Source organism: Pan troglodytes, chromosome 1, assembly GCF_028858775.2.
Source record: "Pan troglodytes isolate AG18354 chromosome 1, NHGRI_mPanTro3-v2.0_pri, whole genome shotgun sequence".
NCBI classification, from domain to species: Eukaryota; Metazoa; Chordata; class Mammalia; order Primates; family Hominidae; genus Pan; species Pan troglodytes.
The window spans coordinates 227,980,209-228,107,441 of record NC_072398.2 but is presented as its reverse complement, the minus strand read 5'-3'; the positions used below and the strand labels follow the sequence as shown (position 1 = coordinate 228,107,441).

The 127,233-nt window shown below is 50.4% G+C and overlaps 1 protein-coding gene and 1 long non-coding RNA gene across 4 annotated transcripts; one reads left to right on the top strand and one right to left on the bottom strand.

Annotated features, from left to right (window-relative positions):
- The first annotated feature begins 6,054 nt into the window (after nt 1-6,054).
- LOC134809435 (uncharacterized) lies at nt 6,055-88,857 on the top strand. 3 transcript variants are annotated; one of them, XR_010155158.1, is made up of 5 exons: nt 6,055-6,160; nt 6,847-7,067; nt 26,034-26,111; nt 27,056-27,181; nt 28,754-29,552. XR_010155158.1 is itself a non-coding variant. In XM_063805583.1 (4 exons), the coding sequence occupies exons 1-3, from the start codon at nt 6,082-6,084 to the stop codon at nt 43,899-43,901; spliced, it is 357 nt and encodes a 118-aa protein (XP_063661653.1). In that variant the 5' UTR covers nt 6,055-6,081; the 3' UTR covers nt 43,902-43,941; nt 49,547-49,709. The 3 variants fall into 3 exon arrangements, 2 of the variants coding, with proteins under 2 accessions (XP_063661653.1, XP_063661650.1); XM_063805583.1 differs by lacking the exons at nt 26,034-26,111; nt 27,056-27,181; nt 28,754-29,552 and adding exons at nt 43,845-43,941; nt 49,547-49,709; XM_063805580.1 differs by lacking the exons at nt 26,034-26,111; nt 27,056-27,181; nt 28,754-29,552 and adding an exon at nt 86,423-88,857.
- Nucleotides 44,535-50,333, bottom strand: LOC129143295 (uncharacterized). The gene is made up of 2 exons (XR_008546561.2): nt 50,247-50,333; nt 44,535-48,284 (listed from the first exon to the last, which is right to left on the bottom strand). It is a non-coding gene; the product is annotated as an uncharacterized LOC129143295 (long non-coding RNA).
- Nucleotides 88,858-127,233: the final 38,376 nt, after the last annotated feature.

Below are 127,233 nucleotides of genomic sequence, written 5' to 3'. Positions count from 1 at the left end.
TCCAGTTCCACGATTCCATTCTGAGGATTGCTTTCTTCGTTAAGTTTGGATTCCCTAGAAACAGAGTCTGAGACAAGGTCTTGGATGCAGCTACTTTCATGGACCGGTGATCCCAGGAGGTAGAAGCAGGGATAGTGGGGGTGGAATAGGGCAGGAGGAAAGTTCAATGAAAGCATTTTCTATTGAGATGATTACAGCTGTGTTCAACTGAGGTCTAGTTCTACTGGGGACTCTGGGCACCGTGTAGAATGCCTCTCATTATTGTGCTTCTAAAGGAAGCGAGGCTGGGCCATTTGTCCATCAACTCCCGTCCCCTATTCTTTCCAGTTACCTCTGGGAGTGTCCCCTCCCCATGCCTCTGGGCTGTGCCAGTGAAAGGCAGAGCAGCCTCTATTGCATCAGAGAAAGCTCTGACTCCAAACAGCAGAGAGATACAGGGTTCCTGAGGTGGGGGACTTGTCCATGCCAATAGTGCTGAGGTCAAGTGGGCTGAGGCACTAAGGTGTGAAATATCACCAGCATCTGCTACTCCCAGCAGGCTGATTTGGATCCAGAAGGCTTCTACAATGTTCGAACATGTCAACTGCTGAAACCTTGCCTGCCATGGACCATGCCTTTGTTCCACAAACCTCATTTCTGTTCCCTGTGGTCCTGGCACTTCAACCCAACCTCCAAAGTCCCTATGGGTTTCCATGAATGGGGACACACAGCATCTGTATCAGGAGAGCAGACGGCAGTACACCAGCTGGGCACCTGCTTATAACTTGTTTGTCAACTCCTGTTTATGCAGGAAAAAGCAGACAGCCAGCTGTCACACTGTGCATGGATAAAACATCACATCAACTCCTGTTTTTGTATTTCGGTTGAGTAGTCTGCTGGGGCCCCAGGAGGTGTCAGGCCAAAACACTGTAATCCCTGGCTGGGATAAGTACTGCCTACTCCATTTTTCTCAGTTTGGACTCCTGGAGGCAAATGTCAGCTGTTTCATCAAAAACAAAATGCTCCCCTGTGGGACGATTTCAGCAGCTCACCTATGAAGGGTATTACTTTTTCCTCCACTTCTGAAAAGTCTGTCCTAGTTTTCTCTTCTGCCTGCACCAACCTTCATGTTCCCCCTTCATGAATGAGGGACCTGGGAGTGCTTGCTGAGGGCGGCATGTGGCTCTCTGAAAAATATACTATGGCCTTGACCTTGCTAACTGCAGAAGCCCATCAGAGTGGGACTGGACAGCCCAGGTGTGGAAAGATCTGAAGACCAGGTGGGCAAAGGGGATGTTAGAGAGCAGGTGGCTCCTGGATGGAACTTCCTGAGCACTTCAGCAAATGCAGGGGCAACCCGTGGTGGCTTCTCTACTTTGGGGCCCCCCCAGGACACCAATAAGAAAAAACAGAGGACAGAAGATTTGAGGATGTAAACAATTCCCAAATTGTCTTTGAATTTTCTGAGAGCCCAGGACCAAAGGCTATTTCCCAGGGGGCAGTGGGAAGAGCCTGTGTGGGGAGTGGACCTTGAGGTGACTCTCACTTCCCATTTGTCTTGTATAACCTTGAACAAGTGACAGAGTCTCTCTGAGGCCTGGCTCCTTCGCTTCCAACAAGGGCATAACATTTTTCACCCCATAGGGTTGTCATGGGATTAATGAGGTGACACGGGCAACTTGCTGGCCCTGCATGAGGCTTAACAAAAGCTACCTTCTTTTCCTTTTCCTGGTGTGTAGGGAAAAAAGATCAAGCTCTGTGGTTCATTGCCTGGAAAGCACACAGGCTTGGGGATGGTGAGCCACACCGTCGTCCCGCCAACCTCCAGGCAGTCTGAAGCGTGATTAAAAGAATGGCTTCAGATGTTGGGAGCACCAGGAGCTACCTCCCTCTTTGATCTGCTCGCTTAAAAAAATTCTGTCCTTACCATAGCCTCACTTCAGGCTTTTCAGTTCTGCAGGATTTCCTAATCCTCCTTTAAATAAAGATCAAAAAGGAACCAGCACTTAGCAGCTCCTTCTTTTTCCTGCTGGTCATTACTCTGTAGAGGTTTGGGTTGAAAGTCCTAGTGAATGACTCATGAGGATGGAGAATACTAGACCTGAGGCTCCAGACTAGTTGGAAAATGTGATCACCTGGTACCTGATCCAACACCTGATCTGTTTCTTTCTAGGTTTCTAAAAGAATAGGTGCAAGTCTGTCATTGTGCTAAGCACAGAGAAGCTTTATAGGTGTTAACTCATTGGCTCCTAACAATACCCTAGAAGGTAGATGTGTTAGTCTGTTTGTGTTGCTATAAAGGAATCCCTGAGGCACGGTAACTTATAAAGAAAAGAGGTTTATTTTGGCTGATGGTTCTGCAGGCTGCACAGGGAGAGGCCTCAGGGAGATTACTCTGTTGCTCCTGGAGAGGCCTCAGGGAGGTTACAGTCATGGCAGAAGGTGAAGAGGGGGCTGGCATATCACATGGTGGGAGAAGGATCAAGAGACAGGAGGGAGGTGCCAGGCTGTTTTTAAACAACCGGGTCTCACATGAACTCACAGAGAGAGGACTCACTTGTTATTGTGAGGACAGCAGCAAGCCATTCATGAGGGATCTGTCCCCACGACCCATACACCTCCCACCAGGCCCATCTCCAACACTGGAGGTCACATTTCAACATGGGATTTGTAGGGGACACACATCCAAACTATATCAGTTGGTGCTCATTATTGTCACCCATTTTACAGATTGCGAAGGTGAGGAACAGAGGGGTGGAGAAACTTACCTAAGGTCACACAGAGTAAGTGGGAGAGCTGGGATTTTGGCCACAGTATTTTGGATCCAGAGTTTGTGTAGATGACCACTCTGCTATACTACCAAGAATTCAACCAAAGGTAAATTCTCTATTCTTTTAAAAATTATTGATTGATTGATTGATTGATTGAGACAGGGTCTCACTTTGTTGCCCTAGCTGGCCTCAAACTCCTGGGCTCAAGCGATCCTCCCTCATTGGCCTCCCAAAGTCCTGAGATCACAGGCATGCACCACTGTGCCCTGTCAAGTTCTCTACTCTTACTAGATGTCCAGAACAATTCCTTGTGCAAAGAATGTGTCTTCCACTGCAGCTCAGGGGCTCCTGTGCACAGGGCTGACTGGACATTTGAGACTCCAGCACGGTCGGGGACCCTATTCCCCACAGTGTCTATGGGGACTCCAGCACAGTCGGGGACCATATTCCCCACAGTGTCTATTGGGACTACAGCATGGTCGGGGACCCTATTCCCCACAGTGTCTATGGGGACTCCAGCATGGTCGGGGACCCTATTCCCCACAGTGTCTATGGGGACTCCAGCACGGTTGGGGACCATATTCCCCACAGTGTCTAGGGCAGTTCCAGCACGGTCGGGGACCCTATTCCCCACAGTGTCTATGGGGACTCCAGCATGGTTGGGGACCATATTCCCCATGGTGTCTAGGGGGACTCCAGCACGGTCAGGGACCCTATTCCCCACAGTGTCTAGGGGGACTCCAGCATGGTCGGGGACCATATTCCCCACAGTGTCTATGGGGACTCCAGCACAGTCGGGGACCATATTCCCCACAGTGTCTATTGGGACTACAGCAGGGTCAGGGACCCTATTCCCCACAGTGTCTATGGGGACTCCAGCACGGTTGGGGACCATATTCCCCACAGTGTCTAGGGCAGTTCCAGCACGGTCGGGGACCATATTCCCCACAGTTTCTGGGGGGACTCCAGCATGCTCGGGGACCATATTCCCCACGGTGTCTATGGGGACTCCAGCATGGTCAGGGACCATATTCCCCATGGTGTCTAGAGGGACTTGGAGAGTGAATATGGAGCAGCCCATAACGTTTGACATCCTGGGAGATCGGTGGCTGTGGGGCCTGATCATCCAGCTTGACTGTACCCAAATAAAGCAGAAAATACCTACTAATTTAGTTCCAGGGTTAGTTACAGGTGAAACATAGAACTGAGGAGCGATTTTTCTCCTTTTGACCTTAAAACAAGGGTGAAAAGGCAGAGTGAGCTGAGCTTTGCTCCCCAGAAGCTGCCAGTCCCAGTTGTTTCTGTCTGAGGGGAGTTTGGGAATTGGGGCTCTGGTCCCCGTGTGCAGCGAGCAGATGGGGCAAGTGGGTGGTGTGGGTGGGGGAGGGGCATCATCGGTTGTGAGGTCAGCAGACATTTATCTTCAGAAAGAGAAAGTCTCAAAGCCGGGCGCAGTGGCTCACGCCTGTAATCCCAGCACTTTGGGAGGCTGAGACAGGTGGACCATCACTTGAGGTCAGGAGTTTGACACCAGCCTGGCCAACATGGTAAAACCCCATCTCTACTAAAAATACAAAAATTAGCTGGGCATGGTGGCACATACCTGTGATCCCAGAGAATAGCTTGAACCCAGGAGACGAGGCTGCAGTGAGCCGAGATCGTGCCACTGCACTCCAGCCTGGGTGATGGAGCAAGGCCCTGCCTCAAAAAAAAAAAAAAAAAAAAAAAGAGAGAGAGAGAGAATGCCTCAAGCAAAGGGAATTGTCCCCTGGAGGAGAACTGTGTGCTGAGCAGACAGTGGGTCCTGACTCAGGGGTGTGGCCAGAGCAGGGTGGGTACTGCCCTTCACTCTCATCGCCTCAGTGGAAGGTGACTTCCAGATCTGTTTCAGGACAGGGACACCCAGGTCCCCCTTCTCCCCTCAGGGGTGTGAGATGGCCTGAGGACAGTATGAGTTTGGGAGTAAGCTGCCTCCCAGCAGCCTCCCACACTCTCACATGTGCACACACGTGCACACATCACACACACCCAGGGCACACATGCACAATCACACACACATAAGCATGCACACACCCAGGGCATACATGTACACACATGCGCCACCACACATATGCTCATACATGCATGTGCACACATGCATAAGCAGGCACACACTGATGCAGGGCACACATGTACACACATGCACAACCACATACACATACATACATGCACGCACATAAGCACACATGCACTTATACAGTGCATGTGTGCACATATATGCATGTGCACACACAATAAGCATACACACACGGCACACATGTACACACATGCACAACCATACATGCAAATACATGCGTGCTCACACACACAAAGCATGCACATGCTTATATAGAGCACACATGCATGCACATATGCACGGATGTACATGCACACACTCACACAGGGCACACATGTACACACACATGCATACATGCACAACCACATACATGCACCTACATGAATGGGCACACACACAGAGGCATGCCCCCACATACACACTCCCCCAGGCCCAGACTCCCAGAGCAGGAATAGTTCTAGGGCTCTCCTTTAAGGCTTGGCATCCTTGCTGGGGCACTGACAGACACTCCAGGGTTTACCCTGGGGACTCAGCGCCAGATGCCTTTGGTAGCCGGGGCTGCTCCCAGGAATTTGAGGGGAAGCCCGCCAGAAGAGAAGAGCCAGTTAAGGCAGACGACCTGCAACACCTGGAGAGATGGCTGCCCTGGGGAAGGGAGGGACGCTGCCACTGTGCCTTTAGCATGAGTCTTCATTTAGATGTTAATTATTCACTCAAAAAGATTTACTGAGCGCTTACTGGGTGCCAGGCATGGCTGTCTAGGGTGCCATGGTCAGCAAAGCAGACAAAGCCCTGCCCTCGTGGAGCTGGCATGCCAGTGGAGGCAGCAACAGTATTTTAAAAAGTAAAATGTGTTTCTGTTTGAGTCTGAGTACCGTGGAGAAGGCATAAGGGATGAGGCAAACGGAGAGGAGAGCCGCGATTGGAAGCAGGTGACCAGGGAAGGCCTCCTGAGAGGGCCAGGAATAGGTGCAGACCTGGAGGAGGGGAGGGAGGAGCCCTGCAGACAGCGGGGAAAGAGCACTCCAGCCAGACGCACAGCAAGTGCAAGTGCCCTGAGGCACTGAGAGGGTGTGGCTGTGTCCCCACCCGAATCTCATCTCCAGTTGTAATCCTCATCATCCCCGCGTGTGGAGGGAGGGACCTGGTGGAAGGTGATTGGACCACAGGGGCGGTTTCCCCAATGCTGTTCTCGTGATAGTGAGTGAGTTCTCACGAGATCTCATGGTTTTATAAATGGCGGTTTCGGCTTTTCGGTCTTTCCTGCTGCTTTGTGAAGAAGGTGCTTGTTTCTTCTTTGCCTTCTGCCACGATTGTAAGTCTCCTGAGGCCTCCTCAGCCATGCAGAACTGTCAATTAAACATCTTTCTTTTATAAATTACCAGTCTCGGGTGGTATCTTTATCGCAGTGTGAGAATAAATGAATATGGGCAGAAACACATGGCCAGTCTCCAGGAGCAGACAGGAGGCCAGAAGGCCGGAGCGGAGACAGGGAGAGGAAAGCGAGGGACGCTGTAGCCGCGTCCCGAGGGCCTGGAGGGCGGCTCTGGTGACCTTGGCTCTTGCTCTGTGTGAGCCAGGAGCCATGTGAGGGTTTCGAGCAGAGGAGTAACATGGTCTGATTTCATTGTTTTGGGCTGGAGGGACTGGAAGATGGAGTTGCCGCTGAGCTGAGAGATGGCTGGGGACAGCTCTGGGGAATGTGGATTTGGACGCGGTAATATGCAATGCTTATTGGACATCCCAGTGGCGCTACTGGGGAATCTTTAGGAAAAGTGGCCCTGACATTTGGAGGAAAGATCACAGATGGAAAACGTGCTTTCGGGAGATTTGAGTGTAGGGCTGAGGCTGGACGTGCTCACCAGGGGTGAGTGGGCAGAGAGAGGGAGAGATCCCAGAATGAAAACCTGGGTCCCACTGTTAGGAGGCAGGGGAGGAGTGGGATCCACAAGGGCAAAGCAGCCACGTCCCTTGACTACGGGGTCACCATTCACCTCGCAGGCCATGTGAATCGCACCCCTGGAACTGTGCAGGGCCCACCTGTGTGGCCACACGCAGTGACCCTGAGCAAAGGAGTGACCACAGAAGTGCATGGCAAAGCAGAAAGGTGTGACGTCTTGGAGGACGCGGGAGGAAAGCACGCCCAGCGGACAGGAGCCATCACGCGGCTGCGGGCTGCTGCTGAGAACCTGGCGTGGGCCACCATCGTCAGCAGCGTGGAGGTAACTGACGACCTTGGCCAAGAAGTTGGGTGGCAGCGTGGAGGTCATGCTCAGAGTGAGTGGGCCCAACAGATGGTGGCGGGAGAGGGAGTGGAGATCACAGGCGTGGATGGCTCTTATGAGCCTTTTCTCTGTAGAGGGGAGTGGGGGAACGGGGGAAGCTAGGAGGGAGCTGTGCTTTGTGCGTTGTGTGCTGTGTGCTTATCAGTTAAGGGGAAAAACAGCGGCAGGTGAGTTTCGTGTGTTGCTGGGGATGGTGTGGCAGAGGGACTATCCCACGAGGGAGTAGACTGAAGCAGGCTTGCTGGGGTGATGGCCTGGGCAGGGTCGAGGGGGTGAACTTAGTGCACAGGGGGAGGGCTGGCGCTGGAGAGGGGCCTGGACTGGCCCCTGGGGTGACAAGGGAGAAGGTGGAAGGCCTGGGCACTGAGGTGGGTTGTGGAACCTCCTGGAAACTCCCTTTTGAGACAGTGACATGATGCCACCACTCAGGAGACTAGCGTGTGGAGGGGCTGGGGGCCGGGCCAGCAGGGAGGATGAGGGGCCCCCTTGAGATGCATGGGCTGAATGTAAAGTGAGGCCGATGGCATGAGCTGTTCCTCATCCTCGTTGAGCCGAAGGATGCGGGTGCTGCGAGTTGGGGGATGGGCGACTGTCCCTGGGACTGAAGTTTTGCAGGCTGCCAAAGCGACAGGGCATGAGGGTCTTGCAAGGAGACCTCTAAAGATGAAGCAAATGCGAGGGGGGCTGAGGAGCTGTTGGAGGGGTGGGAGTCGGCGGCAGGAGTGCAGGGAGGGCCACAGGGGTTGGGGGGAAGGGCTGTGGCAGTCGGCGTGGCCCAGGGAGGGGCCAGGAGGATGGCAGCGGTGGTTGTGAGGGTGTCTGACATTGCGTGGCCATGAGGGAGGAGTTCAGCCAATGCTCGGTGAGGGCCAAAATGGAGGAGGGGCTGAGAGGAGTCAGACTCCCCATGACTGGGTGGGAATGGGACGGGGGCAGGGCGTGAGTGACAGAAGCTGAGCCTTCCAGGAACCAGGGCTGGAGGGGGACTTGGCAAAGGGGATGGGGGCCACCACCCCCACTGACATGGGACTCAAAAAGGAGGCTTTGACTGTGGAGGGAGGGAACGGGGTCTGTGCATAGACTGTTGGCAAAAATGACCCCACTCCCGCCCTGCGTCTCTGCTCTTGGTGGGGCGGGGTCCCTCCCAGACTCTGGGCTTGGCTGCGTACCTTGCTTTGACCAGTGGGACATTAGAGTTGAAGGCTGGAAAGCCCATGTCCACTGGGGCTTGTCCTTTTGCTGGGCCTGGAGTCCCAAGGCTCCCATGGGCACAGGCTCAAGCCAGCCTGCTAGAAGGTGAGATGCTGCCCGGGGGAGAACTGGGGAGCCCTGGCCGATGGTCTGCTGCATGCAGAACGGGTGAGGAAGCCCAGCGAGATTATCCAGCCACTAACCCACCAGCCTGGGGAGCATGACACGTGAGAGAGCCCAGCAGGGACTAGCAGGGCCCAGAAAATTCACCCAGACAACCCGAGATTCGTGGGAAGGAACCACTGTGACTGTGGTGTGTAGCTTTAGTGCTGCTGTTTTTTGGTTATTTGTTAGACAGTGAGCAGAAGCTCACTAGTGTAGCCTGAAAGCCACCGTAAAAAGCAGAAGGCCACCCACCCAGCTTCAGTTCCGTGGGCCGAGGCCGTGGGAGGGAAAGCGGCCCCCCGCTAAGACAGAGCAGGGGAGGCATGCACCATGGGGGAGAGAGCCAGGGCCCTGCTGGAGGCAGTGGGTGAAGGGACCCTCTAGAGGAGTGCTTGGAGGTACAGGGGATTTTGCTGATGACTGGCTGTGGGATCTGAAGGTCAAAAGTGGAGGGGCTTTTGAGAGCCGGAGTGGGTGGGTAATGGGGTCAGAAGGGTGAGCGCTGTAAACAGGCTCTCAGGGCTTGCTAAGACAGCTGCTCCAATCCAGTTCAATAAACATGTCGTGAGGTCCCGCCAGGGCACGGCCCAGGGCCAGCTGCTGCAGGACACGTGTCTGCTGTCCACTGAGTGTGTAGAGCTGCCCCCAGCCCTGGCAGCACACGTGGCGCGACTCACTCACCATGCTGAAGAAGGAGCCAGTCCTTAGCCCTTCCCACTAACAGTCAGTGGGGTTTTTTCTTTTCTATGGGAACATGTCCTTGTTTTTAATTATGAATGTCATAGGAAGCTCAGATTTACCTAGCAGAAATGTCATTTGTTATCCATGTATCTGTTTTGTGGGGTGAAGGCTACCTAGCGGGGTAAGTGACAAAGCAAGAGACAAGAGCTCCCCTGCCATGAGCCCCAGGCCCTCTCGGTGCTCTGCTTGGTCATGGAGAGACCTTGAACTTGTTGCTTTGAGGGCTCGTTAGCATGTAAACCAGCTATTATTAGATTTCCAAGCTCATATTTATGTTTTATTAATCTGTGTAATGAAGTTCTCTTTCTCCCGACACCATCAGGGAGGCATTTGCCCAGGAAGGCTGTGCCTGTGGCAGAGACTCATGGCTCTGGCCTATAATAAGGGCCATGTACATCTTGCAGCCTGGTGGAGGCCGTGGAACACCATCCTGCAGTTCTGGGTCCCCTGACAACTGAATGTAGCCCCCACCGGCTCTCCTGGAAGGGCCCTCTCACTCAGAACCAACCTTCAGCTCAATTGCTTCCCACTCTGGAGGGATGCTGGGGAGCCCCATCCAGAACCCCAGCCTACTCCAAGTTCAGCAGCTATTTCTTTCTTGTGTTTCAAGGATTTGCAGCCAGAAGCTCCCATTCCTTGGAGTCTCAGAGTGATCAGCTTTTCTGAGCTGTAGGTTTTGGAAAATATGGCTTTCTTGAACTTGGCCACAAAACCATTTGATTTTATAGGCCAAGGAGCCACCTTGGAACATCCTGTGAAGCCCCCTTGAGAAACAGGCACAGACAGGACCGGCGATTTGCCAAAGTCTGGTCTGACCTGCGTGAGTGTTTGCGGTGCCTTCCTCTCTGTGACAGTCTTCATGGTTTAGATAGATTTTTCTGCCTTGTTGCTCCAAATTAAATAATCACTACATTTTATTTAAACAAGTTTGTGTTTGAAGGGCACTGTGGTACATGAAGAAGATCCCTGGGCATTTATTAATTCATCTGTGTGAGTCTGTTCTCATGCTGCTAATAAAGACATACCCGAGACTGGGTACTTTATAAAGGAAAGAGGTTTAATTGACTCACAGTTCAGCATGGCTGTGGAGCTGTCAGGAAACTTACAATCTTGGTGGAAGGGGAAGCAAACATGTCCTTCTTCACATGGCGGCAGCAAGAAGAAGTGCTGAGTCAAAGGGGGAAAGCCTCTTATAAAACCATCAGATCTCATGAGAACTCAATATCATGAGAACAGCATGAAGGTAACTTCCCCCATGATTCAATTACCTCCCACTGGGTCCCTCCCACGACATGTGGAGATTGTGGGAACTACAATTCAAGATGAGATTTGGGTGGAGACACAGCCAAACCATCCGTATCATCCATCCATCCATCATCTGCCCATCCTTCTCTCATCCACCCTACATCCATCCATCCATCATCCATCTGGAGTGGTGAGACAGATGAAGAGTTGCCCACCTCACAGAGTGTGCAGGGTCGTGGGGAGGGTGACAATGGGTATTTTAGTTGGGGTTATCAGGGTGGGTTTCTCCAATCAAGTGTTTTGATCTGAGACCTGAAGAATGATAAGGCATCAGCCACTTAGAAAACAGGACAAACTCTGTGGCTTCTTCTTGCCCATACCCCGGGAGACCATTTTGAAGTGTCGGACTCTTTTCCCTCCTTGCCGTTGGTGTCACTTTTATGTCCTGGCTGTCCTCTCTCCCCTCCTCTTTGCTGTCCCTAAATCTTTGTGACAAGATGTTCATAGGAAAGTGGTGCAGGGCTGAGACACAACCTGGGCCCCTTCCCTTGTCCTGCCCTCCATAGCAGGTGCATTTAATCTTCAAGGCTGCAGAATGGCTGCACTGCTTCCAGGTACTGCATACACATCCCAGGCAGGAAGAAGGCAGAGGGGATGGAGAAGCCATCTCACTTAGATTCCCTTCCCAAGGCCTGCAGGGTTAATCTGCAGGGAAGTCTCTGAGCTGAAGGGAGTTCTCAGCAGGGCTGTAGGTGGCAGGAGTTTGGGAATCACAGAGCCTGGACATCCAGTCCCTTCAAATCAGGCTTATGATTCACCAATGTCCCAGCTGCCTCTAACAAGACTCACTGCTCAGCAGACAAGCTGAAGAGCCCCCCTGGAAGTGGCACATTCCCAGCAAAAGCAGCTCAAAAGGATTAGGAAGGAGAGGCAGCGTGCATTCCAACCCTGTTGGGCTTCTGGCCCAAGGCCTGCGTATGTTTACAAGCCCGGCTCACACCTTTGTGATCTGATGCTCATTGGGGCCGATGTGTCTTGGGAGCCCCTGAATCTGTTAGGGACCATGTTTCTCCAGCATGGTCCTTGAATTGCTGGCTTTGAGCTGTTGGCTTTGGAAGGGTTGGCTGGGCCCAAGCGTTCACAGCCTGGGAACTGCACGTGAAGAGAAATGGAGCTTTGATCACAAGATGTGAAATTTGTCATCTCTTTCCCCACCTGGACATTCACTCAAGCCTCTCCCTCCCTGTTCCTTTAATAACATTTATTTTAACCAGTCACTTGTATCATTTTTCTTGATTCACTTCACCTTGGGCACTTTCATTATTTTCCTCACAAAATCAAGGCTCAGATTTAATTTCCCTCTCCCGTTTGATGGCCTGGCAGAGTGGCCAGGAGGGGGAGGAGGATGTGTGGAGGCATGAGGTGAGGGGCCCTGGGGGCCTCCGGCAGGAAGGGCTGTACCTTCCCAGGGGTGTGCGGGCAGGAGGGAAACGCTGCATCTGGGAGAGCGGGGACCCTCACAGGCAGTGGGTTGGGCTGCTCATTCCTTGTGGGTGGGTGGGGGGAATTTTCAAGCCCTTCTCCTGGGGTCCCTCCTGGGAAATCTTTCCCCAGAGTCTAGGCAGGCCCCTTCTGGCTCTCTGTCTGGCCAGGGTGCCTGCTGGGGATTTTGCTGAGACCCCAGAGGGGAGGTGTCCATGCCAGGGTCTGCCTGGGTGCCCAGAGCCTGTGGCCATTTGGAGAGCACTGGGCCGAGCGCCAGGAGACCAGGCTGCAGTCCTGTCAGGTGGAACTCTGTGTGACCTTGGGCAAGTGGTTCCCTGTCTCTGCACTTTCAGAAAGTGAGGGAGCTGGGCTTGGTGGCCACGGCTCTGTGCAGCTTTGCAAGTCAGCATCGCTGATGCTTCCAGGTGCTCCATCTCTGTGATGGGATCACAGATTCAGCAGGCGTGCGGGGACCTGGGGACCTGGCAGTGTTCCTTTGCACTGTTGAAGCCACATGCCTAGATTTCCCCACAGGGTGGTGAATGAGGCCAGCCCGGCGTGAGCCAGCGGCCAAGTTCCTCCTCTGTCTGGAGTCTTGTGGGGCTTGGGGAGGCCACAGCATCCCCTGTGGGTCTTCCTTTCCTTTCAAGTCTAGGCGATGGCTCAGGGAGGGGGTGGTGTTGTAAGCCCTCCTCCCAGGAGACATTTGGCAATGTTTGGAGCTATTTTCAGTTGTGGCAATAAGAGGTGTGTGTGTGCATGTGTGTCCAAAATGTCAATAGAGTCCCCTACCCAATTTGTATGTTGAAGTCCTAATAATCAGGATGTCAGAGTATGACTGTATTTATAGTTTTTTCAGAATTAAGTTAAAATGGGATCATTAGGGTGGGCCCTAACCCATTATGATTGTGTCCTTATAAGAAGAGGGGATGGAGACACAGACACACACAGAGGGACGACCCTGTGGGTACAGGGAGAAGATGGCATCCACAAGCCAAGGAGAGAGGCCTCGGGAGAAACCAACCTGCCCGTGCCTTGATCTCACTTCCAGCCTGCAGGACTGTGGGGCAGTAAGTGTCCGTGTTTAAGCCGCGGGGCTGTGGTGCTTTGCCATGGCGGCCCTTGTAAAAGCAAGCCAGTGATGGCATTCCAGGAGTAAAGCCAGGATGGCTGGCAGAGTAGGCTTCGGACAGAGAGTGACTCCTGTTGAGGGGTGTGGATCTTTCCCACCGCTTGGCTTCTCTTCCCCTTCTTGCTTTCCTTATTTTTAAAATTCCTGTTTTAAGATTGTTTGTCAGCTCCATGGGTTGAAGCACTGGTATGGGGAAGAGATGGGCTTATGGGGTTTTGATTCCAACTTCCTCTCTGCCTCCGCTGTGGGTGGCTCTCGGACCCCGAGGCTTGGGGTCTCTGAGCTGGGGGAGCTGTCTGGGTGAGGCGGTTCCTGCCAATGTGGTTGAGGCTCCAGGAACTTGAACTCCTAGCATCCCTTCCCATGGCAACCACAGGCAGTGGCTCACTGAATGGCAGCAGCTTCTGAGGTCCCAGCAGGAGGGGACATGGTGAAGAAAACAATCTGCAGTTTCCCCACAACGAGAGGGCGGCAAGCAAGAGGGAGGAGGAAGAAGAAGAGACCCTGGGGGGTAAAACCACCTGGATCACGGCAAAAAGAAGACCAGGAACAAAAAGCATGTATACAGTGTTCAGTCCCATTCTTATAAAAAACTATGGAAAATATTGAAAGAATCGACTCTCAGACATCATCATGATTATTACAGGGGTATTACAGCTGGACGGTGGCAAGGTGTATGAGCTGAAGGCGTTTTTACATCTCTTTTATTTATTTATTTTGAGACGGAGTCTTGCTTTCTTGCCCAGGCTGGAGTGCGATAGCGAGATCTCGGCTTACTGCAACCTCCGCCTCTGGGTTCAAATGATCCTCCTGCCTCAGCCTCCTGAGTAGCTGGGATTACTGGTGCGTACCACCACTCCTGGCTAATTTTTGTATTTTTAGGAGAGATGGGGTTTCACCACATTGCCAAGGCTGGTCTCGAACTCCTGACCTGAAGTGATCCACCCCCGCCTTGGCCTCCCAAAGTGCTACTATTACAGGCATGAGCCACTGTGCCTGGCTACACCTCTTTTAAAAATGATCTAAAACCTATTATTTTTGTAATAAGGATAATATAATAATAAAAAGCCTTGCTTCTCTCCAGGGAAGAAAGGGATAAGGGCTGCCCCTTTGGCATCAGCCGCCTGTGCTCCTGTCCCCTTGTAAAGCCGTGGGGACTTGAAGAGGTCACACCAGCTACTCAAGCCTGTTTCTTTGGCTGTGAAATGAAGAAAGAAAGAGCGCTTTATCCTGAGGTTTAAAGTAAGGATTCCAATGAAGTCATATCCGTGAAGTACTGGGCACACCATCTGCCCTCAGTAAATGTTAGCTATTTTTGTTGTTATGACATTTTCCGGCCAGAACCATCCCTCAAGAAGAGGCAGTCTTGCTGAACAACCGCTCGATGAAACCAGAGCGGTCACTTCTGCTCTTCTTTTATTAGAAAGTGATTCTTCCCTTCTTGTTTGGAAATGGGTTTCAGGGAAGCTGCCTGCGAGACAGAGACACCCCAGCCCCTCTTCTGGCTTGTCTGAATGAAGCTGTTTGACTACAGCTCCGAGAGCTGGCCCTGCCGTGGACTCCTGGCCAGGTGTCACAGAGAAAGAACACCTTGGTCTCTCCCATCTAAACTGCCGGAGGGACTGCATTTGGGTTTTTTTGGGGGGGCTACCCACCAGGACAAAGTCATGAGCTTGAGGCTGGGGAAGTACCCGTGAGCCGGCGCGTTACCGCAGTCAGGGGATCTGAGGCCCTTGTATGATCAGGGAACACCAGTTCCAGAGACGTCCAGAAGGATGGGGGAGAGAGGAAGGTTCCACATTGCTGACCTTTAACTTTTGTTCCCACTTCTGCCATGGAGGCTAATTGTTACGTTTTCCTTGCTGAGCAGCGTTCAGCTTCCTACACCCCGGTGGCTTCGCCTGTGCCTACTCCCAGTGCTCGCACGTTTGGCCTAAAGCAGTTAAACCTCTGAGCTGCCCAAAGACCTTGTAAGAATGAGAAACTGCTCCATGGTTTATTAAAAAGCAAACAAAAAAACCTTCCACAAAATAACAGCAATAAAAAAAAACCATTTAAAGTGACGTCCCTCCCTTCATAGGATGTAAGCTCATATTTAAACCATATATTGCTCCAGCAGGGTCACAGGTGGAGGTCAGGTCCCTGCCCCAGCCTCTTCCCATCCCTGGCCGGCGCCTAGCGGCCCCACTTTCACCTTTACTGTATCTTCTGGGGCTTTGCAGAATGGTCCTGTAAAACAGGACAGACAAAGCTCCCAATGGGACCACAACTGTAAGAACAGTGAACACTCTAGCTGGGTGTGGTGGTGCCTGTAGTCCCAGCACTTTGGGAGGCTGAGGTAGGAGGATCACTTGAGCCCAGGAGTTTGAGGCTGCAGTGAGCTGTGATGGCACCATGGCACTCCAGCCTGGGTGACAGAGTGAAACTCTATCTTTAAAAAAAAAATCTATATCTATATCTATATGTATATCTATATCTATATAAAGATATATATCGAGATATATATAGGCCAGGCGAGGTGGCTCATGCCTGTAATCCCAACCTGGGCAACATGGTGAGTCCCCGTCTCTATCAAAAATACAAAAAAAAAAAAAAAAGCCAGATGTGGTGGTGCACGCCTGTGGTCCCAGCTACTCGGGAGGCTGAGGTGGGAGGATCATCTGAGTCTGAGAGGTAGAGGTTGCAGTGAGCCCAGATGGTGCCAATGCACTCCAGCTTGGGCAACAGAGTGAGACCCTGTATCTCTCTCTCTCTTTCATATATGTATAGACAGAGAGAGAGAGGAGAGAGAGAGTTTATAGATAGGGTTTCGCTCTGTCACCTAGGCTGGAGTGCCGTGGTGCCATCACAGCTCACTGCAGCCTCAAATCCCTGGGCTCAAGCGATCCTCCTACCTCAGCCTCCCAAAGTGCTGGGACTACAGGCACCACCACACCCAGCTAGAGTGTTCACTGTTCTTACATTTGTGGTCCCACTGGGAGCTTTGTCTGTCATATATGTATATATGTATTTAAAAACATAGCGAACCTTCCAGCTCTTTCACAGGGGCTTCTCAGATGCATTCATCACTGTACGATTTGAACTTCAGGGCCTGAAATCACTGCAGCTCTGAGTTTTAAAGCAGTTTGTGGTGGAAGAACTCCTGTCAATTACCCACGCTGTGTCGGAGGGGCCAGTGCAGTCTTCTGATGTGTCTTTGGATTGAATGTTGGTTCAGATCACTTTCCAGAAACTTCTGGTGCCACTCCAGGCAGAGAAATGCAATGGCAGAAAGCGTCCCCGACCTGGGTCCCTGGAGTCTCCGTGACTTTCCCCGCCATGATGGGTAGAAGCAAAATGTCCCTGTGAGGCAAGGCGCACTCACCCACCCCAAGATTGTTTTTCATTCAGACCCTAAAGCTGACTTCTTGTTTGAGGTTTGGAAGTGATGAACACATTTTACGAAGCAAAAGTTGACATCCTGGGTGAAAACACAGGCCACCTTTTTAAAGGATGCCTTTGCAGTATCGTGCTGTATCTTGATAAAAATTCACTCTCCTTGGCTCCTGGGATGGGGTGCAGGCTGAGGCACCCCTGAGCCTGTCTATGCCTGGGGCAAATCGCCACCCATTTGTGGCCTACGTCACTGTCACCCCTGTGGATGCTCCTGGGGCATGGTGTGTTAGGAGTCTGGGTGGGGGGTTCCTCAGGCGGCCATCTGGGTGCTGGCTGGGCCTGTGCTCCTCTCTGGAGTTCGGAGTTTTCTTCCAGCCTTGTTCAGGTTGTTGGCAGAATTCAGTTCCTCAGGGCTGTAGTGCTAAGGTCCCTCTTCTTGCTGGCTGTTGGAGGGGGCTGCCGTCCACCCTGGAGACTGCCTGCACATCCTTGCCACGAGGCCACCATGGACAGCTCACAGTGGGGTTTTTGCTTTCTTCTAGGCCAGCCGGGCACGTCTCTCTGACTTCTGTCTCAAGCCTCTAGACTCCCTTTTAAGACTTCCCCTGATTAGTGCAGGCTCAAGCAGGACACCCTCCCTTTGAAGCCCTCCGTTGATTAGGGACCTGATGACATCCTCACGCATCCCTGTGGCCGTGTGACGTGACATAATCCTGGGGGTGATGCCCCCTCGCCTCCTGGGTCTCCCTGCACTTGAGGGGGCCACCATATGAGGGTGTGGGGCTTGGGGGCTGGCCTTAGAATTCTGCCCACCACAATCCCTGGGGTGCCTCATGTGGGGGTAAGGGAGGGGTTCCCCTGTACATGGAGGTGAGGGAAGGCGGGGCTGTGCCTTGTGTGGGGAGCATGTTCAAGTCCCCATGTCGGCCTCTCTCATGCAACCTGAATTGTGGGTTGCCCTGGCCTCCAGACCCGTGTGTCCTGGTGCTTCTTCATGAGGGATCAGTGCACACATCTGGACTCTGCTGTGCGTCTGCCTCCCAGTAGAGGAGGTGGCTGGGGTTTGGGTTTGGACTCTAAGTGGGCTGGAAGTTACTGGGGAGGCTCAGAGGAAGGTTTCCTGCAATGCGTGGCTTGATCCGGTCTGCAGGGATGGGTGGTGTCTGTCAGTGAGAGAGGAGGGGACAGGTGCCCCAGGCTCAGAAACAGGTGGCCCAGGCTTGGGGACAGGTGATCCAGGCTGGGGACAGGAGCACCAGGCATGGGGACAGGTGACCCAGGCTCAGGAACAGGTGTCCCAGCCTTGGGGACAAGTGGTCCAGGCTCAGAAACAGGTGGCCCAGGCTTGGAGACAGATGCCCCAGGCAGGGGGAACAGGTGCCCCAGGCTCAGAAACAGGTGGCTTAGCTTGGGGACAGGTGGCCCAGGCTCAGAAATAGGTGGCCTAGGCTTGGGGACAGGTTTTCCAGGCTTGGGAACAGGTGGCCCAGGCTTGGGGATAGGGGCTCCAGGCTCCAGGACAGGTGGTCCAGGCTTGGGGATGGGCTGAGCAAAGGTGCTGTGAGGGGTCGGGGATGGAACAGCTCCCCTGGGGTGGATGGGAGGGCCCCTGGCTCGGGTGGTCTCTCCTCTGGTCATGGTGCATCAGTATCATAGTGTCACCCTGGGGAGGGGTCTCTGTTGGATGGCACACCATGTGGCGTTCCAGAGACTGTCCACGAGTGCCCTCTGCCAGGCTCCAACACTTTCCCTAAAAACTTTGAATAACTCATTCTTAAAAGTAATGGGGAGGCTACTCTGCTTGTGCAATGAGTTAAAGCAGCCCCGTCCAGGGTTCCGCGGTGGTGAAAGGGCCGTGAGCATGTAAGGAGGGAGCCTGTGCTTGGGTTCCTGGTGAGTTGCCCAGATGCAGTTAGGAATCAGCCAGAGATACCTTTTTTAAAAAAATTAAATCCATCAGGATCATGCTGACTGTCCAGGCTTCAACACCACCCATCAGCCATCAAGTACCTGCGGAGGGTCCCCGTGATACCAACCTCAGCCTGCTTTTTGCCATGAGCTCTCCTGGGAGAAGGAGCCAGGGATGGGGCGAGAGAAGGTACCACCCTGGAGCATGTAGAGTCGTGGCACCTTCACCTACTTGCCCAGAACCTTGGCCCAATGATGCCCTTCCTGTGAGGTGCGGTTTCCCACTCATAAGATGGGGATGGCATGGACCTCAGAAGGATGTTGGATACAAATGTAAAAAATGACACATTGTCAAAAACAAGCATTTTTTTTTTTTTTGAGACGGAGTTTCGTTCTTGTTGCCCCTGCTGGAGTGCAGTGGTGCGATCTCAGATCACTGCAACTTCCCCCTCCCGGGTTCAAGCGATTCTCCTGGCTCAGCCTCCCAAGTAGCTAGGATTACAGGCATGCACCATCACACCTGGCTAATTTTTCTATTTTTAATAGAGATGGGGTTTCACCATGTTGGCTAGGCTGGTCTCGAACTCCTGACCTTGTGATCTGCCCGCCTCAGCCTCCCAAAATGCTGGGATTACAGATGTGAGCCACCCCGCCTGGCCAAAAACAAGCATGTTTTTGTGTGTGTGTCAAAGAGTTTAATTCATGAAAAGAAAACAGCCTACAATAAATCATTTAAAAAGCACGCTTACATTTACCTTTATACCTGCTTATGTGCACCTGTGCGTTGTGAGTCCATAAAGGAAGAAGCATGCTCCAATGATACATTCTCAGTGTTTCTCTGTCATATGCTGCCATTCACTAAAATAACCTGATTATAATGCATCTTATAGAAAGCTTGTTTACATTTGCCTTGGAAATAGAAACCTGTACTTTAAGTTAAGGGTGCATGTGCAGGTTTGTTACTTAGATAAACTGATGTCATGGGGGTTTGTTGTACAGATTATGTAGTCACCCAGTGATTAAGTCTAGTACCCATCCATTATTTTTCCTGATCCTCTCCCTTCTCCCACCTTCCACCCTCTGAAAGGCCCCAGCATGTGTTGTTCCCTTCTGTGTGTCCACGTGCTCTCATCATTTAGCTCCTGCTTACAAGTGAGAACAAGTGGTTTTTTGTTTCTGTGTTAGTTTGCTAAGGATAATGGCCTCCAGCTCCACCCATGTTCCTGCAAAAGACATGATTTCATGCTTTTTTATGGCTGCATAGTATTCCATGGTGTATATTTAATGCATTTTCTTTATCCAGTCCATCATTGATGGGCACTTGGGTTGATTCCATGTCTTTGCTATTCTAAATACTGCTACAGTGAACATATGCATGCATGTGTCTTTATAATAGAATGATTTATATTCCTTTGGGTATATACCCAGTGATATGGTTGAGCTGTGTCCCCATCCAAATCTCATCTTGAATTGTAGTTCCCATAATCCCCACGTGTCATAGGAGGGATCAGGTGGAGATAATTGAATCATGGGGGCGGTTTCTCCCATCCTGTTCTCATGATAGTGAGTGAGTTCTCATGAGATCTGATGGTTTTATAAGGGACTTTTCCCCTTTTGGCTCAGCACCATTTTCTTTCTGCCACCATGTGAATGACGTGTTTGCTTCCCCTTCTGCCATGACTGTAGTTTCCTGAGGCCTCCCCAGCCATGCTGAACTGTGAGTCAATTAAACCTCTTTCCGTTATAAATTACCCAGCCTTGGGTATGTCTTTATTAGCAGTGTGAAAACGGACTAATACACCCAGTAATGGGATTTCCGGGTCAAATGGTAGTTCTGTTTTTAGCTCTTTGAGGAATCACCACACTGCTTTCCACAATGGTTGAACTGATTTACACTCCCACCAACAATGTATAAGCATTCCTCTTTCTCTGCAACCTCACCAGCATCTGTTATGTTTTGAGTTTTTCATAACAGCCATTCTGACTGGTGTGAGATAGTATATCATTTTGGTTTTGATTTGCATTTCCCTAATGATCAGTGAGGTTGAGCTATTTTTCATATGTTTATTGGCCACATGTATGTCTTCTTTTGAAAAGTGTCTATTCATGTTCTTTCCCAACTTTTCAATAGGGTTGTTTTTTTCTTGTAAAACTGTTTAAGTTCCTTTTAAATGCTGGATATTAAACCTTTGTCAGATGCAGTTTATAGAAATGTTCTCCTATTCTGTAGATTGTCTGCTTACTCTATTGGTAGTTTCTTTTGCTGTGCAGAAGCCCTTTAGTTTAATTAGACTCCATTTGTCAATTTTTGCTTTTGCTGCAATTGCTTTTGTCATCTTTGTCACAAAATCTTTGCCCATTGCTATGTCCAGAATGGTATTGCATAGGTTGTCTTGCATTGTTTTTATAGTTTTAGGTCTTACATTTAAGTCCTTAATCCATCTTGAGTTGACTTTTTGTGTACGGTATAATAAAGGGGTCTAGTTTCAGTCTTCTGCATTTGGCTAGGCAGTTATCCAAGCACCTTTTATTGAATGCGAAGTCCTTTCCCCATTGCTTGTTTTTGACAGCTTTGTCAAAGATCAGATGGTTAGAGGTGTGTGGCCTTATTTCTGGGCTCTCTATTCCATTCCATTGATCTATGTGTCTGTTTTTGTATCAGTGTCATGCTGTTTTGGTTACTGTAGTCCTGTAGTATAGTTTTAAGTCAGATAGTGTGATGCTTTTTTTTTTTTTTTCTTTTTCTTTTTTTTTTATTATACTTTAAGTTTTAGGGTACATGTGCACATTGTGCAGGTTAGTTACATATGTATACATGTGCCATGCTGGTGTGCTGCACCCACTAACTCGTCATCTAGCATTAGGTATATCTCCCAATGCTATCCCTCCCCCCTCCCCCCTCCCCACCACAGTCCCCAGAGTGTGATGTTCCCCTTCCTGTGTCCATGTGATCTCATTGTTCAATTCCCACCTATGAGTGAGAATATGCGGTGTTTGGTTTCTTTTTGCTTAGGATTGCCATGGCTATTTGGGCTCCTTTTTGGTTCCATATGAATTTTAAAATAGTTTTTTCTTAGTTTTGTGAAGAATGTCATTGGTAGGTTGACAGGAATACTGTTGAATGTATACATTGCTTTAATGATATTGATCCTTCCTATCCATGAGCATGGAGTATTTTTACATTTGTTTGTGTCATCTCTGATTTCTCTAAGCAGTGATTTGTAGTTCTCCTTATAGAGATCTTCCACCTCCTTAGTTAGCTGTATTCCTAGATATCTTATTCTTTTTGTGGCAATTGTGAATAAGATTGCATTCCTGATTTGGCTCTTGGCTTAACTGTTGAAAAACAAGGATTCTTTTTTTTTTTTTTTTTTTTGAGAGAGAGAGTCTTGCTCTCTCCAAAACCCAGGCTGGAGTGCAGCGGTGCGATCTTGGCTCACTGCAGCCTCTGCCTCCAAGGTTCAAGTGATTCTCTAGCCTCAGCCTCCCGAGTAGCTGGGGTTACAGGCATGTGCCACCATAACCAGCTTTTTTTTTTTTGTATTTTTACTAGAGATGGGATTTTGGCATGTTGGCCTGGCTGGTCTTGAACTCCTGGCCTCAAGTGATCTGCCTGCCTTGGCCTCCCAAAGTGCTAGGAGTACAGGTGTGAGCTACTGTGCCCAGCTGAAAAACAAGGATTCTTAACAAAGTTTACCTTCATATTATTTCCTGAAGAGGCTAGTGTCTTGCAGTGATGCTTTGGGGAGAGGTGATGTCATGGGAGAGATGATATCATGGGTGAGGTGATGCCATCGGGAGGTGATGCCATGGGGAGGGGATGTGTTGGGGAAGTGATGTCATGGGGAGGTGATGTCATGGGGAGGGGATGTGATGGGGAAGTGATGTCATAGAGAGGTAATGTCATGGGGAGGTGATGTCATGGGGAGGTGATGCCATTGGGAGGGGATGCCATGGGGAGGGGATGTCATGGGGAAGGGGTGTCATGGAGGGGTGATGGCATGGCGAGGTGATGTCATGGGGAGGTGATGTCACAGAGAGGTGATGTCATGGGGAGGTGATGCCATAGAGAGGTGATGTCATGGGGGAGGTGATGCCATAGAGAGGTGATGTCATGGGGAGGTGATGTCATAGGGGTGATGTCAAGGGGGAGATGATGTCATGGGAGAGGTGATGTCATGGAGAGGTCATGTCATGGAGAGGTGATGTCATGGGGAGGTGATGCATGGGGAGGTGATGTCGTGGGGAGGGGTTGACATTGGGAGGTGATTTCCTGGGAGAGGTGATGTCATGGGAGAGGTGATGCCATTGGGAGGTGATGTCATGCAGAGGTGATGTCATGGGGAAGTGATGCCATGGGGGAGACAATGTTGTGGCAGTGGTGATGCCATAAGGAAGTAATGTTATGAGGGAGATGATGTCATGGGGGTAAGCCATTGGGGAGGTGAAGTTGTTGGGGAGGTGATGTTGTTGGTGAAGGATATGTCATTGGTGGAGGCGGGATAGTGGTGACACCTGTGTGCAGCCACTGAACGCCTCATGACTGTGGGATACTGAGCTGTGGCAGGAGACTCCAGGAGGGGAAGGTGGGCTCTTGCCTCAGCAGGGCTTGCCGGCAGGCTGTGCCCAGTCCCAGCTACAGCAACTCCATAGGGACTGAGGGTAGGGCCGGGCAGGTGGGACCTGGGGTGGTGGTGGGGGATGCTGCACTGAGTCCTGCCGCAGCCCCAGAGCCAGGCCTTTCTGTGCTCCCTTTCCTTCCAGTGAAACAGAGTGGAGAGCTGGAAAGCTGTAAGTTTCCGGGCCCAGACCTGGACCCAGACCTATCTGCCTTCAGCCTCAGCTTTGAGCAGGCAGGGGCTGGGATGAGCATGCTGGGGTGCATTTAGGCTGGAGGTTGGCTGCAGACACTTGGGAGGTGCATAGCTGGTGGGATGCCAGGTGGGTGTCAGGACTCCTGGAGGCCTTGAGTGTCGGACAAAGGAGTTTCTGGGCAAAGTACTCTCTGGGTCTTAAAGGAAACCTCCTTTGTGCTACCAAACGGAGTGCTTTCTCTTTTTGGTCAGCACCTAGTGTATTTGTCAGTACCATATTCTAACTGGAGTTATGTGACTCCCTGGTGCCATGGTCCAGAAGGCATCATTGTTACCTGTACTGACTCTTCCTAAACATCAGGCATTGCAGCAACAGGCAATTCCTCTGCTGCTCCTGTTTCCTTGTTTTCAACTTGGAAAGTAGCCCTTTGGAAAACGGCAAGTTTGCTCTCCATTCTATACGTGGGGAAACTGAGGCTGAGAGGCTTAGGAGCGCGGCCAGCTGTCAGCCGGCGGAGGCGACCTGGGAGGCCCTCCCTGTCTGGGAGGCTTCTCACCATTGCTGCCAAGTGGACAACTGCTTAATGTGTTTTCCCCAAAGCTGAATAAATGGGCCTTTACAGAAATTTAGTAGGTGAATAAACCACAGATGAAAAATCAAACACTTAGAAAAACCATTTAACGTTTTTATTTACACCATAGTGAAAATACCAGCTTGGTTTGGGATCGGGGAGCTGTTACATAATTTATGGCCACAAAGCCAATTCCTAACATAACGTACTCTCAAGTTTTGCAGGTCCCCGAGGCACCCAATTTATATTCCGTTCTAACTTGGAGAGGATGAATGGCAGGCGGTGGCGGGGAGGGAAGGGTGCCTTCCTGGGAGCCGGGGAAGGGACGGCAGCCTGGAGGAACGGGAAGGCAGCTTCGGCATGTATGTAGGGCAGGAGAGTGGCTTATAATGGAAGGATTGTAATTTATTTTGACACTGATCATCTATTATTCAGCTAGAGTAAAAATAAACCTTATTAGCCAGGAAAATAGATCCTTTTCGTTACGCCCACGCAATGCCAACTGCAACATCACAATGATGATCAGGACAATAGCGGAGTTTGCTCAAACATCTTATCAGGCACTTGAAGAATCAAATCCCTCGTTGGGAAGAGATTTGCAAACACGCAAGTGTATCTACATAATACGCTTAATCTCTCCCTGAGCCCTCTGAGCTCCCAGAGAGGGAACCTGCGCCCAGGAGGCAGCCCTGCCTTTTCCTCCCAGGTGGGGCCTCGCTGTTGGGGACGCTTCATCTCCGCACTGACGCCTCTGTTCCACACCAGGCCTGTGCCAAACCCTTTCACACATAACCCCCCTTATCTTCCTCATGACTCCCCAAAACAAGTATTGTTGGCCTTAATTTTGCAGATGGTGGAAGCAGATGCACTGAGGCTGGAGATGTGGCCGCAGGCACGCTAGCTATGGGCAAAACAGGAAGCCCTCCAGCCCCAAGCCCAGCTTTAGTCCCCACCTTGCTGACCCCTTCCTACAGTGGGTTGAGAGTGTTCCCCCAAATCCATGTCCACCGGGAACATCAGAACAGGACCTTTCTTGCAAATAGGGTCTTTGCAGATGTCATTAGTTAAGACGAGGTCATATCAGACTAGGATGGGCCTTAAATCCAACGACGGATATCTTTTTTTCTTTTAATTTTTAAAAATAGGTAGGATCTTTCTATGTTGTCCGGGCTGGCCTGCTGGGCTCAAGCACCCACCTCAGCCTCCTGAGTAGCTGGGATCGCAGGCACATGCCACCAGGCCTGGCTATGGGGTTGTTATAAGAAGAGAAAACAGACACAGGTACCCAGAGGAGGCCACACAAGGGTGGAGGCAGAGACCAGGTGATGGATCTATCAGTCACAGAACACCAGGGATGGCTGGGGTCCCAGAAGTTGGGGAGAGATAGGTTTTCCCTCAGAGCATCCAGAAGGAACCAGCCCTGCCCAGCTTCAGTTCAAATTTGTGGCCACTTGAGCTGTGAGATAGTAAATGTCCACTGTTGCAAGCCTGGTGGCTTTGTGGTCTTTCGTTAGGGCAGCCCCGGCCATGTAGACGTTCTCTGCTCCACCAGCCAAGGACGAGGCCTCCCAGGCTGCCTTTGTTCCTGGCTTCTCTCTCTTGAAAAGACAAGAAGGGATGAGGGGGAGGACCAGGTATGGCGCCACCGAGCAGAAAGTGGTTCTCCTGGGGGCGTTTTGAGTAGGGCCGCATGGCCCTGGCTTTGAGTGTCCAGTCCTGGCGAGGCCAGCACCTTGCTGTGGGCACCTGGGCCAGTCATGTGCCTGATTCTCAAGGGGCTCTCAGGTCGGCTTTGACCTCTTGAAGGTACAGGCATGGCTCAGTTTGCAGCCATAGCAGCGAGTGAGACAGGACAGTCATGTCCTGAACTCTGGGTAGCTGCTGCAGAGGCCAGACTCTTCAGGGTCCTTCCGATCCTCGGACCTCATGTGTGTGTCTGCGGGAGCCTACAGGGCCACTGTGAGGTCACTGCCACACCGTGGGGTGATTGGGGTAAGTCAGCGATTCTTGTCCCCATGAGGCTGGCTCGGAGGAGGCCAATGGACCCCCGGTCTCCACTGGCTCTCAACCTCTGCAGAGGCCGGACTACTCGGGGTCCTTCTGACCCTCGGATTTCATGTGTGTGTCTTCAGGAGCCTGCAGGACCACTGTGGGGCCACTGCCACTCTGTGGGGTGGTCCGGGTAAGTTGGGCGGTCCCTGTACCCCTGAGGCTGGCTCAGAGGAGGCTGATGGACTCCCAACCTCCACTGGCTCTCACCCTCTGCTCCTTCCAGGGAGCCAAGGGGCATGGACACCGTCTTCGCCTTCCAGCAGGCACAGGTATGGAAGGAGACTGAGGCTGGTCTTGGATGGTGAGTGTGGAGCTCACAAAGCTCAGGGGGATGCTCAGGGACAGGGCAGGAACCCAGAAGTGTCGTTTTCTCCTGCCCAGCTACTGGGGGAAGCAGCCTGTGGAGGGCCAGATACATCCTTGAGAGGCCCCATGTGGAAAAGAGGATGGTGGGCAATTCAAAACAAAACTATCTTTTTAAAAACGATGTAAGACTTAGAGACACCAGACACTAAAAACAGGTTCTTTCTAGAACTTTCTGACTACCAAGTTGTTCAGGCGCGCCTTCTTGGATTGTGCTGAAGTTTGTGCCTGGCCGGTCTCTCTGGTCACCTGGCACCAGCTTGCCACTAGGAAGTGACTCGAAGACCTTGTAACTCCTGCTTCCACCCGAGGGAGCTGGGGTCCCTGCCTGCATCTCCCCCTCATCCTCTAACTCAGTTTTATAAAGAGACGCAGAGTTATCATCCATTCCCCATGGTTGCATCCCAAAGCTTTCTCCTCCAAAGTAGGACTTCTGGGGAGAGACAGTAGTGGCCATGGAGATGGATGAAGTGGTCAGAGTCAAGGTCTGCGGTGGAGCTGGAACTGGGGTCTTAATGTCAAGGATGCCTCCTTAGGGACAGCTGGTGATCGAGCTGGCATTTGGGAGCAGGCATCTCTCTGTGCCTGCTCTCAGTGGCCCTGGGCGACTGCCTCCTTGGCAGGCCAGCATCTGCATTTCCCACTGCTGTAACAAATGACTGCAAACTGCGTGCCCTAAAAGAATAGAAATTCATTCTCCCTCTGTTCTAGGGGCCAGGAGTCTGAAATCAAGGTGTCTGCAGGGCCGTACTCCTTCTGAGGCTTGTGGGGTGGAGGCGTCCTTGTCTTTCAGCTCTTGGTGGCTCCGGGCTTTCTTCCTTTATGGTTGCGTAGCCCCAATCCCTGCCTCCACCTCTGTCCTCTTCTCTTTTGTCTCCTAAGGACACTTGTCATTGCAGTCAGAGCCCATCTGGATAATCCTGGATAAATCTCATCTGGAGATCCTTCACCAGATCACGTCGGCAATGACCTGTTCCCCAAATAAGGCCCTGTGCACAGGTTCTGGGGGTGAGCATGTGGATATATCTTTTCTTGGGATTGCCATTCAGCCCACTACAGTCTTGAAGTCACGTGGGGTCCAGGTCCTGATGGAACCCCCGAGGTCCCTTGACTGTCATGCATGTTCCTGGGCCCCACCCTAGATTTGGGACACAGTGATGGTGTAGGATGGAGTGATGGCACGGGATGGAGCAATGGTGTGGGACAAAGCAATGGAGCGGGACTGAGCAATGGTTTGGGATGGAGCAATGGTGTGGGACGGAGCGATGGTGTGGGATGGAGCAATGTTGCTGCAGGTAGTGATGGTGCGGGACGGAGCGATGGTGTGGGATGGAGCAATGTTGCTGCAGGTAGTGATGGTGCGGGATGGAGTGATAGTGTGGAATGGAGCAATGGTGCTGGATGGAGCGATGGTGCAGGATGGAGCAATGGTGCAAGATTGAGAGATGGTGCAGGATGGAGTGATGGTGTGGGATGGAGCAATAGTGCGGGATGGCACCATGGTGTGAGATGGAGCGATGGTGGGGGATGGATTGATGCCGCGGGATGGAGTGATCATGCGGGATGTAGTGATGGTGCTGGATGGAGTGCTGGTGGGGGATTGAAGGATGGTGTGGGATGGAGTGATGGTGCAAAATTTAAGGATGGTGTGGGATAAAGTGATGGCGCGGGATGGAGCGATGGCGCGGGATGGAGCGGTGGCGCGGGATGGAGCGGTGGCGCGGGATGGAGCGGTGGCGCGGGATGGAGCGGTGGCGCGGGATGGAGTGATTCTATCGATGGAGTGATTCTATCGATGGAGTGATGGTGTGGGATGGAGTGATGGTGTGGGGTGGAGTCGTGATCCTATGGAAAGATGCTATGGGATGGAGTGCATGTATGGCCAGCACTCACATCTGTGTGCCCCAGCCTTCAATGGGCTCTAAGAGTGTCACTTCCTTAGTTCTTATCACAGCCCCGAGGGGGAGGCTCTGCTATGTTCACAGCCCCAATTCACAGATGAGGCACCCAGCAGGCAATTGGAAGTGCCAAGGCCACTGAGTCATAGCAGGGCTGGGACTGCATTGGCTCTGGAGTCAACGCAGGATTGAAAAGGAAGCAGGGCGTGAGTTGAGTCACTTTGTCGTGACCACCAGGGAGAGGGATGCTTTGAGGCTTGTTGGGGGCTTTGTGTGTAAAAACACAATGGCCTATTATCTGTTTAATTTTTTTTTTATTTAAAAAATTAGAGAGGGTCTCGCTGTGTCACCCAGGCTGGCCTCAAACTCCTAAATCTGTGGTGTCCTCCAGCCTCAGCCTGTTGAGGATGCAGTTTTTATTTATTTATTTTATTTTTGTGAGACAGGGTCTCACTCTGTCTCCCAGGCCGCGGTGCAGTGGTGTGATCACGGCTCACTGCAGCCTCGACTCCCTGGTCTCAAGCAATCCTCCCACTTCAACCTCTCTAGTAGCTGGGACTACAGGCATTTGCTACCGCATGGTTAATTTTTTATTTTTTGTAGAGTTGGGGTCTTGCTATGCTGCCCAGGCTGATGTCACACTCCTGGGCTTAAGCAATCCTCTTGTCTCCACCCCCCACAGTGCTAGGAGTGAGCCACCATGCCTGGCCTAGTTTTTAATGCTTGGACATCTCCAAAATCAGGACATATCTTGTAATTGAAGACGTCTTACCATAGCGGCCAGCCATGCAGCCACTGGGCCTGTCTGTGCCTGAATAAGACACTGGCCTGCCTTTGCCTGAACAAGACAGCCTTAGTCTCAAAGCTTGCAGATGGGTGTGGGCCTGGTAGAAAATTCTCAAGACAACGGCAGAGCATGCTTGCCCCTAGGAGACCAAGTGGCCGGAATGTTGAGAATCAGCCTTTCGCAGAAAAATCCCCTAAGCGAGAGGCAGCAGGCTGACTCCATCAGCCCCAGGCAGGCTTCTGGGCCCTGCAGCTATGGCTCTTCGTCCTTTTACATGTTCTTTGAGAATCAGCTGCACCCTGGATGCTTCTGACAGCTCAGAGGACATCAGCATGAGGACAAGCACAGGGCTTGATGGCTCGGAGGGAAATGGAGTTGGAATATTTGGACTTAATGTGCACACATTTTAGAAATATCTTAACAAATTTTATTTTGCTGATATCTTTCTTTTTTGTGTGTGCCAAAGTGATGGCCAGTACAAATCCATGTCTAATTAAGTCCAGAAGAGCTCCTTCAATAAGCGTAAAATGAAAGTTATGAGTGATAAGAAAGCGTCATGTCAGTTTAATTGGCAGCATTTTCTCTTTCTTAGTGGTTCATAAAATAAGGCAGTGCTTTGCTATCGACGGTGTCTGAAATTCTGTGAATATTCAAAGTTAAATCTCATGCTGAACAGCCACTGTGCGCAAGGCGGGTGACGTGTGTGCTGTGTGTGTTCGTTCATCTGATGCTCGTGACACCTTGTCAGCTGTGAGGGAGGAGAGGGAACTGGGGAGCCCCGGAGATGGGAGTGCAGGGTGCAGTTTAGAAAGTGGGGGGTGGCCAGGGGTGGCCCCTGGGAGAGGTTTGAGCCAAGACAGCAGGTGGCAAGGGGGTCATGCCTGAGCCTGGGAGGGGGGTCCCAGGTCCCAGCAGTTCTGTTTATTTTTTATTTTATTTTATTTTATTTTTTAAATTTTTGAGACAGAGACTCACTCTGTCACTCAGGCTGGAGTGCAGTGGCACCATCGGCTCACTGTAGCCTCAGCCTCCCGGGTTCAAGTGATTCTCCTGCCTGAGCCTCCTAGTAGCTGGCATCACAGGCATACACCATCATACCTGGCTGATTTTTGTATTTTCAGTAGAGACAGGGTTTCACCATGTTGGCCAGGGTGGTCTCGGAACTCCTGAACTCAGGTGATCTGCCTGCCTTGGCCTCCCAAAGTGCTGGGATTACAGATGTGAGCCACTGCGCCCGACCCCCAGTGGTTCTTGGGAGGCACTTGGGCGCGGGGCCCTGAGCTCCTGGGGCACAGCAGTGGCTGTGACCGCCATGAATCAACCAAGCGCTCTTGAGTCTGCGTTGCCCTGTGGCCCTGGCTGAAGCTAGAGCTGCCCAGAAGGACGCGCCACAGAGAGGGGAGGGGCCACACTGCCGACGGGGTGGGCCTGGAGTTGCAGGACGTGTCACAGAAAGAGGAAGGGGCCACACTGCCAACGGTGCGGGCATGGAGTTGCAGGACGTGTCACAGAGGTAGGAAGGGGCCGGACTGCCGACAGGGTGGGCATGGAGTTGCAGGACGTGTCACAGAGGTAGGAAGGGGCCGGACTGCCGACAGGGTGGGCTTGGAGTTGCAGGACATGTCACAGAAAGAGGAAGGGGCCACACTGTCGACGGGGCGGGCCTGGAGTTGCAGGACGTGTCACAGAAAGAGGAAGGGGCCACACTGCTGACGGGGCGGGCCTGGAGTTGCAGGACGTGTCACAGAGAGAGGAGTGGGGCCACACTGCTGACGGGGTGGGCATGGAGTTGCAGGACGTGTCACAGAGGTAGGAAGGGGCCACACTGCCGACGGGGCGGGCCTGGAGTTGCAGGACGCATCACAGAGAGAGGAAGGGGCCACACTGCTGATGGGGTGGGCATGGAGTTGCAGGATGTGTCACAGAGAGAGGAGTGGGGCCACACTGCTGACGGGGAGGGCATGGAGTTGTCCACAGGCAGGGGCTTTAATCTTCAGGCCTGAAGATGTTTGTGGTTTTGAGATGAAAGGGAAGGAAGGGCACGGATCACGTTTTCTTTGTGGTCCCTTCTTTCACCCATGGCCCTCTGGTCTCCTCTGGGGAGCAGCGTGTACGGGCTCTGCCTCTGTTGGCTCCAGCTGCTCTGAGACCAGGGGGCCTGCGGCCAGGTTCTGGTGGGGACCCTTTCTGGTGCAGCCTTCTTGCTGCGTTCTCACTTGGTGGAAAGAGGGAGAGGCCGCTCTCTGGGGGCCCCCTTTATAAGGGCCCTAATCCCATTCGTGAGGCTCCACCCTCATGACCTATGACTTCCCAAAGTCCCCATCTCCTATTACCATCGCTTTAGAGGTTAGGATTTCAACATATGAATTTGGGGGGCCACAAACAGTCCAAAACAGCTTCTACCCTGCTCTGTCTGACACCCGGGGGGCAGGGGGCACCAGCCCACAGTGCCCTCCCCGCCGGCCACAGCCTTCCCTGTCAAACGCACAGGTCTCCCTAATTGGGTCCCAACCTCTCTCTTCCCATGTCTTGGCGTGCTGGGGTAGGTTGAGGGCTGTCCTCGGGGCTGGCTCTGTGGGGCAGGGGCCTGAAACAGCCAGAGCCCCGCTTAGATGTTTCCTGTGTGGAGGGGCCGGACCCTCTGCAGGCTGCTCTGGGGGTGAAGTGACCAAGGCCACCTCCAGGACCATTGAGTGCCGGGCACTGGCTCGGGTGCTCTAGGGCCCCTGATTCCAATCTCTTTCCCTTGGTCACTAACTGCTTTCCAAGAGCAGGTGGCAGAGGGGTAGGAGACTCACACCCTTGGGCCACGTGGTTCTCTGGCTCTGCTGGGGCTTGAACACATCGGGGGTAAGGGCTCAGTCGCTTACAGCTCAGGGTTTGTTGTGCATTTTCGCGTCTTGCCCTCCCCAAGGACAGTCACATAGGGACCACTAAGCAAGCGCTGGGCACAGAGGAGGGCTGGACACACAGGAGATGCCCTGTGGCCTTCAGTGACTAGAGGCCGTGTGAAGGGCCGTTCACTGGGGCAGCTTCCTCATTGGTGTAGTTGGTGGATTCCGTGGGTCCTGGAGGTACCTGGGGGATTTGACCAAATCAGCACAAGCCCCAGCTGCCCCAGGCAGCAGTGACTGCATACTCCACACGCCCTCGTGGCTGGCTTGAAGACCTCCAGCTGCTGGCTGGGGAGGCAGCGCCTTCCGAAGGTCACGTGTGCAGGAGCGACAGGGCATTGCTGTGTGGCTCAGGGCGGCAGTGAACAGAGAAAGCTTTCTATATCCATGAGCTGAGTGTGGAGGAAAGAGACACAGGACAGGGGTGGGAATGCAGGGGGTTCATCGCGACTGTCACTGGTGGAACACCTCCCCTGGGACTCCACTGGCCTCAGTCCCAGTCTCCATGGCCTAGATAACAAAATGTTACTATGTGGAGTGTCAAATAGATAAAATCCATCTGTTCCCTGATACTGTCCCCCAACCTGGGCCCTAAAGTTTTTCAGGATGGTGCGCAAAGCTCAACCTTTGAGTGCGGATTCCGGAAGGGCTGGCGCAGAGGCTGCTTCACCTGGAGCGTGGGCAAAGCATCGTTTCAGAAGTGTCTACAGGTTTTTATGTAACACTTCGGTGAACGTGGGCTTTTGTGGTCAAGCGCTTTTGCAATGTAGCTGCCCTGGAGGCGCCAGCCCCTGTGCTTCTCGGGGTGTTCATGTTGGAAGGGAGAGGGAGGCTGTGGCAGTACGACCCGGGGTCTGGGGTGGTGGCAGGGAGGCTGTTTGGACAGGTGGTGGGGGGCAGCCAGGCTGAGTGAGATGAGGCTGTGAGGGACCAGGAGGGGCTGGAAAAGGGAGAAGGGACACGTGCTGTCCTGGGACAATTTGCTTTCTGTATCACAAGCAACAGTAACACCTGCCCAGGGCACCCTAAACGTTGCCATGGGGTTGACATACGAGGCCGTGGGAAGGGGCTGCCGTGCTGGGCATTCATGGAGATGCCTGTATGTCCCAGTGCCAGCGGTGCACCTGCCCAGGCCCAGGTCTCCGTCTCTGTCTTCTCTCCTGGGCTCTGCTGGCATCAGCAGTTCCCACACCCCAGGGCATGGACAGGACGGCTCTGCTGGCACCAGCAGTTCCCACACCCCAGGGCATGGACAGGACGGCTCTGCTGGCACCAGCAGTTCCCACACCCCAGGGCATGGACAGGACGGCTCTGCTGGCACCAGCAGTTCCCACACCCCAGGGCATGGACAGGATGGCTCTGCTGGAGCAGAGCTGCAGCCCCGTGGATGAGCTTCCACTAGAAGCCCATGTTTCAGGGCGGATTGCAAGTGCTGTCTCTTCCCCCTCCGTAGGATTCTTAGTGAAAAATCGCACTTCTGAGCCTCGGCAGCAGCAGTGCTCCAGGTGATGGAAGCAGCGCCCCTCCTTGTCCATCAGAGAGCCAAAGCTGCGCAGATGCCAGCTGCTTTCAGACCCGCCACTCCTCCACACCTGGCTGCTGCCCTCCGGCTGCTGGGAGAACCAAACCTCCCCGCTGTGGCTTTGCCAGTGGGCACTCTGATGGGTACAGTGCCTCCGCCAGGGCTACACAGCACACTGGGGGCAGAGCAGCTTGTTCTCCTGACAGCCTGAGTCTGCTTATTAGCCACATGGTCCTGGGTAAACTATTTGCCATCCCCACAGCTCAACTCAGCTGTGAGGTGGGCATGGGAGTTTCTCGTCTCAGCTGGCCTGAGCATGATTGGATTTTCTAACTTTGGCCCTCAGGGAACACTCAGGTGCTGACCCAGAAGTAGTTGAATTTTCTTGAGGATAAGGCAGGTTAGATCATGGGTGTGCCACTGTCAAGAAAATACAGGGAGTAGTCTTCATTATTTCATCCTGAATCCCATGGTGGAGAATGTCCCACTCCCTTCCACTCCTCACTCTAATCTTCAGGCATGCCATGGGTAGTTGCCCAGGTGGAGCACTGCACAACTTTGGGGGCACCATCCACATAGATGACACTGAAAACAGCACTCCCTGGAGTTACACAGGACATGACTCGCTCAGCAGAAAGCTGGTCCTTAGCCATGTCATGTATGCAGCCCCCAGGACGTGCGCCTGGGGGATGTTGGGGCCTCCTTGTGCAGTAGATAGTTCCAGGTTGCGCTGCGTGAGGAAGGGGTGCCCCTGGGGGCAGGGTGAGGAAAGGTGACACCTGAGAGGCAACTGCTCTGTGGCCTCGAGCTCGCTGCTGGATGTGGGGAGTCGGCCATGGGGACCAGTGCCTCTGGACTCCAGGCCAGGCCATGGGCACTGGGGCACAGCTTCCTTTTCCATGACAAGGACCGGTTCCCTTAGAGCATGGCTAGCCCTGGCCTCTCTGACCGTGCCACTGCTCATCCGATCCAGCAGGGTCACTCTGTGTGATCGCTGTGGTAGGTGCAAAGGGACTCAGCTGAAACCAAAAATTCCTCCTAGGCTGAGACGTTTGGTTACTGTGGTGGGCAGAGAGTAATGGCCCCCTAAGTTGTCTGCATCCTAATTCCCAGAGCCAGTGGATATGTCACCTGGCAGGGCAGAGGGGGACTAAGGTCGCAGATGGAATTTAGGTTGCTCATGAACTGACCTGAAAATAAGGACGTGGCCCTGGATTATCTGGGTGGCCCAGAGTCATCACAAAGGTCCTCACATGGGGAAGAGGAGGCAGGAGAGGAGGTGAGAGAAATGCTGTGCTGGCCCGACTGAGGATGGAGGAAGGGCCGAGCCGGGGGATGAGAGCGGCTGCTGGAAGCTGCAAACGGCGAGCAACAGATCCCCCCAGAGCCCGCAGAGGGAGCGCAGCCCTGCAGACCCTTGCTTATAGGCGAGGGGGCCCTGTTTCAGACTTCTGACCTCCAGAGCTACAAGGCAATACTTTCATGTTGTTTTAAGATGCTAAATTTCCAGTGATTTGTTGCAGCAGCAGTAGGAAACTACATTAGAGCGTTCCTTTGCGTCTCAGCCGGGCATGGTGGCTCAGGCCTGTAATCCCAGCACTTTGGGAGCCTGAGGTGGGTGGATCACTTGAGGCCAGGAGTTTGAGAACAGCCTGACCAATATGGTGAAACCACGTCTCTATCAAAAGTACAAAAATTAGCTGGGCGTGGTGGCATGTATCGGTAGTCCTAGCTACTTGGGAGGCTGAGGCAGGAGAATTGCTTGAACCTGGGAGCCTGGGAGGCAGAGGTTGCAGTGAGCCGAGATCATGCCACTGCACTCCAACCTGGGTGACAGAGCAAGACTCTGTCTAAAAAAAAAAAAAAAAGAGTTCCTTTTGTCTTTTGAAGTTGCCACATTAAGGAATGAAACGACACTGAAGTTTGTTATGGTCCATAAAAAAAAAAAAAGTCTGGCAGGCGTGGTGGCTTACGCCTACAATCCCAGCACTTTGGGAGGCCAAGGCAGGAGGATGGCTTGAGTCCAGGAGTTTGAGACCAGCCTGGGCAACGGAGTGAGACCTTATCTCTACAAGAAAAAGTCTTTGGGAGGCCGAGGTGGGCGGATCACTTCAGGCCAGGAGTTCAAGACTAGCCTGCCCAACATGGCAAAACTCCATCCCTACTAAAAGTACAAAAAAATTAGCCAGGCATGGTGGCACACACCAGCTACTCGGGAGGCTGAGGCATGAGAATCGTTTAAATCTCAGAGGCTGAGCCTGCAGTGAGCCAAGATGGCTCCACTATACTCCAGCCTGGGCGACACAGCAAGACTCCCTCTCAAAAAAAAAAAAAAGTCTTAAGAAGTTTATAATTACAAACATCTGCTATTCTATTTATCCTTCCATCAGCAGGTAATAGCAACGCTATTGATGGCAGGCCAGGCCAGGAGGCTGGAACCAGGCCGCAGAATTGCGTTGTACCTGGGCTGAGCCTGGGTGTGGGTCGTTCCCCTTGCTGGGCCTCAGTTTCCTCATCTGTGCAAGGCTGGGAGTGAGGCTGGTCCATCCCTGCTTCAGCCTCTCAGGAGACTTGTCGTCTGAAGTCACTGGGACTCCACGCTCTGTCTGAGTGTCTTGGGGGACACGGAATCACTGCAGGCTCCTGAGGGCGGGCAGCAGGGGCTCCAAGCCCAGCCCTCGGATGGGCAGCCAAGCACCTTCTGCACTGGCCGCACATGGACTTCGCTGTTTAACCTTGTGCTCCTCTCAGATGAAATCCTTGCTCCAATGGGGCCTGCCTGCTCCGTGTGCCTGGAATGTTCCACGTCCCTCCCTGCCCACTCTGTCTTAGGTCTTATCTGCCCCGTGCCTGCCCCGTCTTAGTGCCAGCTCAATTCTCTCGTCTTCTACAGTGCCAGCCACTGAGTTCTGCTTTCCTGAACCTCACACTCTCTGGCTGCCCCATATCCAGCTGCTAATCACGATAGGGATGTAGCAAGGCAGTACACGATGTTCCGGAATCTTCCCCTTCTCACCTTCAAAAGGAAAGGGAGGTGAGAGGGTCTTCTCAGAAGGAGGAGGAGGCTTCCCAGCAAAGCCTGAAGAACAAGGGTGTGTTGAGGCCGAAGATGGGGTGCAGGTGGGATGGGCTGCTCCTATGCCTTGAATGTCTGGGGCTAAGGGGCCAGTGTCTGGGGCTCGTGCTCTGCCCTGAAGCCACCAGAGGCAGAGCCCAGGCCACATGACCTTGCATCTTGGGAGCCTGTGTACTGCCAGTCCCTCAGGGAAATAGGAAGGGCACCGGGGTTCCTGTCTCAGGCCAGGGGCGCTGCACAGGCTGGGAGCGGTGGGCTCACGGCAGGCACTGGGCGCTAGCTCACTTGTTCACCTTGGAGCATTCACGGTGGGCTCTTCCACTGAACACACAGCAGCCTGCGGGAACTGGAGCAGCAGCCTCCTTCCTTTCCAGGGGACAGAAACCCAAGCACAGAGGGGCTAAATCAGCCACTCCAAGTCACACAGCTAACAAGTGCCAGAGTGGAGACTAGAACCTCAGTTGCTGCCAATGCCGGTGTCCTTAGTTTCTGCTGGGCATCTTTCTCTGTTTTGGACACAAGGGGCTCTGTGCGTGGCGGAAGGTTGGTCGGGAGCAACACAAGTTCCTCCCTGTGTGTGTGCAGGGCAGACAGACACATCCCCTGCCAGCCAGGACCCCAGGGAACAGGTCCTAGAAGAGCTGCCACATACCACAATGGAGGAGAGAGGGGAGCACGCTTCCCTCTGCAATGTATTTGCAGAATTAAACATTTAAATAGGCGTGGATAATTCACATTACAGAGAGACCTGCTGCACATGAACAGGTAGGGTGACTGCTGAGTGGCAGTCCTTTTCGGTAGGGTTTGGGTTACAGCAACAGGAGGAGACCATTTCAGAGGAAGAGCAAGAGGAGTCCAGGCTGGGCATGAGGGAGGGGGATGCAGAAGGCAGGGCGAAGGCCTCACCTGCCCAGCCCAGCTGGGGCTGTCTGCATCCCCCGGAGGTCTTGGTAACGCAGGGGTGAGGGCCATGCCCGTAGCCGGGAGCTGTCTCCTGTGCTGTGGCCAAGTGGACCATGTGGAAATGCAACAGGAACTCCCAGGCATCCCATCATTTTTCTCCACCTTGTTGGAGCAGCTCCTCTGAAGGGAGCCCCAGAGCCCTGTGCTGATGGGTCACTCGCTGCCTTCTGCAATTTCTTTTTTTTTTCTTTTTTTTTTTTTTGAGATGGAGCCTTGCTCTGTCGCCCAGGCTGGAGTGCAGTGGCGCGATCTCAGCTCACTGCAAGCTCCGCCTCCCGGGTTCACGCCATTCTCCTGCCTCAGCCTCCCGAGTAGCTGGGACTACAGGCACCTGCTACCACACCTGGCTAATTTTTTTGTATTTTTAGTAGAGACAGAGTTTCACTGTGTTAGCCAGGCTGGTCTCAATCTCCCTACCTTGTGATCCACCTGCCTTGGCCTCCCAAAATGCTGGGATTACAGGTGTGAGCCACCGCTCCTGGCCTGCCATCTGCAATTTCTCCTGTTTTCTGCAGTGACGGGAGGCTGGAGGCAGTGCCCCTCTAGAGCCCACAACCCCACAGCCCCTGGGCCGGGAGCTCACAGGAAAGTCTATACTTCTTCCAACTCCTGCTGGGGCCAAAGAGAGGGTCTTGGGCTACAGGGCTGCCCCATCTGTGCTGACTCTGGGGCCACCTCTGGTCCCTGGGTAGGGTGTGGGTCCTGAGCAGAGCTTCACAGACCCAGTGATTCAGCCAGGGCTTGCCCGCTTGCAAGACCCCCACTTCAAAATGGAATTGGAAAGGAGGGTGTAACTAATTAGTGCTGCTGGGAGTTCCTGAAGGGCTCTGGGGGTGGCCCTCCAGGCAGGGCTGGACTCATGGGTCCAGGCGATGGCCTCAGGACTCTCTCTCCTAGATAGTCCCTCGCCTGGCTCTGTGGGCCTTCGCCTGGCCTCTCTCGCTGTGGCCTGATGCTTCCCTGCAGCTTCCAGCTCGTGTTCCTCGTCATCTTCAAGAAGGGCCCTGCCTGGCTCCGCCTGGGTCCCTGTTGCACTCATTATCTACGGCTGCTCACAAGTTACCCAGTTTAGAGCAACAGACATTGATGGTCTCTCATGGTTTCTGAGCTCTAGAATCTAGGAGGGACTTAGCTGGGGGTTCTGCCTCAGGGTTTCTCACGAGGTTGCCATCAACCTGTCAGCCAAGGCTGCCTCGTCTGAAGGTTCGACTGGGGCCAGAGGGGCTGCTTCCAGGCCCACTCACTTTCTGTCGGCTGGGCCCAGGATGCAGCTCCTTGCCTGATGGCCTCTCTGTAAGGCTGCTTTACAGCATGACTGCTTGCTGTCCCCATAATTTGAGAGTGAGGAGAGAAAGGGATGGGGAGAGAGAGACAGAAAAAGGGTAGTGAGACAGGCAGAGAGAGACAGAGACAGAGAGATGGGGAGACAGAAAGAGACAGAGAAGCAGAGATAGACAGAAAAAGGGAAGTGTGAGAGACAGACAGAGAGAGACAGACACAGAAAGACAGAAAAAGGGAAGTGAGAGAGACAGAGAGACAGAGACAGAGAGACAGAGAAAAAAAGGGAAGTGAGAGAGACAGAGAGAGACAAAGAGAAAAAGGGAAGTAGAGAGAGACAGAGACAGAGGAAAAAAGGGAAGTGAGAGGCCGGGTGCAGTGGCTCATGCCTATAATCCCAGCACTTTGGGAGGCTGAGGTGGGTGGATCACAAGGTCAGGAGATCGAGACCATCCTGGCTAACACGGTGAGACCCTATCTCTACTAAAAATACAAAAAATTAGCCAGGTGTGGTGGCGGGTGCCTGTAGTCCCAGCTACTCGGGAGGCTGAGGCAGGAGAATGGCGTGAACCCGGGAGGTGGAGCTTGCAGTGAGCCGAGATCGTGCCACTGCACTCCAGCCTGGGTGAAAGAGCTAGACTCTGTCTCAAAAAAAAAAAAAAAAAAAAAAAAAAGGGAAGTGGGAGACAGAGAGAGACCAAGAGAAAAAGGGAAGTAGAGACAGACAGACAGAGAAAAAAAGGGAAGTGAGAGACAGAGAGAGACAAAGAGAAAAAGGGAAGTGAGAGAGACAGAGACAGAAGAGACAGAGAGAGATAGAAAAAGGGAAGTGAGAGACAGACAGAGAAAAAGATACAGAGACAGAAAAAGGGAAGGGAGAGAGACAGAGAGAGACAAAAGAGAGAAAAAGGAAGAGAAAGACAGAGAGACAAGAGGGAGACACAGAAATAGGGAGGTGAGGGAGACAGAGACATAAAAAGAGGATGAGACAGAGAGAGAGAAAAAAAGAGGAAGAGGAGAGTGACAGAGATAGATACAAAGAAGGAAACCATAGTCTTTTTATAACCTAATCTCAGAGGTGACATCACCCTTTTGCCAGATGATCACACAGACCAGTCCTGATGCCATGGGGAAGGAACTGGGCAGGAGGTGTGAATATCAGGAGGTGGGGTCACTGGGCATCACCTTGGAGGCTGGCCACCCACATGCCCAAGCTGGACCTGTCCCTGTTTCCAGACCCAGTGACTCCCCTGTGCCTGCAAAGTGGTCACATGACTAGTACCCCTCACCTTGGATCACATGAAGAGAGACCTGGCAGTTCTCCCCAGCGTCTGACTGCGGGTGATGGCGTGACAGACTCTTATCCGATTGCTGTCATTGAGAGTGACTGGAGGGAACATTCTCTGTTCCCGTTTCTATTTGCTAAGATATTGTTGCCCGTCCATTCTCTCTGTTGTTAGTGTTGAGTTTCTCAGGCTTAGCTTGGAAACTATAGCCCCGTCTAACTTCTGGTGAAGGATACTGACGTGCCTCCCTTAATGCTGCAATAAAGAAAGCTGTGCTTGGAAACGTCACCGCTAATGAAGGCATCTTCCAAGATCCTGGACTCCAGAGAGTCTGGAAAAGGTCACTTTTGTCTTAAAAGTGAGCTGTAATTCTGATAAGTTGTCTTCGTAATGTGTTGAAGTGGCAATAATATCTGAACCAACATCTTTGCGTAGTTGTCTTACTTCATAATGTGTTGAAGTGGCAATAATATTTGAACCAACATCTTTGTTTTCTTAAAGGTATAATATTTGTTATTTTTCTTTATTAAGCCAGAAGAAAATCATTAGCACATTTTACTTCTTCCCCAAGAATAGAGGAGTAAAAAAGAGAAAATAATCCTTCTATGATCCTGTTGGATTTTTAAAATTTAAGCAAAGTGACGATCTAATGATTTTTAAATGAACAACAATAATTCTATAAGGAAAGTTGATTTATTCAATTGTAGGAAGCTCATTCCTAAGCTGTTCTATCTGAAGGGTGCGTGGAGACTCCCTGTGGCTAAAATCAGACGGTCCGGGTGGCGCCAGGTGCTTCTCCATGGCTGCAGTTGGCAAATGGCGTTTCCATGCCGGGGAATTCTGGCCAAGCTCTACTGTGTAGAATTTGAGGGATGTGATCAGACAATTGTTTATCTTTTGAAGTGGAGCCCAAACTACCCCTGTGCATAAACAGTTGGTTTCCTGTAGCGTCTCTCTGGAGGTATGGAGACATTTAATCCCACCAGGAATTTTGATTAAATTCCTTGCCTGTACACCGGGTTGTCAGCCTCACCAACAGCACCCATGCATCACCAGCCACGACGGTGTCTCTGCTCCCTGGCTTCTACCAAAAGCCCAACAATTGCTTTTGAAAGACAGATGATTATTTGCAGGATACGCAGTCCGTCCATGTCTCTGGGTACCCTGAAGTCTACCTCTGGAGGAAGAAGTCCACGTGTCTAGACCACGGGACCGTGCATGTGCAAAGACAGCTCCTCACTGAGCAGTTTCCCGCTGTGCCACCGACTCCTGCGGAGGCCTTTGTAAAAAACAGCTGCAGGCAGGGTGTCCTCCCACCGTATTTCTCCATGAAAATGGTATTGAGAATTATATTCCTATTTTATCACACAGCATTCCCAGGTCAACTGCTACAGAATTTTCTTTTCAGGAACGCATATGCTGCCTCCTTTCTGATAGGGAGACCCACCCACCTGTTCACCTCTCTCCATGTGGTCTGCGAGCGGGCTTGGAGCCATATCTGAAGCCTCACCTCTAGGAGCCAGTTTTGTCTCCTCCTCATCCCTGCTTCTTATCAGTCGTGGTACTTTTCTCTTGGGTCCTGACCCTCCATTTCAGTTGGTGTTTTTCATCTTTGGGAAGCACCTAGGCATGGGGGCAGAAGCTTGGGTTTTAGATTCGGCTGGGCTGGGTTCACATCTCAACTGTGTGGCCTCGAACAGGTGACTTGACTTCTCTGAGCCTAACCATTGCCGGTTTCCATATTTTATATGAAGTGAGCCCTATTTTGCAGGTCAGGGAGCTGGGGCCTAGCTAGAACCCAAAGGATTATTCCAGTTTCTCATAAAACAAGTACATAACAGTTAATATTTGCCATAGGGTGCACAAAAATATTCATTGATTGCCTTCCTATTTTTAATCTTCAGAGAAAGACGGATGGGATTTCATAAGCTCAGGGTTGAGAATGTTGCCTCTGTGTGTTTTTGGAGATGAGCCTTCCGAAGCAACGGGGGCTCATGCTGCCTGAGAACTGGGGTGTCAACCAGTGTTCACTCCCAGACTTACCAGACAGTAGAACCTCTCCCACAAAAGGCACATCGGAACCCACTTCGGACAATGCTGCTGCGGGTTATGGGTCAGAACTTTAAACAAGAGGTAGGGGTGGCCTCATCCCTTGGGGCTGCTGTGTGCGAATGACCTGGAGGAGGCTGTGGTGGGGCCAGGCAGGGCCAGTGGGCTGAGCCACGCATCAGAGTAACCGGCCACACTTTAGAGTGGAGATTCCTGGGCCTCTCCCTGGCTACTGTGGTTCAGCAGGGGCGGCGGGGACCCAGGAGCTCCCAGGTGATCTGACTCCTGGGGAGCAGGGTTTGTATAAGCCCTGGGCCTGTTGAGGTCAGGGCCTGGTGACCCTAATTCCTTCCAGCCCTGGATAGGGGTCTAGTCCAGAACCTACCAGGGACGGTTTGTCAAATCTGTTACTCTTCTCCCAAGTAAACCACCAGGAACAAGACACTGTTTTAAAAATTGTTACTTATTATCCCCTTTGGCTTATTTTTTTTTCTTTCAAAAGCGGCTGGATGGCAGAGGTGATAAAGCTGGGAAGAGAGGCATCCTGGAAGGGCCCGTGTTATGAAAACCCAGAGTTTCACTCAGATCGACAGCTGCGTGGGGGCCGGCGCTCCTGGCAGTGATTGAGTTACCCTCAGCAGCGGGGTCCCGAGGTCGCAATCCCTGCTGGGGGAGTGATTGATGCCGGACTCCAGGGCCCACCTTGGGTGACCCTGGGATGTCAATGAGTGACCGCTGGTTCTGGGCCACTTGGTTCTGGGCCACCCGCATGTCCAGAGACCTCAAGGTGGGCCGATGTCCAACCAGCGAAGCAGAGCAATCCTTCTGGAAGCTTCTCTCCATGGGGGGCTGGCTGCTCCTTCATCACTCCCATCTGAGGGCTTCTGCTTGCAGCCGTCTGTCACACTGAGCAGCTCTGTGGTGGATTCTGTGCTGCTTGCTCTGTGTCTATTTTGTCAAGATCGCCACTCTCTCTGGATTCTCTCCTCTGGGTTGGCCCACGCTCACTCATCCGGCTTTGGAAGGACATTTGTCCTCTAGCTTCCTCCAGGAGGGGGATTTGTCTTAGAGAGTGGCACTTTCTCTTCCCTCCCCAGCCCCTCGTGCACCTTCTGCAGGGAGGGGAGTCCCCTGGTGCTGAGAGGAGAGGTAGGAGAGCCAGGTAGGGCCTGTGGGAGTCCAGCAGAGGTGCCCTGGCCACCTTGAGTGTTTGAGACTCACGGTCTATTAAAAATGGAAAAACAAACTGGGCACCGTGGCTCATACCTGTAATTCCAGCACTTTGGGAGGCTGAGGCAGGTGCATCACTTGAGGTCAGGAGTTCAAGACCAGCCTGACCAACGTGGTGAAACCTTGTCTCTACTAAAAATACAAAAGTTAGCTGGGTTTGGTGGTACACACCTGTAATCCCAGCTACTTGGGAGGCAGAGGCAGGAGAATCGCTTGGACCTGGAAGGTGGAAGTTGCAGTGAGCAGAGATTGTGCCACTGCACTCCAGCCTGGGTGACAGAGTGAGACTCTGTCTCAAAAAAAAAAAACAGAAAAAGAAAAAAGAAAAAAAGGAAAAACAACAAAGTTAGCGCTGAGCAGGGTTTCAGGATTCTAGACCTGGTTTAAAATGCATTACATGGAATAACATGTTTAATCTGCAGGTTAACTCTCTGATACAGCGAGTGGTATTATCACAATTTTGACAAGATAAAGGCACAAAACAAGATTTAATATTTTTTTTAAAAAAAGGACAGAAACCCATTAATTCTAAATAATTAAAGATCAATTCATTATGTACACATACCGTTGACCCCTGAACAACATGGGTTTGTACTGGCTGGGTCCATTTATATGTGGATTTTCCTCTGCCTCTGCCACCCCTGAGACAGCAAGACCAACCCCTCCTCTTCCTCTTCCTCCTCCTCAGGTTCCTCAATGTGAAGACAACAACGATGAAGATCTTTATGGCTGGGTTCAGTTTTGATGTCTCAACACCCGTAATCTTAGCACTTTGGGAGGCCAAGGTGGGTGGATGGCTTGAGCCCAAGAGTTTGAGACCAGCTTGAGCAACGTAGTGAAACCCTATCTCTACAAAAAATTAGCAGGGCGTGTGCCTGTAGTCCCAGTTACTCGGGAGGCTGAGGTGGGAGGACCTGAGCCCAGGGAGACTGAGGCTGCAGTGAGCCCTGATTGCGCCACTGCACTCTAGCCTGGGAGTGCAGTCTCAAAGAAAACCCAGTCTCAAGAAACAAAACAAAACAACCCAAAAAAGATCTTAAGATGATCCACTTCTGCTTAATGATCAGTGAATATTTTTCCTTATGATTTTCTTAATAACATGTTCTTTTCTCTAGCTTATTTTATTGTAAGAATATAGTATATACTTATATAACAGATAAAATTTGTGTTAACTGACTGTTTATGGTATTGGTAAGGCTTCTGGTCAACAGTAGGCTGTTAGTAATCAAGTTTTGGGGGAGTCAAAAGTGTAAAGCAATACACTTTATGGGGGCAGAGCTCCTAACCCCAATGCTGTTCAAGGGTCAATCTAATTGAACAGCTTCTAAAAATATCAAGCAATACTTATAAATCCAGGGAGAAAAACATACATCAACAATTGTAGTTGGAGCTTTTAATGATCGAACAGAGAAAACAGATACTGAAGTCTTGATCAATACAATGAGTAAGCTGAAGATATGAGATATGTAGAGAACTTACCATTCATCAGACAGAGGCTATGCCTTTCCCCCATGCATGCACACACCATTTACCAAAATAGGCCAGACACTGAGCCATGAAGGAAGTCTCAATAAAGTTCTAATAATTAATACAAAATAAACTGCATTCTCTAATCACAAATCAATGACATTAAAATTAACAAAAGAATTTTTTAAACAACTCCAATATTTTGGAAAGTAATTAATATATTTATGGATAGCCCTTGGAAATGATCAAGGAAATTAAGAAGTACATAGAGTGTAACACGGTGAAACCCCGTCTCTACTAAAAATACAAAAAAATTAACCGGGCGTGGTCGTGGGCACCTGTAGTCCCAGCTACTCAGGAGGCTGAGGCAGGAGAATGGCGTGAACCCAGGAGGCGGAGGTTGCAGTGAGCCGAGATCGCGCCACTGCATTCCAGCCTGGGCAACAGAGCCAGACTCCGTCTCAAAAAAAAAAAAAAAAAAAAAAAAGAAGTGCATAGAGTGAGCACTCTACTTATGTGAGCACTTCCTCTATGTATATGCAATGTGACCTGCCCAAATCAGTGACATGCCTTCAGGCAAAGCCAAGGTAGCTCTTAAAGGGATATTGAAAGATTATAATGCGTTCATCAGGAAACAACAAATGGGAAAAACAAATGAGCTAGCTATTTAACACAAGCAGCTGGAAAAAGAGCAAGAGAGCAACACCTATCCAACTCCACTCCCAGAAAACATAAGAAAGGAGCTGAAAAATATAAGAGTAGAAACAGATAGAATGAATAAAACCTACAGAGGATGAACAAAATCAAAATCTGGTTTAAAAAATTTAATATGCTAGACAGACTTCTGGAAAGACCAATAAAAATGGGATCTGGTGAGGGCCTTCTTGCTGCATTGTCCCATGGCAGAAGGCAGGAGGGCAAGAGGGGGAATAAATAAGATAATAAATTGGTATTATGCATAGGCATATTTAACAAATTTGATACTTAGATGACATGGATGAATTCCTTTTTTTTTTTTTTTTTTTTTGAGGCAGAGTTTCACTCCTGTTACCCAGGCTGGAGTGCAAAATGGCACGATCTCTGCTCACTGCAACCTCCACCTTCCAGGTTCAAGTGATTCTCCTGCCTCAGCCTCCTGAGTAGCTGGGATTACAGGCATGCACCACCAAGCCCAGCTAATTTTGTATTTTTAGTAGAGACAGGGTTTCTCCATGTTGATCAGGCTGGTCTCGCACTCCCAGCCTCAGGTGATCTGCCCTCCTTGGCCTCCCAAAGTGCTGGGATTACAGGTGTGAGCTACCGTGCCTGGCCGGACGAATTCTTATAAAAAGCATAAAATGCCAAACTTGTGAAAGACAAGACAGATAACTTGAATAGATGAATGCATGTGAAGGAGGTTAAATGGCAGTCAAAGGCACCAAAAAAATCCAAGTCTGGATAATTGTTTTTGGAGATTTCTATAATATTTTCTAGGAATGGTTAATTTCTATTTTATACAAGATATTTGGAAAATTAGAAAATGAATGGAAACTGTCTGGCTCATTTTGTGAGGCTCATGTAATCTGGATTTCAAAATCAAATAGGGACAACAGGAATTAAAAAATATATAGACCCATTTATTTATAAATGGAGTTTTAAAAATCCTAAGTAAAATATTAGTTAATAGAATCTAAAAGTATATTAAGAAAAATAAGTGATGAAGTAGAGTTCATCCAGGAATATCTAACAATCTCTCAATATAATTCACTATTGTAGTAGATTAAAGAAATATATTTTATCTCAGTCAATGCAGAAAAAGCATTTGATAAATCTCAGTATCAATCTTCATCTGTTTTGTGCTCTACAACAGAATACTTGAGATTAGGTAATTTATGACAAACAAATGTATTTTCTCACAGTTCTGGACGCTGGGAAGTCTAAGGTCAAGGTGCTGACATCTGGTGAGGGCCTTCTTGCTGCATTGTCCCATGGCAGAAGGCAGGAGGGCAAGAGGGGGATGAACTTGTCCTTTTATAAAAACACGAATCCCACTCAAGAGGGACGAGCACTCATTGCCTAATCACCTCCAAAGGTCCCAAGACCTTTTTTTTTTTTTTTTTTTAAAGATGGGGTCTCTCTCTGTCACCCAGGCTGGAGTGCAGTGGCACAATCTCAGATCACTGCAACCTCTGCCTCCTTGGTTCAAGTGATCCTCCCATCTCAGCTTCTGGAGTAGCAGGGACCACAGGTGTGCTCTACCACACCCAGCTAATTTTTTATTGTTTTGGTGAAGATGGGTTTCACTGTGTTGCCCAGGCTGGTCTCAAACTCCTGAGCTCAGGTGATCTGCCCAACTTGGTTTTCCCAAAGTGCTAAGATTACAGGTGTGAGCCACAATGCCTAACCTGGTCCTAGGTCTTAATACTGTGTCCATGACAATTAAATTTCTTCCTTCCTTCCCTTTTTTTTTTCTTTTTTTGACAGAATCTTGCTCTGTTGCCCAGGCTGGAGTGCAGTGGCATGGTCTTGGCTCACTGCAACCTCCGCCTTCCAGGTTCAAGTGATGTTCCTGCCTCAGCCTCCCGAGTAGCTGGGACTACAGGCATATGCCACCATGCCCGGCTCATTTTTGTATTTTTAGTAGAGACAGGGTTTCTCCATGTTGGCCAGGTTGGTCTCAAACTCCTGACCTCAGGTGATCCGCCCACCTCAGCCTCCCAAAGTGCTGGGATTACAGGTGTGAGCCACTACGCCCAGCCTGAATTTCAATATGAGTTTTGAAGCGGATAATCATTCAAACCATAGCAGTACTAATCTGTGATAAAACATTTTTTTAAAAGCCGTGAATTCTACCTAACACCATATACACAGCTGGATTCTAGTTAAATTAAAGTCCTAGTAGCAAAAGCAAAAGTTAAAAGAATATACAGGAGAAAAATCTTTGTTACTTATAAGCAGGAATGTCTTAAATAAAAATCTGAAAGCACAAACCATAGGGTAACACATTGACACATTTCATTATGTCAGAGTTAGAGATTTTTGTTAAATGAAAGACAAGATGGACAAAGTTAATGCACAGCTGAACAAATGAGAAAAGATATTTGCAATGTTAATAGTTGATGAGGGATTAACAAGGGACTCCTGCCAATCAAAAAGACAAGGAGAGCAACCGCAGCAGAAGAATGGGCAAGGGATATGGACAGATGACAGAAAGAAAAACCCCAAAGCTAGTATGCATATAAAGAGAAGCTCAAGGTCATTAGTAATCACACACATGAGAACTAGAACACAATGCCACTTTCCAGCTGTTGGACTGGCAAACAGTTAAAAAGCTGGTTAAGCCAAATGTTGGCCTGGATGGGTTCTGTAGGCAAGTTCATGGTGGCTGATGGAGTGTGGATGCTTCAGCCTTTCCAGAAGGATCTGGGGCTCCTGATGCTATGACCCAGTGGTTACGCTGCTGAGTATACAACCCAGAGGCATTCCATGGGATCTGCCGCGGTCCACGGGTTTGAGGCTGTTCAGTGTGGAGGAGGTATGTGGGAGAGCATTGGAGGCAGCCGGGTGCCGGCCATCAGAGAAAGAATGCGCAGGTGAACCGTGGCTGATCGTGCTGGAGCCATGTGCAGCCATGGGAACCTGGATCAAATGTGCCCCTGCCACACGGGTGAGACTTCAGAACCTAGTGGATTTTTAGAGAGAAAAAAAGTCAGGAGAAGAATGAGGTATATAATGCAATACCATTTATGCAAACAAAACATACACCCAAATAAGACTGCAATGCCTATTTTGTAAGAACATGAAATGCAGAAGCAACTACTCGGAAATCAGAGCAAAACTGTTGCCTCCAGGGGGAGGGGAGGAGGTGAGAGTCAGGGGAGGGGAGGGGTGAGAGTCAGGGGAGGGGAGGAGGTGAGAGTCGAGGGAGGGGAGGGGTGAGAGTCGGGGGAGGGGAGGAGGTGAGAGTCGGGGGAGGGGAGGGATGAGAGTCGGGGGAGGGGAGGAGGTGAGAGTCGGGGGAGGGGAGGAGGTGAGAGTCGGGGGAGGGGAGGAGGTGAGAGACGGGGGAGGGGAGGGGTGAGAGTCGGGGGAGGGGAGGGGTGAGAGTCGGGGGAGGGGAGGAGGTGAGAGTTGGGGGAGGGGAGGAGGTGAGAGTTGGGGGAGGGGAGGAGGTGAGAGTCGGGGGAGGGGAGGAGGTGAGAGTCGGGGAGGGGAGGGGTGAGAGTCGGGGGAGGGGAGGAGGTGAGAGACGGGGGAGGGGAGGAGGTGAGAGTCAGGGTGGGGAGAAACGGAAAGGAATGTGTAGACAACAAAATGACCTGGGAACCTTGCAAAGATCCATGGTGAAAATACACTACAATAGGATAAATATGTGATTAACTCCACCCTCTTCATCTGGGGTCTCGAAAACAAGCAAGCAAACAAGCAGATAGAAAACGAAAGCAAAAAGAAAAGCTCTGAAACAGAGATATCAAAATGGTGGTAGGTTTAATATATTTACATTGAGCAAATATAAGTTTTTAACAAAAAAGATAATTTGGAGGTAATTTCCACATTTCATGTTCCATATTTCCATAGCAATTTATAAGCTAATTATAGGATTTATTTAAAAACAGTAATTGTGAGAGCACTATAGGGGTATGGCCTGAGAGAGGGACACAGATTTTGAATCTCCTCTAAATTGTGACACAATATCTCCATGACTATAAATATTTGGAGGCAACATCAACACTTTAACTTTGGAGACCTTTGTAAATGTGAGGCCGGGACCCAGTGGCGCCCTCTGCCCCTGCCCCATTCCCCTCCCAAATCCTGTGTCCCCACATCGGCTGAGACCATGATGTGGGAACCTGGTCTGGGTGGCTTTGAGTACCTCTGTGTGGCAGTGTGGGAGGTTTGGACCAGGAGGAAGCTCTTTCATTGAAGAACTTTTTCTCATGGCAGTCACCACCCCATAGATGTCGCAGGTCCTGAAACGCTGCTCTTTGTGGCATCTGGATGGGGCATGGGGACCTGGGAAGACCAGTGGCAACGACACAGGACTGGGCGAGTTCTGGGATGGACAGAATACTCTGCCAAGCCTTGAGCCTTAACACAGCCCCACGAGGTCAGTACTACGATAGTTATCATCTTTACTGCACAACTAAGGAAAGGGAAGAAAGATTAGAAATTTGTCCAGGGACACAGGGCAAAGATATGGACTCAGCAGCATGGTGGCAGTGGCCACACCGGTAGCCGCACTATGGTGCCTCTCAGTGGGGAGAGCCATGGCCGAGTTTTAGTTTCCAAACTGGAAGATGGAGGCGTTTAGCAACTTCCTTTGAGGCTTGCACATTGAAGCTTTGTGCTTCCCTTTGCAACAGATCTTGGCTAAAATTCATGTATCCCTGCATGCACCACCACTTGGGCACATATCTGCACACACACAACCACACACATGCATGCACACACACATACACACACATGCACACACACACGCACATCACTCAGCTTGGGGATAGTGTTGAGCACAATTCAGGGATCTTGCTTTTTTATTTTTTTGTACTAAGATGCCATAACCTTGACAAATTATTTTACTAAGTTTAGTATATTTGATCAAGCACAACCAAACCCAAGAAGATGAATTATTAAAATGGAGGTTTACCTTCTGTCGTTTAGGGCTATTGTTCGACAGTCAGAGTGCATCCAAGTCAGGGCTCTGCCAGAAATGAAGCACGGCGGAGCCACCAGTTAGTATTTTTCTTGCAAAGGATACCAGTTCTTCACCATCCCTGCAACAATCTCTCATCTCAGCTTCCTGCCAAGGTTTCAGATCTCAGGGAGACACAGGCTCCTTGGCACGCGCTGATAATCACAGAGCCAACTTTGGAAGTCATGGATTTCTGAGCTGGTCTTGCGTAGGGCAGGCATTTGCCTTTGGCTGAGTGGCGTGAAAAATGTTCGTGGGCGAGTGGTGGGCCGAGCGCTGTGTGTGTGAACATACCGTGTCCATGTTCTTCCTGGCTGCATGCTCCACCTCTGGCTAGGATCAGGTTTGCCCTGAGTCAGCAGGAGCCGGAGCATGACACCCGCATGTTTCAGGGATGGCCAACAGCGTCTGTTCCAGTGGATTCATGGCGACTCCTTGAGCGGAGAAGACCAGGGGCACATCCACGTCCACATTCCCCATTGGATGTCAGGCCAAGGGCAGGATTGGGCAGATGGCACCATGCCCTTGCGTGCGAGTCACGGGTGCGGCCAGCATGTGGCCGCCATCCTGCTGTGTCCTGGAGTGCTCCCATTCTTCCCTGCTACAGTACATCCGTGCTTCTCACGAACCTTTGCCCACCACTGTCCACCTGGCAAGCCTCTCTGGGAGGGTTTCTGGAAGGATCCTCTCCCCTCCTCACAGTGCGGTTCCTCCCACAAACCGGCTTCATCACCCCCGCTGCCCATCGCCCATGCCCCTCCCAGCTGCCTCCTTGAGCTCCTGGCGCCCATCGTGAGCCTTCTGTTCACACTCCCTCCTTCCCATTCCTCTCCCGCCCCATCTCACACTCCCACTCCTCCCCTTGCTCGCTCAGCCTAGATCTACTCAGCCCTTGTGCATCACAGTCCATCCGTGAGTGAGTCTGTGTTTTCTAAATGATTTGCTTGTGAAAGTCCTGGTTTCCTGGTTTTCCAGCCCTGATCTCTTCCTCTCAGGGCTCAGCCCTTGTGCATCGCAGTCCATCTGTGAGTGAGTCTATGTTTTCTAAATGACTTGCTGTGAAAGTCCTGATTTCCTGGTTTTCCAGCCCTGATTCCTTCATCTCAGGGCTTTACACAGGTCTTGGTGCTGAGGATTCCCACCGGGATTCCTTGTCCTTGATGCGACACCTCTCCTTGGAGAGCCTGATTCCCGGGCGGAGGTGCCTGCCTGGCCCCTCCACTGGGCGTCTCATAGGAACCCCAGACTCCGCAAGACTCAACCTGCTTTTGGTCCCTTCAATCTGTCCCGCCCCCGGCCTTCCAGTCTCTGTAAATGGCACCACGTCTTACTCCTCTGCTGGCGCCCACACGCTAGGACACGCCCTCAGGTCCTCTCTGTCTCTCCCCAACACATCAAGCCCCGTCTCTGCGACCTTCACACTATGTCTGTGGTCTACAGGTTAGGTCTAGAGGGTGGGGTCTGCCAGTTCCCTGTCCTGTCCCTGTGGCCCTAGTGTTGCCTCCTGACCATGCGCCTGTGTTGGCTGAATGAGCGAGTCCAGCCTCTTCTCTCCAGCACCAACCCCCACTCCTTGCAGGAATCTCCTGTGTGGTCACTGACAGTGGATCCAGAAGCCCCGTCTCTGCCTAGTGTCCTTCCTGGCTTCTTGTTGCTTGGCAGGTGAAATCCCAGCTGGTCACCTCGCCTGGTGTGAGCCCAGCTGTGCCTTCTTCCCCATACCCTGCGCCTGGTGTCTGTCTTTTAGTATGCCCCGTGCTCCCCCGCCTCAGAACTTTCCTGGGGCTCTCTCCTCTGTTCATGGCTCTGGCTGTGGCTCTCTCCATGGCTCTGTCTGTGGCCAGCTCTTCCTCCCCAGGCTGAGCTTATCATCACCTGCTCAGAAGGCTCCCTGAGCTCTCTCTGGAAGTGGCACCTCCCTCCTCCCCCACCACGGTCATTCTCCATCACCTCCCCACCAGTTCCCTTCATGAGCACTTAGGGCCTGACTTATGTGTGTAGTGGACAAGTGCCATCTCCCTCACTTGAGGTAAGCCCCATCGAGTCAGGGACTGGATCGGGGCAGCTTGCACGCTCAGTGCATGGGGCCAGCAGACATCAGCTGGATGGGCGAGGTTGGGACTGGGCCTCCGGTTCTCTGTAAGGCACGTGGTGGACATGCAGAGGATGACGGCCCATGACTAATAGGGATCTGACTGAGATAGAAGCTGCTGCCCCTGCCCTGCCCTTGTGGACAGTGCAAGGGCAGAGAGCAAATTGTGGGTTGAGGAATTATGCACTGAACCTGTGCACGTTCTAGTACAGAAGGATCTCGCTCCCGGGGCTGAGCTCTCTGAGGCTAGCTCTCTGACTCTCTTATCTTGGCCATGGCCTCCCTGCCTGCCACTGAGCATATCCAGCTGATGTCTGCTGGGGGCGAGGGAGGCAGAGGATGGTGGACTCAGGCGTCATCTGGAGCCTGTGAGCAGAGCCCCCCAAGATGACAGACACTCTCTTTCCTGGCCTCGGCTGGACTCCAGCTTTACAAGGCTGGGGAGGGCCGCTGTAGACATGGCCGAGGTCCTCCCAGCAACCCTTGCAGCCTGGGAGCAGGGGGTCGAGGGAGGCAGGGGATGGAGTGAGAGTGAGGGTGGCAGAATTTCACCCTGACCTGCAGTCAGGAAGACTGATGAGAGAAAATGCGTGGACAAGGGTCATGCCTAGCCCCGGGCAGCCCGGAAGCCATCAGGAGAGTTCTGGCACAGATAGAGACTGGGAGAAGTAAGCTGCATGGGCAGACGGGGGCACGGGGCGACCTGTGCAGGGCGGGGACCACGCTTGGCACCCATCTGCTCCTGCCTCTCCCCACTCAGCCTGGAGCTGTCCCGAGATGCTTGCAGCTTTGTTCTGAGTGGAGACAGATGCTGCCCATCGGGGACACAGACCCATCCCCGTTGTCCGTTAGTGCCAGTCCCTGGGCTCTGGGTGGGCAATGCCATGTGAAGTTGAAGCTGGCTTGCCCCCTTTTATTTCTCTTTTTCTTAACTCAGGAAAATGTATTTCAAGGGCTGCATCCCTGCAAGGAAACTGGAAAGGTGGGAGATGAGCAGTCTGTGTGTGTTCGCCAGCGAGTCCCTGGAGACCCAGCTGACCTCCCCAGGGCAGAGCCAGAGAGCCTGCGGGGGCCTTGCCTGGCCCACATCACAGAGTGGACCTAGCTCCCCAGTGAGGAGTTGGGTGGCAGCGGCTCAGGGTCAGCCTGCCTGTGTGCTAGCTCTCCCCCAGGCCCCAGAGGAGGAGTCTCCTTCTTGTTGTCTTGCCTGAGATGGAAGCTGTATGAGTCAGGCTTCTCTGGAGATGAACCAATTGGATATAGATATGGAGAAAGAGAGGGAGAGTGCTAGAGAGATTACAAGGAATTGGCTCATGTAATTGTGGGGCTGGCAAGTCCAAAAAGTGGTACTCAGCAGGCTGGAGACCCAGAGATGAATTGATGAGACTGCAGGGAGAACCCCTCCTCTTTGGGGGAGCCTCCATCTTTACCATCACCTGATTGGACAAGGCCCACTCACACTCCAGAGTCTGCTGGTTTAAATGTTAATCACATCTTGGCCAGGTGCAGTGGCACATAATTCCAGTGCTTTGGGAAGCTGAGGCAGGCAGATTGCCTGAGTCCAGGAGTTCAAGACCAGCCTGGGCAATGTGGCAAAACCCTATCTCCAGAAACAAAAGAAGTTAATCACATCTGAAGAGTCCTTTCATAGCAACATTGAGACTACTGTTTAACCAAATGTCTGGGTACCATGGCTTAGCCAAGCTAACACATAAATTAACCATCACAGGATCACACCCCACCAAGACCAAGAATGTGGGAGAATCCTGGGGCTCCCCTAGGGTGGTGGGAGACACGCTATCCTGTGTCCTGGGAGGAAGGCACCCTCCTCCCTTCTGGGGTCTCAGCCACACTCGGGGCTGGTTTGCTTTCACCGTCACAGTGTCTGCTTCGAGGGCGGATCTTCAAGGACAGGGATTAGGGTGGATGCGGGGTGGTGAAGGTGCTGGGCTGCAGAGGCAGGGGGTTGAGAAGACAGTGCGGAGTGTGAACTCCCATAGGTCTGGCCCCTTCCTGGGCCTCAGTTTCCTTTCTTGAACAAAAGCATCATGGCACAACTTTCTTTTGCATCTTGTAAGTAGGGCCAGGGGAGCTGCTGAACAGCCTGCAATGTCCAGGACAATGAAGAGGTTTTTGGCCCCAAACGTCAGTGGCGCTGAGCAGAGCAACCCTGATTTAGCAACTCCTTGTTGGTCCTGGCTCCCAGTGTGTTGGGGACGTGATGCGGGTGACTCTGCTGTGGGCTCGCAGGCTCTGCTGGTTCCATGGACAGAAATAAAGCGGAACTTCATGCTGCTGGAACTCGGGCGGTTGTGCTGCGTTGCACCCTCCTCCTTTGCGAGCAGCGACCTTGAAGGCTGGCTTGGGGCCGTCGTGAAGGCAGTGGGAGCCGGGTTGCTGAGGTGGAGCCCCGGGGAGCCTGCCAGAAGGAAGCAGAGGAGAATTTGGCCCTTAGGCTGCTGAGAGACTGAGGAGGAAATGGGGAGAAATGGAAAGGCACCCATAGGACTCATCAGGGAAGTGGAGGAGAAGGAAAGTCACTTTGGAGAGGGCACATGGTGGGCATTTGAACAGGAACTCGTGTTGTTGGAAACTTTCTCCAACAGCTCAGCCTGAACTGGTCCAGGGTCTCTGTGAACCTCCTCTCCCTAGCTCCTGGCCTCCAGGCTCCTGTGTGGGCCCCTAAGCCCACCTGCCACTGTGCCCTGCAGCTCCCGTGACCCAGGGGCTGGCATGGAGGAGCAGGTGGGCCCTCCTAGCACCTGCCACACACTGGCTCCTGTAGCTTGAAATATTAATACTCTATTGACCTGAGTTTCTTTTGGCATCTCAAATTAATTTCATTTTATTTGGACCATGATGGAGTTTAACATAAGATAAAAGCAAACCTTTGCCAACCTCAGACAGTTTAATAACCAAAATATTTGATTAAAAATTTTAATAGTTTGGAAGGATGGAACATGTAGGATCGGGACAAATTAAGCCTCTGCCATTGACATTGATGTACATTTTTCTGCCTGGAATGGGGAAATCTATTGTCTTACTACTTTTCCAAGGGAACCAGAAAAAAAATTAAACCTTTAAAACAAGGTTTTCTTACAAAATGAACTTCCATTCTGACAGCATGCCTCTTCTTTATTTACTGGGAGTCACAGGTGTGCAGGGAGGTGAGTCCTCAGCCTCCACCGCCCTGCGCGGGATCTGTGTGTCGGTCTCCTGGGGCTGCTGTAACAGATGCCACAAACCAAGGGGCTTAAAGCAACAGGAATGTATTCTCTCAGTGTTTCAGAAGGCAGAGGTCCAAAGTCCAGGCGTCCTCAGGGCCATGTTCCCTTGGAGGCTCCGGGGAGAGTCCTTCCTTGTCCCCTGGAGTTTCTGGTGGCTGTAGCCACATTGCCCCAACCTCTGTCTCTGTCTTCATGGCCTTCTGCCCCTTGTGTGTCTCCTCTGTGTTTCCTGGAAGGACACTCATCCATGGACTTAGGGCCCACCTGGGCAATCCAAAATAACCTCATCTTGAGATCCTTCACTTAATTACATCCACAAAATAAGGCCACATTTTCTAAATAAAGTCATAGCCACAAGTACCAGGAATTAGGACTTGGACATATCTTTTGGGGGCCATTATATTTCAACCCATTAAAAGCCTCATATCAACCTGGGAGGAGGGTGATCATTGAAGAAGCTGATTGTCTCTGGCCCAATGAGAAGGAAGCATGACCAGATTTGGGTTCCTGTGCTGGCGCTGTGGTGGAAAGAGCACCCCTGATCCTGGCTGGTGGGGAGGGCAGGGGGTGGTATGGGCTGGATGTTTATGTTCCCCCAAAATTCATATTTGGGAGCCATAACCCCCAGTGTGATGCTATTAGAAGGTGGGGCTGGTGATTAGGAGGTGATTAAGGTTAGATGAGGTCATGAAGATGGGCCCCCATGATGGGATTAGTGCCCTTATAAGAAGAGACACAAGAGAACTTGTTTACTGCTCCCCTACCCCTGCCCAATGCCATGCAAAGACACAGTGAGAAGGTGACTGTCTGCAAGCCAAGAGAGAGCCCTGACCAGGAACTGTGAGGAAGAAATGTTTAAGCAGCTAGTTTCTCGTATTTTGTTATGACAGTCCAAACTAAGATAGTGAGGTCAGCTTTCAGGAAGTCAGCACAGATGTCTTGATCACTCTCCAATTCTCCTTATATCTATCTATCTATCTATCTATCTATCTATCTATCTATCAATCATCTGTCTGTCATCTCTATCATCTATCCTCTTTCATCAATCTGTCATATATTTATCTTCTATCTATTATCTATCATCTGTCTCTCTATCTTCTATCACCTATCTATCTTCTACCTGTTATCTATCATTTATCTATATATCATCTATCTATCTACTATCTATCATCTGTCATCTACCTATCTTTCTATCTTTTATCTATCATCTATCTACCTATTATCTGTCATCTATCTACCTATTATCTATCTATCATCTATCTGTCCACCTGTCATGTGTTTATTACCTATCTAGCTATCATCTCTATCTAGCTATCATCTATCTATCTATCTATCTATCTATCTATCTATCTATCATCTATCTGTCATCTCTATCATCTATCCTCTTTCATCAATCTGTCGTATATTTATCTTCTATCTATTATCTATCATCTATCTCTCTATCTTCTATCACCTGTCTATCTTCTACCTGTTATCTATCATCTATCAACTTCTATCTATATATCATCTATCTATCTACTATCTATCTGTCTATCATCTACCTATCTTTCTATCTTTTATCTATCATCTGTCTACCTATTATCTGTCATCTATCTACCTATTATCTATCTATCATCTATCTGTCTACCTGTCATGTGTTTATTATCTATCTAGCTATCATCTCTATCTATCATCTATCTATCTATCTATCATCTATCTGTCATCTCTATCATCTATCCTCTTTCATCAATCTGTCATATATTTATCTTCTATCTATTATTTATCATCTATCTCTCTATCTTCTATCACCTATCTATCTTCTACCTGTTATCTATCATCTATCTATCAACTTCTATCTATATATCATCTATCTACTATCATCTGTCTATCATCTACCTATCTTTCTATCTTTTATCTATCATCTGTCTACCTATTATCTATCATCTATCTGTCTACCTGTCATGTGTTTATTATCTATCTAGCTATCATCTCTATCTAGCTATCATCTATCTATCTATCTATCTATCTATCTATCTATCTATCTATCTATCTGGCTAGCTAGCTATCCATCCATCCATCCATTCATCCCTCTGTCTCAAGGGCTTGGAATGTATGTGTCTTTGAACCAGAAGTGTTCCTCTTCTAGGAATTTATTTATCCTAAGGGGCACTTGAAACAGGCATTGAGCTGTACACTCTGGATGCCAGCTGCAGTAGGGTCTTTAATACTGAAAAATAGGAAAAGATCATGTCTAAAATAGGGGACTGGTTGCATAAATGAATTGGAGCCATAGGATATTTACTAACACGAACTGATACTTGCTGACTGAAACCATAGGATGTTTACTGACATGCCGCATTGCTCCATGAAAAAAGGTTGGAAAGGAGAATAGAATAAAGGGCACCAATTTTACAGACAGGACTAGGCAGAGGAAGGGACCTGACAGAAGAGTCAGATGTTAACAGCCTCTAGTTCTCAGGATCACAGGAGATATTTGTAAAATGTATGTTTTCTCTGTTTTCTGTTTTTCTGCATCTTTCAGGAGATGCTGATGAAGTCCTGGGATCCAGAGAAATGGTTTTGGCCCCCAGAGAGCTCCTAGTGTAGCTGGAAAAAAAAAAAAAAAAAAACAGACACAAAAGACACATAGGCACCTATGTATAATGCCATGTGGTTGTCAGGAACAGACCATGGACAAAGTCATCGTGGCAGGGAAGGTTGGGCAGGATGTGGGAGGCAGGTCCTTCCCAGCAGAGGAACAGCCGGGACAAAAGCCTGGCCGTGGGTGCAGTTGTGCTGCGTTAGGGTGCAAATGTCTGGCAGGCTGGGGTGCAGAGCATGTGTAGAGAGGAGAGGAGAGGGAGGCTGGGAGCTGGGTGAGGACAGAGACCACCATGGGGAACTGCTGAGTTCTTAAAAAATATATAGTAGACGATAAAAATGCTATAAGTATAAATTTAGATGTGCAGCATCATATTTTGATCCACATCTAGATAGTAAAATGGTTATGATAGGCAAGCAAATTAACATATTATCTTGTGTAATTACCTGTTTTTTTTTTGGTGGCAAGAGCAAAAATCCTGAGCGCAATGCAGTATTATGAAGTATCATCCTCAGGCTGTGCACTGGACCTCTGGAGCTGTTCAGCCTCTGTATCTGCTTCGTATCCCTTGGCTCACATGTCTCCAGTTCCTACCCCAACCCCACCATGACCACTGTTTTATTTTCTATCTCCTTTTTAAAAAAGGAGTAAAAAGGAGTAGCCTCCTTTTTTTTTTTTTTTTTTTTTTTTTTTGAGATGGAGTCTCGGTCTGTCGCCCAGGCTGGAGTGCAGTGGCAGGATCTCAGCTCACTGCAACCTCTGCCTCCCGGGTTCAAGTGATTCTCCTGCCTCAGCCTCCCAAGTAGCTGGGACTACAGGCGCCTACCACCACGCCCGGCCAATTTTTTGTATTTTTAGTAGAGACGGGGTTTCACCGTGTTAGGCAGGATAGTCTCAATCTCCTGACCTCGTGATCTGTCCACCTCAGTCTCCCAAAGTGCTGGGATTACAGGCGTGAGCCACCGCGCCCAGCCGCCTCCTTTTTAAAAAAAGATTCCACGTGGATACTGAGGACGGCTTGTCCATGTCCCACAGTGGGGCTTGGTCTTCTCCCAGGGGGGCCTTGGGAGCTATTGCGTTTTAAGTGGGGATATGACGAGACCGCAGCTGAGCTTTGGGAGCTCCTGGGGTTCCGTGGAGTATGGAGTGGTAGGAGATGATTCTGGAAGCTGGGGCACCAGATTAGGGGCCAGGGAAGTGAGTGCTCCAGAAACTTCCATCCCTGGCACCGGAACCACACATTGCTTGTCTATGATGCCATGCTCCCACCTTGGGGACAGGGGGCATTGTCATCTGAAATAAAACTCTCCAGGCTACTATTCCTGATGGAGACCCCCATTTCCGTGGCGGCCCCTGACGCCGGCTGTCCTCCAGGAATAATCTGGGGTCCGCTGGTGCCGCCGTGGCTGCCGTTGCATTTATGTCTTCAGCACTGTGGGGAGAAGTGGCACAGGCCTGCATTCCCCAGGGAGACAGTAAACTGTCAAGCTTGTGTTTATTATTATAACACGCATATTTGAAACTCCACAAATCTCCGATCCAGGGAGAGATGGAAATACGTTAGCCTCAAAACATACTTCAAAATATTTCAGTCTCAAAAAAACCTCTCAAGTCCAGCAAATGGGTTCAGGGACCCAGGGAACCCAAATCGCCCTCAGCCCTTGTTGAGAAAATCACTTTCTGGTGAGCGATCGAAGCCACTTACTGCACTTTATTATGTTGCCTCAGCAAGATGGGTTTGGGCAGAGAAGAAAGTACAAGAATGGAGTTTAATCAAACTCGAGCCTGGCCTTGGGAATAGCTGAAAAGTTAGCATTAAAACAACAGCTGCAGGTGAAGCTATTTCGCCGGCTGCATCACCGCACCCACCCCCTCTTCTGGCGGGCATCGTGGGAGGGTGGGGGCGGGGAGAGCATAGGAGTGGTGAAAAGAGGTGCGATCAAAGCACAGCCGGGTTTCTGTTCCTGTTTTCTGGTCCCTTCGCTGTTGAGTTTCCAGGGGCCCCACCAAAAGGTGTGGGGTTGCTCTGCTCTGCCTAAGAATCACCCTCCATATCCAGACCTGGAGGAGTGCCCAGGGTTGTTGAGCTTTGCTGGAGAAAACTGGTAGCTTAGGATATTCATGGAGCTGAGCTGGGGTTCCAAGGACACGATCCCACTGCAGGGTCCTCCTCAGCGTGCTGACAATGTCTGCGTAGTGGGAGGGCCAGCCCCAGACTCAGATGCAGTGGAGGCTGCTGTGCCTGATGAGTTTTTTTTCTTTTTTTCTTTTTTTCCGGGTCCCTCCAGCCCCAACAGCCTGTCCTGGTGCAGTCTTTCCCTCTGACCTGGCTTGAAATTTCTCCCAGGCCAAGGCAGTGAGCCATGATCCCAATTCCATGTCAGGGGCAAGAGTGAATTCTGGGTTCCGAGGCCTAACTATCTCGTCTTTCCACTAGCCCAGGAAAGTGAACTGCAAAACTTCTTTAAAAGGGTCCAACTAAGCAAGCCCCTCCTATCTTCAGAGGCAGCCTGTGAATGTGAATGTACCAAAGGGGATTTGCTTCTGCGGCATCCCAGGAGGCCATAGGGGCCATATGGGTTCTCCTCTGGACAGGCCGACGGTTCCCTTATAGACGCTAAAGGATAAGCTAATGTGGGGAGAAAAGTTGAGCTTCTAACAGCTGGGGGTGGGAGTTTTCTTGGGGGAGAGAAAAAATTGCTTGAAAAAAAAACTAAGTCATTCCTCCTTTTATACAATTAAAAAATTGTTATAGTAAAATAGGCTTCTTTTTAGTTTACAGTTCCATGAATTTTAATACATGTATAGACACATAAAACTCCACCTTGGTTGGGGCCCAGAACAGCCCCATTGCCCCACAAAGCCTCCTCATGCTACCCTCTGTGTCAGCATCTCCCCGTCATCCCACCCTTGGCCATCACTGATCTGTGTTTCATCACCATGGGTTTCTATTTTGGAGAATACCATACCCATGGAATCAAGTTGCATGTCTGTTGCTGTTTGAGACAGGCTTCTTTCACTCAGCAAGATGCCTCTGAGATTCATCCAAGTTGTGGCTCAAGAGTTCCCTCCTTTTTGTTGCTGAGTAGAATTCCATTGTATGCACACATCAGTTTGTTTATGCATTCACCCGAAGGACTTTTGGCTTGTTTCTAGATTCTGATGATTATAAGTAGAGCTGCTCTAAATATCTGCGTACAGGTCTTTGTGCAAACCTAAGTTTTTATTTCTCCAGGGACAATGCCTAGGAGAAAGATGACTGAGTCCTATGGTAAGTGTATGTTTAAGTTTATAAAAAAAACTGCCAAACTGTCTTACTGAATGACTATACCGTTTTGTATTCCCGTGAATAATGATGAGAGCTCCAGTTGCTCCATGTCCTGCTGCTATTTGATATTATCGTATTTTGACTTTAGCCACTCTAAAGGTATGTGGTTGCTATGTTTCAAATGTCTCCTTCAAAACTCATGTGGAAATTTAACTGTTATGGTGGAACTATTAAGAGGTGATTGGGTCATGAGAGCTCTTCTTTCATGAATGGATTGATGCCATTATTGTGGGAGTGGGTTCCTGATGGCAAGCTCGTTCATCCCACTCTGCCTGCTCTCCTATGCATGCTCTTTTGTCCTTCTTCCTTCACCTCTGGGATGTGGGATGACACAGCATGAAGGCCCTCATCAGATGTTGGCCCCTTGATGTTAGACATTCCAGGTTCAGAATTGTAAGAAATAAATCTCTGTTCTTTATAAAGTACCCAGTCTGTGGTTTTCTGTTATAGCAGCCAAAATGGGCTAAGGCAGTGGTGATGTCTCATTGTGATTTTAGTTTACGTTTTCCTAATAACTAATGGTGTTGAACTTCATTTCATGTGCTTATTTGCCATCCACACAACCTCTTTGGTGAAGCACCTGTTTAAGCCGTTTGACCATTTAAAATTGAGTTGTTGAGTATTGAGAGTTCTTTATATATTCTCAATATAAGGCTTTTGTTGGATATGTGATTTATGCATATTTTCTCTCTTCATTCTTTTAACGGTGTCTTTGGAAGAGAAAACGTTTTTAATTTTGCCAAAATTTAATTTGTCTTTTTTGTTTGTTTGTTTTATGAATCATGCTTTTGGTGTCATGGCTAAGAACTCTTTGCCTAAACCTAAGTGGTAAAAATTTTCCCCTACGTTTTCTTCTAAAAGTTACATTTCCCATTTTCCATTTAGATTTTTGATCCATTTGAGTTAATTTTTGTATAAAAGTGAGGTGTAGGTTAAGGTGTGTGTGTGTTTGCGTGTGCGTGTGTGTTTTGCCTATGGATGACCAATACCATTTGTTGAAAAGACCACCTTTCATTATTGATTTGCATGTGTACCTTTGTGAAAAGTCGGTGAGTTATACTTGTGTGGTCCTGTTACATTGATCTACGTGTTGGCCCACTGCTAATACCACCCAGTCTTGACTACTGTAGCTGAAGCCCATTAAGCCTAAATATCTGTAGGGTGATTCTTCCTGTTTCCATTTTCCTTTTCAGATTTGTCTTAGCTACTCTAGTTCCTTTTTTAACCAGTTTGTCTATGTCTTCAAAAATCTTACTGGATTTTTGTGGGAATTGAATTACATTTATAGATCCATTTGGGGAAGATTGATATTTTTACTACATGAATCTTCCAAGCCATGAGCATGTTATGTCTCCATGTTTCATTAAGTTTTAAGTTTCTTTTTTTTTGAGATTTTTGAGATGAAGTTTCGCTCTTGTCACCCAGGCTGGAGTGCAATGGCGCGATCTCAGCTCACTGCAACCTCCGTCTCCCAGGTTCAAGCGATTCTCCTGCCTCAGCCTCCCGAGTAGCTGGGATTACAGGCGCCTGCCAACACGCCTGGCTAATTTTTGTATTTTTAGTAGAGACAGGGTTTCACCATGTTGGCCACACTGGTCTGGAGCTCCTGACCTCAGGTGATCCACCCACCTCGGCCTCCCAAAGTGCTGGGATAACAGGCATGAGCTACTGCATCTGGCAGTTTTTAGTTTCTTTTATAAGCATCATTAGTTTTCATTATACAGATATTGTATGTGTTTTGTTAGATTGTTTTCAATTATCCTATATTTTAAGAGATTTATAAGTGATATTAACTTTTAAACTCTGGTTTCCACATGTTCATTGCTGTTATGTAGAAGTATTATTGACTTCTTGTGTGTTGACCTTGCATCTTGCAACTTTGAAAAACTTATTCTTTTGTTAGTTTTTTGGGGGTATAGTCACAGTTCATTCTACAGAGACAATCATATCATCTGCAGATAGGTACTGTTTTATTTCTTCCTTTCCAATCTGTATGCATTTTATTTATTTTTCTTGCCTTATTGCCCTACCTAGTATTTCCACAGAATGAAGAATAAGAGTTATAAAAGTGGGCATCCTTGCCTTGTCTCTGATCTTAGGGAGAAAGCATTCAGTCATTTTTAATATGATGGTAGCTGTAAGTATTCTGCAAAATGTTCCTTATCAGGTCGAGGAAGTTCCCTTATGTTCCTACTTTGCCAAAAGTTTTTATCATAAGTGGATATTTTCTATCTAATGATTTTTCTGCATCAATTAATATATGAATTATTTTATTTAGAATCTTAATGTGACAGATTAAAAATCCATTGATGGAATTTTGAAGATTGAACTAGCCTTGCATTTCCAGGATATTCTTTTAACACATTGCTGGACTCAGTTTGCTAATGTTATCTCAAAGAGTTTTGTATCTATATTAATGAGGAATATTGGTCTGTGGGTTTTTTTTTTAATACTGTTGAGAAACAGTCTTTTATCGAGTAAAACACCTTGAAGCCCTCTTTGGATATGAAAATTGAATCTCTGCATCTATTTTTCAGGGCATGGTGGGGATGATTGGATCATGTGCTGCCTAATTATAGGAGCAGAAATGGGGTGCAGGTTCATGGAGGTGATAGTAGTGGTGAAGATGCAGGTTGAAGTAGGGGCTGGAAGAGAAAGGAGAGTTAATGAATGAGAGCAGGGAGGGGGTTGTGAGATCGAGAGGAACCCAGCTATGGGCTGGAAGCTGGAGTATCCCAGGAAGTGGTGCTAGGGAGAGCTGGGTGTTTAGGCGAAGGTGCTCTTCGTAACAGGAATGTATGGAATCAGGCTTCAGCCTGCTGCTGGGTGGGGCTGAGTGTCACTACCTCTGCACCCTCAGCACCAGTAGCAACACCACAGCACCCATAGCCTTGGGTGGGGGTGGGGGGGCCTTTGGATGCCAGGAACCAAGCAAAGAACCGAGCAAGAGTGGGGGGCCCTGGAGTGCAACAGGGATATTGCATGCCTGCTGGGAATTGCAAATAGGGGTGGAGAATGCAGTGGGGCCAGGAAAACCTGCAGCCCCTACCAAGATAAAACAAACTCTTTCAAGAGGGGAAATGTGGAGTTTTCACATGTTGAACCCGGATTTGGGTCTATATTTATTTAATGATTGAAAGACAGGGTGACTCCATAAAACTGGAGGACCCTGGGGGACATTTGGCAGCTCAGTGTGGGTTGTGGTGGTAGGGGGAGGGTCTTTTTTCAAATAAAGCATCCCAGGAGAGACTCTTCTCAACAATCCCCTGACTATGGTGGCTCCATCCCTTGCCTTCCCTTTCCTGCTTCCGTGTTCTTATTTTGAGGCACTTGCCACTTCTTGCACTTCATTTTGTCTTTAGTTGTTTTACTGCCTCTATCTCCCAGAATGTCAGCTTCACGAGGGCAGGACTTAGTCCCTGCTCTATCCTCAGAGCTTGGGGCAAGTTCCTGGCACATAGAAGATTGCCCATAAATATTTTTTGAGTAAATGCAGAAGTGAGTGTCTCCTTCGGGCTGTCCACCTCTGGCATATCCTGGGCCAGGGGCCATGGGCTGGGTGGACTTGGGCAGGGTGTGGCTCCATGCCCACCCATGCAAGCCCTGCTGCTTGTTAGTGGCAGCTGAGCACATGGCCTGCTGCAGCCCCAAGTACCTCTCTCCCCTGACTTCTCCCAGCTCTCGATCTGACCCGGGCCAAGCCGACTGTGCTGTTCACTATAGGGCGGGGCCAAATCTCCTACACACGGGTTGAATCATGCCTGCCAAAAAGACGTGGTGAAGTCCTAACCTCAGTACCTGTGAATGTGACCTAGTTTGGAAATAGAATCATTGCAGATGTCATCAAGGGGGGGTGCAAATCCAATGATTGAGATGTCCTTATAAGAAGAGGGAGATCTGGAGAGGGGAGGAGGCCATGTGAAGATGGAGAAGAGATGCGAGTGAGGCAATCACAAGCCAGGGAACTCCAAGGACGACCACACTCACCAGAAACCAGAAGAGCCCAGGTAGGATTCTTCTACAGACCTTCAGTGGGAGGGCAGTCAACACCTCGAACTTGGACTTCCAGCCTTCGCCTCCAGAACAGTGAGAGAATAAATCTATGCAGGTGGGAGTGGGGCCCAGTGACCAGCTGGGTCTGTTTGCAGCCAGAGAAGAAAGGGCAGAGTGGGCAGGAGTCAGGCTTAGTGTCCTCTGTCCAGGCCAGGGAGGAGGATAGACAGGGGCCAAGGAAGCCCATAACAGCCACCGAGCGCCTGAGTCATCTCAGCCCTGGCACAGAGCGTCTGGCCCCAAGGGGACCCTGGCCGCCATCCCTCTGGCTTCCACCCTCTATGATAGACGGGGTCCGGACTGCCGTGGGGACAGCCTGTGCTCTTCTGAGTCAGACCAGCTGCTTCTCAGCAGGGACCACAGCATTTCCCATGGCTCAGCTCAGGACAGTGGCTGGGGAGCTTCTCCGGGAGTGTTCCTGGGAGGGCTTGGCTGGCACATAGCAGGAAAATAAACCATAACAATATATTGTTAAGTGAAAATAAAAGATGTAAATTATATGTGTAATAGGATAAGTGTTCAAATTAAAGTTTCACATGAATAAAAGGACAAAAAAAAAAAAAAAAAGAAAATAAACCAAACACTCTTTTCTCTGCTCTTCTCTCATCACTTGATGCAGAGCACTTCTGACACCAAGACTGGGGGTTCCCCCGACCCTCAGCCATCAATTCAGATCTCCAGCAGACACCAGCTGGGCGTCCTCTAATGCAATTCTCACGCGATCTACCTGGAGTTTGTGTCAGACCCCGCAGGTGAAGGGCTCAGCCCCACAAGACTGCCCCATTCAGATGCTAATCATGAGTCTGAGCCTGCAGACCTTCTGACTGATGGCTGTAAATCAAGTTTCTGCCATCTGCTAGGAGGGCTCACAGAACCCAGGGAAACTTGTTACTTACATTTATGGTTTATTATAAAGGGTACAGAGGGACAGCCAGACAGAGATGTACAGGGCCAGGCATGGGGCACAGGGCACGGGGCTTCCATGCCCTCTCTGCAGTGCTTCACCCTCCAGGCACCTCCATATGTTTAGTAATTTGGAAGCGCTCCAAACCCCATAGTGGAGGGATTTTCATGGAGGCTTCATCATGTAGGCCAGATAGATGATTAACTCAGTCTCCAGCCGCTGTCCCCTTCCTGGAGGATAGTGAGGGTGGGGCAGCTGTAACCCCCCTGTGAATATAACTCCATTGGCCTGGGATCCACGTCCCCATCCCCCACAGCAGCCACAGCGAGCCCCACCCAAGGAGAGGCTGAGCTCAGACACGCTTATCCCTGCTCCCACCCGGTGGTCTTTCTCTACCTGCCCTAGTAGCCAAAAACAAAGGTCATAATCTCTTGGGAGCCCTATGGCCCTGCCCACTGTCTGAGAATCCTGAATACTTAACAGGTGTCTCTAGGGCAAGTTTGCATCCTCGTTATGGGACAGTAGCTGACGCGGTCTTGAAAGCGCCACCTCCTGGCTGGAGGCCAATCAACACGAAGCCAGTGCACTAAACAAAAACAACCAAGGACCCTTACAGAGTCCACCTCACTCCTCTGCTGCCTCCACTGGAGCAGATGCTGGTATCCACAGCTGCAAGACCTGAAGACAGATCATATCGCATCACAGGACTCTTTGCAGGCAGACACTCTCCAGTACCAGCCTGGAGCCCAGTAGCTCCACTGGGTGGCTAGACCCAGAAGAGCAAAAACAATCACTACACTTCGGCTCCTAGGAAGCCCCATCCCTAGGGGAAGGGGGAGAACACCACCTCAAGGGAGCACCCCGTGGAATAAAAGAATCTGAACAGCAGCCCTTGAATCCCAGATCTTCCCTCTGACATAGTCTACCCAAATGAGAAGAAACCAGAAAAACAGTTCTGGCAATACGATAAAACAAGGTTCTTTAACACCCCCAAAAGATCACACTAGCTCACCAGCAATGGATCCAAACCAAGAAGAAAATATCTGAATTGCCAGAAAAAGAATTTAGAAGGTCGATTATTAAGCTAATCAAGGAGGTACCAGTGAAAGGTGAAGTCCAACTTAAAGAAATAAGAAACATGATACAGGACATGAAACGAAAATTCTTCAGTGAGATAGAGAGCATAAATTAAAAAAAATCACAACTTCCAGAAATCAAGGACGCACTTAGAGAAATGCAAAATGCACTGGAAAGTCTTAACAATAGAATCAAACAAGCAGAAGAAAGAACCTCAGAGCTCAAAGACAAGGCTTTCAAATTGATCCAATCCATCAAATACAAAGAAAAAAGAATAATAATAATAAAAAAAAAACAAAGTCTCCTAGAAGTCTGGGACTACGTTAAACATCCAAACCTAAGAATAATTGGTGTTCCTGGGGAAAAAAGAAATCTAAAAGTTTGGAAAACGTATTTGAGGGAATAATTGAGGAAAACTTCCCTGGCTTTGCTAGAGATCTAGACAAGAAGCTCAAAGAACAAGAAGCTCAGAGAACACCTGGGAAATTCATTGCAAAATGATCCTTGCCTAGGTACTGGTATTGTCCTCAGGTTATCAAAGTCAAGACGAAGAAAAGAATCTTAAGAGCTGTGAGGCAAAAGCATCAGGTAACCTATAAAGGAAAAACCAGAGTAACAGCAGATTTCCCAGCAGAAAAGCTAGAAGGGATTGGGGTCCTATTTTTAGCCTGCTTAAACAAAACAATTATCAGCCAGTAATTTTGTATCCAGTGAAACTAAGCTTCATAAATGAAGGATAGATACAGTCTTTTCCAGACAAACTAATGCCCAGAGAATTCGCCACTACCAAGCCAGCACTACAAGAATTGCTAAAAGGAGCTCTAAATCTTGAAACAAATGCTTGAAATACACCAAAATAGAACTTCCTTAAAGCATAAATCTCACGGGACCTATATAACAATAACACAATGAAAAAAAAAGTATTCAGGCAACAAATAGCACAATGAATAAAATAGTACCTCACATCTCAATACTAACATTGAATGTAAATGGCCTAAATGCTCCACTTAAAATATACAGAATGGCAGGATGAATAAGAATTCACCAGCCAATTTTCTGCTGTCTTCAGGAGACTCACCTAACACATAAGGACTCACATAAACTTAAGGTAAAGGGAGGAAAAATATATTCCATGCAAATGGACACCAAAAGTGAGCAAGAGTAGCTATTCTTTTATCAGAAAAAACAAACTTTAAAGCAACAGCAGTTAAAAAAGACAAAGAGGGATATTACATAACGATGAAAGGATTAAACAGGAAAATATCACAATTCTAAATATATATGCACCTTACACTGGAGCTCCCAAATTTATAAAACAATTACTACTAGACCTAAGACATGAGATAGATGGCAACACAAAAATAGTGGGGAGTTTCAATACTCCACTGACAGCACTAGACAGGTCATCAAGACACATAGTCAATGAAGAAACAATAGACTTAAACTATACCCTACAACTAATGGACTTAACAGATATTTATAGAGCATGCTATCCAACAACTGCAGAATATACATTCTATTCATCAGCTCGTGGAACACTCTCCAAGGTAGACCATACGATAGGCCATAAAACAAGTCACAGTCAATTTAAGAAAATCAAAATTATATCAAGTACTCTCTTAGACCATAGTGGAATAAAATTGGAAATCAACTCCAAAAGGAACCCTCAAAACCCTGCAAATACATAGAAGTTAAATAACCTGCTCCTGAATGATCACTGGGCCAATGATGAAATCAAGATGGAAATGAAAATTTCTTTGAACTGAATGATAATAATGACACAACCTATCAAAACCTCTGGGATGTAGCAAAAGTGGTGCTAAGAAGAAAGTTCATAGCATTAAACACCCACATCGAAAAGTCTGAAAGAGCACAAACAGACAATCTAAGGTCACACCTCATGAAACTGGAGAAAGAGAAACAATCCAAACCCAAACCCAGCAGAAGAAAAGGAATAATGAAGATCAGAGCAGAACTAAATGAAATTGAAACAAACAAACAAATAAACGAAAATACAAAAGATAAATCAAACAAAAAGCTGGTTATTTGAAAAGATAAGTTGATAGAACATTAGCGAGATTAACCAATAAGAGAAGAGAGAAGATCCAAATAAGCTCAATTAGAAAAAAATGGGAGATATTACAACTGATACCACAGAAACACAAAAGATTATTCAAGGCTACTATGAACACCTTTATGCACATAAACTATAAAACCTAGAGGAGATAGATAAATTCCTGGAAATATACAACCCTCCTAGGTTAATCCAGGAAGATATAGAATCTCTGAACAGACCAGTAACAAGCAATGAGATTGAAATGGTAACAAAAATATTGCCAAAAAATGTCCAGGACCAGATGGATTTACAGCTAAATTCTATCAGACATTCAAAGAAAAATTGATACCAATCCTATTGATACTATTCCAAAAGATTGAGAAAGAGGGAATCCTCCCTAAATCATTCTATGAAGCCAGTATCACCCTAAAATCAAAAGCAGGGAAGGACATACAAATATAGAAAACTATATATTTGTATGGCCAATATTCCTGATGAACATGGATGCAAAAATCCTCAATAAAATACTAGCTAACCGAATCTAACAGCACATCTAAAAGATAATCCATCATGATCAAGTGGGTTTCATACCAGGGATGCAGGGATGGTTTAACATACATAAGTCAATAAATGTGATACACCACATAAAGAGAAATACAAAACTTACATGATTATATCAATAGATGCAGAAAAAAGATTTGACAAAATCCAGCATCACTTTATGATTAAAGCCCTCAGAAAAATCTGCATAGAAGGGACAAACCGTAGGTATAAAAGCCATCTATGACAAACCCATAGCCAACATTATACTGAACGGGGAAAAATTGAAAGCATTCCTCTTGAGAATGGAACAGGACAAGGATGCCCACTTTCGCCACTTCTATTCAACATAGTACTAGAAGTCCTAGCAAGAGCAACCAGACAAGAGGAAGAAATAAAGGGCATCCAAATTGGTAAAGAGGAAGTCAAACTGTTGCTGTTTGCTGATGATAGGATCATATGCCTAGAAAACCCTAAAGACTCATCCAAATAGCTCCTAGAACTGGTAAATGAATTTAGCAAAGTTTCAGGGTACAAAATTAATGTACACAAATCAGTAGCCCTGCTATACACCAACAGTGACCAAGCTGAGAATCAAATCAAGAACTTAACCCCTTTCACAATAGCCACAAAAATATTGAAATACTTAGGAATATACCTAACCAAGGATGTGAAAGACCTCTACAAGGAAAACTACAAAACACTGCTGAAAGAAATCATAGATGACACAAACAAATGGAAACACATCCCACGCTCATGGATGGGTAGAATCAATATTGTGAAAATGATCATACTGCCAAAAGCAATCTACAAATTCAATGCAATCCCCATCAAAATACCACCATCGCTCTTCACAGAACTAGAAAAAAAATCCTAAAAATCATATAGAACCAAAAAGAGCCTGCATAGTCAAGGTAAGACTAAGCAAGAAGAACAAATCTGAAGGCATCACGTTACTTGACTTCAAACTATGCCATAAGACCATACTCACCAAGACAGCATGGTACTGGTACAAAAATAAGCACATACACCAATGGAACAGAATAGAGAACCCAGAAAAAAGCTAAATGCTTACAGCCAAATGATCTTTGACAAAGCAAACAAAAACATAAAGTGGGGAAAGGACACCCTATTCAACAAATGGTGCTGGGATAATTGGCAAGATACATGTAGAAGAATGAAACTGGATCTTCATCTCTCACCTTTTACAAAAATTGACTTAAGATGCATCAAAGACTTAAATCTAAGACCTGAAACCATAAAGATTCTAGAAGATAACATTGGAAAAACCCTTCTAGACATTGGCTTAGGCAAAGACTTTATGACCAAAAACCCAAAAGCAAATGCAACAAAAACAAAGATAAACAGATGGAACTTAATTAAACTAAAAAGCTTCTGCACAGCAAAAGAAATGATCAGCAGAGTAAACAGACAACCCACAGAGTGGGAGAAAATCTTCACAATCTATACATCTGACAGAGGACTAATATCCAGAATCTCTACAAAGAACTCAAATCAGCAAGAAAAAAAACAAACAATCCCATCAAAAAGTGGGCTAGGGACATGAATAGACAATTCTCAAAAGAAGATATACAAATGGGCAACAAGCATATAGAAAAATGCTCAGTATCACTAATTATCAGGGAAATGCAAATCAAAACCACAGTGTGATACCCTCTCACTCCTGCAAGAATGGCCATAACAAAAAAATAATAGATGTTGGTGTGGATATGGTGAAAAGGGAACACTTTTACATTGTTGATGGGAAGGTAAACTAGTACAAACACTATGGGAAACAGTGTGAGGAGATTCCTTAAAGAACAAAAAGAACTGCCATTTGATCCAGAAATCCCATTACTGCCTGTCTACCCAGAGGAAAAGAAGTGATTATATGAAAAAAATTCTTGCACATGCATGTTTATAGCAGCACAATTAACAACTGCAAAAATATGAAAACAGCCCAAATGCCATCAGTGAATGAGTGGATAAAGAAAATGTGGTATATATATAGCTACTCTGAGATAATACTACTCAGCCAAAAAAAAAAAAAAAAAAAAAAAAAAGAACAAAATAATGGCATTCACAGCAACCTGGATGGAATTAGAGACTATTATTCTAAGTGAAGTAACTTAGGAATGGAAAACCCAACATCATATGTTCTCATTCACATGTGGGAGCTAAGCTATGAAGACGCAAAGGCATAAGGATGATACATTGGTCTTCTTTAGGTGGTTCCAAGAAGGCCGAATAGGAACAGCTCCAGTCTGCAGCTCCCAGCGTGAGTGACACAGAAGACGGGTGATTTCTGCATTTCCAACTGAGGTACTGGATTCATCTCACTGGGGCATCTCAGACAGTGGGTGCAGCCCACAGAGCAGGGCAGGGCATCCCCTCACCTGGGAAGCACAAGGGGTCAGGGAATTCCCTTTCCTAGTCAAGGGAAGGGGTGACAGACGGCACCTGGAAAATTGGGTCACTCCCACCCTAATACTGCGCTTTTCCAACGGTCTTAGCAAACAGCACACCAGGAGATTATATCCCACGCATGGCTCGGAGGGTCCCATACCCACGGAGCCTCGCTCATTGCTAGCACAGCAGTCTGAGATCGAACTGCAAGGTGGCAGCGAGGCTGGGGGAGGGGTGCCCGCCATTGCTGAGGCTTGAGTAGGTAAACAAAGCGGCCAGGAAGCTTGAGCTGGGTGGAGCCCACCACAGCTCAAGGAGGCCTGCCTGCCTCTGTAGACTCCACCTCTGGGGGCAGGGCATAGCCAAACAAAAGGCAGCAGAAACCTCTGCAGACTTAAATGTCCCTGTCTGACAGCTTTGAAGAGAGTAGTGGTTCTCCCAGCATGGAATTTGAGATCTGAGAACGGACAGACTGCCTCCTCAAGTGGGTCCCTGACCCCCGAGTAGCCTAACTGGGAGGCACCCCCCAGTAGGGGCAGACTGACACCTCACACGGCTGGGTACCCCTCTGAGATGAAGCTTCCAGAGGAACGATCAGGCAGCAACATTTGCTGTTCAGCAATATTCACTGATCTGCAGCCTCCGCTGCTGATACCCAGGCAAACAGGGTCTGGAGTGGACCTCCAGCAAACTCCAGCAGACCTGCAGCTAAGGGTCCTGACTGTTAGAAGGAAAACTAACAAACAAAAAGGATATCCACACCAAAACCCCATCTGTATGTCACCATCATCAAAGACCAAAAGTAGATACAACCACAAAGATGTGGAGAAACCACAGCAGAAAAGCTGAACATTCTAAAAATCAGAGCGCTTCTTCTCCTCCAAAGGAATGCAGCTCCTCGCCAGCAACAGAACAAAGCTGGGCAGAGAATGACTTTGATGAGTTGAGAGAAGAAGGCTTCAAGAACAAACTTCTCTGAGCTAAAGGAGGATATTCAAACCCATTACAAAGAAGCTAAAAACCTTGAAAAAAGATTAGACGAATGGCTAACTAGAATAAACAGTGTAGAGAAGTCCTTAAATGACCTGATGGAGCTGAAAACCATGGCAAGAGAACTACATGATGCATGCACAAGCTTCAGTAGCCAATTTGATCAAGTGGAAGAAAGGGTATCAGTGATTGAAGATCAAATGAAAGAAATGAAGTGAGAAGAGAAGTTTAGAGAAAAAAGAGTAAAAAGAAATGAACAAAGCCTCCAAGAAATATGGGAATATGTGGTAAGACCAAATCTACGTCTGATTGGTGTACCTGAAAGTGACAGGGAGAATGGAACCAAGTTGGAAAACACTCTTCAGGATATTATCCAGGAGAACTTCCCCAACCTAGCGAGGCAGGCCAACATTCAAATTCAGGAAATACAGAGAATGCCACAAAGATACTCCTTGAGAAGAGCAACTCCAAGATACATAATTGTCAGATTCACCAAAGTTGAAATGAAGGAAAAAATGTTAAGGGCAGCCAGAGAGAAAGGTTGGGTTACCCACAAAGGGAAGCCCGTCAGACTAACAGCGGATCTCTTGGCAGAAGCTCTACAAGCCAGAAGAGAGTGGGGGCCAATATTCAACATTCTTAAAGAAAAGAATTTTCAACCCAGAATTTCATATCCAGCCAAACTAAGTTTCATAAGTGAAGGAGAAATAAAATCCTTTACAGACAAAGAAACGCTGAGCGATTTTGTCACCACCAGGAGTGCCTTACAAGAGCTCCTGAAGGAAGCACTAAACATGGAAAGGAACGACCAGTACCAGCCACTGCAAAAACATGCCAAATTGTAAAGACTGTCGATGCTAGGAAGAAACTGCATCAACTAATGAGCAAAATATCTAGCTAACATCATAATGACAGGATCAGATTCACACATAACAATATTAACCTTAAATGTAAATGGGCTAAATGCTCCAATTAAAACATACAGACTGGCAAATTGGATAGAGTCAAGACCCATCAGTGTGCTGTATTCAGGAGACCCATCTCACGTGCAGAGACACACATAGGCTCAAAAGAAAGGGATGGAGGAAGATCTGCCAAGCAAACGGAAAACAAAAAAAAGCAAGGGTTGCAATCCTAGTCTCTGATAAAACAGACTTTAAACCAACAAAGATCAAAAGAGACAAAGAAGGCCATTACATAATGGCAAGGGGATCAATTCAGCAAGAAGAGCTAACTATGCTAAATATATATGCACCCAATACAGGAGCACCCAGATTCATAAAGCAAGTCCTTAGAGACCTACAAAGAGACTTAGACTCTCACACAATAATAATGAGAGACTTTAACACCCCACTGTCAACATTAGACACATCAATGAGACAGAAAGTTAACAAGGATATCCAGGAATTGAACTCAGCTCTGCACCAAGTGGACCTAATAGACATCTACAGAACTCTCCACCCCAAATCAACAGAATATACATTCTTCTCAGCACCACATCGCACTTATTCCAAAATTGACCACATAGTTGGAAGTAAAACACTCCTCAGCAAATGTAAAAGAACAGAAATTATAACAAACTGTCTCTCAGACCAAAGTGCAAACTAGAACTCAGGATTAAGAAACTCACTCAAAACCACTCAACTACATGGAAACTGAACAACCTGCTCCTGAATGACTACTGGGTAAATCACGAAATGAAGGCAGAAATAAAGATGTTCTTTGAAACCAACGAGAACAAAGACACAACATACCAGAATCTCTGGGACACATTCAAAGCAGTGTGTAGAGGGACACTTATAGCACTAAATGCCCACAAGAGAAAGCAGGAAAGATCTAAAACTGACACCCTAACATCACAATTAAAAGAACTAGAGAAGCAAGAGCAAATACATTCAAAAGCTAGCAGAAGGCAAGAAATAACTAAGATCAGAGCAGAACTGAAGGAGATAGAGACACAAAAACCCTTCAAAAATCAATGAATCCAGGAGCTGGTTTCTTGAAAAGATCAACAAAATTGATAGACTGCTAGCAAGACTAATACTAGAGTTCTTTTTAAAGGTCTTTGTATATACATGAGAGATTGCCGGTTGTTTTCCCATTATCTATTCTCCCCTTCTTCCATATTAATAGGACTTTAGCCGACATAATTTCCCAGGCTCCTTTTAAATTAGTTGTGGCCAATGGAATGTGAACAACAAAAAAATGATATTTAGAACTATAGATTCCTATACTTTAAAATAAGTGTAGATTCCTATATCTCCCCTTTCCTCTTCCTTTCCCCGCCAGCTGGAATTTTAATATGATGCCTGAGCTGGATAAGCCTTCTTAGATAAGAAGGTAGGAGCCCTGTGTGAAGGATCATAGAATCAGAATGAAGGAACCTGGGTCTCAGCTCCATGGAGTGAACTGTCAGTGAAACCTAGACTGTTAACACACAGACCGCTAAGTGAAAGAAATAAACTTTACTTAGTTTAAATCAGTCATTTTGGCCACATTAGAGCAGCCTAACTCATAGCCAGTCCCAGATGTACACATTATAGTTTTTAAAAATTGTTTATTAAAGTAGAGACAAACCATGCTGATGCTGCTTCTCCTCTTCCTCCTCCTCCTCTTCCTCCTCTCCTTCTCCTCCTCCTCTTTTTCCTCCTCCTCCTTCTTCTTCTTCCTCTTCCTTTCTTATTTCTTCTTCCTCTTCCTCTTCCTCTTCCCCTTCTCCTCCTTCTTCACTCACTCACTTCCTTCCTTCCTTCCTTCTTTCCTTTCTTCCTTTTTTGAGATGGAGTCTTGCTCTGTCACCCAGGCTGGAGTGCAGTGGCATGATCTCGGCTCACTGCAAGCTCCGCCTCCTGAGTTCACACCATTCTCCCACCTCAGCCTCCCGAGTAGCTGGGACTACAGGTGCCTGCCACCACGCCCAGCTAATTTTGTTTTTGTATTTTTAGTAGAGACGGGGTTTCACCGTGTTAGTCAGGATCGTCTCGATCTCCTGACCTCATGATCCGCCTGCCTCGTCCTCCCAAAGTGCTGGGATTACAGGCGTGAGCCACCGTGCCCAGCCTCTTTCTTCTTCCTCTTCCTTCTCCTCCTTTTCCTCCTCCTCCTCCTCCTTCTTCTTCTTTATAATTCTAACCCATGGAGCTGAATATAAGCATTCAGAAGATGGTGAAGCAAAGTTCTGTCGCAGACAACATTTCCAAGAAACTTGCTCAAAGCTCTTGCTCAAAGGAATGTCAGCAGCCACCAGAAGTTGGAAAAGATAAGCAAAAAAATTCTCCCCCAATGTCTTCAGAGGGAGTGTGGCCCTGTGGACACTTTGATTTCTGCCCAGTAATACTGATTTTAGGCTTCTGGCCTCCACAGTTACATAACAGTAAACCTCTGTTGTCTTTAAAGCAATAAAAAAAAAACTTCTCACTCAAGAAATATTTCTAAGCCGGTTCATATGCTGCAGAGAAAAGGCTGAGTGAGCTGACTGGCGATAGCACATGGACCAGCTTTTATGAGATCCTTCTGATTGTAATTCAGTGTGGCTTAACAATTAAGGCTATAAGCTGTGAAGATGAAGTGTTTTCATTGTGGAGAAAAGCATGGTCATGGTTTCCATAGTATGGGTACAACTGAAAGGGTGGGAAGAACAAATCAAGGAAAAGGAAAATCTCATCCACTAGGGTGAAGCGATTTGCTCATGACCTACATATGGAACATGCAGGATTTGTAGGGAGTAATCAGAAAAGCATCTTTCATTTTCTCTATCAGTAACCCTTTAAATGTCCTCAGTGTGGGTTTTCCTCCCAAAATAGAAACTTGAGCAATCTTATAATTTTTCCGGTAATATCCAGATAATAAAAAGCCCTATTGTCTGAGAACACCTGGACACAGGAAGGGGAACAACACACACTGGGGTATGTCTGCGGTTGGGGGTTGGGGGAAGGAAGTGCATCAGTATAAGCTAATGCCTGCGTGGCTTAATACCTAGGTGATGGGTTGATGGGTGCAGCAAACCACCATGGCACACATTTATGTATGTAAGAAGCCTGCACGTACTGCACACGTATCCCAGAACTTAAAATAAATTTTTTTTAAAAAAAAAGAAGAAAAAAAGAATGATACATTGGACTCTGGGGACTTGGGGAGAAGGGTGGGGGGGTTGAGAGGGATAAAAGACTACACATTGGGTACAGTGTACACTGCTCAGGTGATAGGTGCACCAAAATCTCAGAAATTACCACTAAATACCTTATCCATGAAAACAAACACCACCTGTTCCCCAAAGCCCTATTGAAATAAAACAATAATAAAAAAAAATCTGGCCCCTCTTGGAAAGCTGCCTGGAGCAGGGAGAGGCTGCAGAGGGGACAAGCCCAGGGTGGGAGATGAAGGAAGTGGGAAGTGGATTCTGTCAGTCTTGGGTGGGGTGTGTTCTTGGCAAGGAGCAGAAGGCACTCAGGCTAGTGGAGGCAGAACCTTCCAGGTCAGGCTGAAGCAGACCTAGGGCCCCTGAGGCAGGTCTCTCTCTCTCTTCTTTCAGCTTCTCCAAACCCCAAGTCTATGTGGCCCAACTTACCAGTGCCACTACCCTGCATTCAAAGTCCTGATTGTTGGGAGAGAGACCCTGATAGGACCAGCTTGGGGCGGGTGTTCACCTCTGCTACAGTGGTGGTGGGTCACGTGGAGGGGTCACATGGTATGTGAGCCTGCCCTGCAGATTTTGGCCTTGCAGCCTTGATAATTGCATGAGCCAATTTCTTATAAAATCCATCTTTCTGTATACAGATGGTCTCCAACTTATGATGGTTCAAATTACGACCTTTTGATTTTATGGTGATGGTGCTTTCAGCTGTGTACATTAGCAGTGAGGACCCACACAACCGTTCTGTTTTTTACCTCCAGTACAGTATTCAGTAAGTTACATGAGATATTCAATACCTTATTACAAAATAACTTCGTGTTAGAGGATTTTGCCTAACTGTAGGCTAATGCAAGTGTCTGAATACATTTAAGGTAGGCTAGGCTAAACTACGATGAGAGGGAAGTTAGCTGTAATTAATGCATTTTCAACTTAATAATATTGTCAACTTACAATGGGTTTATCTGGATGCAGCCCCATCATAAACCAGGGAGCATTTGCAGTTGGCAACAGAATTCCTCTCCAGGAGGGAACTGTCTTTATTTGGGAAAATACCTGCATGAACTGCTGAAGGTGGAAGTGGATGTCTGAAGGCCCAGCAGGAGAAGGTTCTTTAGAAAGGATCAGGAATTTGGGGGCAGAGTGAGAGCAAGGAAGAGTCAAGGAGAGGTTGGATTAGGAAGTCATGGAGGTTGAATGTTTGGCTCCAAGTTATCCATGTTCTGCAATGTGAAGCCCTTAGTGGGTACTCACCTCCCCATAAACCGAAGCGTTCTGCTCATGCAGCCGTCGTGTGCCTACTTCCTGTGAGGACCCTGGCGGGGGATGCTGCTCTTCCATGCACACTGATGAGGAGTAGAGAGGAAAGAGCACCCACAGATACATGTTGGAGACCAGGAGCTGCACAGAGGCAGGCAGCTCTCCTCCGCAGAGTGACTCAGGGATCAAGCCTTTTGTGGCTCCCAGGTCCGAGAAGATGCAGCCTCTTGGGATGTGAAAAGCATGGAGAGGTGTTGAGCTTCCTTGTGAACACAGCTAGGGCTTCAGGTTCATTTTGTCTACACCAAAAGGGCAAGGAGCCCCCAGCTTACCTTGGTGTTGCAGGCTGTGGCCAACTGCAGCAGAAAGCAGCAACTCAAAGAGTGGAGTTGCCTGTGGGGGCCCCCTCCCTGCACCTACTCAGGGGACCAGGTGTTTGGGACCATGCGGGCAGCCACTTCCTGCCCCCACCAGGGCTGGGTGGTTCTGATTCTCACTGTGACTCCTGCATAGCAGTGAGAAGCTGTTCTCTGCCAGCCTCGCATCCTTGTTACATTCCTCCCACAGCTGGACCTCCCTTACTGCCTCCCACAGCCCTGTCAGGTTCATCATTCTTCATGAGATCAAGACTTGACACTGTTTTAGGGCACACTGGTTCATGCTGGGTGGGCACTAGCTCCTCCCGGTTGGTTTTGGCCCCAACTCTTTTCCTGCTGGGGGCTGGGAGCTGCTGGGCTGAGAGTGCTGGGAGCTGGGCTCCAGGTGGAGGCTCAGGCTCAGAGCCTGGCTTCTCTTTCCTTGCATGGGGCCTGGGTTCAGGGTTCTTCTTGTTTGAAGCAAGTGGGCTGGGACCAGAGCACAAAGGCTTCAGGATGAGGGACTGGTGTGTTTCCTGAACCAGGATCTGTGAGCAGGAAGGGATTGGGGGAGGGTGGCAGGGAGAGGAAGGGGAGGAATGAGGAGGAAGGAGGGAAGAGGAGGAGGAAGAGGAGAACACAGAGATGGGGAAGGGAGGAGGGGGAGGAGGAGGAGGAAGGAGAGGCAGAGAGAGATGAGCAGCTCTGCAGCAGGAAGTCGAGATGATTGGGAGATGGGGTCTCATTCTAGGGTTTGAGCTGTCTACTTGGAGGGAGGAACACGGTAGCTTGGATGATCCCAAACAGTGGGGAATCCGAAAGTCAATTATATCTGGATTTGAAGGAATTACATGATTATATTTGCTGCAGGTCAGCCTTCCTAATTGTGATTAATTAAGCTAATGCTGGGCTCAGTTTGCCCTCCGAGGGCTACCAGGTGACGCCAGATGTGGGAATCGCTCCCCAGCTGACAGAGCCCAGTTGTGGTGGGTTTTCCAAGCAGCCTAGGACCCACACTGCCTGCATGGGGGTGGGGGGTTGGGGGGGCAGCTCCCTCTGTTGCTGGGGGAAAGGGGCCTGGCTGGCTCTTCTCTTCTCCTCTGCCATGAAATGGCTGCTTTAGCTGCCTCCAGGTGACCGGGCCATCAGCCCAGTGCCCAAGGTGCCCAGTCTTGCAAGGTGCCAAGTCAGATGTTCAGTTCTGGAGCTCAGGCCTCTGAACCAGGAAATTGCATTTGCTAGCTGCAAATGAACTGCTGTCCCACGGGGCCCTTCCTGAGCCCTGCAAGGATAGCAGCAGCACAGTTACCCACTTAGAAGCTCCCTTTGGAGGCAGGCACTCTGTGTACCTTAGCGGGTGCCTGCTCACGTGCGGCCTCTGCCGGGGAAGTGGCATCTGATTTCCTCACGTCAGCTGCGCACCCGGCATCTGGGGAGAGGAGGCGGCCGAGCACGGGAAACTTCCCATGCTGTTCTCCTTGGCGGGCAGGGAATAGAACTGGTCTGTCCATAGACATCACGGAGAGGTTGTCTGTTGATGGGGGCTGGAGAGATGCCCGAGGGCTCCCAAGGTGATGTCTGGGCCATCGGGGGTGGGAGGTGACCTGGCGTCACCTCCTGTCCGGTGGGAACGCTGGCTTCAGGCTGGATTCTGGTTTACACCTTTCCTTTTGGTGAATGCCAGGGCATGTTCCAGAACAGCTGTTTGCAGGGCTTCACCTGGGGGCCACAGTGGTGAGTCCACATGACCCCTGAGCTCCTCACTGTGCACTTCCGACTTTTCCAGAGAAAGGGAAGGAAACTGTCCCCCCCGTACTCCCCCACTCCCCTCCCCATGGCAGGGATCTGAGTGGCCTCTGAGTGGCTGCCAGCTCCTCCAGGCCTGCAGTCAAGGCAGAGAACAGTGTCTCCAATGACTGCCAGAAGTCGGTGGCCAAATGGTGATGGTTCTGAGCAGTAATGAATTAACACATTGCTCCAATTTCTCTGTCAGTTTCTTATGTTCTGGGCCATGTCTCCACGGACAGAGGTGAGACGCCCCACCACACCTTCCTGTCTCTCTCAGCCAAATTGTCCCTTTGATGCTGGGCCAGGGCTTAATATACAGCCAAGGGACTGGAACAGAAATTTCTGCTCAATGATTTGTGCTGTGATCACACAGAGGTGGCCCCTGTGTACCGATGGCTTCCCGAGTGTCTCGGATATCAGCTGAAGCAGCTCGGAGCCTCGGGTCCAGCCTGGCATGGGTCTTGCCCTGGGAGCCCCCGGCTGTGCTGGGAACAGGGGATCCTCCTTCCCTTGGTACATTCATCTCACATCAAGGAATTTCCAGCTCCCTTGCTTGAAAATCAATTACTGAACTAAATTGCTCATGGACGCACTAGCATATCATAATTGTGCCACGCTGGGCCCGTGGTTATCCCATGGAGTTTGGGCCAAATTATGAATTACATCAGCTCCTCAGACGGGCTTCGCTTCTAATCAGGCCTTCACCAGACAAACTTCTTCCAGAAAGGGTGCGTGGGAGTAGCTCTTGGGCAACTGACCAGGACGGATGCTGGACGGTGGCCTCTACTGAGTGGGGGTGTCCGTGGGGACCCCAGAGGCCGGGGGGCAGGCAGAGCATGTGAGTGTCCCATCTGGGCCACTGCAGCTGCGGCTGGCTCATGGGTGCCCTGACAGATGCCCTGGTCACAGGTCAGGATCTTGGCAGAGCCTCAAGGCAGGAGTTAGTTCTCCAGGAGGAAGAAAGGGAGGAAAGGAGGAAATCAGAAAAAAGGAAGAGGGATGAGGAGAGAGAGGGAAATAGGGTAGGGGAGAGAGAGAAGGAGAGAGAGGAAGATGGAGAGAGGGGGAGAAGGAGAGAGAGGGAAAGAGAGGGAGAAGGAGGGGGAGAAAGAGGGAGGAAGGGGAGAGGGAGAAGAGAGGGAGAGAAATAGGGGAGAGAGGGAGGAGAGAGAGGGAAAGAGAGGGAGAAGGAGAGAGAGGGAAAGAGGGAGAAGGAAGGGGGAGAAAGAGGGAGAAGGGGGGAGAGAAAGAAGAGAGGGAGAGAAATAGGGGAGAGAGGGAGATGGGGGAGAAGGAGAGAGCAGGAGAGATGGGGGAAAGAGGGAAACAGAGAGAGAGGGAAGAGAGGGAGAGAGCGACGAGGAGAGAGCGAGAGAGAGAGGAAGCAAGTGAGGGAGAGAGACACAGAAACAGAGTCAGAAAGAGAGACAGAGGGCGCGAGAGCAGGAGAGACGTGGGTGCATGGGTGGGGGTGGGTGGGGCTCTCTCAGGTCAGCCACCCTCCTCTGCAGAGAGACTGATTGAAAAATTACCCAGGAAAGTAGGCCAATGAGAAGGCTTTTAAAAATTTACTTTACTTTATTTATTTACTTTTGAGACAGGGTCTCACTCTGCTGCTCAGGCTGGAGTGCAGTGGTGTGATCACAGCTCACTGTAGCCTCAGTCTCTCGGGCTCAAGCCATCCTCCCACCTCAGCCTCCCAAGTAGCTGGGATTACAGGTGTGCACCACCACACCCAGCTAATGGTTGTATTTTTTGCAGAGACAGGGTTCACCATGTTGCCCAGGAGGCTCTCAAACTCCTGGGCTCAAGCGATCCACCTGCCTCGGCCCCCAAAGTGCTGGGATTACAGGTGTGAGCCACTGCGCCTGGCTCCTCCCTTTATTTTTAAAGTCAGGAAGTCAATATAGAGGGCTCTTGAACATCACAAAGAAAAAAGAAAAATACATTTTATTGATTCCCTGACTGAATCATTTTCCTCTGGAATCTTTTTTCTTTCTTTCTTTCTTTTTTTTTTTTAGACAGTGTCTCACTCTTATCACCCAGGCTGGAGTGCAATGGCACAATCTCGGCTCACTGCAACCTCTGCCTCCCGGGTTCAAGCAATTCCCCGCCTCAGCCTCCTGAGTAGCTGGGACTATAGGTGTGCACCACCACGCCCGCCTAATTTTTTGCATTTTAGTAGAGATGAGGTTTCACCTTGTTGGCCAGGATGGTCATGATCTCCTGACCTTGTGATCTGCCTGCCTTGGCCTCCCAAAGTGTTGGGATTATAGGCGTGAGCCACCGTGCCCGGCCTTCTCTGGAATCTTCACTGAGCACCTGCCATGGTGGGGACTGTTGTCAGCACTGGGTATGAGACCTCCTGGGAGCCCTCAGCTGGGCAGGAGCCTGGGGGATCAGAAAGGATCGAGGTTTGGAATGGAGCGCCGCAGCTGGTGCCTGGGTGGGGAAGAACACCTCACTGGACAGGTCGGGACAGTGTCTCCCAAACTGCAGATGAGAGGCAGGCAGCCCTGTAATGGGGTGGGGAAAAGTGTTCCAGACAGGGGAACAGCACATGCGGGGACCCTGAGAGCTTAGACACGCAGGGATGGTGCCCAAACCCAGACTCTGAAATGGCCAGCGAGGCTGCAGAGAAGGGTCAAGCTCAAGTCAAGAGAAACTCACAGTGAGAAGTTGAGCCCGGAGGCTGCTATTCATTAAATTGGCAGTGAACAAACAATGTCACAGACATATTACCAGGGTGCTGGGGAGCAGGGAGTTCCGCAGACGGCAGGTGGGGTGAACATGGTGCAATTTCCCCTGCAGCTGGTGAGCAGCAGGCATCAAAAGCTACCTGGCATCCTCACTCTGGACACAGCGCCTCTACCGCCAGGAATGTTTGTTCTGAGAAATCCTCAGGGATGTGCATGGCAACTCGAGGGTGCTCCCTGCAGCATTGGAAACTGCGGCCAGTCACCTTGTCACCTTGTTTCAGTGAATGGCAGTATTTTTATCGGGAGACATGGTGAAATGTTTGTCCTATTTTCAGAATATATTAAGTGAAAGAGTAGGTTATGGTATAACCGAGTTCAATAGGATCCCAGTTTTTCATTTTATTTTATTTTATTTTTTAAAAATGTGCATTTTCTCCTAGGACCAAAAGCTGGGAGGATAAACAGCAACACCCCAACAGTGGGTATTACCACCCAGTGGTGGTAAAATTATGGGAAATTTGAATTTTCCTCTGGTTTCTTTCGGTGTCACTTTGGTTATTTAAAAAAAAAAAAAAATCAGCCAGGCACGGTGGCTCATGCCTGTAATCCCAGCACTTTAAGAGGCTGAGGCGGGCAGATCACGAGGTCAGGAGATCAAGGCCATCCTGGCTAACACGATGAAACCCCATCTCTACTAAAAATACAAAAAATTAGCTGGGCGTGGTGGCGGGAGCCTGTAATCCCAGCTACTCGGAGGAGGCTGAGGCAGGAGAATGGCGTGAACCCAGGAGGCGGAGCTTGCAGTGAGCGGAGATCCTGCCACTGCACTCCAGCCTGGGCGACAGTGCAAGACTCCGTATCAAAAAAAAAAAAAAAAAAAATTCACTGGGCATGGTAGTTCACTCCTGTAATCCCAGCACTTTGGGAGGCTGAGGTGGGCGGATCATTTGAGGTCAGGAGTTTGAAACCAGCCTGGGCAACATGGTGAAACGCTGTCTCTACTAAAAATACAAAAATCAGCTGGGCATGGTGGCTCGCATCCATAATCCCAGCTACTTGGGAGGTTAAGGCAGGAAGATCCCTTGAGCCAGGGAGGTGGAGGCTGTGGTGAGCTGAGATTGTGCCACTGCACTCCAGCCTGGGTGACAGAGTGAGACCCTGTCTCAAAAAAAAAAAAAAAAAAAAGAAAAAAATCAATAAATATACACATTTAAAAGTATGTTTGTTCTCAGGCCCGCTTCATCTCTTCCCGATGACTGTTTAATCCCTGCCCTCCAACCCCAACTCAAGACCTCTCAAGTTCGTTTCCCATGTGGTTGCTGGCCTCATCTTTTTAACACACAGTGTGAAAATGGCCTACGCCACAAACACTGCTGCTCACTTCCCGCTACCCTCAGGGGAACCCCCACTCTGCAGAACCTGGTATTCAGTGCCTGTCACTACCCTACCTCCTTTTCAGCTGTTTTCTGGCAGATTCTCTATGTTCCAGTCCCCAGGCTCAGCCCCTCTAAAGACCTCTTGCTCTTTTATGCACCTCCATATTTGTCCATTCTGCCTCCTCTTCCTGGAATGTTAAGCTTCATATCTTTCTTCTTGGCAACACCTACTCATCCTTCAAAACCCTTTTCAAATGCCCCCACTGTAAGAATATCCTTTCTGGTTTAAGCCCTAGGGCTCTCAGGATGTAGTCCCAAATTCTTTGCATGATTCCCCCATCCTCATCTCTCACCCTCCTGACCCTTCCTTGTCAGCCCCCACCCAGCTCTGTTCCACACGCTGAACTTCTCTAGCAGGTGCCCAGCGCACCATGCCTCATGTACAGGCTGTTCCTCCCTGCCTGGAGTCCTCCTCTCTCCCCACCCCGTGGACTCCCCAGGCACCTCCTTGCCTGCCTAACTCCTACCCTTCAGTTTTAGCCTAAGGATCCTGCCCCTGGGAAACCTCCCCTGAATCCCCGCTTGGCTTAAGGGTCTCTCGCCTGGTTCCTGCAACCACCCCCATCCTGCTGTGTTCACCATGTGGGACCACAGCTTTCTGTTGACTTGTCTGTTCCTCCGCCAGAGTCCAGGTGAGCTCTGAGGGTCACGGCTGTCTTTGGATGGGGACGGACAGGATGAGGATGACAAAGACTTGCTTGCATGGCCCAGGCTCCCTCTGAACCCCTGAAGGCATCTGTACTGGCTCCCTGTCTCTCTTCCTGCAGCCCACTGAGGCACTGATGGTTCTCTCTCCCACTGGACAGAGCTTGCCCACAGTCAGGGACCCACCTGATTTGACTTCACCCAGGAAATGAGATGGAGAGTCCACACCCAGCTTGAAACCAGTTCAGACACCCAGGTGCCTGCCACCAGAAGCTCCCAGTTCATGAAAGGCTGCAGGGATGGTGCCCGCAGCAGGGCTGCACACCCCTGGCTTCCTAGCCAGGCACAGGAGGGGACAAGGTGCAGAGGGAAGGAGGGGCACTGAATCTCCAGGCTGCGGTGTGGACGGGGCCTGTTGGGAGGGCGCAGCAGCCACAGCCCTGGGGGCAGGGGTTTCAGTGAGTGCAGCCTGCCATCCCCCATGCCTGTGCGGCCTGAAAGTGCACCCAGAGCTGGGGTTGATCCAGAGCTCCTCGTTTGCAAAAGGACTTTTTTTTTTTCCAGCAGGACCTGGAGACTCAGGGATGGGATGATGCCCTTGGAAGCCATGAATATGCACCTTGGAATATCTGGAAGATCCAGGAAGATCCCAGCTGAGCCCTCTGCCAGTGTTTGCTGGGGAAGGAGCCTGGGTTTGCAGTCTCTTGGTCCCAGCTGCTGTTGGTCTTGTTCTGTGGCCATGGGCAAAATGACCGTCATCTCCAACCTCAGCATCCTCTTCCGTGGAGGGGCCAATGACCACACCCAAAGGTGATTCTCTCTGCATTGTTCTCTCTCGACTTTCTTTTTTTTTTTTTTTTTTTGAGATGGAGTCTCGCTCTGTCACCCAGGCTGGAATGCAGTGGCACAATCTCGGCTCACTACAGCCTGTGCCTCCCGGGTTCAAGCAATTCTCCTGCCTCAGCCTCCTGAGTAGCTGGGACTACAGGTGCGTGCCACCACACCCAGTTAATTTTTTTTTGTGTGTTTTTAGTAGAGATGGGGTTTCACCGTGTTAGCCAGGATGGTCTTGATCTACTGACCTCATGATCCACCCACCTTGGCCTCCCAAAGTGCTGGGATTACAGGCATGAACCACCGCTCCTGGCATTCTCTCTCGACTTTCAACACCACTCCAATCCCAGCCTGAGGAAAGGCAGGGCTGAGAAGTGCGGCGGGGCTGTGTGCTCAGCCGGCTTTCAGCTCATCCCGGGAGTGCACGATGGTGCCTTGCTCACTCAAATAATTCAAAGATGAAGCCAGTTGGAAGTAATTGTTTAGATTAAACTCCATTACCCTTAATAAATAATTGACCTGTCAGATGTACAGCACTTACAAAGGAGCCTGCTCTTCTGCTCAGAATGAATGTGCTCGGAACCAGGGTTTACCATGCGGTTCCAGGCAGCTTCCCCACACCACTAATTACATTCAGACAGATGAGGCTTCCTAGAGGCGGGATGTGTGCTTGCAGGTGGAGCTGACCTCATCTGGCTATTGTTTCTGAGCAGGTTCGAGTGGCAGAAGGGAGAGGCTTCCCTGGGGGTTGTGGCCAAAAGACCTTCCCCAGGAGCAGGGAGTCCCTTCCCCGTCATCACACAGGCTGCAGGAGCTCTTGGTTCAGCTGCCAGTTGTCTGTGACTCAGAGGGCAGAGGGTAGAGGTGAAGGGCTCAACACCCCCCAGCTCACCCTCTCCATGCCCGATAAGCTCTCTGTGCTCTTATAACTCATTGATGCTGGACAGCTGCCCAGACACACTCAGATACTGAAGCTGTCCCGTGGGCTTCCTTAGCGGAGGTGGGATTTGGCTTGTAGGTGACCTATGCCGGGAGCCTGCCCTGAGAGTGAGGTGAGCTGTCTAGAGTCACAGTGCCCACCATGGCCTTGATGGCAGGTGGCCTCCTACCCAGTGCCACTACTGGCCTGCTGTCTGCCTCACCAGGCCCAGGTCATCACCAGTGACTCGGCCTGGTGGCTGGGATGGTTCAGGGAGGGAAGTGGCACCGTGTGTACGAGGCACAGAGCAAAGGTTCAGTGAGAAAGTGGAGGCTGACCCAAGCCTCTCCCCAACCCATGGAGGTAGCATCTCAGGAATGGCTGCTGGCAACTGCCGTGCCCTCGGCCAGGCTACAGAAGCCGGCTGGCTGGACCCTAGCTTCTGTGGGTAACTCCCTTGGAGCCATGGGGGAATCGTTCCAGGTCCCGACCCAGAGTTTGGTGGAGCCGGTGGTCAGCCCTGCCTCCTGTTTCTCTCCCTGTCCCCCACTGTGTGCAAACAGCACCCATGGCAGGTGTGGTCTGCATGTCTGTGTCCCCCCAAAACTCATAGGTTGAAATCCTAACCCCCAGGGTGATGGGATTAGGAGGCGGGGCCTTTGGGGAGTGATGAGGCCGTAGGGATGGAGCCTCATGAATGGAATGAGTGCCCTTATAAGAAGAGGTGCTAGAGCGCTGCCTGGCCCCTTCCGCCAGTGAGGACACAGTGAGAAGGCACCGTCTGCAAGTCAGGATGGGAGTGACATGGTTTGGCTCTGTGTCTCCACCCAAATCTTGTCTCAAATTGTCATCCCCATGTGTCGAGGAAGGGGCCTGGTGGAAGGTGATTGGATCATGGGGGTGGTTCCCCCATGCTGTTCTCATGATAGCGAGTGAGTTCTCAGGAGATCTGATTGTTTAAAAGTGTGGCACTTCCCCCTTTGCTCTCTCTCTCCTGCCGCCATGTGAGACATGCCTTGCTTCCCCTTCCCCTTCCACCATGATTGTAAGTTTCCTGAGGCCTCCCTAGGCATGCAGAACTGTGAGTCAATTAAACTTCTTTCCTTTATAAATTACCCTATCTTTATAGCAGTGTGAGAATGGACTAATACAGGGGCCCCTCACTAGGAGCTGAATCTGCCGGCACCTTGATCTTGAACTTCCAGCCTCCAGACTGTGGAAATAAATGTCCGTTGTTTGCAAGCCTCCCCGTCTGTGGTGTTCCTCCATAGCAGCTTGAATGTACTGAAAGGGCAGGGGTGGTGAGGGCTCGTTTTGCCTCCGGGGATCAGGACAGGCCAAGATTGTCCCATGGCCCTACCAGGCAGGACGTCTCTCTCTTCCCTGCGTCCGGACCCACAGGCCTGTCAGCCCTGGTGCATGCACTGGGGGCACAGAGATCTCTTCAGGAGGGGACACCCCATGTTCCTGGGAAAGCAGAAGGAGGCACCTGCATCTTGCTGGGCAAACATTGTGCTCAGAGATTTGCTTGTCAGAAACACTTTAGGTTAGTACCTGTCAGTGCTTTAGGGGCTGATGGTGACTTGCATATGTAGATGAGACAGTGCCATACTAAGTAATTTCACATACATCACTTCATTTGAATTTCACGACTCCTTGCCATGAGAACAACAATGATTATTTAGAAATTAGAGTATTTAATAACAGCAGCAATGAGATGACAATGACAATGATGGTGATGATGTGTGTCATGATGAACTGCGTGGAAGCCCTGTGCCAGGGGCACTATCGTCTGCACCTTGGAGGCGAAGTGACTGAAGGCAGTAGAGGAGAGGGCCTGCCCAAGGCCTCAGGGCCCAGGGCTGCCTTCCCACTGTCTTCATGGTGCAGGGGCAGCCCTCGTCCATCCTCACCATGACTGGCATACTGTAAAGTTAGGGCACCCCTGGACCCTGACAGCCCAGCCCTGTAGGGGCTGCCCTCACCGGCTCCCCTCCTACCAGGACAGGTGCACTGGGCAGGGAGGCACTCATTCCTACCTTCCACCAGCAGAAACAAACAAAGCAGCGGGTGAATGATCTGTGGCCCACTCCGCATAAATCAGGTGCATAATGTAGCTGCCCGGGCTTCTATACTGCAACATTCGCAAGGCAATTAGCTTGAAAACTGAATTGATGTACATTGATTTTTTTAATAAAGTTATTGTAATATATTCACTCGTTAGAATCTGGAGCTGAAAATAGACATTTTGTTTCTGATGACAGGCCCGTCCCTATAAATCACTGGGGATGGTAGAAACAACTCCTCATTCCACATCATCATTTCCTATTAGAACTGACATGTCCATCTCGGGCGATTTTTCATCTCCTATGTGAGGGATGGACACATTCCAGGCCCCTTGAGGCTTTTCTGAAGAAGACGAGGCTGTGGGTGATCGGCCTGGGAGGTAGGGCCTGGAGATGGGGAAGCTGTCGGTGGTCACAGCCAGTCCCTCATGGCTCCTGGGGCCGAACTGTTGGGTTCCTTACCCTGGGCAGGGTCAGAGCACAGTCGAGATGGGAGGAGGGAAAGGTGATGTTCTGAGGCCCCCATGGAGTGGGAACACCCAGACATATGTCTCGATCCCAGAACCACAGATGCTGGAAAAGTGAGAGAGCTCCCAAACTAGCTAGATGCTGCAGCCTGGAGGGCCCCGGTAGCCTCCCAGGAGAGCATCGTTGAGCCAGCTGTTGCAGCGTCCGCTCTGCTCTGCCTTCAGGCAACCCTGCTGGGTGGAAATGCCTTCCACATGTCGAGCTACAGTTGGGTGTCCCTTTCTGCTTTTCAGTGGTGACCAGGGGAGGCCAAAGATTCTTCTAGAATCACCCACTTGGTGCCAAGCCCACATGGGTGTCCTGCTCCAGCCTGTTTTATAGAGAGCCCTTGGGGTTTCTGTGGAAGCTCGGGCTTCTCCAGCAAGTCCGAGGCTCCAGGCAGGTGACTGTTCTGTCCTGGGGTGGAACTGCCACCACCTTCCTGGACAGTGGAGGGACTCACCGAGAAGGTGTGGCTCTGAATTTGGGGGCACCCAGCAAGTTCCCGTGTGTCCCGCCCACGCGGCAGTTGGGCCTGATTGACCTCTCTGAGGGAACATGGGGGCCAGTGGGGAGGAAAGTTCTGGACTAAGGAACCCAACACCCGCCAGGGTCCTCCCCCCGAAGCTTCAGAGATTCGGTGCTGCAGAACGGAGCACAAAGCCAGTCCGTGAGCGCTCACCTGTGGAGACACATCGAGGTCATCAGACATCCCCAAAGGGTTGTTGTCCCCAACTAAGAACCCATTTGACAGGTGTGTGGCCTGGCTCAGTTTCCCCAGATGCAGCGCTAGTGGTGAAGTTTTGCCAAACAAAATTCGTTAAACTTCACTTTCAGGGTGTACTGGGGGTGGGCGTGGAGGGAGGAGGGGGAGGGCGGGTTGTGGTCCCCGTGTCTGTGCGCCTTGGCTCATTGCTCCCCAACACTGACAGCCCCTCACCCCATTGTCGGATCTGCCCAGGGCTTCTAAGCCGGGGAGCACCCCTCACCTTCATGTCGGGACTCATGCCGCCCACCTGTGGACCCCTTCTTGGCCTCCAGGCCCCTCCCACATGTGGTCGTGGGTGGTGAGAAGGCGCCTCTGGCTGCAGTTGTGGTTCGGGGCCTCTGTTCCCCGGATGGCTCTTTTCCAGGGCAGTCACCACCTTGCTCTGGTTAGAGGCTGGATGGGAAGAAGGGCTGGTGGGGCTGAGGGGAGGCTGGCCCTGTCTTTTTGCCTCAGAGCTGGGCAGCAACTCCCACATGAGTATTTAGGGGAAATGCTGGTCCCTTGCAGAGAAGCACTCAGCACTCAGGGCTGGTTTCTGGACTCATGGGCCCTGGGGAGGGGCCAGGGGCCTGGTGATGGAGCCAAGCAGCTCCTGGAGACCTAGAAATGTCCCTGGGGAAGTGTCAAGTGGGCCGGGAGCTCAGGTGGTCTCGTGTCTAGGATGGGGACCTGCCTTGCAGCTGTGTGGATGGGGGGGTTCAGGGTGCCCCACCCTTCTAAACCTCTCAGGTTCAAGTGCATCGTCAGGCATGTGGTAACAGCTCCGATGCTGAGCAGCTGCCCTCGCCAAGTATCCCTTCCTGCAGTTTGAGATGACAGCAATGCCCCGGGAGAGACCCCATCCTCAGCACCAGGGCTGTCCATGTTCAGGGAGCCTGGGGGCGCTGGCCAGGGTCTGCCAGCAGGGCCACCAAATCCCCACCCTCGTGAAGACCCCGACCCTAGCGGAATGTGACCTGTGCTAACACCCAGGCAGCCCACGCTACCTCCCGCTCAGCTCTGGAGCCTCTCACGTCACGGACTTGGCAGCTGAGAACAACACGTAAATAATGCTGTAAAGACACATGCACACGTATGTTTATTGCGGCACTATTCACAATAGCAAAGACTTGGAACCAACCCAAATATCCAACAATGATAGACTGGATTAAGAAAATGTGGCAAATATACACCATGGAATACTATGCAGCCATAAAAAATGATGAGTTCGTGTCCTTTGTAGGGACATGGATGAAACTGGAAATCATCATTCTCAGTAAACTATCGCAAGAACAAAAAACCAAACACCGCATATTCTCACTCATAGGTGGGAATTGAACAATGAGATCACATGGACACAGGAAGGGGAATATCACACTCTGGAGACTGTGGTGGGGTGGGTGGAGCGGGGAGCGATAGCATTGGGAGATATACCTAACGCTAGATGACGAGTTAGTGGGTGCAGCGCACCAGCGTGGCACATGTATACATATGTAACTAACCTGCACATTGTGCACATGTACCCAAAAACTTAAAGTATAATAATAATAAAAAAAGAAGTAAACTAAAAAAAAAAAAATAATAAAAGCCAGCGCCTGCCGGGTAGAGAAGGGAAGGGTGAAATCAGAGATGGGGATGGGCGCTCCAGCACCCTCGGACCACGGCCAGGCCCTGCAAGCCATCCCTTCCTCTCTTTCCTGTTTCCCTTTCAGATCAAAGCCCTTCCTGGGAGAGAGAATCAGCCAAAGAGGAACGTTGAAAAATGAAAGGGGGAGGCGGGAGAGGGGTGGAGGCTTAGCACCTTTCGAGCACAGAGGCTGCTGGCGAAGGGGGAGAGGGTGTCCTTAAGAAGTGGCCAGAGGTGGGGCTGCCGTGGGGCAGGATTCGCTCTCTCTCCTTCCAGGTCTCCATGCCCCTCTCGCAGGCCTGCGGGTCACAGTGATGTTAAGAGCAAAAAAACCTGTTGCGCCTCCCGGCCGGTATGGACAGGGTTTGAAGGAAGAGGGAACTCTTGAACCTGACGCTGCTGCTGATTGACCTGAGAGGGAGCTGAGTTTTCCAGGAAAAAGGAGGCGAGATGGGCAGGGTCGGAGTAAGTCCAGTTAAGGAACCCAAAGGAGGCTCTGGGCTTGGCCTGCAGAAGGATTGGCCATAAGTGCGAGCAGGAGTTGGGGGGCATCGGGGCAGACCCCAAGGTTGCTGGTGGTCCTGACACTCCCATCTGTTTCCACGAAGACCCTTGGACTTGCTGGGAGAGTCCCGGGGAGAGTCGAACTCCCAGTGCTCTAGGACACAGGCCCTCCTGAAACCACACCTAAACCTAAACTCTGGCTTTGGACCGAGGTCAGGGGAGCAGCTGGGCCCAGCAGGCGACATCTTCCAGCCTTTGGGACATGCAGGCTTTTGCCAACATATTGGACTTTGTGTGCCTCCTCACGGTGGTGAGTGGAATCACGGACTCCAAAGATGTCCCCATCCAAGTTCCAGGACCTGGGCATATGTGGCCTTCCATGGCAAAGGGGCTGAGCAGATGTGCGGAAGGACCCTGAGATGGGAGAGCGTGCTGGGTCACCCGGTGGGCCTGGTGCAATCCCACGAGCCCTTAAAGGCAGAGAACCCTTCCCAGCGTGGTCAGCAGAGGAGGCATGGTAGGGGGCAGAGGCTGGGCGTGAACGTTGCAGGTGGAGGAGGGGCCACCAGCTCAGGAACACAGGCGGCCTCTAGAAGCTGGAAGAGGCAGGGACGTGGATTGTCCCCTGGAGCCTCCGGAAGGAACACAGCCCTGCAGACCCGCTGACTTCAGCCTTTAAGACTCTTCTCAAACTTCTGCCCTCCCTGACTGTAGGATAGTACATGTGTGTTGTTTGAAACCACTACATTTGTGATAATTTCCTACAGCTGCCACTGGGAACAGCCACTGGCTGATTCATTCTTTCATCCACTCATCCACTCATGCACCCGGACCCGCAGACTGTGCCCCGCCCTGTGCTGTGAGCACCCCGCACCGCAGGACCCAGCCGGCACCGAGACAGGAGGACGGGACTTGAAAGGAGTGAGCGAGGCATCTCCAGGGCTGGGCCTGGAGCCTCGTCCTGCGTAAGATGAGGGCCTTGCGGCCTCTTCTTGCGCCAGCCCTGCCCCCAGGAGCTGCCTCTGTGTCTCCCCTGTGTGGCCTGGCCTCTTGCCACCTGCCGCTGTCTCAGAAAATAGGCTGGGTGCTTTCTGGAGGCCATAATGACAGCTCATGGTGCAGGAGCAGCTTCCCAGTGTTGCTGCTTCACACCGGGTGTGACACACGTGCTGAGGAGCCCCTCATTAGCAATGACAACCACAAAAACAAGGTGGACGGGGCACTGCGCAGTCATCCTCCTCTTACCCCTCACGGGGCCCCACAAATTATGGGTTGTGCTGCCCCCACCGCCAGGGTGACATGGAGGAGCAAACCCTGCATTGGCTCTGGGAACGTTGAGGCGGAGGCTCAGGCTGGAGGCTGGCACCTGCATTTTCATTACAGCAAAATCAGTATCCAGAGGTGGGAACCAGGGTTGGAGGGATGGGTCAGGGGCATAGCGGGCCATCCTGAGCTCCTTGACCCAGCACAGAAGCTGACTAGGAAGAGACCCTGGGGCCAGCGGCACAAACACCAGCTCAATGTCAGACCTGATCCGAGTTGGTTTCCACAGTCAGCCACTGCTGCTGAGGGCAGGCCTGAATGACCGGTGGCGGCAGAGACAGCAGGATCTGGGGAAACGCCTGACAGAGAGGGCCCTGAGACCCTGGTTCTGGGGGGCGGTGTCTCTGAGGTGCCTTCCTGGAGTGGCTCAGGCTGAGAGAGGCCGAGCTCTCTCTGTCTCAGTCCATCTCTCTCCCCCCATCTGTCCCTCGCTCTCTCTGTTTCTCTCTGCCCATCTCTTTCTCCCCATCTGTCCCTCTCTCTGTTTCTCTCTCTGTCTCTGTCCCTCTGTCTCCGTCCATCTCTTTCTCCTCATCTGTCCTCGCCACTGCCCCCTACCCACTGTCTCTCCTCCTCCCTCTTCCCATCCCTCCCTCCACTGTGTGGACCAGCATGGGTGGAGCAGCAGGCTTCTCCGCTCAGCATACACTCTGCCCACAGCGGCCGCTGGACACAGCCTTTGGGGCTGTGGCTGGCAGAAGTCCGTGGTCTTGCTTTTTTTCTGACTTTTCGTCCCCGCAGTTGTTCCTGTGGAGGTTGGAGGCCGACCCACTGTGGACTTCAACTTGGCAGAGGTCCCACGAGACAGTGCCTTCCGGGAAGCCCAAGGAAGTGGCAACTTGGGATGTTCTCTGGTGTCCTGGGGGACATGTGTGGTGAGGGCCGTCCTCCTCTCCCCTGGCCTCACACCTGGGCGAGGCTTGGTCCCAATGCTCATTCTGTGACCTTTGTGAATGTCGCCGTGGCTTGATGCCTGGTGGGGAAAGCTGGGACCACCCCAGGGGTTTCTGTGAAGGCTGAATGAGACTTGAACGCAGGTAGGGGCTCACCAGGGGCCTGGCCCACAGTGGCTGTGCCTCCGACTCTGGCGCTGGCTCTGGTCACTCGCTGTGGCTGCTCCGGCAGTAGCTTAGCGGATCCTCCATTCCTCCGGGCAGAGCTGGGCTCAGGCTGTCTTGCCTCCCAGGGCAGCCTCGGCCTCTGGCCTTCCTGTGGCCCGTCCATGGTCAGCTGTGGCAGGGCCCACGTTCAGCCTATGGAGGAGGAAAGGGCTCGGCCGTGGCTGTGCTTCAGGACCTGCTCCTGCAGCCCCGTGCCCTGCTGAGCCCCTCCTTTGTCCCCAGAGGGCTCGGCGCACCCTGCGCACACCCAGGACTGGCCACTGGGCCAGCTGCTGCCGCCAGAGTCTTCCCTGGTTGTTGAGGATGAACAGCCACAGGAACCCCTTGCGTTTGGCAGCACTTTCACGTTCTCAAAGCCACACCAGAATGGCCCTCCAAGACACTGAGCAGGCATCATTATTGTGCCCATTCATCAGATGGAAAAACAGAGGTCCATGGCGGTGTGTAGTCACACAGACAGTGACTGCAGGAGGGGCCAGCCCGGGTCTCCCCACGCCTAAACCAGGGAGCCCTAAGAAGGAGTGAAGAAGGCATGAGAGGAAGGGGTCAGTGGTGGTCCCTGACCTGGGAAGGTGCCCCTGGGTCGGGCTGGGCTGGACCTCCTGCCCATAGCCCCAGAAAGCCACCCTCAGGGCCTGGTATTCCCCCAGGGACAACCGGGTCAGTGACAGTTCTCTGGCTGAAGCAAAGAAACCAACCTTAGCTGAGAAAATGAAGAAAGGGGAGGGGGCAGAACTTACCGCTGGGACAACATGAGAAGCCTTGGGGTGGAAGGGGCCGCCAGAAGACCAGGCCCCAGAAAGAAAGGGGCCCAGAATTCTGTGGGTTCAGGCAGCAGCCTCCCCAGGGGCTCCAGCTTGAGGCATCCTCTGCAGGAACCCAAAATCCTGGGCAGGAATCAGGCTAGCTGCGTCCCCACTCCTCGACAACCTGGGTACAGGTGTGCACTTGGCAGAAATGGAGGGGTCAGTTCCTCAAGAGGAGGATGGGGGGATCACTGCCTGAGGGGGGACTCGGGTGCTGCTCAGAGAAAACAGGCACAGACCCTCCCAGTAATTCTGGGCACACTCACACTCACACACTCACTTATTCACTCACACTAGCTCACTCACTCACATTTAGTCATTCACTCACAGTCACTCGCTCACACACACACTTGCTCAGTCACTCACACTCATTCACTCACACACACTCGCTCACTCACTCACTTATTGACACACACTCGCTCAGTCACTCACACTCACAGTCACTCATTCGCTCACACATTCACTCATTCACTCACACACTCACACTCAGTCACACACTCGCTCATTCATTCACTCATACATTCACTCACACTTGCTCAGTCACTCATTCACACTCAGTCACTCACAGTCATTCACACACATTTACTCACACACTCACACTCAGTCACAGTCGCTCATTCATTCACTCATACTCACACTCATTCACTCACACACTTGCTCACTCATTCACTCACACACTCATTCACTCACACACTTGCTCAGTCACTCATTCGCACTCAGTCACTCACAGTCACTCACTCATTCACTCACACACACTCATTTACTCACACACTCACACTCACTCATTCACTCACACACGCTCATTCATTCACTCATACACTCACTCACTCACAGTCACTCTTCCTCCCCACTCACACTCACACTTACACTCACTTATTCACTCACTCACACTAGCTCACTCACATTTAGTCATTCACTCAGTCACTCGCTCACTCACACTCATACACACTTACACATTCACTCACACACTCGCTCACTCATTCACTCACTTATTGACACACACACTCAGTCACTCACATTCAGTCACTCATTCACTCACACTCACAGTCACTCATTCACACTCACCCACTCACACACACATGCTCACTCATTCACTCACTCATACACTCATTCACTCACACACTTGCTCACTCATTCACACACTCACTCATTCACTCACACTCATTTACTCACACACTCAGTCACACACACTCGCTCATTCATTCACTCATACTCACACTCATTCACTCACACACTTGCTCACTCAGTCACTCACAGTCACTCATTCACTCACTCATTTACTCACACACCCTCACTCATTCAGTCACACACACTCGCTCACTCATTCATTCACTCATACACTCATTCATTCACTCATACACTCATTCACTCACACCGTTGCTCACTCATTCACTCATTCATACTCACACTCATTCACTTACACACTTGCTCAGTCACTCATTCACACTGTCACTCACTCATTCACTCACACTCATTTACTCACACACTCACACTCATTCACTCACACACACTCACTCATTCATTCACTCATACTCACACTCATTCACTCACTTGCTCACTCAAAGTCACTCATTCACTCACACACATACTCGCTCTGTCACTCATTCACTCACACTCATCCACTCACTCATTCACTCACACACACTCATTCACTCACACGCTCACACTTGCTCACTCATTCACTCACACATTCACTCACTCACACACTCATTCACTCACTTATTCACTCACTCACTCGCTCATTCACTCACACACATTCACTCACACTTGCTCATTCACTCACTCACTCACAGTCACACACTCACTCATTCACTTGCTCAGTCACTCATTCACATACACTTGCTCATCACTCACACAGTCACTGATTCATTCACTCACTTATTCACTCACACACACATTCGCTCAGTCACTCACACACTTGCTCAGTCATTCGTTCACTCACACTCACAGTCACTCATTCACTCACTCACTTATTCACTCACTCACTCACACTCCCACACTTGCTCAGTCACTCACACACTCATACTCACATTCGCTCACTCATTCACTCACACACTTGCTCAGTCACTCGTTCACTCACACTCACACTCATTCACTCATTTATTCACTCACACTCATTCACTCACACACACATTCACTCACACACTCATTCACTCACACACTCAGTCATGCATTCACTCACAGTCATTCACTCACAGTCACTCATTCACTCACTCACACACATTCACTCACACACTTGCTCAGTCACTCATTCACTCACTCACACTCACTCACTTATTCACTCACACTCAGTCACTCATTCACTCACTCATACACTCACTCACTCACACACTCCCTCATTCACTCACTCTCACACACTCGCTCAGTCACTCACTCACACACTCAGACTCAGTCACTCACTTATTCACTCACTTGGTCACTCACACAGTCACTCACTTACATATTCATTCACTCACTGTCAGTCACTCACACATTCATTCACTCACTCACACAGTCACTCATTCACTCAGTCACTCATTCACTCACTCACACTCAGTCACTCACATATTCATTCACTCACTCACACTCACTCATTCACTCACTTGCTCACTCACTCAGTCACTCACTCACTCATACACTCACTCACTCATTCAATTGTTCATTCGTTTGTTCACCAGACTCCTGCTGGTGGCCAGGAGCAGAGGGGCATGGAGGGGTGCACTGTCCAGGTAATATCAAGCTGGCATGGGTGGGGGTGCTGGGAGCCTGGGGAAGGGACTAAGGGACGGTCACTTGGGGACACGTCTTTCTGAGGTGAAAATGGCCCTGAGGAGCCCGAGGGACCCAGAGCCTAGTGTTCAGCGCTTCCCTTTGTGTGAGTTTGTGTGACAACAGGTGGTGGGGGCAGGTCTGGGGTCCTCATGGTGGCAAGGACCCAGGGATTCAGGGAGGGAACTCATTTTGCCCTGGATGATACCTACGCATAAGTCACAGGAGCCTGGGGCACTGCCCGCCCAGCCCATGGCATCCCAGTACCCCATCCCAGCACAGGGGCTACCAGGCCAGGAAACACTAGAATCCCATAGATAGCAAGAAAAATGTAGGAAGACCCCAAGCAAGCTTCCTGGCCATGAGAATGTTCAGTTGCAAGCTGTGTTATGGGCACAGGGAGAGGAAGGAGGCAAATGCCCTTTCTGAACCCTGAAAGAAACCGAGGGTCTGGAACAGGGCTGGAAGCCCAGAGTGGGCCTGGATGTGCTGCCTCCCACCTTGAACATCGAGCGTCTGCCACTGCTTCCGGCTGAGGACTTGGCTAGGTCATTAGGACCGCAGGGTCTCCCTGGCAGGGGAGAGGCTGAGACAAGGCACTTCTTGGCTGGGCCGAGGAGGATGCTTGCCTTTCACTTGCTGAAAAGGGGAACCTCTGTTTACACTCTTGTGTGTATTCCAAGCTCGGTGTGCCCTTCCCATGTGCCAGGGGCTGAGAACGTTACAAACTCATTACAGAAAAGAATGTGCCCAGATTCCATTCATCTTACGAAAAGCGTCCCTGTTCTTGACACGCCGTGTAAGGACGCGCTTTTAAATGAAAACGAGGCTTTCAGCAAAAAACCAATCTGTTTAAAACAACCTGTGGAGTTATGAGAGATGTGCTTTTGACTAATGAGCGCAAACTTTATGCAAGCAGAGTGCTCAATTATGGATGAGCTAATTACATGGGCACGTCGTGTTTGGATTGCGGAGATGTCTCTACCTCTCTTCCTCAGACCAGGCTCCGGTCCGCTAGTGGTGATGATTAGTGAAACCTTGGTCTCATGTTATTTTGCTAGGCATAAATAATCACTTAATTTTGTGACTCAATCTCCATCAATCACATGGGTGTGCCTTAGGGGTTTTCTATCAGTGCAGGATGCAGGAACCCAGGAAGGATCCCTCGGCCTCTGCAACACCTGGTTGTGATGGGGCTCAGCCTGGAAGTGTGGTCTCCGGGTGTAGTGAGAGCTCCTCTTGGGAGCAGGCTGTGCTGGCAGAAGCTCCCTCCTTCCTGTCTGCAGGGTGGCTGTCCGTGAGCTCTGCAGAGGCACCCTGTGGACACCAGCTGAGAAGAGCAAGCCAGCAGATGCATTTTTAGGATCGAGAAGGTTGAGTTCTTAGAGTCCTTGAGCTTTTGTGCAGAGGCAGGGCTTCCTCAGACCCTGTCTCTTGAAGGTGATAAAAGCTCAGAGTGTTGTTTTTTAAAAAATTTTATTTCAGCGCTTGGTCATTGAGTTGCACTTCCAGGAGTATCTTTTCTTTCCTTTATTCCCCAGAAAAAGCAAAACTAATTGTCTTCCTTTCTTTGCTTACAAGGTAACAATAGCAACTAATTATGCAGTGTGTTGCTGATGTCTGGGCATTGTGCTGTTTTACATATATAGTCTACTTTAATCCTTAGTACATTCATGTTGGTTGATGAGCAAATGAGCAAATTCAGGCAGAGAGGAGCTAAATTATTTGTTCGGTCTTCCAAAGCTACCGAGTATCCGAGCCCACAGCGGGATCTGACTGTTGAACTTCAAAGCTCACACTTATAACCACTTCATTGTGCCACCTGTAGAGCAGCTGAGCACCTACTGGCTGACCACGTGCAAAAATAAGGTCCTCCTTTTCCCCTCAAGCAACCTGTACGCTGGGGAAGAGGCTTCATGAATCCCAGCCACTGTAACACATCCTGGGTTGAAACGGTAATTAAATCTTCAAGGTGTTACCTGTGGCTTGATTCTACAAGTTAAAAAATATTAGCAGATTGTGTTTGCACTTTTGTAATTTGTAAATATTATTCGCTGCATAGCCACATAGTGAACTATGATTTCTTTTTTCTTGTATGTATTTTTCCCTCAGAAGATTCTAGTTTCCTTTTTTTTTCTTGCATGGTCTATCATTAGCTTACCCTTAAATTCCTGTAGCCTCTCTGTAATAGTAACAAGTCTCTGAAATTTCATTAAAAAAAAAAAAAAAAACAGGCAACTCCCTCTGGGAATTCTTTTGCAAGCTCCAAATGAAGCAACTGCATCCCAGGATGGCTCGTCTATTAACATCTTGGGATAGCCTTCATCTCTCCCCTGAATTGGATCCTCCGATTTCTTACTTCTTTTTTTATGGTGGGTGGGGAGGAACTACATCCTTAAGTAATTTTTCTTTTTTATTAATACATGTCTAATTTTTAATAGTTTTAGATTTACAGAAAAGTTATGAAGACAGTATGGTGTCAACTTGAAACGATCAAAAGGATCAGAATCCAGTTTTAAAGAGTCTATTTAAGCAAAAAGCTGGGAATAGCCATCCTGGAGACACAGACTCTGGAGAAATGGGGTCAGTGTTCTGAAATTAAAAGTGAAGGTATTGCTTTTATAGGTAGAAGGCAAAGAAATTTAACAGGACTACAATGTTTCCTAGGCAAATCTGGTTTATGAGCTACAATAATTTAATTAGTTACAGTTTGTTCTCTTCTAACAGTTTGTTTTCTTTACATCTGATTTTCATTAACTTTCCAATTTAAAAGAGTGTATTTAACGTTTCTTCTTAAGACAATGTGGTAGCCATGAATTCTGTGTGTGAGAAAGGTAAGAGAAGCTAATCTGTTATGAAGATCAGCAGTGAGAAAAGGAAGCCTTTAGTTATTTGCAACATTTTGCAAAACAATGTAGAGAGGAAGAAGTCTAATGTAGAATCAGAGAGAGGAAGGTTACAGCTGCCTCAGTTACAGCTGCCTGTCACATGACTCGGGCCCCATAATTACATTCCTTTGAGGCTCAAAATAATTTTGAATTCCAACAGCTTAGATTTTGAATTACTTATTTTCACAATAGGGAGTTCATATCTACGCTCTACCCAGTTCCTTTTATTAGTAACATTAATATGGTACATTTGTCACACTTGATAAACCAATATCAGTAGGTCATTTTCCCCCAGATTTCCTTAGTTTTTACCTAATGCCCCAGGATCGATTTCTATTCCAGGATCCCTTCCAGAATCCTGCATTACATTTAGTCATCACGTCTCCTTGGGCTCCTCTTGGCTGTGACAGTTTCTCAGACTTTTCTGGATTTTGATGACCTTGATAGTTGTTTGGCATACTGGCCAGATATTTTGTAGAATTTCCGTCCACGAGGGTTTGTCTGATGTTTTTCTCATGATTAGACTGGCGCTATGTAGTTTTGGAAGGAAGACTGCAGGGGTGAAGCGCCCTTCTCATTGCATTGCATGCGGGGTGCCTGTTCTCAACATGCCTCATTACTACTGAAGTTGACCTTGATCACCTGGCAGAGGAATGTGTGCCAGGTGTCACCACTGGGAAGGAAGGGGCTCTGTGGTGCCAATAGTCTGGCATTATTCATTCATTTATTCATGATTTCATCTATGTAGTTGTCTATATTATGCTTTCAGTTGACTTTTCTGGAAATTGCTCCATTTGGCAGCGTTCACTGGGCCAGGGACAGCCTGCAGGCAGCATGACATTAATTTGACTTTTTCTGGCCCTTTGGTGACCTTTGAATTACCAAGACTGGTTAATTCAGTCTTATCTTCTTTGATTGACATTTGATTCCTTCTCTACCATTTCTTCTGGTTGCCATTAAACAAATATTGGACTCTCACCATGACTCATGTTAGGATGCAGTTGTATCAAGGCAGCAGCTCTGCATAGGAAGTGTTGCTCTTGCATATTGCAGGGTATTAAGTGATTTTATTCCACCTGGCATTAATCTCACACTGAACGCTGATGTTCCAACCATCTGGCCGCCATGAGGACAATCAGCTGAGCCAGCAAACACCGTCATTGCAGGGAGGCCAGGAACAGTGGCAGGGCCTGTCCCCAGCTGCTCCTGCTGCTGAGCCACTTGCAGGGCTCTCCTCAGAAGCCCCTCCCTCGGGCCCTCCACCTGGGCATTGCGGCGAGGCCCCTTTGCTTCCAGTGTGTGCTTTCCAGGCTGGACAAATGAACCTGTTCCCTGCAAAGACCCTGGGGGCTGGGTGTCCCCTTGGGAGAGGGAGACCATATGGGGAAGCCAGTGTGTTTCCAGAAATATGATCTTGTTGGAATTTTCCCTACTTTAGAACACAGATGGGTTTCTTCTTGGTGCTGATCTAATTGATACTATTAGTAGCTAATGCTGCCTGAGCCCTTGAGGCACCTGGCACTTCCCACGGCTAGCTCACCGTATCCTCCTCACAGTCTTATAGGGTAGGAACTACTTCTTGGCCCCATTTCTAGGGGAGAGACTGAGGCTCAGAGGGGAGGGAGCAGCTGCTGTCTGGGGAGTCTGCGTGAGTGAAGAACTGCTGCTCCACTCCAGGAGAGCCAGGAAGCACCTGCTTAGTGGTAGCTCTGGCATCCTCTATCCTGGCTATCTGTGGGGCTGTGCTGGCCCTTGCCTTTGAGAAACATGGGATCTGGGATTTAGGTGGGACTGGCATGTCCTCTTGGTGTGTTTCCAAGAGTGCATTTGGTTGGAGGTGGGCATCTATTTTTGTGGTAAGATGCAGCCAGGTGAGCAGGAAGGCAGGATCGGGCCATGGGGCTGCCTGAGATTGGCACGAGGCTCCCTTCAGAGCAGGCCATTTCCAGTGAGCCTGACTCTCTGTCGTGGAAAACAGCTGCTCCGGAGAAACGTGACAATGTCAGTGCATTCACCTTGTGGGGCTTCCACGTGATTTAAACAGTCCCGCTGACTCCAATTAGTCAATGAAAGCCCCACCTCTCCATTGCAGGACAGAGAAATCCTAATGGGTTTGTTCTCAAAGTGAGTAATATTGTTGAACATAGGGAAGTGTCAAAGTAATAAGCACTTGAAGAAATGTTGTGCTCTAGCCCGTCACTTCTGAAGCTGAAAACTAATTAGGACCCTCGGGGCAGCAGAGGCATGCAGTGTGGTGATTTCCCGCCAAGCCTGGGTCCAGATTCACCCGGTGTTGTGCTGACCTAGGCAAGGGCGGCCGACCACAGCCAGTGATGGCCCCACAAAGTGGGAGGAACTAGGAGGAGCAGAAGAAACTTCTCCGAGACTTATGAAACCCAGAGCACGGCGGGACAGAGCAGGGTCCCTGCCACCGTTCCTGGTGAGAGAGCAGGTCTCCCTGCCCTGCTCTGGAAGGAACAGTCCCACAGTTCCTGAGGCTCAAACCATGGGATGGCTTTTCAGTGTCTCACGCCAGATTCTTGTGTCAGCTGCTTCATAGGTCACTCTCAGGACAGGGGAGACGGTGGGAAGACGAGGAGAAAGGGGGAAAAGGAGAGTGGGAGCGAGAGGAGGAGCAGGGAGAGAAGCAGAAGATAAAGATAAGACGAAGAGGTGAAAGGAGGGAAGAAAGAAAAGGAAGGAGAAGGAGGAGAAAGAAAAGGGTAGAAAGGGGCAGGTTCAGGAGAAGGAGGAGGAGGAAATGGTAGGAGGGGACAGATAGGGAGAAACAGGGAGGGAGAGAGGGGGGCTTTGTTACACACTGCTACCTTGTAGACTCACAGGCTTGGAGCAGCGTGACTTTCAGATGCTGAGTTACAAGACTTAGAAAGACTTCCTGGCTTTTGAGAGTGGCCTGATTTGCAGCTCTGATTTTTTTATTTATTTATTTTTTGAGATGGAGTCTCGCTCTGTCGCTCAGCCTGGAGTGCAGTGGCGCAATGATCTCGGCTCACTGAAAGCTCCGCCTCCTGGGTTCACCCATTCTCCTACCTCAGCCTCCCGAGTAGCTGGGACTGCAGGCACCCACCACTGCGCCTGGCTAATTTTTTTTGTATTTTTAGTAGAGACGGGGTTTCACTGTGTTAGCCAGGATGGTCTCGATCTCCTGACCTCGCGATCCGCCCGCCTCTGCCTCCCAAAGTGCTGGGATTACAGGCGTGAGCCACCGTGCCTGGCCCTGCAGCTCTGATTTTATGGTCACCCCTCACTGAAACCAGTGGGGGAAGGCAGGTCCTGCCCGTCCTCCTGTGAGCCCTGAGGGAAGGGGGATTCCCTTTCTCCGGCTGTGGCAGGTCCTTGGAATACTCTGACCCCTCTCACTCTTCTCAGCCCCACCCAGCACCTCTGTCTTCACCCGCCTGGTAGGTACCAGCTCACTTGGGTCCAAAGCCCGTGAGATTGCATTTTCCCTACACCAATGTTTTCATGGCCACTGCTCCCAGCAATAGGAGGCTGGCAATAAAAATAATTTACTGGGGGACTGTTGATAAAGCCCTGCTTATTGCAAACAGTAAATTAAAAGTGAGCACTTCCACCTTTATTTCACACCTAGGGAACGATAACCACTCACAGTGAACTCGAAGGAGAGGGAGAGCGAGATAAGGAACAATCGTTCAACTTCTCCCGTCTTACCAGCAACCTCATAAAAATTAAGGAATAATTTTTCAAAGAGATAAGGGCTTTAGGGACATGAAAATCAAAACAACCCAATTGTTCCTGCCCGGAGGAGGTACATGCAGGATGGGAAGGGATTTCTTTTCCCATTTTTAATTTGCAAGAACCTTGTAAACTACAAATTAAAGGAGCAATAGCAATTCAAAAGGCTTGATTCATTAAGCCTTTATTTACCCTTAATGCCTCCAAAGAAAAATAATTTGCTTTCTGAACATGAGTTATGGGCTCAGAGCTGACATTTTCCCACACAAATCCCCAGGCCCCTTTCAGGGTGAAGCTACTGTGTGCCGAGCAAAGGTGGTGCCTTATAGACTCTCAGGGCCCTGCTGGGTCCATGCTCTCAAGTGAGTGGAGGTACCCGGGAGACCTCTGTGAGCTGCCTTGAGTGGGGGGATCACAGCTTCTGGGCCCAGTCAGCTCCCAGGCCTGGAGACAGGAATGGCTGAGAGGGTCACTTGAGTTTCCTGCTGGTAAATCCTGGGAGGGTTTCAAATTCACATCCCTTCTCCAACAAGCCTGATGTGATTCACCATCAGCACTCATAAAAGCACAGAGTAGGGGCCTGACAAATAGGTTTCTAAATGAATGAAAGAAGAAACAAATGAATGAAGGGACTTGGCACTCCATCACCCATTTGTACTGGGCTTTTGGGAAGGGTGGGGCGTTTCCATCCATACCTGGAATCATCGAGCCTGTTAACTCTTATTTTCTTTATTATTAATTTTGGTGGGTACATAATAGGTGTATTTATTTATTTATGGGGTACATGAGATGTTTTGATACAGGCATGCAATGTGAAATAAGCACAGTGAGCCTGTGAACTCTTAACGGTGAGATCCTGGTGTGCAGGCCTTGGTGTGGCTGTGTTCCTGGGCACCCATTAGGATCATCTGCTGAGCACTTTCTATGGGCCAGACATGGTGCCAGGGAAGAATCTTAACTGATAACTTCTGCAAACACCCTATTTCCAAATAAGGGCACTGTGGGTTAGGACTTCCACTTATATTGAGGAGGGCAAAACTCAACCCACCATAGCCCAGAGCTGGCCAAGGCTTTGGTCTGGCCATGCCCCATACTTTACAGGAGGGAAACTGAGGCATAGAAGAGGGAATGAAAGCATTTGTCAGGGTGAGGGGTGGCTTTTTGAGATTCTCCCTCTCCATGAGCAGGAACCAGCTTCAGAGGTGCCAGAGGATGAGCCGACAGGGACTCTGTGTTTAATTCTCAGAGCACAAGCCAGTGTCACAGGCAGCGGCCAGGGTCCCAGAGACCCAGCCTCTTCCCACTCTGTGCTCCTTTCAGACACCTTGTGATGCTGCTTGGGGATAATTTAGAACTTCCTCAGCTCCCAGCTGGTGATAAAGCTGCCCTGGGTGAGAGGAAATTTAGCTTGAGGCAGAGGCAGAAGGTGAGCTTTGGGGGATCAGATAAGAACTTGGTGCCTTAGTTAAGTAAGGCAAAGGGAGTGAGGTGGTGCAACCTCTCTGGGTCTTGGCCTGCCCCGAACTCTTATCTGGGCCTCTTACCCATGCCTTTCCTGGAGGGGCTGCACACGCCTGGGCTGCCTCTCCTGGTCTTGCCCCACCCGTGCCCAGCCTTTGAGTCTGAGCACGCTCTCTCTCCAGTCAGCCAATGAGTGCTGAGGGCAGAACCCGGGCAGAGGCACCTGTGTCCACCATGGAGCCCAGCAGCAGGGACAGCAGAGCAGCAAATGAGGCCCACCCAGATTCAGGCCATGCCAGCTTCTTTGCTGGGTCTCTGTTTCTCCATCTCTGAAATGGGCATGGGAGTCACTTTCCCTGGAAGAGCAAATTAGGAGTTAGACAGAAGGGCGTGTTTTAAGCCATAAAATGCTGTGATCATCTAAGGAAACACACCCTACCCCTGTGGGCATGGAGAGGTGAGGTGGGAGGCTGGGACTGTGGGGATGGGAGGGTGGGGTGCCAGGAGGGTGTTCTGTCTTAGGAGGGGAGTGTCTGGGGGAGTGGGGTTTCTGAGCCCAAGAGCTGGAGCCGCAGGGGTACAGCCACAGCCTTCACCCCTTAGGTGGGACCCAAAGTCCCCACCCTAAAACACATTGTGAGATGACCCAGCGTGGCCCAAGGCCCCCAGGTACACAAGTACCCTCTTCTCAGGCAGGACATTCCAGGGCCCAGAGATGCCGCCGTGGGTCAAAGAAAAGGCCAGCCCTCTCTCTGAGAAGAGTTGAATTCTTGGTGGCCGGCAGTGGCTTCTCCGTGGACCTCACAGTGCTGTCATTGCATCCCAGGACGCTGGGATTGTCTTTGGGAGCATGGTGGCCAGGTGGAAGAGATGGCCCGCCCTGGATTCAGACAGAATCAGAGCTGCAGCTCCCCAGCTGTGGCTGGCGGCAGGGTGTTTATTCCCTGGAGCTTCGGTTGCCTCATTCGGAACTCCGTTCCCTTTCAGGGTTGCTGTGAGGGTCTAGTGAGGTGATGTATGTAAGTTCTCAGGCTGGGTGCACCCCCTTTCTTTCTTGGGGGTGCAGAAACCTCCAAGTGTCCATTTTAGGGCTCTCAGATGCCGAGGAGCGGTCTTGTCTCAGCAGCTCTGTCCTCCTGCCTCTGCCTTACATGTGATTAAGTTACCCCATTTGTTTTAAAGACTTGTCTTATCACCTATTTACAAGACTTATGGATTTCTCATTACTTCCTTTGATGGAACTCAGGTTAAAGTGCTTTCTGCTCACTCCATCCATGCTCTGCCTATAAAACACGACAGAATCATGGGCCGGGTAGGAGTGGGGCCATGGGTGGATGGAGGCTGTTGGGCAGCATCTGCCCACAGGTCTCGGGGATTTATTGCAGATGCTGCAGATGCCAACGCACCTCCCAACAGTCATCTGCAGACACAGCCGATGCACCCCACACCCAGACCCAGTGAGACCTCCCAACAGTCACCTGCAGACACAGCCGATGCACCCCGCACCCAGACCCGGTGAGACCTCCCAACAGTCACCTGCAGACGCAGCTGATGCACCCCGCACCCAGACCCCGTGAGACCTCCCAACAGTCACCTGCAGGCACAGCTGATGCACCCCGCACCCAGACCTGGTGAGACCTCCCAACAGTCACCTGCAGACACAGCTGATGCACCCCGCACCCAGACCCAGTGAGACCTCCCAACAGTCACCTGCAGACGCAGCTGATGCACCCCATACCCAAACCAGGTGAGACCTCCCAACAGTCACCTGCAGAAGCAGCTGATGCACCCCGCACCCAGACCCGGTGAGACCTCCCAACAGTCACCTGCAGACACAGCCGATGCACCCTGCACCCAGACCCCGTGAGACCTCCCAACAGTCACCTGCAGACGCAGCTGATGCACCCCGCACCCAGACCCCGTGAGACCTCCCAACAGTCACCTGCAGGCACAGCTGATGCACCCCGCACCCAGACCTGGTGAGACCTCCCAACAGTCACCTGCAGACACAGCTGATGCACCCCGCACCCAGACCCAGTGAGACCTCCCAACAGTCACCTGCAGACGCAGCTGATGCACCCCGTACCCAAACCAGGTAAGACCTCCCAACAGTCACCTGCAGAAGCAGCTGATGCACCCCGCACCCAGACCCGGTGAGACCTCCCAACATTCACCTGTAGACACAGCTGATGCACCCTGTACCCAGACCCAGTGAGACCTCCCAACAGTCACCTGCAGACACAGCCGATGCACCCTACACCAAGACCCAGTGAGACCTCCCAACAGTCACCTGCAGACGCAGCCGATGCACCCCGCACCCAGACCCGGTGAGACCTCCCAACAGTCACCTGCAGACACAGCCGATGCACCCTGTACCAAGACCCAGTGAAACCTCCCAACAGTCACCTGCAGACACAGCTGATGCACCCTGCACCCAGACCCCGTGAGACCTCCCAACAGTCACCTGCAGACACAGCTGATGCACCCCGCACCCAGACCTGGTGAGACCTCCCAACAGTCACCTGCAGACGCAGCCGATGCACCCCACACCCAGACCCGGTGAGACCTCCCAACAGTCACCTGCAGACACAGCCGATGCACCCCACACCAAGACCCAGTGAGACCTCCCAACAGTCACCTGCAGACGCAGCCGATGCACCCTACACCAAGACCCAGCGAGACCTCCCAACAGTCACCTGCAGACGCAGCCGATGCCCCCCACACCCAGACCCAGTGAGACCTCCCAACAGTCACCTGCACACACAGCTGATGCACCCTGTACCCAGACCCAGTGAGACCTCCCAACAGTCACCTGCAGACACAGCTGATGCACCCTACACCAAGACCCAGTGAGACCTCCCAACAGTCACCTGCAGACACAGCTGATGCACCCCGCACCCAGACCCAGTGAGACCTCCCAACAGTCACCTGCAGACACAGCTGATGCACCCTGTACCCAGACCCAGTGAAACCTCCCAACAGTCACCTGCAGACGCAGCCGATGCACCCCACACCAAGACCCAGTGAGACCTCCCAACAGTCACCTGCAGACGCAGCCGATGCACCCCGCACCCAGACCCGGTGAGACCTCCCAACAGTCACCTGCAGACACAGCTGATGCACCCTGTACCCAGACCCAGTGAAACCTCCCAACAGTCACCTGCAGATGCAGCCGATGCACCCCACACCAAGACCCAGTGAGACCTCCCAACAGTCACCTGCAGACGCAGCCGATGCACCCCGCACCCAGACCCGGTGAGACCTCCCAACAGTCACCTGCAGACGCAGCCAATGCACCCCGCACCCAGACCCCGTGAGACCTCCCAACAGTCACCTGCAGACACAGCTGATGCACCCCGCACCCAGACCCAGTGAGACCTCCCAACAGTCACCTGCAGACACAGCTGATGCACCCCGCACCCAGACCCAGTGAGACCTCCCAACAGTCACCTGCAGATGCAGCTGATGCACCCAGACCCAGTGAGACATGGATGGGAATCTGCTCCTATGGTTAGGGAAGTGTCCCTACGACCACCCTCATTTCTGACAGCAACTGCAGAATTTGGGGGTCTCTGGGACCACACCCAGGTTTGGAAATTCACTAGAAGGACTCACAGAACTCACTGAAAGCTGTTACACCCTTGATTAATGTTTATCACGGTGAAAGGATGCAGTTTAAAATCAGCTGAGGGCCCAGATATGGTGACCCATGCCTGTAATCCCAGCACTTTGGGAGGCCGAAGCAGGTAGATCACTTGAGCCCAGGAGTTCGAGACCAGCCTGGGCAACATACCGAAACCCTGTTTCTACAAAAAGCACAAAAATTAGCCAGGCATGATGGTGCATGCCTGTGGTCCCAGCTACTCAGGAGGCTGAGGTGGGAGGATCACTTGAGCCCAGGAGGTAGAGGCTGCAGTGAGCCATGATCGTGCCACTGCACTCCAGCCTCAGTGACAGAGTGAAACCCTGTCTCAAAAAAAAAACAAACAAACCCCAAAACATCAGCCGAGGGAAGAGATGTGTGAGGTAGCATCCAGAAGGTTCCAAGTACCGACCTTCTAATTGTTCTTGCCCTGTGGACTCACCATGGTAACACCTTGTATTAGTCTGTTTTCATGCTGCTAATAAAGACCTGAGAGTGAGTAATTTATACAGGAAAAAGGCTTAATGGACTCACAGTTCCATGTGGCTGGGGAGGCCTCACAATCATGGCAGAAGACAAGGAGAAGCAAGTCACATCTTACATGAATGACAGCAGGTGAAGAGAGAGATTGTGCAGGGAAATTCCCCCTTATAAAAGCATCAGATCTCGTGAGACTTATTCACTATCATGAGAACAGCATGGAAAAGATTTGCCCCCATGATTCAATTACCTCCCACTGGGTCCCTCCCACAGTACATGGGAATTCAAGATGAGATTTGGGTGGGGACACAGCCAAACCATATCACACCTCCCAGCAATGATTTGTGACAAGGTGCATGGAGCACGGCAACTGTGAGCTTCCTGGGCCTGGATGCCCAGAGTCTTCAGGGGGCCTTTTCATATAGACATGGCCTACTGACCTCAGTCTCCAGCCCCCAGAGGTTGAGCTGATGCCTCAAGGCCCAAAGTCCCCACCCTAAATCACACTGTGAGATGACCCAGCATGGCCCAGGGCCCCCAGGTACACAAGGACCCTCTTATCAAGCAGAACATTCCAGGGCCCAGAGACACCCCCTGGGGTCAAGAAAAAGGCTAGCCTTCTCTCTGGGAAGAGTTGACTTCTCGGTGTACACTGTCTCTTTCTCTGAGCTGTGACCTCATGGCTGAGGATGAATACATTCAAACGTGCTCCTTATATTTTCAGAGATGTGTATTTAGAGGAACTGGGTGAGCCCCGAGTCAGGATGAAATTTCCGCCTGACAGTGCCTTCCAGAAGAACTGTCTTCCTCCTGACCATTGAGAAACTCCCCACCCTGGCCCAAGGCCCAAGGTATTTAGGGCCTCTCTTGCCCTAAATACAGTCAAGGGTTGACCTCCTCATAACAAAAACCTAATTTGTGTGAACTGTTTAGAGGGTTCAGGTGGTGGATGTGGATATTTCCACCTCTAGGCTCAAATGACCAAAGAAAAGGCTAGAGATGCCCAGTGGGTCGGAATGATGGGCTACTGACTAGAACATGATGGAGACTATGGGTTAGCCCAATCTTTGTGATCTAGGGAGATAAAGACAGGCAGGGTCTTGTTGGCAGATTATTTGTGAATAATGTTCAGTGAGTGGAAAATGAATGGGTAGATGGTTCATTGGATAGAAGAATAGATGGACAGATTGAAAGAAGGAAGGAAGGATGAGTGGAAGAAGGGATAGCAAACACCACATGTTCTCGTTCATAAGTGGGAGTTGAACAATGAGAACACATGGACACAGGGAGGGGAACATCACACACCGGGGCCTGTCAGGGTGTGGGGGTCTGGGAGGGGGATGACATTAGGAGAAATACCTAATGTAAATGATGAGTTGACAGGTGAAGCAAACCAACACGGCACATGTATACCTATGTAACAAACCTGCACGTTGTGCACATGTACCCCAGAACATAAAGTATAACAAAAAAAGAAGGAAGGATGGATGGTTGAATGGATAAATGGAGGGTTGGATGGATGGATAGGTGAGTGGAAGCTGGATGTACAGAAGGAAGGATGGATGGTTGAATGGATAAATGGAGGGGTGGATGGATGGATAGGTGAGTGGAAGCTGGATGTACAGAAGGAAGGATGGATGGTTGAATGGATAAATGGAGGGGTGGATGGATGGATAGGTGAGTGGAAGCTGGATGTACAGAAGGAAGGATGGATGGTTGAATGGATAAATGGAGGGGTGGATGGATGGATAGGTGAGTGGAAGCTGGATGTACAGAAGGAAGGATAGATGGTTGAATGGATAAATGGAGGGGTGGATGGATGGATAGAAGGATGGATGGGTGGATGGTGGATAGATAGATGAAGGGATGATGTATTAGTCTTTTTTTGTTGTTGTCATAAAGAAATACCTGAGGCTGCTGGGTCATTTATAAAGAAAAGAGGCTTAATTGGCTCATGATTCTGCAGGCTTTAGAGAAAGTGTGGTGCTGGCATTTGCTCAGGATCTGGTGAGGCCTCAGGAAGCTTCCAATCATGGTGGAAGGCAATGGGGAGCCAGCAGGTCACATGGCGATAGCAGGATAAAGAGAGTGAGGGGGAAGGTGCCACACTCTTTTAAACAACCAGATTTCATGTGAACTCAGAGAGAGGCAACTCACTTATCACCAAGGGGATGACACTAAGCCATTCATGTTCCAATCACGTTCCCACGATCCAATCATGTCCCACCAGGCTCCACCTCCAAAGCTGGGGATTACATTTCAACATGAGACAAACGTCCAGCTGTATCAGATGGATAGATGGATGCATGTATGGAAGGATGGACAAGTGATGCGGGAGTTTGAGCAATGTGATACATGGAAGGAAATTACCATGGGTAAGAAGCCCAGTGCTCTGGGGCCTTGCGGAGTGGCGCAGGAGCTCTGGCTGGCCAAGGTTGGTATGAGAATCGAATGAAATAGTGCAGGTGATGCACCTCGTGCAGTATCAGGCACAAGCTCGGCTCTCGGTAACAAGCAGCTCCTGTCTCCCATTTCCCCTGTGGGTTCGCTGTGCCCACGTGTCCATGGGTCTGCGCTCCTGTCTCCAAAGGTCCCACTGTGAGCTCTTCTCCACCCCACGGTTCAGCCTGTGTCCAACAGATGTGCCCCTTGGGGCAGAGTGAGGGGAGGGCGTCCCCTCCAGGAATGCCACACCTGGTCGTGGGGTGTCTGACCCCTCCACAGGGATGCTGCATCTGCCTTTAACTCAGCACTTGTTGTTTTGACTCCACCCCCTCCCACAAGCATCCGGAACTCCTCTCTGTGGCTGTGTACCAGACACTGCCATCCTCAGGAGGCTGCCCAGCCTGTTGGGCTGGGTGCGGACGGCCTTTCTTCCTGGATCTTCATTGCTCAGGAAATGGTGGGCACAGTCCTGCCCCGACAGGCTGGACGCAGGGTTGGCCGGGGGCATGGTCCCTGTCCCTCCCTGAGGGAGTCTGTTCTTCCTGGAGGGAAAAACTGCCCCTGCTTATAGCCTTGGCCCCATCAGAACTTGCTTCCAAATATTCCCTTTGTGGGGCTGGGGACGCCCACTGGGCTGGGGGTGCTACACTGGCCTTGAAGTCCTGGCCACCTGCCAGGGTCAACATCAGAGCCCCTGGAGGAGGGGGCACAGGCTTGAAGGCTGCTGCTCCAGGACTGTCCTCCCGGCTGGCTTCCTCCGTAGTCAGAGCACCGTCCTTTACTGGGGGAGGGAGGCTGGGGGTGTTGACTCACAGAAAATGTCTAATTGCCTTGTCCATCAGGCTCCTGCCATTGCCCTGGGACTGCCGCCGGAGTGAGAGGAATCTCGGCTTCTCCGGGGAAGCCCCGGTGGAGCGTGAGGAGCCTGTGATCACTGATCAATTATTCTTTATTAAGTGTATTTCCTGCATTAGTCATTTCTTTGCTGCTTCATTAGCTTCTTCTCAGCTTTCAGTGGATTGTGGGCACCACAGAGTACAAGATAATTTATTTTATTAGGCAATTTATTTTCCGGGTTCATTTTTAAAGGGCAATTAATCAATTTAAATGGAGAGGTGAAGAATGGGGACCCAAATACTCCTGGGACAAAAGTGACATTATCAACACCTTTGGGGGGAGAAAGCTTTGCTTTTTATTCTGACTTGGGAACAAATCAGGCGGGAGCAGGTGGAGCACCTTAGCATTGAGGATGGGGAGGGCTCACTGTCCCTGGACTCCAAGCGCTGCTTCCTTGCTGCCCTGGAAGGTGGCAGCTGCAGCAGGAAGCAGAAGAAAGGGGCCTTTTGGGGAAGTGGGCAGGAGGGAGACTGAGGACCGGGGTCTGGCTGTTTTGTCATTAGAGTCTGTGCCAGGAGCCGGCCTCCTGGAGAATAAGGAAAATTCATGCAGCTGATCCTGTCTGTGAAACTGAAATCAGACTCAGACTCTCCCCTGTGCCTCGTAAATAATAAATAAAAACACATAATGAATATTTAACCAGAGAGAAACATGCTCTAAGCCAAAAGTAAACTGTCAATGAGTGGTTTCATCTGCTGCACCCAGCGGCTTGCCTTTGCGTCCAAATTTCTATGTGGACCAGGGAGACGAGGGCTGATTGGAAGCTTGTGCATTTCTCCCTGGGGTGGATGCGATCCAGCTCCACTTTCTAACTTCCAGCTTGCTGATTTCTGAGCGGCAGGGAACGATCTGGTTCACGAGAGCAAAACAATGGGTGCTCTTCAGGAAAGCAGGATTGTGCTAGGCAGATATCTTCTTCATAAGATGAGTTTCTGAGTGATTAATATTATTAACAATCGGCTATTGTGTAAAAAGTGTTAACAGCAGCCAGGAGTGAATGCTCCCCCTGTGTGGGGAATTGTGAACATGTGATCTCATTACATCCCTTCAAGCACAAAGCAGGTCTCATTCCTGTTTTGCAGCATAGAAGACGGAAGCCAAGAGAGGCCCTCTCGCTGGCCTGCCCTCAGGGCACTGGACTTGAACTCAGGCCTCTGCCTGCCCAGCTTGGCTGGTCTTAGGATGCTGTTCCCTTACGTCCACCACACATATGCTTCTGAGGAAACAATGCACGGCCCCGGCCGTAAGCGGCCCGCAGCCTTGGGCGAGATGGACATTTCTCTGTGGGTGTCTGCTGACGCCCTGGTGGACCCTGGTGGACCCTGGCAACCACTCTGTCTGCTAGGTCGTTGGTTGTTTCAGGATAAAAGCCATGAAACAACTTTGCTTACATGTTTCACAGAAATCACATGACGTCTTCAATAATTGTTAAAGGCTGGGCATGAACCACACGTCAGGGCTGGCTGGCTCCCTGGAGTGAAGTCCAACAGGGCGCCTGCTCATGGGTTATCACATCCAGAAAGAATTGGCATGTTATTCTATGTTTGTAAACATTTGTGCTTTTTCTTACTTTTGCTGGGTGATGTAATCTGTTCCTAGTTCACAAAGATAGACCCATGGTTCAAAAGCAGTTAGGTAAAGCATAAAATTAGTGATACAAATGGAAACATAAACAGCACAGCTTAGAATAACTGAAACAATGTAAATAGTGTGTGCCTGATTCCAGTACAAATATAGAAAGCCATCCTGCAATCTGCGCCCCTGCTGGGGCAAGTCTAGGAAGATTTTGCATATGCAGCAGAAAGGAAAAGCTTAGAAAATTACAGCAGAGAATACCTGAAAGCCGAAACATGCTGGGATAGTGACTCCATTGCTCTTTGTCACCAGGCTGTGATCCCTTACAAGACTTTCAAAGAGTGACATGACACCGTGGAAGTTTCAGAGCATTTTCCGAAGAGCAGAGTGGAGGCTCTCGTCAGCCAAGTGAGCTGTTCTTGACAAATGCTAAATTAGGTTTCCCAGCACAAAATTGATGAGTGATACATTTTGTCAACCATGAACAGAGAAGAGATCAGAACGAAGGTTCATAACTGCACAGCACATGGCAATGAGAGGTGCGTGTCAGGCTGCTGCTGAGAAGTTTGAAAAAGCCAACTGCAAAGTTAAGTTGTCTATCATGCTGGGAGGGGATGGGATGATGGTGGCAGCAGTCCCTCATCCCAGGATGCCGTTGAACACAGCGTGTGTAAAAGCCATTCCCAGTGTGTGTGCACATCAGCCCGCCTCTATTCCCAGTGTGTGTGCACATCAGCCCGCCTCTCGCTGCATGGCTGGATGAAGTCCCCCTTGTGGGAGAAGAGCTGAGGACAGTGTGTGTGCACATCAGCCCGCCTCTCGCTGCATGGCTGGATGAAGTCCCCCTTGTGGGAGAAGAGCTGAGGACACCCAGGTCCATGTTACAGGTGAAGAGTTTTTGCATGGCCAGTGATGCTTCTGTGAGCTTCATTGAAGACTTGAAAAGCTACATGTGGTCAGCCCCAATGGCGTGCCCACCTAGCATGTGCATCCTGATGGGGCTCTGGTGCACACGTCCCCCAGGGACCCGAGTGCTGACAGGCTCTGTTAGCAGGAGCAGGGAGTAGTTCTCACCACAGATAGTGAGGTTGAGACCAGGACCTTCATCTTTCCAGGGTTCCGAGCGGTACAAGGAAGAGGGCAGAGGAAGCCACATTCCACTTTCCAATGGAAGCTGGGGGGACTGTGCTTAGACAAGCATTTGAAATGGGAGATGGACTGAAAATAGCTCTTCACCTTCTTCACAGACCAGGAAAGGTCATGGATGGGCAAGAGCATGGTTTGAAAGCCAAGAATAAGACACTGGAATTGTTTAAGAAGATGGTTCCATGGGAAATGGCTCCATGTTCCAGATTTCATTCTTTCTCTACTTGACATGCTTTTTTTCTTTGCTGATTGGAGCAGGAAATCAATAATGCATATTGGAAATATTTAGAAACTCCATCCAAAGTTGCATTAGCATGTAAAGGATCTCTAGAGTCCAGTGCGACAGACAGCTCCCTCTATCTTTCCCCACATATTGAGACACTTAAGTTCCCAGCCTTGAACAACCTGCCGTCCCACAGAACTCTGAAAGTGGCTTCAGTGAGAAATTCTTCAATGCTGGTCTTCGCTGCCTGCGACTCCTGCAGCCCCAGATGGTGGGCCGGGATGGTGGGAGGGAAAAGCAAGCTGAGAACAGCTGCAAGGTTGTCTAGGGTTCAAGTCATCTTCATTAAGCCCACTCTAGGGGGCCTGTGAGGGTTCACAGACACCATCTATCTCTCGACATTTTCACCATTGTCTTTAATCTTTAAATGCTATGTTTTACTCTTTAAGGAGTTACCTGAGAGCTGTTGGTTAGTATGCGGGCCCAATGCCTGTTAAGTCATCTATATACTGTGGGCCAAAGTTTCAGCTCTGATGGCTTGTGGTCAGCATTTGATGTCATGATGGACAGAGAGAGCATTTGTTTGGTGCCTACTGGGTGCCAGAAGCCAGTCCTGGGCTCCTGCCCCCAGGGAGGAGCCCCAGCCCTCTGCTCAGATGCCCCCTTGCTTTAGCTGGAAGGATATGGGGAAAAAGGGCCTCCGCCAGTGTCTCTCTCACTGAGCATTCTCCCTGGGGTCACATCTCCCCTCAAACCTGATCTGATAACTATGTGACCATGGAAGTTTGCAAAGAGGGAGGCTCTGAAGAGGAAAGTGGGTTCTGACCAGCTGCAGCTGCAGAGGGCTGGTGGGCAGGGGGCTCGGGCGGGGGGCTCCGGTGCTCAGTGCTCCTGTCCTGTGGCCATTCTGTCCCAGAGAAGCAAAAAATCTGTATTAAACTCAGTATCGAAGATGAGGAAGAGAGACCTGTGTCAAACTCTGTATCGAACATGAGGAAGAGAGACCTGTGTCAAACTTTGCTGCCCTGTGCAGCAAGAGGGAGAGAAGCCTTCAGAGCACCTTGTTCCAGAGACTCCCCGTGGGCTGCAGGAGCTGGGCACTGCTGAGCTTTCTGCAGGAAGCCTTGGCCCCTTCTGGTGGAGGCGTCCTTCTGTTTTCCAGAAGGCCTCTGTCGCCAGAGCTCGGCTAGGGATTGCCGAGGGGAACTAAGTAATTAGCCCCAATTTATATTAATGACATTTTAGATTAGCTGCAGCTGAGCCTGGCCTCCGTCCTGCACACTGGGGACCTAGATGTGAAGGGGAAACGTGAAAATGTAAATAAAAAAGCAAAAAAGACAAAATAATGGCGCCAGTTGTGTAAAAGGGAAAATGTGGGAGGAGGCGAGAGGGTAAGGGGACGAAGCTGGGAGCACCTGGAGTGGGTGCCTTGGGCTGCCCTCACACCCACAAGGGCCCCTCCCTCCTGGTCATCTGTGATGCCCCCACGCACATCACCTATGAGGGGCCCTGCAGCCACATTCACTGACCTCCACCCCATCCCCTAGTCGAAGGCGATTGGTGCAGGGGCCAGTCAGAGCTGCTCCCCACCCTGGAGTCCACATAAGAGGATGGAAAGGTCACTCCCGGCAGGTGGCCCCCCCCAGATGGTGGCAATGGGTGCAGGCTCTGAGCCCTCTGCTTATATTTAAACCCTAACTCCAGAGGGCAGGATCCTAGACCATCGTGTACTTTGGGTCCCTCTGCCTGTAAAATGGGGTTGATGACACCCAGCTGGGTGGGGCCTGTGGGAGGTTAACCTGGCAGGGGCTCAGCTCTGTGCTGGGCCCCAGGGCTCACTCTGCTGCACTGATGAAGCATCTCTCTCGTCTAGCACCCTGTGTTAGTTCACTTGCCTATAACAGAATACCTGAAACTGGACCTTTGTAAAGAAAAGAAATGTATTTCTTACAGTTCTGGAGGCTGGGAAGTCCAAGGCTGAGGGGCTGACATCTGATGAGGACCTTCATGCTAGTAGGGACCCCACAGAGCCCTGAGACTGTGCAGGGCATGGCCTGGCAGGGGGCTGAGCGTGCTGGCAGGGTCTCTCTTCCTCGTCTTTGTAAGACCACCAGTCCCACTCTCCTGATAATCCATGAATCCACGAATCCATGAATGGATGAATCAGCTCACGGGGGCAGAGCCCTTATGATTCAATCACCTATTGAAGGCCCCATCTCCCAGCACTGCTGCACTGGGGATTAAGTTTGAGCATGGGTTCTGGAGAGGACAGATACTCAGACTGTAGCACAACCACTCAGCTGGGCTTGTGGTTTCCTTTCCAGGCTTATCTGTGAAGTGAATGAATGAAAGATGAGTAAATTAAATGAATGAGTAATTGAATGAATTAATCTGGGTAGTTTGCCTAAGGTTGACACCTAAGAAAGAAAGGCCGGGTGTGGTGGCTCACACTTGTAATCCCAGCACTGTGGGAGGCAGAGGTGGGAGGATCTCCTGAGCCTGGGAGTTCAAGACTGCAGTAAGCCTTGATCACACCACTGCACTCCAGCCTGAGGGACAGAGTGAGACCCTAGCTCTAAATAAATACAAAATAGAAGGGAAAAATTTTCCTTCCTCCCTCCCAGGTTTCCTGAGACAGCTCAGAACATTTGTCTTTCCAGTTTGTCCGTATCTGCAGCATGGGGGCAGATGCAGAGACTGTCATGAAATGGGGTGGGGGCGGCGTCTGGGACCTGCCTTGCTTCTCTCTGGAAGGCCTTTGCCACAGATTTGCCATTGGCATGGGTTGTCATTGGCATGGATTTGCTGTCTGTTCCAACAGAGATGAGGTGGACTCTGGGAGACAATGTGCTGGCTGAGAGCAGGGCAGGGCAAGGCCTCAGGCCAGGTCTCATGTCCAGGGTGATACCTGAATCCACCATCCATGGCTGTTTGCACTGTGCTGTGTCTGTCCTGCACTGCAGTGGGTGCTGCTATCAGATGCCATGAAAAAGACAAAGGACTACATTTTAGGAGGTGAACAGACAGCAAGCAAGTGACCCAACCAATGTCTGTGTGATGTTCACCTGCGGTGAGGGCTGAAGACCCCTGGGCTGGGGTAGGGGCATCTGACTGTCCTGGAAGAGAAAAGAGAGCAGCTTGGGAGAAGAGAGGGTCAGAGGGTGGGAGATGGGGATGGGGAGACACCTTAGGGAGAGGCCCCAAACTGGGGGGCTTCAGAGAATGGAAGCCAACGTGACCGTGAATGATGTGGAGACGGGGAGTCAGGGCCACCCGCCAGCTCCTCAGGCCCGGAGGGAGTTTGCACTCAGTTTGAAGGATGGTGGGAAGCAGGGTCTTTGGGAGCCACGTCAGAAGCTGGTGGCCGCCACAGAAGAGACGCTGAGCCTCCCCTCTCCTCCCTGGGTCCTGGGGCAGGAAAGTATGGGGCTGATGGGGCCCCCAAGGGACCCCGTATCCGCCGATGCTCAGAGGAGGAGGCCTGTGGTGGCGGCAGCCCCGGCCCTTCCCGCATCCAGTCCCAGTCTTGATCCTGGGGAGGCAGAGGCTGTTTTTATTTTTATTCTGTTCTTGTGTTAGTTTTCCGAGGTTGCCACAATGACTCCCCACAAACAGGGTGACTTAACACAACAAACACGTATTCTCTCTCAGTCCTAGGGGCCACATGTCTGAAACCAAGGTGTGGGCAGGCCCATGCTCCTTCCAACCACCCTGGGGAGGGTCCCTGCTGCCTTTTCAGCCTCTGGTGGACCCAGGCATTCCTTGGCTTGTGGCCGCATTGCCCGATTTCCACCTCCTTCTCCACATGGTGCTTTCTTCTCCTTTCACTTCCCTTCTGTCTGCCTCAAACCACCCTCTGCTTTCTCCTACAAGGACACCTGCCATTGGACTAAGGCCTATGGGGATAATCCAAAATGATCGCATCTCAAGATCCTTAGCCTAAGGACATCTGTAAACACCTGTGTTCCAAATAAGGTCACACCACAAGCTCCAGGACTCTGAGAGTGGGTGAAAAGTGTGTGTCATACTTTGCTTCTTGAGGGGCCGCCCTGCAGCTCTCGTCTGTGGTACTCAGAGTCTCAGGGCAGCAGGCTGCACTTGCCTCTGATGAAGGTTGTTTCTCTCAGTGGGATCCAGTAGCTCCCGCTTCCCCTGCTTTTCCCGGGATGGGGACTCTCAGGGCCTGGTGGGCAGCATGGAGCCGGAAGCTACCCCTGGTCCCTCTGGATCCAGAACATTTGTGCCTCCTGCACTTCCCCCACGGGAACAGCATCCCTCTAACTCCCTCAGAGCCTGGGCAGGCAATTCTGACCCTGACCCATTGTCCCACTTGAGCCCGGGAAATGGAAGAAACTGGATCTGGTTTGTATTCGAGGGCTCAGGTCAGGGGCCAGAACGGATGATAAGGGGGGAACCCAAGAAAACCCCCAGAAAGGATCCCCACCTCCTCCTGAGGAGCTGTGAGCCCCTCCCTCTGCACAGAGGACTCTCATGCTCCAGTAACAGCCTCGGCCCAGTGCGGTCACCCCGGCCCTGCCGACTCCTTGTAAGCCCCTTCCTTAGGCCGTGCACCCCGTTAGAACAGACATGAGCCCTTGCTTGGGGCCAGAAACTGCTGCAGTCCTGCACTGGGTTTTGCTCCCAAACATGAAAACGGTTGTTACCATGCTGCCCACTGGTCCTCCACAACACGCAGAGGCCACCATCTGAGACATTCAGGATGGTTTGTTTCTCGAGCCTGTCCTGTGCTTCAGGGGCATAACATGTTGTCTGTTGTCCTCACCCCCATCCAGAACGGCGGGTGTGACTGTCCCCATTTCACAGGTGTGCACAGTTTACACAGCCGGCGAGTGGCCAGGTGTGTTCCTTCTCAGGTTTACCTGCTTCCACCCTGATGGGTGGTGGCACCCCTTCCTCAAGTATAAGATGGCAGGTACATTATTTGGGGAAATGCCTCCGCAGGGGGAAATCGGGATGGACACCAGAGGCAGCCGGGGGCCTCCACCAGTGGGTTCACAGCAGCCAAGGCCAGCAAGGCACAGCCCAGCGGATGAAGGGGCTGGCCTTCCTGGTGCCCTGGAAGCTGCACTCCTGGTGAGTTGCTTGCCAGCTGCTGCTGCCCTGAGCCTGCTTCCTGGGTAGCCTTTCTGGGGCTCACTCAGCAGGTGGCTGCAGGGCACCCACAGGCTCAGTAATCAAGGCCAAGTGGCTTCAGGGAGAAGGCAGTGTCAGGAGGCTGGCAAGGACGATGGCCATGGTGAGTCCCATGAGGCTCATGGTGTTTCCCAGGCAAGGCTAATGGGGTTTGACTTGTCTGACAAAGGACCCTTGTCCCCAGCTGTGCTGCCGGGGGCTCTCGAGGAAGCTCTTTGTGTTAGCAGCTGGTTGCACCCCCTGCATGTGGTGGGGGACTTGCACACAGCAGCTAGGGGGGATTTGGGAGCCTCTGGAGTAGGTGGGTAAGAGGTGGAGGGGCATGCAGATCTTGGGGTACACCTGCAGCCTCACCTGTGCCCATGGCCTGCCTCACCTGGTCCTGTCCTTCTCTTTCTTCCTCTAGGTCCTGTCTCTGACTTAGAGGTGATTGGCAGATGGGGCAGGATGCCTGTCAGTCATGGCCCACCCCACTGTGTTACTCCTCCTGCAGTCAGTTGGGAGCATGGCTGTGACTCTGGCCTGGAACCAGGCAAGAGGAAAGCCCTTCCCACTCGCTGGCTGCAGAGAGGCCACCCAGCAGAGCCAGCAAGGGTCTGTGATGCAATGAGGCCTGGGTGACCCTGCTGTTCCGTCCCATCATTGCAGGGGCTTGGTGAGCTCCCCGGTTACTTGGATCCTGCTTCCCCTTTTGTAAAGTGGAAGGTGACAGCAGCATACACTTCTGAGGGTAGCACGAGAAGCCAATGAGCCAGGAGGGCAGGGCCAACACCCAGGATATTTAACAACTGGCAGCATCCACAGGCCTGGTGTCCATTGTCACCACTCTTCATTTGCAGAGGCAGGGAGCATGCAGACTGTTCATGGGGCCTTGGGACAGTGCTATATACCCACCCATGTGCAAGAGTATATCAATCTTTTAGCAGTCTTGACAGCAGCACCGGGTCTGTACATTGTGTGTGTGGGAACACCTAGCACAGTGCTGGAACACAGTGCCAGTAAGAGCTCAGTGCTGGTAAGAGCTCAGCAAATGAGAGCTGCTGTCTGCCTGGGTTCCTGAGTGACTGCGTGGAGCAGAGCTGTCTGCTGATCGGGAATACTCACTGTGTGCTGTTGCTTAAGAGCTTTTGTTTCAGCAGTTTCACCTTTCATCTGAACTGGCACAAGCATCTGAGAGCCTTATCCTCTCACCTGAGAGTCACAGCCACCTTGTAGGCCGAGGGGGTACATATCATTGCTCCAGTGTCATGGGGGAAAACAAGACTGGAATCTTGATTTGTGCAGCTGGAGGGTAGAGAATGGGCTTCACTGTCAGAAACACCAAGGAAATACCCAGTTCATCCCGTCACTGGCTTTGAGTCCAGTCCCAGAGCCCCTCAGAGCCTCATGTTCCTCATCTGTAGAATGGGATGATGATGTCTTTCTGGCTGTGGGGAGGGCAATGTGAGAAGGTCACGCAGGCGGCACCAGCAAACAACAGCTGTTCCTCCCAGCAGGGCAGTTGCATGATGATTGGCCCAGCCCTGCACACCCCACCAGGGCTGTGGGTCGGCCCCTCAGGCAAAGGCAAGCACTTGAGAACCAAGTCAAAAGCCAAGTGCAGAGCAGGCTCCTCCTGTCCCTTGTATCGCACGCAGGTGACAGCCTGGGTTGATTCACTCGCCTTCACTTCCTTAGATATAGACTCTTAGGCATTCTTTAAAAACCCCCTTGGCTGGGTGCAGTAGCTCATATCTGTAATCCTAGCACTTTGGGAGGATCACCTGAAGTCAGGAGTTCAAGACCAGCCTGGCCAACATGGTAAAACCCTGTCTCTACTATAAATACAAAAATTAGCTGGGCATGGTGCACCTGTAATTCCAGCTACTCGGGAGGCTGAGGCAGAATTGCTTGAACCCAGGAGGCAGAGGCTGCAGTGAGCCGAGAACGTGCCACTGCACTCCAGTCTGGATGACAGAGTGAGACTCCGTCTTAAAAAAAAAAAAATCCAAACGTGAAAGATTCTTTTCTTAGCATTGAAAACATATCCATGAATCTATATTAAGAAACAGAACACAATAGACTCTTCTAGTTGAGAGAAGTCAACCAGACATTCCAAACCTCAGAAGCAGGTAATGGGAGCTCAGGAGTTATAATTTGCCACTAATTGTCACTCTGTTGCCTGCAGGGCCATTCTGCTGGTTCACTCCTGGAGAGATGTCCAGAGTAAGCTTCTAATGACCAAGGAGACAGATTTATCCCAAGATGTGGTGCTGTCTACCATCACAGAAGTAACAAATAAAAGAAGACAAAGAAGACAAGACTCCATTTTTCCCCCTCCCTCCATCCCCTCTCTCTCCTCTCTCTTTCCCTCTCCTTCCTTCCATCTTTCTCTCTCTCTGTTTCTCTCTTTCTCTCTCCTTTGCTGTTTCTGTGAACGAACTCAGTTCACCAACTAGTTTGTATTAGTCTGTTTTCATGGTGTGGATAAAGACATACACAAGACTGGGTAATTTATGAGGAAAAACAGCCACAGTTCCATGTGGCTGGGGAGGCCTCACAATCATGGCTGAAGGTAAAAGACACATTTTACATGGTGGCAGGCAAGAGAGAATGAGAACCAAGTGAAAGGGGTTTCCCCTTATAAAACCATCAGATCTCCTGAGACTTATTCACTACCACGAGAACAGCATGGGGGAAACTGCCCTCATGATTCATTCATCTCCCCCCGGGCCCCTCCCACAACATGTGGGAATCATGGGAGCTACAATTCAAGATGAGATTTGGGTGGGGATGCAGCCAAACCACATCACAGTTATGACAGGTGTGTTGGGCCAGGCCCAGCATTCTAACTTGGAGATCTGGGCTGAGAAGTCACAAAAGTTCAGAGTCAGGCTGCAGAGAAAGGATGAAAACATGGGAAGATGGTCCTTCCCACGAGTCAACCCTGTTCATTTTCCACAGCCAGTTCTGCTGCTGGACTCTTCCCTGACTCCCTGTAGAAGGGCCTCCTTCCCACGCATTCCATGCCCCTCTCTTTCAGCAGTGTCTCAGGGGCTGGATGTGGGATGCAGATCCTGATGCAGCTACTCAACAGCTGCTGGCCTCAGTTTCCTCATCTGTGAAATGAGAGTGATTGGACCCCAGCTTCCTGGGATTGTGGTGAGAAATAAGTAGGATACTGAGGAGTCCTCCAGGCATGGGATTTGATTGGGACAGAAGTTCCATCCACCCAATCTCTCGTACCTTCCCTGTGTTTGCCAGGGTGCAAACCAGGGACTTCACACTCCTGTGTCAATCATGAAATGTCTCTCCCCTCCTCCTTCTTCTTTCCAGCACCCACCTTCCTTCTCTGTTTGATCAGTGGTCCCGAGGGAGAGACTGCAGGTCTTGGGTGTGGGGAGGCAGGGAGCTGCAGGGGACTGGAAGGGTTTGGGAGGGGTAAGTGGGTGGGAACCCTAGGATCTGGGGTGGGCTAAAGGTGGGGCATGGGTAGGTGGGGCCAAGGTGGGGTCTGGCCTCTCACTGGGAGGGAGATTATCCATTTACTTATTCATTATTTGTTCAGCAAATATTTCTTGAGAAACTTCCAGGCACTGGGCACTGGAAGTCAAGGGAAGATGGGGTGCAGGCTGCCCCAGAAATGAAGACAGGGCATCCTCATGGATTTCTTCGCCGAGGTGGGGGCAGGGACTGCAGAGAAGCTGGCTCAGTGGACCAAGGCACCTGAACACACACCTGCTGGGCTGTTAGGGAAAGAGCCCCCGGCCAGGGTGGACACTGGTGTCTCTCAGCCACCGCAGGCTCTGGGGGTGGGAGGTGAGGCCAGGGAACACTCGGGGCACAGACACGGAGCCCAGCCCAGCTTCACCTGCTCCTTCTCCAGCCCCTCTGGCCTTCACTGTATCCACCCATTTGTTGTCAGGCTGACAGTGACTTTAGTGGGTCAAATAATGACCCCACAACATTCTCATCTGCCTGGAACCATAGAGTATGAGCTTATTTGGGGATTGGGTCTTTGCAGATGTAACTGGTTAAGGTGCAGTCATACTGATTAGGGGGAGCCCTAATCCAATGACTGGAGTCCTTAGAAGAAGAAAAGATCTAGAAACACACAGGGAGAAGGCCACATGACTATGGGGCGGAGACCAGGTGCCGTTGCCTCAAACCAAGGAACATGGGACATTTCAGCAAACCACCAGCAGCTGGATGAGGCTGGGGCAGATTCTCCCTCCCAGCCTCAGAAGGAACCAGCCCTGTACACACTTGGATTGTGGACTTCTGGCCTCCAGAACTGTAAGAGAGGAAATTCTTGTTTTAAGACACTCAGTGTGTGATACTTTGTAGAGAGGCACTGGCCCCCTGACATCCTGCCTCTATGCGCTGAGCATGTGCAGAGGCTGTCGGAGGAGCAGTCCGCGTCCCTGGGCAGAGGACCTCCCAGAATTCTGACCTATGGAAACTGTGAGACAGTAAATGCATGATGCTTTCAGCTGCTAAATTTCTGGTAATTGGTTAGACTGCATAGAACAATGAATACGATGAGGCACATAAACATTTCCTT

What these genes read in the sequence shown, in the direction of transcription:
- LOC134809435 (XM_063805580.1), top strand. Translation starts at nt 6,082, where the DNA reads ATGGCGGTTTCGGCTTTTCGGTCTTTCCTGCTGCTTTGTGAAGAAGGT. An exon ending in CTTTGCCTTCTGCCACGATT is followed by an intron (nt 6,161 to 6,846) that starts GTAAGTCTCCTG and finishes TTCACCTCGCAG; the next exon opens with GCCATGTGAATCGCACCCCT. An exon ending in CCATCGTCAGCAGCGTGGAG is followed by an intron (nt 7,068 to 86,422) that starts GTAACTGACGAC and finishes TTTTTTTTCCAG; the next exon opens with CAGGACCTGGAGACTCAGGG.